This window comes from Lytechinus variegatus, chromosome 5, assembly GCF_018143015.1.
Source record: "Lytechinus variegatus isolate NC3 chromosome 5, Lvar_3.0, whole genome shotgun sequence".
Taxonomy (NCBI): Eukaryota; Metazoa; Echinodermata; class Echinoidea; order Temnopleuroida; family Toxopneustidae; genus Lytechinus; species Lytechinus variegatus.
The window spans coordinates 45,253,109-45,397,287 of NC_054744.1; the positions used below are offsets into that span (position 1 = coordinate 45,253,109).

At 36.5% G+C, this 144,179-nt stretch overlaps 3 protein-coding genes and 3 long non-coding RNA genes across 6 annotated transcripts; 4 read left to right on the plus strand and 2 right to left on the minus strand.

Moving 5' to 3' along the window:
* The first annotated feature begins 18,982 nt into the window (after positions 1–18,982).
* On the plus strand, positions 18,983–21,060 carry LOC121416273 (UDP-glucuronosyltransferase 2A1-like). The gene has a single exon (XM_041609804.1). The coding sequence runs from the start codon at positions 19,113–19,115 to the stop codon at positions 20,709–20,711; it is 1,599 nt and encodes a 532-aa protein (XP_041465738.1). The 5' UTR covers positions 18,983–19,112; the 3' UTR covers positions 20,712–21,060.
* A 15,781-nt stretch (positions 21,061–36,841) lies between these two features.
* On the minus strand, positions 36,842–52,396 carry LOC121416275 (proline-rich transmembrane protein 1-like). Its single transcript, XM_041609805.1, has 4 exons — positions 52,231–52,396; positions 44,842–44,930; positions 38,597–38,728; positions 36,842–37,724 (listed from the first exon to the last, which is right to left on the minus strand). The coding sequence occupies exons 1-4, from the start codon at positions 52,235–52,237 to the stop codon at positions 37,488–37,490; spliced, it is 465 nt and encodes a 154-aa protein (XP_041465739.1). The 5' UTR covers positions 52,238–52,396; the 3' UTR covers positions 36,842–37,487.
* A 12,092-nt stretch (positions 52,397–64,488) lies between these two features.
* LOC121416276 (sia-alpha-2,3-Gal-beta-1,4-GlcNAc-R:alpha 2,8-sialyltransferase-like) lies at positions 64,489–91,739 on the minus strand. The gene is made up of 8 exons (XM_041609806.1): positions 91,648–91,739; positions 82,569–82,733; positions 80,199–80,300; positions 77,860–78,010; positions 75,916–76,031; positions 69,161–69,250; positions 67,403–67,638; positions 64,489–64,881 (listed from the first exon to the last, which is right to left on the minus strand). The coding sequence occupies exons 2-8, from the start codon at positions 82,715–82,717 to the stop codon at positions 64,649–64,651; spliced, it is 1,077 nt and encodes a 358-aa protein (XP_041465740.1). The 5' UTR covers positions 82,718–82,733; positions 91,648–91,739; the 3' UTR covers positions 64,489–64,648.
* Positions 91,740–95,923: 4,184 nt separating this feature from the next.
* On the plus strand, positions 95,924–97,351 carry LOC121414992. Its single transcript, XR_005969935.1, has 3 exons — positions 95,924–96,166; positions 96,632–96,732; positions 97,196–97,351. It is a non-coding gene; the product is annotated as an uncharacterized LOC121414992 (long non-coding RNA).
* A 2,814-nt stretch (positions 97,352–100,165) lies between these two features.
* On the plus strand, positions 100,166–101,380 carry LOC121414993. Its single transcript, XR_005969936.1, has 3 exons — positions 100,166–100,204; positions 100,670–100,770; positions 101,234–101,380. It is a non-coding gene; the product is annotated as an uncharacterized LOC121414993 (long non-coding RNA).
* Positions 101,381–115,669: 14,289 nt separating this feature from the next.
* On the plus strand, positions 115,670–117,097 carry LOC121414994. The gene is made up of 2 exons (XR_005969937.1): positions 115,670–116,206; positions 116,581–117,097. It is a non-coding gene; the product is annotated as an uncharacterized LOC121414994 (long non-coding RNA).
* The last annotated feature ends 27,082 nt before the right edge of the window (positions 117,098–144,179 follow it).

A 144,179-nucleotide genomic window follows, 5' to 3' on the forward strand; every position in this document is an offset into this window, starting at 1 on the left:
TATAAATCCAAGATGAACATATTATGGAATGTATTGTATGATAAAGAACATGTACTAGTATTAATGTCAGCTTTAAGATTACAAAAAATGGTATTAAAAAGTATTTTAATAAAAATTCAATAGCAGTACCTGGAAACCGGTCTTTCATTATGGATGAGTTGAAAGGCAATCGGAATGTTTGTAAATAGCTTCTGAGATTTTTTTTCATTCAAAATAACTATCATCCTGAGTATAATCATCCTTTCATCAAATCTTGGATGCTCTAAATCTTACGATCTTGCTTGCTGACAAATGTGGCTGTATTTAATTTCGTTGTATTGTCCGCGCTGCTTGTGTACAATTGAAGATACATCATTCAAATCGTGATTATGGCTGACCAAAATACTATGATGACATAATAATTGATCGCGCCACATTCTTTCCACGGCCCCTTTGCTTTGTGATACTGCAAAGAAGTGCCACTGTAGATTCATATAGAGCTACATCATGTAACACAGATATCCGAATACAAACTTGCTTTTAAATGTGAGCCCGTGCCATCACTGAAGAAGTACATGTAGAGGTTGGTGAAAGTCAGATACTTTGAAGTAATGATCATGAATTCACAAGTTGGAGTTTTATCATGCTCCAAACTGTCAGTGCAAAAACCCAAGATATTAATCAAATGTTTGTTCAAACACAAATGATGCAGATTGTGATCTGAGTATGTTGCCAGAGGCCCAGATCTAGCTTCATCTTATCCTACATGTAATATTATGTGGCATACCATTAATTCTCAGAAAAATCTACCAGAACAAGAGCTGAGCTTTCATCATTCACCAACTTCTAAAAATAGCTTGAATGACATGCAGATTCTAGGAAATATTACATTCAGCTATCCTAAAATAATTGAGACTGACCTCAGTCTGTGACACTGAGCCTAATATTTTGTTTTTGTGAATGCTGCCTTTTGCCATATATAAGGCGTCATGTCCGTTACGCGAATTGTCATGTCCGTTACGCCATTTTTATGAAAATGAGAAGTTGTAAGGGAAAATGATTGGTACACATGGTAGGGGGTTTAATTCTAACATAGAATCTGAATCTGCAGTACCTTTAGACAAATTTCCTGTAAGCTGTGAAAACTTTAAGTGAAAAACGTAACGGACATGACACTGATAATGGTAAAGAAATCACACAAATCTGAAGGCAGATTTCTCTAAAATTGATGAATGGCATGACATTTAACGATTATTTTCTGTTGATTTAAACATTAATCAACTATTCAAAAGTAAAAAGAGACCTCTGGGGCCTTGTTTGCTTTTAGTAGAGACAGAAAAGACGAATTGTTTCAAAATAGCCACATTTTTCACATTTTGCAATTTACTATTCTATTTTTTTGATGATGGAAAAAACTACAACATTTTATCAATATTGTGATTTTTCTATTGGAAATTGAGACTTTATAGATTACTTTTTAAGAAAATTTGACTGCTTAAGTGAAATCTGAAACTTCATTTTTTCTCTAAAGTGAACATTTTCCATGGAATTGCCCTTAATTAAATTCATATGGAAATTGGATGATAAAGACACAGAAAATGAATCTGTTAAGTTTTGTAACCTTTTATATGCATGTCATCACGAATATGCAATGAATGAACAGATGGTGTCATGACGCCAATTATTTTTTTCATTATATGACATCTATACTATTTTGTTTTCTCAAACATGCCAAACTAATCTCATAGAAAATTCCCTTAATTCGAAATAGAAAACATCTTGCGCATTTCGATGTGTAGTCATGTTTTTGTCTCGCCTGCATACCAGAGGAAGACGATAATTAGGCGCCGCTTTTCCGGCGGCGTCAACATTAAACGTTAACCTAGCGTTAACTTTTTGAAATTACATCAGCTTAGAAGTACATGGACCTAGTTCATGAAACTTGCACATAAGAGTGATGATGTATTGCTAAACATCCTGCCCAAGTTTCAGGTCACATGATCAAGGTCAAAGATTAATTAGGGTCAATGAACTTTCGTCATGTTGGGGGTATTTGAATTACCATCGTAACTTTGAAAGTTTGTGGATCTAGCTCATGAAACATAGACACAAGGGTAATCAAGCATGAATGATCGTTTCACGCATCTTTATAGATCACATGATCATGGTCAAAGGTCAATTTGGGTCAGGGGACATAGTATCTTATTATCATAATGAATGATATATTTTGTGAAAAATTGTTCAATAGCTGTTTTCAAAGTCGGCACTGCTGTTATTTCAAAACGCGTAATGCAGAAAAGACTGCCAGAGTTGTTCCACATGCTATTTTAATTATTCAACACAAATTTCACGCGATTAATTAATACAAAAGAAAAAGCAGAGAGATTATCATTTATATTTTTTAGCTCGCGCTTTGTTCTTGATTGCTTTAACTGTTGAGATCATACGTGGTACTTATTTTTCTCTTAAAGACAATGAATAATAGAAAATGAAAAAAAATAAATAAAAATACCATGGAACAGAAATATCAGTACTATTTATTGGCCCTTAATGAATCTTTTTTATGATAAGAATAAAGTAAGGAGGAGAGGAGGACGAGGAATAAGTGTGTGTGAGAGAGAGAGGGGGTGCGTTTGGGGGGATATGCAGGCGCAGAACCATGGGGGAGCCGAGGGGGCCTTGCCCCCCCCCCCCCCCGGAAGGAAGAGGGGGGAAGGGAGAGAAAAAAGAGAGGAAAAGGGGAAAGGAAAAAAGAACAGGCGAAAGAGAGGAAAACATGGAAAAGGGGAAAGGGAAAAGAAGACAAAAAAAGAGAGGGAAAGGAGAGAGGGGGGGGGGGGAGAAAAAAATAGGAAAAGGGGATAAGAAGAAATAAGGGAGAGGAAGGGGGAAAGAAAGAGAAGAGAAAAGAGAGGGGAAGGAAGAGAAAAAGAGAATAATGAGGAAAGGAAGATAAAAAAAGAGGAAGGAGAGTAAAACGAAAAGAAGAAAAAATATATAGAGAGGAAGCGGGATAAATAAAGAATAAAAACAAATGATGTTGACCGAGGCGCCGATTTGATGTTTGAACTAGTGGGGGGGGGCACCAAATTGATATTCGAAGTGGGGGGCATCGAATCGATGTTCGAACTAGGGGTCGCAAAATTGATGTTCGATCGGGGGCCGGGGGGGGGGGGGAGGGGTTAGCCAAATTAATGCTCGAACCGAGGGGGGGGGGGCGCCAAATCGATATTCGACATTTGGGCCCCGATTGATGTTTAGCATAGAGGGAGGGGGCGACCAGATGTTCTAAGTAGAGGGACCGAACTGAAGTTCGATATGGGGGGGGGGGGGTCGCCGAATTGATGTTCTACCCAGGGGGTGCCGAATTGATGTTCAACTGGGGGGGGGGGGAGACTGTCTAAAGACTTGGGCCAATATGATTCTTTTGCTGGCAATATAATTGATGTTCCCCTCAAGGCCAGTCAATAGTATAAATATCCCATTCCAAAAAAATGTTCTATTTTTCATATAGGTTGTAAGGTAACACTTTTTTAAATCTGTACTTTTTCACTCGTCAAGTTAATCGATTATCTTTTAGTTGATATGTATTTCATATTGAGAAATATTTCCTTCTCTTTGTCATTCATTTTTTTCTCAATAGGAATACGTATACAGCACAGAGGAGACATGATTGGGTGAATTCAATTATTTTATGGCTAAAGGCACTATGTCTTGGTCTTTCGTCTTACAGTGCCCTTTCCATTTTTTCCGTGATAACGTAAACGTAGCCCTATGTCATGTTCTCTTCAAACGCTTAAAAGTGACTGTTTTTTAGGGAATTTTGCAACGATCACTTATTCTTCAAAAGAAAAAAAATCAAGGGGAGAAAATTGCACACCTTGTTAACATACTACAAACAAGAACTGTAATTATTTCCTATTCCTCTTCAAAAACCTTTCTCGTAATGTACATTACACTTCACCACGAAACACTCAGTTAGTTCAGGTATAAACGTAATCTTACTTGGTGTAAATGGGTGTTTGCACTTTGCAGCCAACTGCCCTCTTTAAATACGATATAGAAGATTCCTTAAATAAATTATCAAAAACAAGACAAAAGAAAGTAATAATAATGATAATAATAATAATAATAACAATAATAATAATAATAATAATAATAATAATAATAATAATAATAATAATAATAATAATAATAATAATAATAATAATAATAATAATAATAATAATAATAATAATAATAATAATAATAATAATAATAATAATAATAATAATAATAATAATAGGCATTTGTATAGCGCCATCTATCTAGAAACATTCTATTTCGAGGCGCATTGTTATTATTATTACCCCGGCATTAGCTCGAGCTGTCTTTCAGCGCTCGTGCATTAAAGGAATTAATCCTACCTCACCTAGGTCGAGTGCAGCACAGCATGGACAAATTTCTTGCTGAAGGAAAACACGCCATGGCGAGGATTCGAACTCACGACCCCGTTTGAAAGGCGAGAGCCAGAACAACTATAGACCATGACGCGTCCACAACTAGTAATTGGTAAATGGTCAAATCCTACGGATAAATTGTTTAAAAAAAGTAAAGTGTGAAAATGAATTTTAATAAAATTTTAGGCCAAGAAGTTCAATATTATTAGGGCAAAGTCAATTTTCTATGGGATATTAAACAGCTCAAATGAGGAAAAAATAAAAGCGTCATCAAAGAACATCTCTATTGTAGTTTGACGATAAGGCACCAATCTTGGCCTTCACTGTAAAAACTGTGGTGTTGAAAATTACACCAATAATTAATAGAGGACCACACCATGAGGTGTTAAAATTACACCCTAAAGATTGAACATAACACCAAAGAGTGTAAATGTAACGACCAAAGGTATTTTAATAACACCTTTAGGTGTAAATAATAACACCAATTTAATACCGGTGTAAAGTAACTGGTGTGGTCCTCTATGTACACCGGTTAACACCACAGTTTTTGCTGTGTTGCATCAATTATTGGTATTAATGGTAATAGATTTATAAAAGTATAGCGCATATTAACATTTCAATGCGCTTTACATTAGCATAAAATATACCATGTACCACTTAAATTTCAATTAACAAATATATTGTACATTATTAATTATCAAATCACTTACTATATCGCTTATTATCATTACGTTAATTCACACAATAATTCATAAAGATTCTTCAACCAAATTGAATCATCATAGTATGGTCATTGATTATAAAATCATTAAATCATTACAGTTACAAGTATATTATCAAAATATAAGTATTGAAATTTTATTCTCAAAATGTAAGCAGAAAAGATAAAATGTTTGGTACTTCAAGTCTTCAATGTCGTCACAAAATCGATTCTGCTGTAAATTATGTAATGCAAAATGGACGATATGGGTTTTCACTTGTCTGAGAGAGAAGTTGGCACACAATGTTTTCTATTCAAGGCATTTAAGTATCACACACCCACGCCAGTATCTCCATAAACCGATCTTTTATAGTGTAAATAGGATAGTAGGTCGGACACCAGATAAAAATGACCGTCACGCGTTGTTTACTGGATCTTATATCGTGAATTGAGAAGTGACATTCCATTATTTGTTCTAGATTGTACTAAAATCTTCTTTGGATCAGACGTAACGATGTGTGAAAGGGATTGTATTCCCTTTTCTATTCAAACCTTTCGTATGCATGAATAGACAGGCAAAGTAGAAGTCTAGTGAAACGTAATAAAAGATGCACTGAATCCACAAAATCTACAAATTGGTGGTGTCACATACTGACATAGAAATCTTAATTTTCACAACCATCAACAACGAGGAGGCATAAAGTGGTAAGTGGGTCTATAAAGTTCTTATTTGTTTTGCTTACACTAAATAATATCATAAGCTGTATAATTTTGTATGCCACATCTTGAATAAATAAAAAATGAGACCATAGTTTTTTTTAAATTGAAACTTTGACCTCAAATTTTGTTTATATTCATTTCCTTTTGAACTAAGTTACAATTGTACATTGTTTAAATGCACAATGAAAATGTACACCAGTATTATGTATTTTGAATATGATTTTACATGATGATACTAATAGTGTGTTGCAAATAGATATTCTGTCAAGAAATATTCATTGATATTCACGCTATATCTTTGTAAGTTATACGGAGACTATATCACGTGAGGAGATATGGGGAACACAGGATCCACGCGGAACAGTATTGAAAATGGGAGGGGGCCGCGGCCGGGGGCTGACCATGAAACAAAAATCACAATCAGATGGTGATTTTTACGTTTTAGTCCAAGGTTTTGGAGAAAAAAAATGGGGGGGGGGGAGGGGCTGGAGCCAACACACCCAACTCTCCCTCCGTTTCCGCGGCCCCTTGAACAAAAAACACATTGTCAAGAACCAATTGTTGACAGTAATTATACACCGGCTTCCATACTTAACACATTCATACCGTACGTTTACTTGTGAAAAAGGGGGGAAGGAGAGATGCATTGAATATTGTGGGCGAGCCGGGTATATGGGTTATCTGTGACATGATACCGAGATTTCATGTTTTTTTCTAACAAATACGGGTATATAAAGCAAATTTTCCATGAACTGCTGATTAAGAGAGAACACAGAATAATAATGGGTTTTCACTGTACACTATAGGATGGCTGCAACATATTTTTTTTTCAGATCGTGCACCCTATGTTACCCCGATAGCCTGTGAAAATTAAACATGGAATCCCATTTTTATTTGCTTTTCTCACTTCAATTTTTTTGACAATAAGTTGTATCATGCAGCATTAAAGATCAAGACAAATACACAAAAGTCAAACTATAAGACTTAGATTTATCTTTCCATTTACATCGGATAGAAAATAAGAAATTTATGACGTTTTCAATTTAACTTTTTTGTTCATAACAGTGACATACAATATCATAATGAAGCCGATGATGTCATACAATGGGTGTCTGGAAAGCGAAGACCGAAGACCGAAGACCGGGGACACGTATCACAATCGTGTGAAAGCGTTTGTAGTTCACGCACGAAGCGTGCACAAAGCAGTGCAAAGTGTGTACAAAACACGTGCGCGGGTTAGAATGGACTTTGGACCTTGCCCCCTACACATGTTCTCCCATTGACATAACGCATGTCCCCGGTCTTCGATCTTCGTTTTCCAGACCTGTTGTTGGGTGTCTGGAAAACGAAGACAGAAGACCGGGGCCATCGCATCCGTCTAGCTAAATAAACCATTATTATATTCAGATCAAATTCAGGAATATTCTGATATTGGATATGTAATGAATTATGATTGGTTAATGATTAATTGTATGGATATCGTAATGTGAATGATAATTGATTGAGCAATATATCGCGCTCAGCTCAGCTGGCATGAAAATTTTATACCATTGACATAACGCATGTCCCCGGTCTTCGATCTTCGTTTTCCAGACCTGTTGTTGGGTGTCTGGAAAACGAAGACAGAAGACCGGGGCCATCGCATCCGTCTAGCTAAAATAAACCATTATTATATTCAGATCAAATTCAGGAATATTCTGATATTGGATATGTAATGAATTATGATTGGTTAATGATTAATTGTATGGATATCGTAATGTGAATGATAATTGATTGAGCAATATATCGCGCTCAGCTCAGCTGGCATTAAAATTTTATACCATTGACATAACGCATGTCCCCGGTCTTCGATCTTCGTTTTCCAGACCTGTTGTTGGGTGTCTGGAAAACGAAGACAGAAGACCGGGGCCATCGTATCCGTCTAGCTAAAATAAACCATTATTATATTCAGATCAAATTCAGGAATATTCTGATATTGGATATGTAATGAATTATGATTGGTTAATGATTAATTGTATGGATATCGTAATGTGAATGATAATTGATTGAGCAATATATCGCACTCAGCTCAGCTGGCATGAAAATTTTATACCATTGACATAACGCATGTCCCCGGTCTTCGATCTTCGTTTTCCAGACCTGTTGTTGGGTGTCTGGAAAACGAAGACAGAAGACCGGGGCCATCGCATCCGTCTAGCTAAAATAAACCATTATTATATTCAGATCAAATTCAGGAATATTCTGATATTGGATATGTAATGAATTATGATTGGTTAATGATTAATTGTATGGATATCGTAATGTGAATGATAATTGATTGAGCAATATATCGCGCTCAGCTCAGCTGGCATTAAAATTTTATACCATTGACATAACGCATGTCCCCGGTCTTCGATCTTCGTTTTCCAGACCTGTTGTTGGGTGTCTGGAAAACGAAGACAGAAGACCGGGGCCATCGCATCCGTCTAGCTAAAATAAACCATTATTATATTCAGATCAAATTCAGGAATATTCTGATATTGGATATGTAATGAATTATGATTGGTTAATGATTAATTGTATGGATATCGTAATGTGAATGATAATTGATTGAGCAATATATCGCGCTCAGCTCAGCTGGCATTAAAATTTTATACCATTGACATAACGCATGTCCCCGGTCTTCGATCTTCGTTTTCCAGACCTGTTGTTGGGTGTCTGGAAAACGAAGACAGAAGACCGGGGCCATCGCATCCGTCTAGCTAAAATAAACCATTATTATATTCAGATCAAATTCAGGAATATTCTGATATTGGATATGTAATGAATTATGATTGGTTAATGATTAATTGTATGGATATCGTAATGTGAATGATAATTGATTGAGCAATATATCGCGCTCAGCTCAGCTGGCATGAAAATTTTATACCATTGACATAACGCATGTCCCCGGTCTTCGATCTTCGTTTTCCAGACCTGTTGTTGGGTGTCTGGAAAACGAAGACAGAAGACCGGGGCCATCGTATCCGTCTAGCTAAAATAAACCATTATTATATTCAGATCAAATTCAGGAATATTCTGATATTGGATATGTAATGAATTATGATTGGTTAATGATTAATTGTATGGATATCGTAATGTGAATGATAATTGATTGAGCAATATATCGCGCTCAGCTCAGCTGGCATGAAAATTTTATACCATTGACATAACGCATGTCCCCGGTCTTCGATCTTCGTTTTCCAGACCTGTTGTTGGGTGTCTGGAAAACGAAGACAGAAGACCGGGGCCATCGTATCCGTCTAGCTAAAATAAACCATTATTATATTCAGATCAAATTCAGGAATATTCTGATATTGGATATGTAATGAATTATGATTGGTTAATGATTAATTGTATGGATATCGTAATGTGAATGATAAATGATTGAGCAATATATCGCGCTCAGCTCAGCTGGCATGAAAATTGTATACCATTGACATAACGCATGTCCCCGGTCTTCGATCTTCGTTTTCCAGACCTGTTGTTGGGTGTCTGGAAAACGAAGACAGAAGACCGGGGCCATCGCATCCGTCTAGCTAAAATAAACCATTATTATATTCAGATCAAATTCAGGAATATTCTGATATTGGATATGTAATGAATTATGATTGGTTAATGATTAATTGTATGGATATCGTAATGTGAATGATAATTGATTGAGCAATATATCGCGCTCAGCTCAGCTGGCATGAAAATTTTATACCATTGACATAACGCATGTCCCCGGTCTTCGATCTTCGTTTTCCAGACCTGTTGTTGGGTGTCTGGAAAACGAAGACAGAAGACGGGGCCATCGTATCCGTCTAGCTAAAATAAACCATTATTATATTCAGATCAAATTCAGGAATATTCTGATATTGGATATGTAATGAATTATGATTGGTTAATGATTAATTGTATGGATATCGTAATGTGAATGATAATTGATTGAGCAATATATCGCGCTCAGCTCAGCTGGCATGAAAATTTTATACCATTGACATAACGCATGTCCCCGGTCTTCGATCTTCGTTTTCCAGACCTGTTGTTGGGTGTCTGGAAAACGAAGACAGAAGACCGGGGCCATCGTATCCGTCTAGCTAAAATAAACCATTATTATATTCAGATCAAATTCAGGAATATTCTGATATTGGATATGTAATGAATTATGATTGGTTAATGATTAATTGTATGGATATCGTAATGTGAATGATAAATGATTGAGCAATATATCGCGCTCAGCTCAGCTGGCATGAAAATTGTATACCATTGACATAACGCATGTCCCCGGTCTTCGATCTTCGTTTTCCAGACCTGTTGTTGGGTGTCTGGAAAACGAAGACAGAAGACCGGGGCCATCGCATCCGTCTAGCTAAAATAAACCATTATTATATTCAGATCAAATTCAGGAATATTCTGATATTGGATATGTAATGAATTATTATTGGTATAATGATTAATTGTATGGATATCGTAATCTGAATGATAATTGATTGAGCAATATATCGCGCTCAGCTCAGCTGGCATTAAAATTTTATACCATTGACATAACGCATGTCCCCGGTCTTCGATCTTCGTTTTCCAGACCTGTTGTTGGGTGTCTGGAAAACGAAGACAGAAGACCGGGGCCATCGCATCCGTCTAGCTAAAATAAACCATTATTATATTCAGATCAAATTCAGGAATATTCTGATATTGGATATGTTATCAGTTATAATTGGCTGATAAGTTAATGATTAATTGTATGGATCGTGATGCATGATAATTGATTGAGCAATTATATCGCGCTCAGCTCAGCTGGCCTTAAAATTTTACTGCCATTGACATAACGCATGTCCCCGGTCTTCGATCTTCGTTTTCCAGACCTGTTGTTGGGTGTCTGGAAAACGAAGACAGAAGACCGGGGATCGCATCGATCCGTCTTGCTAAAATAAACCATTATTTTATTCAGATCAAATTCAGGAATATTCTGATATTGGATATGTAATCAGTTACGATTGGTTGATAAGTTAATGATTAATTGTATGGATATCGTGATGTGAATGATAATTGATTGAGCAATATATCGCGCTCAGCTCAGCTGGCATTAAAAATTTTACTACCATTGACATAACGCATGTCCCCGGTCTTCGATCTTCGTTTTCCAGACGTGTTGTTGGGTGTCTGGAAAACGAAGACCCGGGATTTTGTCTAGGTAATTACCACTTATAGCGTGCTACGGACACGTTTTCGTGCAATTGTACTTCGTTTTCTTCAAGTCGACTTATAAAAAGTTATATGTCGCCATGACGAGATATGATATCTTATAAAAGGTCATATAGCCTATGTGGACATGGCATGATTAAGTTTCTCGCCAAGTCGATGGCACTTAAACGTGTAAAAGGGATGGTCCGGGCTGAAAATATTTATATTTTAATACATACAGTAGAATTCACTGAGCAATGTGCCGAAAATTTTATCAAAATCGGATAGCAAGTAATATTAAGTCATTGAAATTTAAAGTTTAGCAATATATTGTGAAAACAGTCGTCTTGAATATTCATTAGGCGGGCTGATATTGTCACATCTCCACTTTCCGTTTTCCTATGTTATTAAATATGATCATAATTTTTACATTATTTCATACTTGTGCAAATAATATGTCTCCCTTATAATGAAATAAGTTGCAGCAATGAATATTTGATGCACTAAATCAGTTGCCAATCCAATTTTTCTAGTTCTCGGATGAAAAAAATTGAATAAACCTAATTTCACATACTAAAATACAAAAAAACAAGTGGAGATGTGACATCATCAGCCAACCTAATGAATATTAATGACGACTGTTTCCACAAAATATTGCTAAATTTTAAAATTCAATAACTTTGTTTATATCCGATTTTGATGAAATTTTCGGTATTGTACTCAGTGAATTCTACTCTATTCATTAAGCTAAACATACTTTCAGCCCGGACCATCCCATTAAAAACTCCGTATAAAATAAAACTAATTGTAATAGAAAGCAATGTCATCGACCTAAGACAGGTGGCAAGCGCGCCCTTGGAGAATGTTTTCCATACGGTCGGCGAACATGAAACACTAGTGTGTCGCTTGCTTACTACTTTGCGGTTAAACCCGAGACGTTCCCACGCGTACATTTCGAGACAGCAACATTCAGTACGCGTTTGGAAGAAAATTACCCTGTTTACACGTGCATCGGCTTTTGGTTCAGAACCAAAAGCCGATGCAGAATTGGCTTTTGGTCTATCTTGCACCGCAGAATCGGCTTACCCTCTCTGGGAATCGACGGGCAGACGACATTTGGATCTCTTAGTCTCGCCTTCACCTCTTGTGGGCGAGACAAACAATGAGAGAGAGAAAGAGAATAAAGAAACAAGAGGAGAAAGGAAAAGGACGTAGAGTGAACAAATCTAATCATCCTGAAATAGGGCCTACTATTAAACAAGTGAGAAAGGGGTTAGAAATAAAGAGATGGCAAAGTGAAATGGAAATTTTAGGCGGGAAAGGGATGGAAAAGAGGTCAAATTAAACGGGATGTGAAAATGCTAACATGAAATCTGAATAGAAAACAGAAAAACAAGGGGGAAAAGAAAGAAATTAAGAACACAACAGCTAGTGGCTGTGTCAGGGCGGGGGGCTCCCCCCTGAGATTTGCTGTGAAAAAAAATTGGCAGAGCAAAAAAAGAGAGAAAGAAGAAAAGATAAAAGGAAAAGAAGAAGAAAAGATAAGTGGAAAATAAGAGGAGGAAGACGAGTGAATGAAATAATGTGAGGGGAAGACTTCCCAAAAAAAATCTTCCATGTTACTATAAAAAAATCTTTGCTTTTGCTTCACGCCAGAATTGCCTTTTCGATGAGATTCGTATCTTGCTCAATACATGTAGGCTGATATGGAGCAAGTTTTGAATTTATTATACAAAACATAATTAGCTCGGACATCGAGCTTTCAATATTTTTTTCATTCACAAATTTAAGTGCTCTGTAAAATGTCCGTGTTATTGTCTACATATCAGCATTTTTTCTAAAGCTCACGCTGCGTGGTCACATTGTTTGATTTGCCAAGTTCCTATTGTCTATAATGTTTCATTAAAGAATGTATTCAGAAAGCCCAGATTCTAGGTCTAAATCTAAAACATGCGCGATAGCCTGCATGTTCTTTATTTAAAATCTATTTGAATTATCCAGTTTCACATCATAATATCAATAATTGTCTGCTCGCGCCTCACGATCGCATTAGTAATGATACCCAATTAACTATATCTTATTTATGATTTACAAAATATGAATAGTGTCCCGCTTTTAGGTCTGAAATCTCTTTTTTTTTCCTCTCGCGCTTCGCGCTCGCATCCATTGTTTCGTTACATACCTATCCATTTTATTGATACAAAAAAGTAATTACCATTCTTTTAGGTCGGAATGTTAAAAAAATGCTTTATTGAAATATATACCGTCTTCGTGGGTACCTATAAACAGTCCTTAACAGGTCCCTTTTCGATAATGCTAGGACAGTTAATAACAATTTCTGCTCGCGCTTTGCGCTTGCAGTAATTATCTAGTTACATACGCATCTTGTTCAGGTTCACAAACATTGCCCAGAATAGTCAATTTTCAGGTTAAAATATATACATGCGATTCTAAAAATTTTCAGCTCGCGCTTCGCGCTCACATATATGGAGCTTAAAATATCAAGATTTGAAGTTAATATACAAAACATATTTTATCTCGGATATCGAGCTTTCATTATTTTTTCAATTTACAAATTGATTTTTTCTTGAAAGTGCTATGTAGGTCTAAATATTAATATTTTCAGCTCACGCTGCTCAGTCGCATTATTTGATTTGCATAGGTCTACTTCTATATATATTCTTACGTACCGTCCTTAAAATGCATCTTAAACGAATGGTTTACTATCATGATTGCCAATTTGTTTAGAAAAAACACTGTTTTTGATTATGTCATATTCTTTACAATTGTTTACAATTTAGTAATTTTGGTACTTAATTTCCTTCTTTAATGCTGCTTTCATCCAAGAGTAAAACACAAAAAACACCTTGTAATTTTACCATTTAGGGCCTAAATGGTAAAATTACAAGGTGTTCTTGTTTGTATTATCTTTGCATAAAGTTTTTGAGCTTGCTGGAATGTGCACCAATCGTTTCATAATTTTTAGCTTCTTGTTAGTTGAATTGTTTTAAAATAACAGGATTATAAGTCCTACTTGACAGTGTTAGTGTTGATAGATGCGTTATCGACTTTCAATATATTTTTACCTATAAAGGTGTCTTTTTACGTTTTATCTATTTGCCTGATTTCTTTCCTGAAATTGAACCCAAAATAAATATTTAAAAAATCAGATCAGTTGGAATCGGAGATATTCAACATTTGTGATTATTATGACTAATCGTGTTCAATTGATCTATGAAAACTTAGTATGAGGGCCAGTTTACACATTTTCTGATGAATATAAGCATAGCCAAACGGGAGATTTCGGGTGCAAGACCCCCCCCCCCCCATTTTTCATGATGCAGAAGGCGCCGCTAAACAAAAAAAAACCGAAGAAAGAAGAAAGTGAGAGAAAAGGAAAAAGAGCAATATCAAAGAGAAATAAAAATTATCAAGGTAAGATAATGTAGAAAATATTTCGAAAAACCTGTGCCACCGACCAAAACTTAAAAAGGGTCCCGCTTCTAACATTGATGCTGGAGAGAAGGGATGACTTTATGGGGGGAAATTGTCCGGGGGATAATTGTCCTCGATGGTTTTTGTCCGGGGGCTAATTGTCCTCGAGGATAATTGTCAGGGGGGTAAGTGTCCTCGGGGGGCTTATTGTCCGGGGGTAGTTGTTCGGGGGGTAGTTGTCCGGGGGGAATTGTCCGAGGGTGATTGTCCAGGGGGTAGTTGTCCGGGGGGTAGTTGTCCGGGGGGTAATTGTCCGGGGGTAATTGTCCTCGGGGGTAATTGTCTGCGGGGTAGTTGTCCGGGGGTAATTGTCCGGGGGGTAATTTTCCTAGAACCATTCACACAAATAACCATAACTTATCCGCAGCCAATCATAGCAGATGACGTATCCAAGATCAAAATATTCTTGAACTGGTGCTGAATATTATAGGCCTATCTTAGCTAGACAAAATTATACGCGATCCTCGGTCTTCTGTCTTCGTTTTCCAGACACCCAACAACAGGTCTGGAAAACGAAGATCGAAGACCGGGGACATGCGTTATGTCAATGGTATAAAATTTTAATGCCAGCTGAGCTGAGCGCGATATATTGCTCAATCAATTATCACTCACATTACGATATCCATACAATTAATCATTAACCAATCATAATTCATTACATATCCAATATCAGAATATTCCTGAATTTGATCTGAATATAATAATGGTTTATTTTAGCTAGACGGATGCGATGGCCCCGGTCTTCTGTCTTCGTTTTCCAGACACCCAACAACAGGTCTGGAAAACGAAGATCGAAGACCGGGGACATGCGTTATGTCAATGGTATAAAATTTTAATGCCAGCTGAGCTGAGCGCGATATATTGCTCAATCAATTATCATTCACATTACGATATCCATACAATTAATCATTAACCAATCATAATTCATTACATATCCAATATCAGAATATTCCTGAATTTGATCTGAATATAATAATGGTTTATTTTAGCTAGACGGATGCGATGGCCCCGGTCTTCTGTCTTCGTTTTCCAGACACCCAACAACAGGTCTGGAAAACGAAGATCGAAGACCGGGGACATGCGTTATGTCAATGGTATAAAATTTTCATGCCAGCTGAGCTGAGCGCGATATATTGCTCAATCAATTATCATTCACATTACGATATCCATACAATTAATCATTAACCAATCATAATTCATTACATATCCAATATCAGAATATTCCTGAATTTGATCTGAATATAATAATGGTTTATTTTAGCTAGACGGATGCGATGGCCCCGGTCTTCTGTCTTCGTTTTCCAGACACCCAACAACAGGTCTGGAAAACGAAGATCGAAGACCGGGGACATGCGTTATGTCAATGGTATAAAATTTTAATGCCAGCTGAGCTGAGCGCGATATATTGCTCAATCAATTATCATTCACATTACGATATCCATACAATTAATCATTAACCAATCATAATTCATTACATATCCAATATCAGAATATTCCTGAATTTGATCTGAATATAATAATGGTTTATTTTAGCTAGACGGATGCGATGGCCCCGGTCTTCTGTCTTCGTTTTCCAGACACCCAACAACAGGTCTGGAAAACGAAGATCGAAGACCGGGGACATGCGTTATGTCAATGGTATAAAATTTTCATGCCAGCTGAGCTGAGCGCGATATATTGCTCAATCAATTATCATTCACATTACGATATCCATACAATTAATCATTAACCAATCATAATTCATTACATATCCAATATCAGAATATTCCTGAATTTGATCTGAATATAATAATGGTTTATTTTAGCTAGACGGATGCGATGGCCCCGGTCTTCTGTCTTCGTTTTCCAGACACCCAACAACAGGTCTGGAAAACGAAGATCGAAGACCGGGGACATGCGTTATGTCAATGGTATAAAATTTTAATGCCAGCTGAGCTGAGCGCGATATATTGCTCAATCAATTATCATTCACATTACGATATCCATACAATTAATCATTAACCAATCATAATTCATTACATATCCAATATCAGAATATTCCTGAATTTGATCTGAATATAATAATGGTTTATTTTAGCTAGACGGATGCGATGGCCCCGGTCTTCTGTCTTCGTTTTCCAGACACCCAACAACAGGTCTGGAAAACGAAGATCGAAGACCGGGGACATGCGTTATGTCAATGGTATAAAATTTTCATGCCAGCTGAGCTGAGCGCGATATATTGCTCAATCAATTATCATTCACATTACGATATCCATACAATTAATCATTAACCAATCATAATTCATTACATATCCAATATCAGAATATTCCTGAATTTGATCTGAATATAATAATGGTTTATTTTAGCTAGACGGATGCGATGGCCCCGGTCTTCTGTCTTCGTTTTCCAGACACCCAACAACAGGTCTGGAAAACGAAGATCGAAGACCGGGGACATGCGTTATGTCAATGGTATAAAATTTTAATGCCAGCTGAGCTGAGCGCGATATATTGCTCAATCAATTATCATTCACATTACGATATCCATACAATTAATCATTAACCAATCATAATTCATTACATATCCAATATCAGAATATTCCTGAATTTGATCTGAATATAATAATGGTTTATTTTAGCTAGACGGATACGATGGCCCCGGTCTTCTGTCTTCGTTTTCCAGACACCCAACAACAGGTCTGGAAAACGAAGATCGAAGACCGGGGACATGCGTTATGTCAATGGTATAAAATTTTCATGCCAGCTGAGCTGAGCGCGATATATTGCTCAATCAATTATCATTCACATTACGATATCCATACAATTAATCATTAACCAATCATAATTCATTACATATCCAATATCAGAATATTCCTGAATTTGATCTGAATATAATAATGGTTTATTTTAGCTAGACGGATGCGATGGCCCCGGTCTTCTGTCTTCGTTTTCCAGACACCCAACAACAGGTCTGGAAAACGAAGATCGAAGACCGGGGACATGCGTTATATGAATGGTATAAAATTTTAATGCCAGCTGAGCTGAGCGCGATATATTGCTCAATCAATTATCATTCACATTACGATATCCATACAATTAATCATTAACCAATCATAATTCATTACATATCCAATATCAGAATATTCCTGAATTTGATCTGAATAGAATAATGGTTTATTTTAGCTAGACGGATGCGATGGCCCCGGTCTTCTGTCTTCGTTTTCCAGACACCCAACAACAGGTCTGGAAAACGAAGATCGAAGACCGGGGACATGCGTTATGTCAATGGGAGAACATGTGTAGGGGGCAAGGTCCAAAGTCCATTCTAACCCGCGCACGTGTTTTGTACACACTTTGCACTGCTTTGTACACGCTTCGTGCGTGAACTACAAACGCTTTCACACGAGTGTGATACGTGTCCCCGGTCTTCGGTCTTCGGTCTTCGTTTTCCAGACACCCGTCATACAATCGCTATATCTCTTGGATTTTACTATATAATGTAAAGAAAACATATTGTATTCCTCAACGCAGAATTTGTGGGAAATACACCAAAATGTTCATCGGCAATGGGTTAGCGCGTAAGAAAATTTCACCAGTCGTTCTTATAGTCGCTCTTAACTTACAATCAGCTTTATGAAACACCCCCAGGATGTGCATTGGTCTATGTATTATGTCGGGGCGGATCCAGGATTTTCCAAAGGAGGGGGGGGGGCATATTTTCCCGAGGAAAAAATGACAAGCAGAAAAAAAGGGTTTTCAACAAAAAAACAAAAATGAGGACATTTCGTCCACGAAAATGATTGACAAGCCCCCCCCCCCAAAAAAAAAAGAAATCAACCAAAAATAAGGACATTTCGTCCACGAAACAAATTGCCCCCTGGATCCGCCAGTGTATAATGTTTTATCAAACTAAGCGATAGCATTCTTGTTTTACATCCGATTTACATGTTCAGTACAATATTTGTCTGACTTTTCTCTTTTCGTTTAAATCGAATAGTTATTGCTTTAGACTTGCATGGTCTTTTAGTGGATTACACGACGAATGACGTCATGATGAGGGAGTTCATATAAATCAAGTAAATAATATTTTTCGCTTATCAGTTCATAGATGCACTGATGGATATGATGGACGACGATGTCTGTTTTAAGATCATATCCTTGGTCTATCGTGATGCATTCCTAACATAAATATGATCGCTTCCAAAACTCAGATAACATATGATTTAAATCTCTATATATTTTCTTTCTTTACAGCTGTATCGTCAATGGAATTTGATCTCCCTTCACTGCAGATCCAAGTATAGTGATATCTGTTTATAGTAACTCTCGTAGGAACCTTCGGCAGGACAGCATTTTGCAATAAACGCCACGTTGATATATAACCAATTACCTTGGAAACGTTTTACGTCTTGGCTAATCAGTCATAGTGGCTGACGTAATAGACGACAGATATCACTCTCTGGCCTTTTTATCAAAGTGGCAATAATGTCGGAGTTGGGATTCGAACTCACAACCTTGCGATTTTGAGTCCAATGCTCTAACCACTGGACCACACGACCCTCATCAGAACTTCCTAATTTTCTGGTTTTCTAATTGACTTGAACGATTAAGTCATGAGGAGTTGGATTTTCTTCCTCCCTTTGGTGCTTTGTGTAAGAACCTTGGAGTCCGCTAAGATTTTGATGTCAGGAGTCTTGGGGGAAGGAAGTCATTTTACCGCATTGGTGCCCATCGGAAAAAGCTTGGTGAAGAAGGGACACAACGTCACGTTTTTAATAAGCGATGAATATTCATATCGAGCAAGGGATCCCGAGCTGTCCACGATCTTCGAATTTGAAATCTTTCATTACAATGATAAAACACTAAATGCGAGGGAATTTTTCCGTGGATATGAGAAGATAGGGATCGAAGGAAGCAATGGTTTTCTACAATTGCTGCAGATGTACAAGATAGGGAGAAGAATTCAGGTTGATATCTGTGAGTCAGTCCTGCGAGACGATGACATGATGAGTAGACTCGCGTCCATGGACGCCATCGTGTTCGAACTGCCTTGGCCATGCAGCATATTTATCAAATCATACATCGAAAGACACCTGAATGCCACGGATGTTCGTATGGTTCTATCTTCTGCTACGGCACCTGTTCCTGCAATGTTCCTAATGGCTGGATCACCATTCAATCCTTCTTATCAACCGGCAAGTTACACCAGTTACTCTTCATCTATGAACTTCTTCCAGAGGATCACAAATGGTGTCTATTCACTTGTTCTCCATTCTATCATGGAATTTATCTTTAACAATGCCTATAAACACACGGTTGAAAAATTCGATCTGCATGAAAATCTTGCCTCCTTATCCACCTCGCAGAAGCACATCGACCTGTTTCTGACCAACTGCGATTTCGCTGTCGAGTTTCCATTCCCCCTGATGCCCAATGTGATTGCTGTTGGTGGCCTGACGGCGCGACCAGCCATGCCTCTTGATCAAGAGCTTGAAGATTTCATGCAGAGTTCTGGTAAACATGGCGTCGTCGTTTTCTCCATGGGCTCCTACTTCGCGTCGTTCACCACGTACAGACCTGACATCATGAACATGATTCTCGAAGTCCTTTCAAAATTGCCACAGAAAGTTGTCATGCAGATCAAAGATCCATCCTTATACAGTCTTCCAGAAAATGTTAAAGCGATGACATGGATTCCTCAAAACGATCTCTTAGGGCATCCTAAGACAAAGGTATTTCTGTTTCACTCTGGTAACAATGGATACCTAGAGGCTCTCTGGCATGGTGTGCCAATGGTAGTCATTCCAATCTTTGGCGACCACATTGACGTCACAGTAAGAATTGTATCACGTGGCCTAGGTTTAATGATAGGCAAAGAGAATGTAAGCACCGATTACTTACACCATCAGCTTCAAGAAGTACTTTCGAATCCTTCGTACAGCATCACTGCGAAACGGCTCTCCGCCATCTTTAGAGATCGCCCATTAGGTCCAGCGGATCGAGCTGCATTCTGGATTGAACATGTCATTAAACATGGCGGTAAATATATGCAATCACCTGCGTATGACCTGTCATTTATTCAGTATCATTTGATTGATATCGGGGTATTTATCTTGGTGGTATTATGTATGTTGCTCTATAGTATCTTCATTCTTTTAAGAAAGTGCGTTGGTCATATGAATGGAAATCAATCGAAAGGAAAAACTGACTAATAACGATCTGGGATAATAAAGCCATTTTGATAAAATTCAAATGAAAGTGTTAGATATGAGGTGCTATTTATTTTCATTCTTCAAACATGTATTTTATGAACAACGAATTACACGTACTTTAATGAGTAGAATGCTAATTCGGCTCATAAAACTTTAAAAATATTGTATACAATAAGAAGAAAAGTCGTGAAAAGACAACAAAATCCTGCATTTTTTAGGAATCCGTTTTCTATTTTTTTTTGTGTCATGAGGGGTATTGAAAGAAGTTAACATAATTAAAGTTCACATTGTACATCTACATGTCTGTAGTTGTTCATTAATTCTGTCATTACAACACACATAATTAATGGCAGCAGCAAGTGAATTGGCATTTTAAGTTAGTGATTTCAATTTCTCGCGATTCACATCGGGTTGTTGAAATAAGAATTGTCATCTAAATGTGTGCTTGATCGTTTATCCCTTCAGCTCAATTTCTAATCTCTCTATTTACTTATTTGATATGTTTGACATAATGTTTTTTAAAGGTCAAGTTCGTCCCCGAAAAAAAGTTGATTTAAATAAATAAGAAAAATCAAACATGAATAACGCTGAAAACTTCATCTTTTTGCTGGGGCGGACTTGTCCTTTTAAGATACTTTTGTAGTCAATGAAATATTAGTTGTTATTATTTTTGTTATTGTTATTAAATTTATTGAATGTCAACGGTTTCTAGACTTTTGATTCTTGATGATACAAGTGTCGATCAATTCTACCTTTATTGTCAATCGCTCAAATAAGTGATCATGAGGTCTATTCATTGATAAGTATGTAACTACATAGTAATAACAAACATTTAACAAATAACCCTTTACTATAATTATGTTTAGGTTAATTCATTATAATTATGGTTTCCAATGGAGAAAGATTGGTTTTAAGGTGAGTTTTCTAAAATGCAACAAGTAAGATTATGCCAATGATATGGACCCGATAGACATCGTTTTTGGAAATATGAACCATATCATGAGGTAGTTTTATTTGTGCAAGGTTTTACGTTCTATCTACTAGAATGAGTACCTCTTAAGCGCATTAATAATCTTACCATACGGCCTTTAACAATCGGTTGCAGATAACATATGCTTAGCAACTGGGCGGGTAAACATGGTGTACATGTTCCTGGGTTGTTGTGATTAATGTATTAATGCTTATATAGAAAAGATGCGGTGGCTCACAAAAATTATAATCATAAAAACACCCTAAAAGTATTGGTTATTGAGAAAATATTTGGAAAGCTTTGGTGCTCATTGGGTCTACCTGTGAAAACATTCATAATATAAGGAATCAACGGGTCACAATTTTTTTGAGCTCTTCTGAGTAAATTATAATGATCTGAACTATGATAAACAATTGTTGCTATCGAAAAGGTCCCTTAGAAACCGTTGCTATGAATAAATGGATCAAAACTGTTGTGATACAATGAAATATGCTTTAAATAAAAATTTATGTGACATATTGGTAGTAAAACTGTTCCTCAAGCTAAATAAAGCTCAGTTACTATGGTAAATATGTTACCTAGTAACTGTTGCTATATTTGGGAAACTCACGTTGGCACCCCCTGCTAAAATATTTTTAGGATAACTTACTCTACCTTTGTGCCAATTTTCATGCTAGTACCTTTTTCTGAACATATTTTTCACCAATCACCCAGACTAACCGAACAGGATGTGCATATAACTGTTTTGAGAAATTAAGCGAAACTTTAGAATGTTATCACTTTCTTATTGTACATCCGATTTTGATGAAATTTTCAGTGTTAACTATTCAAATAAGCTTTCTGTTGGGTGTGGACTTGTCCTTTGAGATACTTTTGTAGTCAATGAAATATTAGTTATTATAATAGTGGAAGATCATGAAAACATAATTATGGATATTGTATCTATTACTCCTAAATAATAAAAATATATATTTTCAGCTTTTAATTGGTTGGCTTGTAAATATTTTGATTTGAGAAGCATTGGTTGTTTCAGTTTGATCAAGTATAGTAATGAGGTATAATACTAACAATAAATGCAATTTATTTGGCGTCATATCCATCTCGTTAGAGAGGCACAAGCAAAACAGCGCTAAAATGGCTTAAACTGAACCCCTTGCAACATTATTAAGAAAACAGAAGCTAACGCTTGTCCCTTAGGATTTTTTTTTTCAAGAAAATCCGGTTCCCTCCTTTATTTTTCATTTCCAATTTGTCACATTTTCGTCCCCTGAATTTGGCACCCATCAGGCACGCGAGCCTTATCCCTATACGCCACTACTTAGAGACCTCTCCGTTGTTTTTTATTTACTTTTTAAATATTTTTTTACAAGAGTCCCGACCATTACAGTTTACTGTTTTATCAATAGTTCTCATTGTTTATTTTCAACTGTAATTACTGTAAAAATGGTTCGCTTCATTGAATGCATGATGAAGGAAACCAACTGGTAATGGAGAGGAACTGAATACTCAGATGATGATGAAGGTCATACTGGTGGTGATGATGATGATGATGGTAGTATGGTGGTGTTGGTGATGGTGGTAGTGGTGACGATGGTGATGATTGTGTTGATGACAGTGAAGATGGTGTTAATGATGGTGGAGGTAGTAATGGTATACTGGTGGTGATGATGATGATGATGGTGGTGGTGGTGATGATGATGATGGTGGTGGTGGTGGTGGTGATGATGATGATGGTGGTGGTGGTGATGATGGTGTTGATGATGGTGGTGGTGGTGGTGATGATGATGATGGTGGTGGTGATGAGGATGATGTTGATGACGATGATGGTAGTAATAGTAGAGTGATGATGATGATGGAAGTGGTGATGATGATTGTGTTGATGACAGTGAAGATGATGTTAATGGTGGTGGTGATGATGGTGGTAGTAGTGGTGGTAGTGAATAGGATGGTGGTAGCGGAGGTGATGACGATGGTGGATGTAGTATAGTTTTGGTGATTAATAGCAATCCTGACCTCATGAATAGATTAATAAAACCAGTAGAAACCAAATTTTAGATTAAAAAATACGTTTGACAACACCTATACTGTGCTTACAATCGTCGTTGATGGCGTGGTATATCAAACAAGAAACAAAGCAATTGAGGGACTACGATTGAGGGTTAAGTTAGCGAATTTATGAAGAAAGAGAAGAAAAGATATGATGGGAGATGAGTAGGGGTTACGAGTCAAAAGTATTGAGAGGGCCAGATTGGCGTATCGGGCAAAATTTATAACAAATTACAAAAAAATCACTTTTGTGATAGATTTTGAATAATATTCAGAAAATAATATCATACCTTACCCTTCTCCCTTTTTTCTTTTCTCTGCCCTTTCCTTTGTATTGTTTATTGTATTGTATTTATGTCTACAGGCGTATCCCGCCACAAGCCTCAGCTTTTAGGGTATACGCCTTCTTTCTTAAACCCAATGTCATATTTGTATTTTTCATAACAATTTGATTTATGTATGAATTCATGTTTACAAAAATGTAATAAAATGGAAGAAAATAAATGTTTTATTTGAATTGAATTTCTTTCCCTTTCTCTTTTTTCTTGGTAATGATTTTTTTTTTTTTGGGGGGGGGGGGGTGGTCAAGTGCCCCAAGCTCCCACATCTGTAAGCCACCTTGGGAGATAGGCTACTATTCATTGCAATATGATTCTTAAAAGAATTATACCCATCTATAAATCAATTTAAAATCAATGTTCTGGACATAGATAACGTTAAGTGAAAGCGACACATCTAGTATCAATCATCATCAGACCATTCTTTCCAGCTGACTATAGGCATGATAGGTTTAATGATTCAAAATTCAAGTTATTACTCCTACAACTTATTGTTATTGTAGGCCTATATCATATTTGACTGATGTGTTTTTCACTGCTCTAAGTTCTTCAGTGACTCCGTTGCCAGCAGTTCGGGAGGGGGAGGGGGGGGGGGGTGATACTGATAGTAATATGAGTGCATCCTGAATATGGAGCCTACATGGAGGCCTATTCCACAACAGAGCTGTTTCTCAAGAATATGATCATTTAAAAATGTTTAATCTTGCAATATTTATGTGGCATACATTTTACAGCTAGTGAGTTAATAAACCCACATTTCCACACTGCAGAAACTCCGATGTTGATTTAACACCAGCCCGGAATCTATATCTGTCCACACCACAGAAGTGTTAAACAACACCAGTTTGGTTTCGGTCTAACACCAGGTATGTCTTTATACAACACCAATTAGTATTAAAACAGCATCGGTTTGATTCCAAGCTGGTGTTATTTCAATACTTCTCTGGTGTGGACAGATATAGATTCCGGACTGGTGTTAAATCAACACCGGAGTTTTTGCAGTGCATTTCATGTGAGGGTGCATTTTGTTCAATAACGTATTATAGCATGAAAGACATGGAAGGCTTTCTTTACTGTTGCTTTACAGTACAGGAAAGAAAAAGGACACACATCAAGAAAAGATAATGACAAATCAGAAAATAAAGGGATCTTGTTCTGTTAAAACGATTGATCAGAAAAGATTTGATATTTTGCCCAAGACTATATAATAAGACCAACCCTGTCCAAAGCGGCTTATATAGTTACCCGAGTACTAATAGCCTATGAACTCCTAATATAATATGGCTATAATACTCTATAATTTCTCTTAATCATGTATGGTAGAAGCACAGACCCTGATTGAAACAAGTGGGTCTCCATGCAAAGACTATAAAGGGCCTAAGCACACAAAGCATTATAGACTGCACATTTAGACCCTTTAAATCAAGTGCATGGTTTGCGCAGCAGACTAGAATCACATTGATATCACAACGTTGACAGATCGAACAAAATTTGGCACTATCATGGCATCGGGATTTGGTGTGATATTGGTTAAAGGATAATCGAATCATCCAAACGATCCCATGCGTAAAAAATTATTAAACATTCATTTTCTTAATTATGATTCATCTATGTTCCCGGAATAAACAACCGCCAACGTTATCATAATCCATTATGATCTGCCCACACTTCTACTGAAACCCAAACTGTAAATTGGGCATTTGGTTTAAAACTTTATCGTTTTTGCAACACTGCTGAAATTAGCTAGTAAACATAAAAATAAAATTCGAGTTGAAAATTAATGGAGCGTCCGATATAATGGACTGATGTTGTTCTATAATATGGAAAGGGCGAAAATAATTATCATCATCATCATCGTCAGTATCAGCATCATCATCTTCATCATCATGATCATCATCATTTCCATCATCATAATCATCATCATCTTGGCTATTATCATCAATTCATCTCCACCACCACCATCATCGTCGTCGTTATGATCATTATCATCAACACCAAATTCTTAATCATCATCATCATCATCATCATCATCATCATCATCATCATTATCATCATCATCACCATCATCAGCAGCATCACCATCTATGACATCATCATCATCATCATCATCATCTCCATCATCATAATCTTCGCTATATTATCATCATCATCATCATCATCATCATCATCTTCTTCTTCTTCTTCCTCCTCCTCCTCAGCCTCATCATCATCATCATCATCTTCTTCTTCCTCCTCCTCCTCAGCCTCATCATCATCATCATCATCTTCTTCCTCCTCCTCCTCCTCCTCATCATCATCTTCTTCTTCTTCTTCCTCCTCCTCCTCAGCCTCATCATCATCATCTTCTTCTTCTTCTTCCTCCTCCTCCTCAGCCTCATCATCATCATCATCATCTTCTTCTTCCTCCTCCTCCTCAGCCTCATCATCATCATCATCATCTTCTTCCTCCTCCTCCTCATCTTCTTCCTCCTCCTCCTCATCATCATCATCTTCTTCCTCCTCCTCCTCCTCAGCCTCATCTTCTTCTTCTTCCTCCTCCTCCTCAGCCTCATCATCATCATCATCTTCTTCTTCCTCCTCCTCCTCAGCCTCATCATCATCATCATCGTCTTCCTCCTCCTCCTCCTCATCATCATCTTCTTCTTCCTCCTCCTCCTCCTCAGCCTCATCATCATCATCATCTTCTTCCTCCTCCTCCTCAGCCTCCTCATCATCATCATCATCTTCTTCTTCCTCCTCCTCCTCAGCCTCATCATTATCATCAGACATGAAAATCGTCACATATGAATGTTCACACTCTTCGGTAAGTGCGACGGAAACAATTTCTTTTGAGTCAGAGGGGACAAGATATCCTAGGAAGAGGATCATCCTCACATGGGCTTCACATCGCACATAATAAATCAAACGATCACTGAAAAAGAAGTGGCACAAAGTGGGGGAAGGGGATATATTTTGTTGCAAAAAGGGCATCTACACCGGACAACAATACGATAAACCTACTAGCCTTAAACATAACGCTTAGCAGGATATTTAAACATTTGCCCATGATAGCGTCTTCTTTTTTAATGTAATAATCCGCTATAAAAATTATAAATTTGCGAAGTAGTTAAGTTAGGAAAGCAAGAGAATGTGAAATATTTAATGTTCTAGTTTGCATAATTAGTATAATGGTATGTAAACAGTTTTACATCCATGCATTATTGAATATGAAGTGAAGAAAATTCTAAGTTGAAAGCAGCTAGATTTGTCGCGATTAACCGAACAATGCATATTTCTATACGCTGATAGTGTTCCAAAAAATATACGTTTTCGTTTTTAATAAGTTATTAAAAACAGAAAACTTTTTTAACAATAAAAGCGTCAGTGAGTGTTTTTTAAATAACAAGGAGCGTTGTGGCCCAGTGGATTAGTCTTCGGACTTTGAAACAGAGGGTCGTGGGTTCGAATCCTTCAGCAAGAAACTGATCCACAATGTGCTGCACCAGGTGAGGTAAATGGGTACCGGTAGGAAGTAATTCCTTAAAACGCTGTGTGCGCTGTGAACGCCTTGCTTTAATAGCCGGGTGATATAGGAGCGCCATGAGCACCTAACAAGGTGTATATGTGCGCAATATAAATACCCTATATAATTATTATATCATTATATTATCTATTTTGTATGAAAGAGGAATCTTTGTGCAGTAGAGGTCCTGTGCACAATTAAAATAGAGAGGTGATCTACTTCATCATCAGGCCTTGTCCATAATCTTCGTATTCTTTTTTTTTTCAAATTGAATCTTCTCCATCTATACTTTCACCACGATATGTTATGGGAATTTTTGTGAGGTGGGCAAAAATTCGTTTGTCCCTCCTTTTTGGTTTGGATCAACCGCCTGGTCCCCTCTCCGCTTCCGAATGGCCCTTCGTGATAGAGTGTGACCGCTTCATCTTTAACGGACAAGTCCACCCCAACAAAAAGTCGGTTCGAATAAAAGGAGAAAAATCCAACAAGCAAAACACTGAAAATTTCATAAAAATCGGATGTAAAATAAGACAGTTATGACATTTTAAAGTTTCGCTTAATTTCACATAACAGTGATATTCACATCCTGGTCGGTATATACGCAAATGAGGAGACTGATGACATCACTCACTCACTATTTCTTTTGTATTTTATTATGTGAGAGTATTTCGATATTCTCCCTGTTGTGATTCTCCTCCGGTCCCTGAACATGTGCAATTAACATTGTTTAATACTATATGGTTCAATCAAGTTGGTCCTTATTGTCAAATCTGTAAAAAATGAAACATTGTATAATTCAAACGATAATAAACAAAAGAAATAGTGAGTGAGGGACATCATTGGCTGTCTCATTTGCATGTCACTGAGTAGTGCCTATCAGTATTTTGTGAAAAATAAGCGAAACTTTAAAATGTCATAACTTTCTTGTTTTACATCCGATTTTGATGAAATTTCTAGCATAATGCTTGTTTGATTTTTCTCTATTCAACATTTTTCTGCGGTGGACTTGACCTTTAACCTCGCTATACGTCTGTGATTTGACAGATGTAGTGAGTCACTTGGTTCACGTCTTTATTGGAGATTAAAATGGAACGTGATCATGTTGCTGGGAGACTTAAGTCACACTTCTAGTGCACTCATCGGGAACTTGATCACACCGCCATTAATCTATGACAGGCAAAATAGATTCTAATTTTTCTTGCCTCCGGGTCTATGCAATCCACACGCGGATGAAACAGATTAAATATGAAAACGATATAGGCAAGAAATCAATGAACCATAGCGAATTGTCATCTTTGGAAATGTGATGGGTTTTAGTTGTTGTTCTTGTAATGATCATTACATAGCACAGCAAAAACTGAGGTGTTAACCGGTGTACATAGAGGACCACACCAGTTATTTTACACCGGTGTTAAATTGGTGGTGTTAGTTTTACACCTATAGGTGTTATTACAACACCTATGGTTGTTACATTTACACTCTTTGGTGTTATGTTACACCTCAGGGCGTGGTCCTCTATTAACACCAATTGGTGTCATCTTTAACACCACAGTTTTTACAGTGAGCAATTAGCACAAGTGTATTTTTTTAAATCTTATTTATTAATTAATTATTTTTTTTTTGGGGGGGGAAGGCGAGACATTTGACTTTTTTTTTAAACCTGGGCTATAACCTCAATATTCATTGCATTTGTCGAAACTGTTATACGAATCAACATATTTCAAGTTGATGTTATGAGATCATTAGCGATATCATATAGGTCACCACGTTTCAAATTGTTTACAATATAGTCATATTTTTCTCGCGTGCTATGAGCGCTGTCTTGCCTCGTAAAATCCAGAGGCAGATCCAGGTACACATCCGTTTTATGCCCCCCCCCCCCTATTTTGAGAGCCATAACAAATATAGGGAAATAATTTCGTGCATACGCAAGTGAGGGCCATTTTTGCCTTGCTTGAGTCAATTTTTTTGAGTGAAGACTTTTTTTTCAAGAAACGTGGTGTTGATCATTAATACCTCACTGTGCAACGAGTTGTCTGACTATAAGATGCATATATCTTTCTTACATTAATGAATTTCAGGGGACGATTACTATAGAACAGAACAAATTAACAGGTGGTGTATACTACATGAAACTTTCAGTTATGATGGCAATTCAACAAATACCCCCAACATGGCCAAAGTTCGTTAACCGTAAATGTCCTTTGACCTTGGTCATGCGACCTGAAACTCACACAGCTTGGATGTTCAGTGATACACCATTATCGTCATGTTTAAGTTTCATAAAAACTAGATCCATAAACTTTCAAGTCATGATGCCTGGCATTTCAAAAACTGAACCTTGGTTAATATTTCGATGATTCCTACATTGTCTAAGTTCACTGACCCTAGATGACCTTGGTCATGTGACCTGGAACTTGGGCAGGACTTTTAGCTTTAGTAACACTTGATTACCCTTATTTCCAAGTTTTATGAACCAGGTTTTTTCACTTTCTAAGTTATGACATTTCAAAAACTTGACTTTAATTATGTTAAATGTTGACGCCGCCGCCGTCGGAAAAGCGGGGACAATAGGCACGTTCCGCCATGCAGGCGAGACATAAATGACAGAATCAAATAGACCAGTTTATCAAGTTTATCAATCTCACCTATATATGTTGACTCCACCCCTCTGTTTTCTTCACACAGCGTAGCGCTAGTGTATTTAGAAATGGGGGGGGGGGGGGGGTGGCAAGACAACATAAAGGCGGGCGTAAAGGCTGACGCCATTTTTGTAATTTGAATAAAATGGGTTATTCGGAGTTACACGACCAAGATCATATTTTATCTATTCTTTTTTTTTTTACTCTCGAAGCCTATCACCGACCCTGTCTTCATCTACTTCTGAGTTTTTTTTTAATTCTTAAAATGTCAAAAATAGTTTGTATAAAAATGTTTGGTAAATGACAAAAATAAGGTAAAGGACAAGTCCATCCCAACAAACAGCTTATTTTAATAAAAAAAAATAGAAAAATCCAACAACACTTAAAACTTCTTCAAAATCGGATGTAAAAATAAGAAAATGACGTTTTAAAGTTTAATTTCACAAAACATTAATATGCACATTTCGGTCGGTATGCAAATGAGGTCACTGATGACATCACTCATTCACAATTTTGTTAATTTTATTATATGAAATATTTTAATTTTATCCTCATTGTCCCGTAAAAACAAAGTTTCATTTCTCCCTGAACATGTGGAATTACCATATTTACCATTTTATGGTTCGCTCTAGTTTGTCTTTATTTCCTGTATAAAGTGAAAAATTTTCATAGTTAAAAAAAAAATATCAAAAGAAATAGTGAGGGACATCATCGATTTTTCCATTGCATGTGACTAAATTGTGCATATACTTTGTTGGGTGCCTGATTTTAAGACTTATTTTTTCTTCTTTGGCTCCCCCACAGTAATGTACATTACTTTTTATTACTTTTGATCTTTCCTTTTTCAATTATGTTTGTTTCCTATTCTGTACATATTTGTAATGTTTTTTTTAAATATTATTGTGGAAATGAATGATTTGATTTGTGAGAAATAAGCGAAACTTCAAAATGTCATAATTTTGTTATATTACATCAGATTCAATGAAGTTTTCAGCAGTATGCTAGTGTGATTTTTCTGTATTGATTTAAGGGTCAAGACCACCTTAGAAAATTGTTGATTTAATAGGCTTCATAATTTAATTGCTGTGAGATTAAATGACTTTGGAGTATATTGTCACTACTACTACTACTACTACTACTACTACTACTACTACTACTACTACTACTACTACTACTACTATTACTACTACTACTACTACCACTACTACCACTACTACCACTACTACCACTACTACTACTACCGCTACTACTGCTACTACCACCACTACTACTACTACTACTACTACTACTACTACTATTATACTACTACTACCACTACTACTTATACTAGAGTTGTTTGTAGAATATCAAAAACTTTCTGTGACAGTCGGCATAAATGAATAAGAGCTTGGAATATTCCAGAGTATGGTCACCTATATTTACTCTTCCATGGATAAACAAAATAATGTTTCTTGTTTATAAAACTATATCTCACGTCAATTCTTAACTCATACAGGACAATTGACCACATTATGTGATTTGGTCATTAGTGAAACAAATCACTTTAAATTGCCTACTGATGCAAAGATTGAACCTAACATGGCTGCATACGTGCCACAATGCAGAATTTTAACTTGCAAAATACGTTTTTCCTCAATCTGTAATCATTTCTTATATAAATCTTAAAAGAAAAATAGATGTTGCAAAGAAAGAAAAATATAATTGCTTCCGATTTCCTTAATAAAATTCAATTCTTTAATTTCATTTCCATTCAAAAATAATATTTGATTATCATCAAGTAAGACCGAGAATATTTCAATGTCCTGAATGTGCTAAGATATTGTAACTAAGATTAGCATAAATAGAAAAATAGACATTTTCAAACTAAAAATAGACAAATATGTCATAAAAACTACTAGTATTAACTGAAAAATTGATATCAGCTGAATAAGGATATACTAAATCTTACATAATCAGTCATACTATAGCATCAATACTTCACAACCTTAAATGTTGACTTAAAATAAATCTGTATTTTCTACATTTGAAAGTTAACAAAGTTCAACAATATCTATAAAAAAAATCAAACCAATTAGTACTGCAGCACAATACAATTATATGTATTTACTTCAGTAATGTGTTGTTACAAAAAGGCAATATGTTTACAAATCATGTTTCATTCTCTGTAATCAATAGAGCATGTTCAATTGAATTGAAAACATGATTAAGGAAGAAGTAAACTGCACACAAGTAAAAGTAAATGAGGACCACTTGGGTCAGACTCTGTAAAGCATTCATCCACCCCCTCACCATACTAGTACTATTCATTCAATTATATTAGTTTGTAATTATCTCAATGAAGAACATAAGCAGCCCCTTCATATGAGAAAAGCATTAAGTCCCAAACCTACAAATATCTGTGGGCCAAAAGGGCCAGATTAATGAAATAAAATCTTTGTACAAACAAGTCTACAATCAACTGAACATACTCTGTTAGTTGACGATTAAGTATCACTCATTCCTTGTGAAAAAAAACTTTAGCCTTCAAAAGACTATCATATCTCAAAACCACATCAATCGATCTTCAGCCTCATTTTTACATACATGATATTTGAAAGACAGAGGTATTCAGTTCCTATTTCAACAAAGGTTTGTCATTCTCATTTTATGAAAAAATATGACCATTAGAACATATAAACTAAGTTGGACATCATTCTGAAACATGTGATGTGCATATAGTGAGCTGTTGATTTCTCTGAAAATAATCAAGGGTACCTTAATCCAAACATTCTGGCGCTATTAAGGTTTGTTAATAATGTGCAAAGAAATTAGGATGCATTAGTCTGAAAATTCAGCAATTTGAGAATTAAATAGGGTTCTTTACTCTGGAGATTCAAGTCTGAAAATTGAATGAGGTTCATTATGCCAAAGGTTAAATAAGATTCATGAATACAAAAATAACTATTTAATTTTCATACTAACAAACCTTTGAAATTAGTTGTAGCCATTACCTCAAGCATGTACTTTGATTAAAAATATGCAAATGTACTAATATACATGTACATAAAATACTTTCAGGCATGTACCCTAAATTAGATTTGATGCAGCCTCTTCCTGCAAAAATGTATCACTCAAACCCTTAGAAAACTAGCACTGGACAAAGGCGTACAAATGCTTTTATTTTACCATACTGGCCAATTTTAGTAATCCAGTAAACAAATACAATGTATATGAGGCTCTGAGAAAGTATAGTGGAATTATTTATCTGAGGTTGGACTGGCAATTACTATTTTTCCTGAGGCGCGAAGCCCTGAGGGAAATAGTAGTTTTGCAAGTCCATCCGAGGATTAATAATTCTCACTATGCTTTCAAATGAAACGCCAGATATTTGTTTTATATCCTACTTTAATCATTTAGAACCAAAATTGATGCACTGAGCTTGCAAAGTCTGGTTAATTGTGTTGAAAAGACTTTTCTCCACGCCATCGCGCTCTGTGGAACGTGGATTAGTGCCTGCACCGACAAATCACAAGACTTGCCTGGGAGAGGCAGCTCCCTGGTTGGTGCGCCCAAGAGGTTAGGCTAAATATCCAGTTTTTCTGAAATAATGACGTCAGAATATTGGTATAGCAAAAAATATATCAAGGTCTGACCTCACACAACATCATAGTTGAAATATATTTGGTCACATGATGCTATTTGAACCAATCACTATACAGGATTTAATCAATTAATATCTACTATAGTCAGACCTCTTATTATTGCTTATTATCACAATGATTGAGTAAGACCTGCTTCTTCTCTGCCAGATAGAGCTGGATTATCAGAGGCCAGTGCTAATCCACTTTTCCAAATGCAGCTTATATTATATATATTTATCTATTTGAGTTCATCAGTAAATAATGATTGAAGAACTAGTAGCTCATACTTTCAATAGAAAGTATACACTTCTGTCACTTCATAGAATACATATATTTAATTTGCTGAAAGAGGAGAACCTCTGAGCTTGAATTCTGGCATTTTATATCCCTTTTTAAAAGAAGATGAGCACAATTTGTTCACAATAATTGATGAAACATTTAGTGTCACTACACCCTAATTATGTGGGTAATGGGAATAAAAGTCAATCATACAAATCATACTCGTATAATATGTCATTCTAGATAGCATGTGTCATGTAATCACAGCAGTTGTTGCAATATATCCAAAAATCAATACACTAAAAAAACACACAGACAAACAAGGCAAAAGCAATTTTTTGCGAGGGCACGCAAGAGAATTATATCGAAACTTCATTGTGAAATGACTGGGATAGAATAACACTTGTCATAAGAGCCTTGCACGCAAACTTTAATGTTGACCTGAAAATGACCTTTGACCTTACCACGGGACCTCCGACTGCAGCATAACCCCCATTAAATTCAGTATACAATTCAAAATTCTACTCCTAACATTCAAATCTCTTCATGGACATGCTCCAAAATATCTCTCCGAATTGATCCAGGCATATACTCCCAGTAGGTCCCTTCGTTCTGTCAATCAAAATTTCTTAACAGTCAAAAAAACAAAAACTAAAATTTTTGGTGATAGGTCCTTTTCAAGCTTTGCCCCACGTCTTTGGAACACTCTTCCAGCTTCCCTTCGTTGCATCTCAAATATCACTTCATTTCGATCAAATTTAAAAACGCACCTCATGAATAAAGCATATTCAACATCGCGCCATTTACAGTGTTCTTGATTTCTTTTTTCTCTCTCTCTCTTAGTTTAATGATTTCTAATTTGTATATTTTGTATGTTCTACATTGTAAAGCGCTTTGATATGATTTCATGAAAAGCGCTATATAAGTTTAAGTTATTATTATCTTAACATGCAGGTCGCCTAAGTACATCTACCATACAAGTTTTGTTGAAAAGTAACTTACGGTTGCGGAGTTAGGTGTCATAAGAGAGTCTTGCATGTAAACTTTAACGTTGACCTGAAAATGACCTTTGACCTTACCATGTGACCTCCGACTGCAGCATAATATGCAAGTCTCCCAAGTCCATCTACCATCCAAGTTTGGTTGAAAAGCGACATACGGTTGCGGAGTTAGGTGTCATAAGAGAGTCTTGCATGTGAACTTTAACGTTGACCTGAAAATGACCTTTGACCTTACCATGTGACCTCCGACTGCAGCATAATATGCAAGTCCCCCAAGTCCATCTACCATCCAAGTTTGGTTGAAAAGCGACATACGGTTGCGGAGTTAGGTGTCATAAGAGAGTCTTGCATGTGAACTTAAACGTTGACCTGAAAATGACCTTTGACCTTACCATGTGACCTCAGACTGCAGCATAACATGCAGGTCCCCCAAGTCCATCTACCACCCAAGTTTGGTTGAAAAGCGACATACGGTTGCGGAGTTAGGTGTCATAAGAGAGTCTTGCATGTGAACTTTAACGTTGACCTGAAAATGACCTTTGACCTTACCATGTGACCTCAGACTGCAGCATAACATGCAGGTCCCCCAAGTCCATCTACCACCCAAGTTTGGTTGAAAAGCGACATACGGTTGTGGAGTTATGTGTCATTACAGGTTTGTGATGGACGGACGGACGACCGACGACATTTGGATCCTTAAGTCTCGCCTTCCCTCTGGTGGGCGAGACAAAAAAACCAACATACAATTATTGTCAAGATTCCTTGCCTATCTTCGTCACCATCATCAATATACAGAATACAATTCATAACATGTTACATTATGCTCTAGAATAAAAACAAGATACAAAAATAAAACAATAAACCCCTAACCCAAAGCTGAATATATATATATATATATAAGTGGAAACAAAAATAATCAGAAACAAATATATACATGACACTGATACAGGCCTCATTATATAAGGAAATTAGGATAGGCTTTTGTATATTGGAAAAGGGCAAATATTATATATATATCTTTTTAATTTGTTGTTACTGAAAAGATGAAAATTATACATTAAGGGGCCAATAATCATAAAGCTGCCAATAATCATAAAGCTAAGCAATTGATAAAAAAATTGATTTGTTCTCATGAATTAAGTGCAATGATCAGTGCAATCAATCGTAAAAACTAGTCTCACAATCAAGTGCTATTTAAGCTGTGTTATGGAATTCTGGATAATAAATATCATCATGATCAATTATTACCATCATTATCAATGTAGGAAAATACTACATCGTCAATATTCATTAAAGAAAATCAGTAAAAAATATTTAAATCACTCTTAAAATTTTCCCGCTTGCCTCTGGTGGGAATTTCATAAAGCTATCTGTAAGTACTCCTGAAGACGACAAGAACACACTTGTCAAAACGTCAAGTTTAGGTGGTCATTTTCAGGACCAACACTTGCCAAAGAAAGATACATGGTGTATCGTGAAACCTACTGTACTATTATTCTTCACCATGGAAACCTTCAAGTTTTATAAGTTCGGTATGACTCTCCATGACTGGTTACCTTTCCTTGGGCCAGAAAAGATGCCATCCCACCAACTAGTTATGGTAGAATATTACATGATAGGATCTATTAGAGTCAACAGTGAAGGGCAAAGCCATGCACAACTTAAAGCCCTGTCAGTTCATTCCATGCAAGCCTTGCGTGTGACTTGCAGGTAACTATTTTTGCTAACTGCAGGTCGCCCGCGTTGACAGTATCTCGCACGCATCTCACACGCAGTTTCCCCGTAGAAAAGTTTTGAACAAGCTCAAAACTTTGTTGCGGGCAATCACCTGCAACTCATAAGCAAGGTTTGCACGGAACAATGTGAGTCAGGACCTTTACAAAGATTTGTAAAACACAGTCCAGAGCAGTTTACTGGTACTACATGTAAATTCAACAGGTAATATTAAATTATTTTGGTCTAAGCTAAGTGGAAGAGACACTGGTGGGACACAAACAGAATAAATCAAATTGGTGAGTGGCGTTTTTCAAATTTATCACTATATATTTCTTTTACATTTTAGAAGTTGTTTTTTTTCTTTATATTGGGGTGATTCCAGAAAATGCATCATTTCAATTTTTTCATTTATATATGCAGATGAATTTTAAGTGGAGCTCAGAAAAAGCTGTATTAGAAATATGGCAATGATGGGAACCACGTATTATCTGAGAATAGCTTATTAAACGAATGTGGAACTCGGTTAAGCAAAAGGATTTAGGTAAGCACGTCTACATGATGCACATTCCTCGAACATTATCCTACAAATTGAGAGATGAAGTTGAGGCTGAGGATAATTTCTAACTCTTCGATGCATGGTGTGCACCAAGCCCCTATGGGTTTTACCCTTGCTGATCCTGTAATTGATGGAGGATGGTGAGTTGATTACCGTTAGGTTGCCCGAGCTCTCCCATCTCTTTCATAGCTTTTATGCTGTAAATGGCAAATGCCCCCATGATCCCAACATAGGAGCAGAAGAAGAGAACACCAAATACAAGACTGCACACTGAATATCGCTTGGCTGCTCTTGCAGACTGCGTAGCTCCTACGACATCACCAACCAGCCATTTATTACGAACCTGGCAGAAATGTGTAAAAGATACAAAATAAATTAATACTGACTCAATTTCAAAACTTTTACTACATGGTTAGTATGGAACAGTTTAGGGGAGCAGGCCACCAAATGTAAACAATGAAAGCTGCAATGTTGATCAAGGGATCAGTATTGGGCATGGTGTGACTTCCTACATCCCAAATGCCTTTTTTGCAAAAGTTTATTCACAAACACATGACCCTACCCTACCCAGTTTTTCAAAACACAATATTTGGAGTATGAATATTAAAGGCGACCCGAGGGAATAACTGGCTGAGCAAGCTATATCTTGTGCTAGACTTCTCTACAGTCCCACTTATTGATTACAGAAGCCATTAGATTGAGCTCGAGTCTGCAAACAATCCAAACTAGAGGGGGCAGTCTGCCCCCCCCCTGACGAGTCACAACCCATACAAATATCCCTGCCCCCCCCTGACGAGCTTGAAGACCTTTTTTTTTTGCTTGTTAAATTTTTTTCGGGTACGATTGAAGACCTTTTTTTTTTCTTGTAAAATTTTTCGACCGGTTTTGCCCCCCCCTGTGGAAAATCCCAGGTATGCCACTGCTCATAGTGCCTCAACAGCAGTGGCATACCTGTGGAAAATCCCAGGTATGCCACTGCTCTTGAGGCACTATGAGCACCGAGAATGAACCTGTGCACTACATAAATATTAGTAGCCCTATCACTCATACACTGAATTCTTGAAAACATCAATGAAAATACTGAAAATAAAAGATGAATATTGATTATCACTCTCCAGTGTACAAGAAAACTTATTCAAATCACTAATCATCAAAAAATAATTTGAGGAAGAATTAAAGTCAATTAAAGACTTCAGTGAAGTAGTATTAACTTACATCCACAGACTTGACGATTGCTACAATGCCACACGGGATACAGCAGAATACAGTTGTGAGTATGGCAAAGAGAAGATGGTCATTTGGCTGCTGGCCAAACCTTGCCTGACCCATCACTTGAGCTTGTGGTGCCTATGGACAGTCAAATGACAGGTGTATAGGTGTTTGGTTATCATAGATATATTGTTACAATAACCCCCTCTTCCTCCACCTCTTACTAATTCTTCTTTTCTATTTTCTTTGTCATTTGCTCTTCCCATGCTCTCTTCGTTTCAGTGGTACCACAGCATTCTGATCAGATAGGGTGGGGGGGGGGGGAACAATGGTTCACCCCGGCTCTCTCTCTCTCTCTGATCTCTCTTTACTCCTCTCCTCCTACTAACAACAACTACTACTACTACTACTACTACTACTACTACTACTACTACTACTACTACTACCACTACCGCTACCACTACCACCACTACTACTACTACCACTACCGCTACCACTACCGCCACTACTACTACTACTACCACTATTACTACTACTACTACTACTACCACTATTACTACTACTACTACTACTACTACTACTACTACTACTACTACTACTACTACTACTACTACTACCACTACCGCTACCACTACCACCACTATTACTACTACTACTACCACTACCGCTACCACTACTACCACTATTACTACTACTACCACTATTACTACTACTACCACTACTACTACTACTACTACCACTACCACTACGACGACTACTACTACTACTACTACAGTGCATATAAAAAAAAGGGACAGTTTTGAAAAGTCTATAAAATATTTGTTTCAGAATATTATATCTATATTTTGATGTTAATAGATACTCTGAGATCTTATTATTGAAATGCCATTTAAAAAAATAAATTTTGTTCATGCTTGAGCGAACATGGGACGTTTTTATCGGGTGTTCAAAAAGAGGCTTGCACCAAAATGGCAGAAATGAGAAATTTGATGATTAGACTTTTGGCCAATCAGCAGACTTTCTCTTAATCTTTTCATTATCTTTGCCATGATTTTCGAATTTTGCTGTCAAATTTATTTTATGAATTTATTTATTTACTTGAATTATTTTGTTTTTCATTTCAACTTGTTTTACCTTTGAATTTTCCTTCATAAGTAAGATAAGAAGACTTTTTGTCAACCCAAGTAAGAAGATTTGCATTATCAATCAGGAGAATTTGTAATTATTCAAATCCTTTTATTATGTGAAACAAATTATGTTATGGTACCTTTAAAAGACATGAATACATTTTTCAAGGGGTTATTGATTCCTTGACCAAGTTTAATCATGTTCTTGACAGGACAACAGGAAAGGATTCACGTCTTTCAAAGGCAATGATGTATTAAGTCAATTTTGAAGGAGCAAGATATGGCAGATAGGGTATTTAATGTATTAAAAAGTTGTGAAGCAAACATGCGAAAATTTCCACTTTTTTATTAAAATATAAAATTTTGTGATTTTGACATGATATTCAGAAAATGATGTCATATTTTGTTTTCTATATTTTCTGTTATTTTTCTTTCCCCCTTTTTTTTCTTGGTCAGATTTTTTTTATTTGGTGGGGGAAGGGAAGCACCCCGAGCCCCCACCTATCAGTATGCCACTGTTCAAAGGCACCATAACCTTTGTAGCACACAATGAAAGGATTTGGAAAAAAAAAACATGCTCTCCCATACTTTGGTTTTTAAAAAGATTGTTCTTGCCTAAAGAAGGAATATTCAAAGATAAAAGGGAACATATTAAAGAGGAACAACAGATATATTCAAGCAAATAAGTAGATTTGGAAATGAATTTTGACCTGATAATTCAAAAATTATGGCAAAGAAGTGCAAAGGTAACTTAAGAGGAAGTCTGCTGATTAACAAGAAGTCGGACCATCATATTTATCATTTTATGCCATTTTGGCATAAAATGACAAAATTTCAACCCCAGACAAAAACATCCCGTGTTCGCTCAACTTGCTCAAGCATGAACGAAACTAAATTATTTTAATGACATTTGAAGGATAAGACTTCAGAGCACCTATTGACACCAAAATATAGAGATCATAATTTGAAACAAAAATTTTATAGACTTTTCAAATCTGTCCGGTTTTTTATACGCACTGTAGTTCTACTACTATTACTAGAGAGATTTCGATTGTCTGCGACTGCAACGTATTCCTAGTTCACCGGAAGTGGTGACACCGCTCGTTCAGTATCACGTTCGTACATTGATGAAAACAGTTTCGATTTAAGTCGACGTACCCGTACCACGCCACAGCATATACTAGCGTGATAGCGAGCGGGCCGTGGGCCGATGCTTGGCCGGAGAATCAGGCGTAGCATCACGCTACGAACCAGTGGGGCGACTGTGGGTGCAACATTTGCACTCTTGCGCAAAAAGCCGAAAAACACGGTTGTTTGGAAATAAAACATCAATTACCTATCGGATATATGTAGTGTCTGAAAACAGGACACGCTAAATGTAATGGAAAAGCTGGTAACAAGCAGTAATTTGCAGTTTACCAGCCCTGCTGAATCAACGAAACTCGAGTGTTGATGCGGCTTCATTCATTTTTGCCAAGCTGGGATGACGTCATCATGTACGAACTAGCGCTCGTTCGAGCACTATGACACCGAACGTCAAAACCCTCAAATACGAGTCACAGATTTGGTCAGTGGACGAGAAGGCTCGTCACAGATTACTTCGCGCATGCGCAGTGCTCCCAAAATTCCTTAATCTCGTACGTCCACATGGCACGTCACAGAAAACGAAAGGTCTCAACTACTACTACTACTACTACTACTACTACTACTGCTACTACTACTACTACTACTACTACTACTACTACTACTACTACTACTACTACTACTACTACTACTACTACTACTACTAGTTCTACTACTACTAGTTCTACTACTACTAGTTCTACTACTACTACTACTTCTACTTTTACTATATCTACTACAAGTTCAATAACTGCATCTACATGTACTACTACTACTGTACAACCGTCAAACAAAAGACAAACAAGTGGAATGCCTCTGGCCGTCTCACCTGCATCACGCGGTTCAATATAGCAGCAGTGCTGACTTTGAATACTACTCTAACTCGCACAAGATGTTCAGTGATACATGGTTACTCTTATGTCCACTTTTTATGAACGAGACCAATAAACTTACAGAGATATGATGGTTATTCAACAAAAAACCTCAACATGGCCAAAGTTCATTGACCTTACATGACCTTTGACCTTGATCATGTGACCTGAAACTCGCACAGGATGTTCAGTGATACTTGATTACTCATATGTCCAAGTTTAGTGAACTAGACTAATAAACTTTCAAAGTTATGATGGTAATTCAACAGATACCCCCGATTCGGCCAAAGTTCATTGACCCTAAATGACCTTTGACCTTAATCATGAGACCTGAAACTTGCACAAAATATTCAGTGATGCTTGATTACTATTATGTCCAAGTTTCATGAATCAGATCCATAAACTTTTAAAGTTTTGATGGTAATTCAACAGATACACCCAATTCGGCCAAAGTTCATTGACCTTTGACCTCGGTCATGTGACCTGAAACGCGCACAGGATGTTCAGTGATATTTGATTACTCATATGTCCAAGTTTAGTGAACTAGACTAATAAACTTTCAAAGTTATGATGGTAATTCAACAGATACCCCCGATTCGGCCAAAGTTCATTGACCCTAAATGACCTTTGACCTTAATCATGAGACCTGAAACTTGCACAAAATATTCAGTGATGCTTGATTACTATTATGTCCAAGTTTCATGAATCAGATCCATAAACTTTCAAAGTTTTGATGGTAATTCAACAGATACACCCAATTCGGCCAAAGTTCATTGACCTTTGACCTTGGTCATGTGACCTGAAACGCGCACAGGATGTTCAGTGATATTTGATTACTCATATGTCCAAGTTTAGTGAACTAGACTAATAAACTTTCAAAGTTATGATGGTAATTCAACAGATACCCCCAATTCGGCCAAAGTTCATTGACCCTAAATGACCTTTGACCTTGGTCATGTGACGTGAAACTCATGCAGGATGTTCAGTGATACTTGATTAACCTTATGTGTAAGTTTCATGAACTAGGTCCATATATTTTCTAAGTTATGATGACATTTCAAAAACTTAACCTCAGGTTAAGATTTCAATGTTGATTCCTCCAACATGGTCTAAGTTCATTGACCCTAAATGACCTTTGACCTTGGTCATGTGACATGAAACTTTAAAAGGATGTTCAGTAATACTTGATTAACCTTATGGCCAAGTTTCATGAACTAGGTCCATATACTTTCTAAGTTATGATGTCATTTCAAAAACTTAACCTCAGGTTAAGATTTGATGTTGACGCTGCCGCCGCCGCCGTCGGAAAAGCGGCGCCTATAGTCTCACTCTGCTTCGCAGGTGAGACAAAAACAGAGAGCCGACAACATTCTGACTAATCCCTATGAGCCCATAAGATTTGACCCCTCAAATGTGCTGAGAATATGAGTAAAAAAATGGTGCTGGTCAGGTTCGGGCCCAAGGCCCCCTCAAAATACCCTTTGGTTGTTGGATACCTTGTCAGAAGTCTGTGCCACATCTTTGAGCAGGTATTCTCCTATAAATGCACTTAGCGTCTCTTCATAGCAACTATCCTGCATTCCCCATTCATTTGTCTATGATTATGTGTGAGAATTGGCAATGAAAGTGTGCTTGTGGGATTCCTGCACAAAAGATGCGGCTCTGACATTTGAGAAAGTACATACATGTAGATATTTACTCAATCAAGCCCACAGACATAAGCAAATTTATATGATTAAATATAAAACCTGATGGACTAGGCCAGAAAGGGATAGTTGTCACCACTTGAAAACACCCCTCTGTTGTTATAGACACATAATTCACCCATTTGGGCCCCTAGACAGTTTAATACCCTTTTCATAAACCCATCCTCCAATTAGCTGCCTAAGAGTAATGCAGATAATTCAATAAAAATTGCGTTCACAAACTCCGAAAATAATCCGCACTATTTTTACAAGCGCCCGTCCTGAAAAAGGCGGATAATCGTCATGACAACTGGACACGCCCCCTCCAATGCGGTGGTGTTGGAAAAGGGTGACCTTGTGACCGCACCATGGCAATTATCCGCATTATTTGGAAATGCGTTCATAAAGTCAAAATCTGGTCCTGATGCTGCTATTATTCGGATAATAGCAGCATCAAAATAATGCAAATGCAAATAACTCTGGTCCTCCTCCAATTTTACGACCAAATTATGCTGCTATTAGCCGCATAATTGGGTTTATGAAAGGGGTATTAGTCATTTGGGGCCCATGGACATAAGCCAATTTATATGATTAAATATAAAACTGATGGACTAGGCCAAAAAGGGATAGTTGTCACCACTTGAGAACACCCCTCTGTTCACACATAATTCACCCATTTGGGCCCCTAGACAGATTAAGATAATGCCAACGCAGTTTTGGCATTTGAAATAAACTCATAGGCCCGTATTCTGAACTCTGGTCTAAATCAAACCCTGGTTCAAAGTTGTGGTTTAAGTATGGAGAGCCAAATGGGACACAAATCCCTGACAGTACACATTCAATTCATTAACTCGTACCACACACAAATTGTTCATAATTGTCAGGGAATTGTAACTGCAGTATTTTTCTTCATTATGAAGGCAAAAGGAAACAAAATCTTAAACATAAGAAATATACAATATATAGAATTTTTTGGCTGCCCATACTAGTTTTAGCACAGAGTACGACCGTGGTCTAAATTAAACCAGACTTCAGCATACGGGACATAGAAGCTGGCATGCTTGGGCAGTCACTACCAGGCGCATATCCAGCATCAGATCCTACAAAGCATTTCATGGCCTTATTGTATGGGGGCAATAGTGACTCTATTAAGCTTATGCACGGGTCCACAGTCCACACATTTCTTTGTCATAGTTAATGCTGCATACGCTAACTTTTGCCTCTATGTACAGTATAAATCAGCCCATCACGCCAGTGCAATGCCCCCAAAACAGAAGTATGGGTTTCTATATACTGTACAAAGGCTTATAAGCTGACACCGTATGACTGGTTGGATGTAGATGGTAACCGTAAAATATAAATAAGGCCCCCCCCCAAAAAAAAGAAGATAATTAAATATAATGAAAATCATGGAAGGATATAGTAATTGGGACAAAAAATCTTACCATATTACAAGATTCATTTGGGTCGTCTAAGAAGGGTGATCCCATTCCACTCTCCAAGTCCTGACCCTTTCCCAGTTTCTTGTATTCAGCTAAAAAAGAAAAATATTTATAGCAACATTATACTTGAAAATAAAGCTTAGTTAGTCCCAAACGCTATTAATCGTATTTCACACATTAAAAAATTTAATAATTCATAACTCTTGTATTCCTTAATGGATATTCATCAAACCTTCACCAATGTTTCTCTAACTTTTTTGTTATAATGGAAATCAACTTACCGGTATTGCCAGGGTGGATTTCCCCTTTAATATCCTATGATCAGGATCCCAAGTGTAAGTTGAAATGCAGGCACTGTGTACTGCTATCACACAAACCATTCATCCACTGAACACATTTTTAAAGAATTTGTTACATTCAACTTTTACATTGGATTCAATACAATTCTGCTCTTATCTAACAATATCAGCATTGGGTTTGAACCTTCCTGACAAAGCACAGGAATAACCGTCGTTTCTGGGGATTTATTCAACAATTTCTGACATTTTACTATCATCCCCATTCACCAACGTAGTTCAGCGGAACAACCATAATACAGAGACTGAAACTTTTGATCTAAGCACAGCGAAGCAATATCTGACTCTGTACATGATGCAGTATTTGGTACCCTGGGGTACCAAATGATAATCCGCCATTTTGTTGAATTATTTATTTTATTTTTTGCGCTGTACCCTGGGTTACCAAAAATGTGTACAAGTATATTTTAATGTTTTGTACAGATTTTTTTTTTCTTTTTAGTGATCTTATGTAACAATTAATGCATGCAAATAACTTTATTCTATTTGTTTACTATTATTGGCATAAGATTGTATCAAAGAAAGGAAATAGGCTTTGTGATCATTGTCCCCATCATTGTCATGGTTGTCGCACCGATCGTACGACCGTGATCACAATGACAACAATGTAACTGTACACTATTACAACACAAGATGGCGCTGCACAACGCCGTACCCTGGGGTACTACGGTACCCCGGTGTACGGCGTGGTGCAGCACATGTACACCTCGGTATCCATGTAGGCCTGTATTTATCAGTAAATTATTACTTTTGAAAATTCCCGACATTTCTTGAAAATTCTTCATATTCTCACAAAATTTCCTGTTTATTCACATTATATATAAGTTGATCCTTCTGACGCTGAACAAAGGAAAATAGAGAATGGTATTTGGACTAATACTAGATCTATATTGTATTAAGGTCAGGACCTGCAATGTCTGGTGAATGATACACTTGGCTCATGACATCTAATACAGCTGCTGAACACCATACTCATAAGACACACAGTACTGGTTTGAACAGGTAAAGGAGAGGTTGTAACTCCCCTATACATGGACAAAATTTGGTCCCTTCCAAATCCAATCAACAGTGTTTTCCAACTTCATTTACACCTGAACTGAAAGGTGAGCATCAATTCCACTTTTTCAGCATAAACAGGACTCGAAGTGAGACCCATTTATCGCATGCTTACACCTTAAAAGTAAAATACAGTAGATGCAGCAAACAATTATTTATTGAGGAAATCTTTTAAATCAAGGTTGATTGTCAAAATATCATACATCAAGATCCGGTTCATTAATGTAAATTTATCTTTGTAAAATCACGAGATCTTAGCTCAAAATTGATAATTGTGATGATCACTAATACAGAAAACTGAGAAAAGCATATGTGGGAGTATTGCTTTGAAAAATACCCAACATTTGGTAGAATTCTGTGCTTATTTTGCTCATTTCTCAGCAGTTACACATTTTCTTCCATCTATTTGGCACACATTTTTTACATTTAACATACAAACACTTTGATGGTAATTTCATTGGATTCTGTTCAGAATCATTTTGTTATTGTTTTTTTTTAATCATTTTGTATTTCGTTATTGTTACAACTGGTATGCATCTTTAAAGGTAAATTCTAGTTGGGGTAACGATATCAAAATGAGTTCGTACAGAATCCAATGAAATGACCACCAAAGTGTCTGCTTGTATGAATAAAAAATATGTGCCAAAGGATTATGGAAGAAATTGTGTAATTGCTGAGAAATTAGCAAATAAGCACAGGATTCGGGTCAAGCGTCGGGCCGACATTCAAAGCAATAATAATACACTGTCCCACGTGCGCTTTATCTGTGTTGGTGTCTTCAGTGTGAACATTTTTCAGCGTAGATTTCAAGATTTCACAGAGTTCAGTTTATGTAACTGTACCAGATCTAGATCCTCGATGATATACTGACAAATAAGCCTGGTTTTACAGACTTTCTCATGATATCAGTGTTTACTGCAACTACTGGCATTTCTCTTTAACATCCAACTGACTGAGCTATGGCTACACCGTGCTGCCTCTTTAACGGAAGAAAATGAATGTGACAACAAGTTAGATCTACATGTAGATCTTTGTTTGAAAGTAGAAGTAGAATATCTAGGATTATAAACTTCTCTTCAAGAACGATGAATAATCCATTCCTCTGATTGGTCAAATGTGGGGTCATGTATTTGACCATGCCTGCAAAACAAAAAAACTAAGGTGATTACCAAGGGCAACGGTATACCCAGTTGTGTGTCCGGAGTCCGGACGATCAATTTTAGAAAGTCACTTGGGAAAATTTACAAGCAAAATTTCATCAATTTTTAGTAGGCCTACAAAAGGGAAGGAAATATTATAGAGAACAAAACAGACGATGATTACAACTATTGAATCCATAGTTTTAGTGTAATCCAAAGACAAAAAAAGAAGGACACCCAACCCCCAGTAATAGTTAACAAGATTTCTGGCTATTGCCCCCTGATCTGCCCCTTAGCAACAGGCATAGTTAAATTTGGCCGAGATCCTCATTTGATTGCATGTAAAATGGTGCTTTCTGCGGTGATTGCAGATACCTTTAGCTGCATGATTTAATCAAAATTTTAGACAACTCGCACATTTAAGAGCTTATTACCCAGATTGGTAAGTAAGCCTACATGTAGGCTAGACTACTAAAATTAGGCTACCCTGGATCTAGCATGGATCTAGTATGAGTAGAGGACTCTCTGATGCTCACAGACTGACAGAGTCATCTAGATCAGCTCCCTGGGTTAGTAGATCAAGGGCCTGTTTTATAAAGAGTTACAACTCTTGTAACTTTGCCATTAACCACTGGTTCACTGCTACCATCCTGCCTGTGAAGAATCTACAGGTAGGACTATGAAATGCCAATGCTGTGTTGAGCACACACTTTAAAAAACATTGAAATATCACTTTTGTGACTAAAATTATTAATCTCCATACAGTTGCAATCCATTTTTCATTAGTAACATAGCATAATTTTTGTATTGACCAGAGCTCTCAAAAACTTGAATTTTGGGCAATCAAATATATTGCTGTAAACATGCACGACCAAAAAAATTACGTTTAAAAAATTAAAGCCTTTAAAGTGGTGTTTTATCAGTTTTGGATGCAGGCCGCCATACACTTGTTTAAGAATTAAGTTAAAGGTAAATGCTTGTTTTGGTAACGATATCAAAATGAGTTCATACAGAATCCAATGAAATGACCACCAAAGTGTATGTTTGTATAAATAAAACGCATGTGAAAGGATCCTGGAAGAAATTGTGTAATTGCTGAGAAATAAGCAAATAAGCACAGGATTCAGGTAGAGCGTCGGGGCCCGGCGCTCTAAGCAATAATTATACATTGTCCCACGCGCGCTTATCTGTGTTGGGAATCTTCGGTGTGAACATTTTTCAGTGTAGATTTCAAGATTTTCCAAAGTTCAGTTAATGTAACTGTACCTGATCTAGATCCTAGATGGTATACTGACAATGAAGCCTTGTTTTACAGACTTACTCATGAAATCATTGTTTACTGCAACTACATGTACTGGAATTTCTCTTTGGTATCAAAAACACTTATTTTCAGAAATAAGCTTGTGACTGTGGTTTTGAAAGACTGGTCAATCGCAGGGTCAATCTTATTTAGGGTATTATTTTCTCCAAAGCTTTTTTTTTCTAAGACTAGCCAAACGTGTTTTGGAAGGGAAAAAGTCTGTCTTGTTCGTTCTTCTGTCAAAATTGAAAACACAATGACGTCACTTCAAAGTTCATCACAACTACCCAACTGGCTAATTCCTTCTTCCCTGAAGCAATCTCCCACTGGAATAATCTCACAGCAGATATGGTATCCTCCAAAAGCACTGACATACTTAAAGCAAAACTAAACATGCAAAACCTGCAACAAAGCAAAACAGAGTAATAATACTCCCACTCTCGTCAGCCCCGAGTTACCCTTCCTGGTGGAGGACTTCAGGGAATGGAACTACAAGGTACTACAAGGTAATGGCTGATCGATACCGAGATTGGCGAGAAAGAACACGACGACAGTGCCAGATGTCTAACTTTTCCTTTTTTTTGAGTGTCCAGTTTGTTTGTGTCTCGATTTCAGGATTCTGTATCCTGATAGACATTCATCCATACAATCGAGGTGAGTCATAAGAGCATGATTTATTTTTTCCCCTTTTATTTCGAGTGCTAGTATTGCGACCCCATTCTTGCCACTCATTCAATGAACAAGGTTATGATATAACCTTGTTCTCAGTTACATCTCCATGTGTGGCAAAATAAGGGTGGCAATGTTTGGCTTATTTTCTCTTTTTATAATATGGGACAAATGTTTGATTTTCTTACATGTACATTGTCAGTTTTCATTACAGCTATTCATCATATAACTTGGCTCTTTTTTATATGTAAATTTAATTCTTAAATATTTTTTCTGAATTAAAAATAGAGATTGAAAACTGAAAATTTTCTTGCCATATTAATTTCCACAAATAGAGGGCATACACAAAAATATACCCAAAATTCAAGTTTTTGAGCCCTCTGGTGAATACAAAAAACCAATATTAATGAAAAACATATTGTAACTGTATGGAAATTAGTAATTTTGGTCACAAAAAGTGATATTCTTAAAGATTTTTTAAAGTGTGTGCTATGTACAGCATTGGCATACCAATTAACATAGTCCTACCTGTAGATTCCGCACAGGCAGGTTGGTTGCAGTGAGCCAGTGATTCTTCCCCATTTTGGAGAGCATATGAATTATGTCCGCCTAACGTTAAACACGAGCTCACTGGGTTACCTCTAACCCAGGGAGCCAAGAAACTCACCTTGCATTTACTCATACTAATGGGAGCCGTCTGTGTACTAGGAGAAATAAAAAAAAATGTTCAAGAACACCTCGAAACAGCTGTCTTGCACGAGCATCACTTGAGCCTTGAGGTAATGCACTTATTCACTGCTACATGTACCACCCTGCCTGTGGGGAAATCTACAGGTAGGACTATGGTATGCCAATGTTGTACAGAGCACACACTTTAAAAAATCATTAAAATATCACGTGACCAAAATTACTAATTGGTCTTGTCTTGTCTTGTGAATACTGCACTTGAACGCCTCAAGGAGGCTATAGACGTGCAGGCCATTCATGCAATCGCTGCCGCTATATACTTCTTTTAGTTAGCTGTTTCTTAAATGCAGCTAGGTCAGATGCATTTTTAGTAGTGGGAGAAAGTGAATTCCACTCTACAATTGTACGAGGGTAGAGGGAATATTTAGGTTTAACTTTCACATGTTCATTTGATTCAAATTTTACTTTTTTACATTTAGGACTGGATGTTTGGATAGGTTGTCCAATATATGTAAATCGTTGTTTGACAATACAGGATCATGATCATTCAGTATCCCAAAGCTATTATCAGTCTGAATATCACTCACATCCATAAATAAGGAAGAATGAAAGTTTGGCGCTCCACAGTCACAACAAGTCCAAGTATAAGAGTCATGTTTAGCAAGGGCATCAAAAACCTCCTGACTCATGCCCAACTCATTTCCATACAGTTACAATTTATTTTTCATTAGTAACTTGGGAATAATTTTTGTATTCACCAGAGCACTCAAAAACTTGAATTTTGGGCATATTTTTTGTGTACGCCCTCTATTGGTGGAAAGTAATATGGCAAGAAAATTTTCATTTTTTGATCTCTATTTTTAATTAAGAAAAAAATAATTTAAAGAATCAAATTCAAATAAGAGCCAAGTTGTATGAATAGGTGTAATGGAAACTTTCAGTGTAAAAAAATCAAGCATTTGTCCCAAAGAAAAGGAGAAAATAAGCCAAACATTGCCACCCTTATTTTGCCACACATGGAGATAAGTGAGAACAAGGTTATATCATAACCTTGTTCATTGAATGAGTGAGGTAATGTACCGTACCTCGGGCTCTCTGACTCTGCTCCTAGTCACTTGTTCACTGCTACCACCCTGCCTGTGGTGAATCTACAGGTAGGACTATGGTATGCCAATGCTGTACATAGCACACACTCTGAAAAATCATTGAAATATCACTGACACTTTTGTGACCAAAATTACTAATTTTCATACAGCTGCAATTTATTTTTCATTAGTAACTTGGGAATAATTTTTGTATTCACCAGAACGCTCAAAAACTTGAATTTTGGGCATATTTTTGTGTACACCCTCTATTGGTGGAAAGTAATATGGCAAGAAAATTTTCATTTTTTGATCTCTATTCTTGATTAAGAAAAAAATGATTTAAAGAATCAAATTTAAATGAGAGCCAAGTTGTATGAATAATAGGTGTAATGGAAACTGTCAGTGTAAAAAAATCAAGCATTCGCCCCAAAGAAAAAGAGAAAATAAGCCAAACATTGCTACCCTTATTTTGCCACACATGGAGATATAAACTGAGAACAAGGTTATATTATAACCTTGTTCATTGAATGAGTGCTCCTAGTACTACCCCGTCCCGGCTCCCATCTAGCTGCAGCAGCTAAATTTAATGGCCCGAATTCACAAAGGTGGTTTTTGCAGAAACCATGGTTTCAACCATGGGTTTTGCTGATTTTGCGATTCACAAAGGTGGTTTCATTTGTGAATTCGGGCCAATGGCCCGATTCTGAAGTCGGGTTTAACTTAAACTCAGGTTTAAAGTTATGGTTTAAGTCAACCTCGCATGTTGTGTGAGTGGGTTTAAGTATGGATAGCCAATTGTTACATAAATCACTAACTATACAGACATCATATTTTAGCTCATTTGGCTCTCAAATCATTAATAATTGTCTATTAAGTATAATTAGATGATTGTCTTCACCATCGATGAATCAGGAAAGAGCACAGTAAACAGAAGAAACATACAACTTAATAAAAATCCTGACACGTTTGGCTTCCCATAATTTTAGCACAGAGTTAGACCATGGTGACGGTCTAACTCTAACTTTGAGTTAAACCCGACTTCAGAATACGGGCCTACAAGTTTGGTCCAGTATTAAGCAAAAAGTTCATTGACAATTTACCTGTCATGGCTGTATTAAAGTGGCTGTGTGAAGTTCGGCTGTAAAAAATGAAATCGAAACGATGAAGCGGAAATTATACGGCTTGAAATATAATTTGGCCTTGCTGTGTGTCGTCGCGTACGTCGCCTCTATATCTACGAGATCGATCCACTGTGTATGAAAAAATATATGACGACAACATGATGACGTACCTATACCAGGTACCTTACGCACGCGCACGTAAGTTCAGTTATTTTTCGGGGATTTCCCTGCAGGACCCCAGTAGGGTCCATGGACCTATCCACGGAGGATTACTATTTTATTGTTACCGGGGGTGCTGACCATTGTCACAGCACCCCCAGTAATAGATAATATTCCGTGGATAGGTCCATGGGCGAGTCCATGCCCAGAGCAAATAATGTCATTTTCGCATTTACCACGGGAGACTCTGCAAAGATCGGGGGGGGGGGGGGGGTATATCCCAAAAAAATAAGGCGTGGGGGGGATGGCCTGTACGTCCAATCACCCTCCCAAATATTTTGAGGGCATGAAAAAACCCCAAATAATAGTTTATTTCTCCAGAAAAAGTCGATATATCTATTAAAATACATAAAATCAATAAAAATTCACAAAACATAAATACAAAAAAGAAAGAAACACAAAATTCGTTATCCCCAAAGGTAGGGGGGCAGGGGCTGGTAAATTTGACAAGCAAAAAAATGTAAAAAAACGACTGTTGTTTATAATCGCCGTATTTATACGGCGACCGTAGGCGGGGAACTAACTGCGCCAATAGTTGCCGAGGGGACAATCAGTTAAAAAGTGTTTGTAAAACAGGGGAGTGACCACAGGATCGGGAGTGACATTCGTTGGCGAGAAACAGCAAACATGGTAAACAAATAAGCTTGAATATCGTTATTAATCATTTAATCAACTGTCGTTTAAAATTGTTTTACTATTCTAGTCAACTCGAGTGGAAAATTGGATGAACATGATTAAACAATACAAACATTGAATCAGGCATTATGTAACAATGGCAAGCAATACATGTAGATTAATAAAGGGGTTAATTAGTCATTAATCATTCTGAGCGAACATTGTTCAAGTTTCTTTCTTCTTTATCATTGGTTGTAAAAAATAATCACACACACAAAAAATTAATCATTTTTCTGTTGTCAAGGCAAATTTATTTTGTTAAGATCTACAAACATATGCAAGCCTTGATAAAACAGTTGCAAGAGTTGTATTACACCATGGACCTTGGTCCATGATTACACTAACCTTGATAAAAAAAAGTGGATGAATCTGAACATCGCCTGTAGTGAGGAAAACTATATACAAAATGATACAAAACAATTCACTAGCGCTAATGTCTCTTATTGATAAATTGAAAGGAATTGAACACGAGACAGGGATAAACTTTGTTTGGCTTCAATGTGGGCTCGAATATAGCTTGGGCTAATGTGCGAGGGCATTTTTTCTTGATAAGGTTTTTTATTTTTTTTTTAGAAATGACCATTTCATATTCTGGTTGCCCAAACCAGTCATGAACTACTGCAGCAAAACATTGTTGATGGACGATATATAGCTAGCTTAAATTGAAAGTCTAGCATAAAACATTTTATTGCATAATACTCCTTCCTTTTTTAACTGCACAACGTTTAAATATTAGATAAAGATTAGAAAGGATTTTACCTTTCTCGCATGAACGTGAATGTCTTTGATGTACACATTTGACATGCACTATGCAGTCAATACGACGATATATCTTTGATTGGCGTATGAATATATATATATATATATATATATATAAATGGACTGAATTTCGATGCTAGTAGTCCTACCACTATTCTGAACTCTGATCCGTAATATTTTATTAGTTGGAATAAAATATCAAATTAAAGATATCACATTTAATTTTAAATTCGGATCGCAACAATAGTGTGAGCCGGGCTTAAAGGGATGGTCCGGGCTGAAAATATTTATATCTAAATAAATAGAGTAAAATTCACAGAGCAAAATGATGAATATTTCAATCGGATGACAATAACAAAGTTATTGAATTTTAAAGTTTATGGATATTTTGTGAAAACAGTTATATGCACATCGTCATGAATATTCATTATAGGTGGACTGATGATGTCACATCCCCACTTTCCTTTTTCTATACATGAAATTATAAATGTTTTAATTTTTTCATACATGGATAAAGGATGTGTCTCCGTTATGATGAAATAAGTTGCGGCAATACATAACTAATGCGCTTATTCAGTTTTCAATCCAATTGTTTTAGTTTTTGGGAGAATATTTTTTGAATAAACCTAATTTCATGTAATTAAATACAAAAGAACAAGTGGGGATATAACGTCGTCATCCCACCTAATGAATATTCAGAAAGACATACCTAGAACTGTTTCACCGGAATAATGCAAATCTTTAAAATTCAATTACTTCATAATTTGTTATCCGATTTTGCTGGCGGGCGCCGTTTTGATGTTTTACTTAGGGGCGCCGAATTGACGTTCGACATGGGGGGCGCCGATTTGATGTCCGACCTAGGGGTGCACCGGCTTGATGTTTTACATACGGGTTCCCCGAATTGGTGTTCAACCGAGGGGCGGGGGGGGGGTGGTGCCGAAATGAAGTTCCATATAGGGGCGCCTAGTTATGTTCATCCTAGGGGGCGCCAAATTATTGTTTGACCATTGAAGGGGGGGGGGCGCCGAATTAATGCTCAATCGAGGGGGCATCGAAATGATGTTCGACCTAGGGGTTCCGAATTGAAGTTGAATATAGGGGGTGCCGAATTGATGCTCAATATAATAGGGGGGGGGGGGCACCGAATTGATATTCGATCTAGGAGCGCCTATTTGAAGTTGGATATAGGAGTGCCGAATTGATGTTCGATCAAGGGGCGACAAATTGATGTTTGTCATGTGACGCCAAATTTATGTTTGTCAGGAAAGAAATTTAATTATACATTTGAAGAGTTCAAACATGTGTTTAAAATATTTACTTGGTCCAGGTTAGAGAAAGCTTATACTGTTATAGACAAGCAGGTAAATGTGTTTTGAATACTTTAAAAGCAAGCATTAGAAACGATTGATACCCCCCTCTTAAGAGTACAAGTGTACCAGGTTTATGTCATATTTTATACAGGTGTTAGAAATTTTTCTTATTGGGCGAAGCATTTTCATACAGGTGTCGTAAATAACAAAAAGTGATCTAGCATTGATGAATGTAAGTGTATTGAATGCACAGGAAGTCTTTTATTAATAGAATGTGTTGCTTAGTGCGCTCATCTGTCATTGCAATTCTTTGAATTAGTTTATAGAAATTTTACAGATAGTCCTAGTAATGGTAGGGTATATTAGGAAGTTAATTTGAGTAATTCAGGGAGAACCACCTAAGCCAGAATAGACTATAGTCCAGGATAGGCCCCATAGAAAATTGACCTAACCTTGTTTTTTATATATATACAATATATTTTGATGGTTTTATGTCAATTCGAGGGTGCTGATTACGAATCTGGATGATGCCACTCGTGTAACCTTGAGCATTTTCCGCAAATTGGCAAAATCCAATATGGCCGCCAAATATGCAAATTACCCATGAAACTCATAAAATTGTCCGCACATTGGCTGTGAAATGCATGAAATTGTGTAGCAGGAGTGGAAAACAAAATATTTATTTTCCTGATATTCAAAATGGCCGCCATAGGCCATTGTATACACTATCATGTACAATATGAATAAAAAAACGAGCACTAAACTGCAAAAATCGTGATGTATGAACGAAGAAATATATGCAAATCGTCATTACTATATAATGAGATTTATTATTTATTATGTCAAATATGGGAACATTGCTGTATTTTGATATCTAAAATAGCCGCCACTAGCCCAAAGAGTATTATAAACAATGGCCCCACAATGGCAATGGCCGGGGCCAAAAAATGACAAGATTGAGCATTAAAATGCATATTATTAAGATAAGTGAGTGGAATACTGACTAAAAACATCATTGCAAATATGCCATTTATGTGATGAATGTTGTATTTTTAAATTCAAAATGGCCGCCAAAGCCCCTATATTCATCATGTACAATGCAAATGGAGAAACTAATTTTCACACGAGTAAGAAACATAAAATGCATGTAATTGTGATCTATGAGTAAAATATTGTCTGACAACATATTTTATAGCATATCATTTCTTTTGTCATGCATGAGATAAATACTGTATTATGAAATTCAAAATGGCCCCTATAGGCCCTTAACAGTATTATCTACAATGTGAATTGGGACATATAATTTTGTAAGAATTTGGATATGCTTGACTATGACATCCATATAATCCTGTTGTATGAGTAAAACGTTATTTGAAAACATTTTTTTAATCATCACATTTCTTCTTCCATATAGGTGATAAATAATGTATTTTGACAATTCAAAATAACCTCTACAAGCCCTATAACTAAATTATGTAACATGCAAACAGGGAAAATAATTTTCACAAGAGAATCATAAAATGCATATAACTGTGATGTACGAGTAGAGATATTGTCTTATAAACATAATTTCTAACTAAACACATCCCATATTGGTCGTGGACATGGTGGAGGTAATAAATGCTGTACTTTGAAATCCAAAATGGCTGCCATAGGTCCTAAAATTATTGTGTACATTGTAACACGAGACATATAATTTTGACAGAATTTGGCTTTGCTTGACTCTAAATATTGCATATAATTGTGAATTGTGATATAAGTGTGAATGGTTTCTGACGAGATATATCATAATGCTGTGTAATTAAAGTGATAAATGCTACATTTTTAAATTGAAAATGACCACCATATGCACTTATCGTATAATATACAATTTGAGTGCAGACAAAATAATGTTCACAAGAAGGGCATATGGCAGTCATTTTGAATGTTGAAATACAGTATTTATCACCTACATTACATAAAATATAACATATTTTGTTATAAATCATGTTTTCAAACAACATTCTACTGATACATCACCATTTGACCAAGCAAAGCCAAATTCTGTTGAAATGATTTGTTTCCATTCATATTGTGCATAATACCGTAAGGGACTGTAGCGGCCATTTTGACTTTAAAATAACCGTATTTCTCACCTAACTGGCAGAATAAATGATATATCTTAATAGAAATTATGCTTTCAGACAATATTTTATTATAGATCACTATTACGTGCATTTATGGTGCTCACTCCTGGTTGGTTGGTATATTGGTTTCCCACGTTGCATTGTACATAATACAGTTAATGTCGATGGCGGCCATTTTGAAAGTCGAAATACAGTATTTAAGACAAACTTGAAACCTGAATGATATGTTTCGTTAGAAAATACGTATTTAGACAGTATCCAATTAATTTATCACATATATATGCATTTTAGCGCTCACTCATGTGATTTCTTTTTCTCCCATTTCTCATTGTGCATAATACTTTTAGGGTATTTGGCAGCCATTTTGAATAAAATACAACATTCACCACATACATGGCATATTGATAATATATTTCGTTAACAATTATGTTTATAGTCAGTATTCCGCCTGTTTAGTCTTCATAATAAGCATTTTAGGGATTACTCTTGTCAGTGGCGTAACTACGGGGGGGGGGCATGGGGGGGCACGTGCCCCCCCAATCGGCTGACCCCCCCCAAAAAAAAAAAACGGGGAAAAGGAAAAAGAGGGAGAAAGGAAGAGGAACGTAGTGGGAGAGAAGAAATTATTATTCATTATAATGGTATATTACATTATAATCATGTTATGTTATATTACATAGGAAACATTTTTATCATAACTTTATGAAACATAATTTGCTCAGGGCCTATGTTTTCATTGTTCCTGGTGCTCGCATTGTCTGTTTAGAGAGATGTATAAACCTGTTGTACGAAAAACTCCCGTTTCAAGTCAATATACACCAAATATATTATTGTTTTATGTAGTGGCATATGCTTCTTTTTTAATGACTACTTAAAAATTTTATGATTGCCCCATGTTAAGGTCTTAATATAAAACATTTCCTGTCCGTGATTACGTTCATATCAGTGGATTGGTGAGATAAGTAAGTGAATTCCTAAAATCAGTCCATAAAAAGTCCCTTTTTCTGATCTGAATATCAAAAATTTTCAGCTCGCGCTTCGCGCTCGCACCATTTGGTTAGTGAAATACGTATGGTCTTAGTAAATTCCTACAAGCAAGCCTTAGAATGCCCCGCTTCAGGTCTGAATTATCTAAATTTTCAGCTCGCGCTTCGCGCTCGCAATATTTGATAAGTGAGATGCGTATGGTAATCATGATTACAATGACTACACAACGTGCTTCATGTGTTCAGATGTAATTCTAACAAAATCAGCCAGCGCTTGGCACTGGTGAAATATGTATACTAGTAAGTGATTCCTAAAATATAGTCGTCAAGATCTCCCTGTTTGGGGTCAATATATACAAAAATTTCGGCTCGCGCTTCGCGCTCGCATTGTTTAGCGAGACAGGTACGTATCATGATTACAAAATCGATTATAATGTCCCTTTTTAGGTCTGAATATCAAAAATTTTCAGCTCGCGCTTCGCGCTCGCATTATTTGATTGCTGAGATGCGTATTTTTATTTATGATTACAATGACTACAAGTGCTTCCTTAAAATGTCTCTATTAGGTCAGTATTCCTGATAATTGAGCGCGCTCACTAAGTGACTCAAAATTTTTGCTGGTGCCCCCCCTGCCGTGACCCACGGTACGCCACTGACTCTTGTGAATATTTTGGCCCCATTGCCATTGTACGCAATACTGTTTGGGCCAGTGGCGGCTATTTTAGATATCAAAATACAGCAATGTTCCCATATATGACATTATAAATGATATATCTCGTTAATGATGATTTGCATATATTACTTCGTTCATACATCGCGATTTTTTGCAGTTTAGTGCTCATTTTTGTGAAAATTATTTTTCCCTATTCATATTGTACATGATAGTGTATACAATGGCCTATGGCGGCCATTTTGAATATCAGGAAAATAAATATTTTTCATAAATTATTTTTTAAGATTGTATTTCACTCCTGCCACACAATTTCATGTATTTCACAGACAATGTGCGGACAATTTTATGATTTTCATGGGTAATTTGCATATTTTGGCGGCCATATTGGATTTTGCCGATTTGCGGAAAATGCTCAAGGTTACACGAGTGGCATCATCCAGATTCGTAATCAGCAACCTCGAATTGACAAGAAACCATCAAAATATATTGTATATATAAAAACAAGGTTATGCCTCTTCTATCCTGGACTACTACAGAAGTTCGTGTAGGCAGTCTAAGTTAAAACTGAGGGACTACGTCGGTGACGAGATAACGACCCCAGCTGCCGCCAGTTCTGCACCGACATGACTGGTAAAAAATCATGTCATTATTGGGGGCTCGATCTCGTCCTAATTCGTTGAAGCCACATCTCTCTTATCTGGGGGCTACTCATCGAGGGGTAACACAGTCTGCGGAGGCTTAGGCCGAGTGGAAAAGACATCGCAAGCTGCGGAGGCCAGGAACTGGACCGACCACCAGGGCCGAGTGGGGCATATGTCAGACCAGATAGGATGATGGGGGCTCACATCAACGATTACCGTTAAGTTATATTTTGTTATCCATAATCCACGTCTATGTATATTTTCTTGTACAATTATTGTTAAAGAAATCAAAAGAAATATTGAAAAGGTTTAAATTAAATCTTTCATAACTGTAGTCCTCAGTTTTTACGTATTCCTTATTTGGTGTCAAGCAGCAGTAGTTACATAATTAAAAAAAGTCACTTCCAACGTGACAATGTTAAACCTGAGGGCGCTAAATTCATATTCGACCTTTAGAGCGCGAATTCGATGTTTGTCATGGGGGGCCAAAGTCATGTTCAACCTAGGGAGGGGCGCCAAATTCATATTCGGCTTGTTGGGCTCCAATTTGATGTTTGACCGGGGGAGGGGAAAATTCATGTTTCACATGGGGGCGTCAAACTCATGTTTGCTCGCATCATTGTTAGATGCCCATCCTGTTCATGATTACTAAAAGTGCTTAGAAAGTCTAAATTTTGGGTCAGATTATAAAAAAAAAATTAATCTCACTCTTCGCGCTCGCTTCATTTGTTTAGAAAGGTGACGATCCTGTTCATGGTAAGATAAAGCGCTTAGAATGTCCAAATTTTAGGTCAGAATATGAAAATTTTCGGGAAAGTTCACAGAGGCGCCAAACTTAGGTCTGGCCCCCGGGGTGCAAAATCCTGGGGCGGTATTCTGAACATTGTCTTATCTCTGTTTTTTATCTTATCTCAGAGATATGACAAAATCGGTATTCTGGGGCGGTATTCTGAACATTGTCTTATCTCCATATTTTATCTTATCTCAGAGATATGACAAAATCGGTATTCTGGTGGATGTCATAACTTTTGTCACAAAAATTGTCATAAAATTTGTCTTATCTCTTTGGCGCGCACCAACAATACGCGGCTTTAATGCGCGTAATCCTTTTATACAAGCAAAAGATATGACAAAAGTTATGACAGGGGGTAGCAGTCATAAATTTTGTCATATCTTTTAGTACCAAATATCCCGATACCCTGCCGACTGAATGTCAAGCATGTAACGATATCATTTAGATTAGATTGTGGTATTAGTTTCACTCATCATCCACGACAATTTTTAAAATTATTTTTTCATGCTACAATTAGTTAGGCCCTACATATTAATTTCTCTTTTTTTTCTCTGTTTTCCTTATTTTTCTACTTCTCTAAAATCCTTCACAGCTCCCTGTCTCTCTTTGTAATTAAGCGCATCAATATTCGCGTAGTTGCGCGATGCCACCAACAGAATTGGGAATACCCCCTACCTGTCACGGGGCATTCCTATTGGCTAGAAGGGCTCCCACTGGGAACTAACGATGATTTTGATTGGATTGCTTCCGAAAAGATGGGCGGGAACTTTGAGAGATATGACAGGGAAAAGACAATGTTCAGAATACCGATTTGTGACAATCATAGCGGTGTCACATCTCGGAGAGAAATGACAAAATTTATGACAAAAGTTATGACAGAGTTACAGAATACCACCCCTGGTTGATGTCATAACTTTTGTCACAAAAATTGTCATAAATTTCGTCTCTTCTCTTAAGCGCGCACCAAAATTACGCGGCTTTCAATGCGCGTAATCCTTTTATTCAAGCAAAAGATATGACAAAAGTTATGACAGGGGGTAGCAGTCATAAATTTTGTCATATCTTTTAGTACCAAATATTCCGATACCCTGCCGACTAAATGTCAAGCATATAATGATATTATTTAGATTAGATTGTGGTAGTAGTTTCACTCATCATCCATGACAATTTTCAAAATTATTTTTTCATGCTACAATTAGTTAGGCCCTACATATTAATTCCTCCTCTTTTTCTCTGTTTTTCCTTCTTTTTCTACTTCTCATCTAAAATCCTTCACAGCTCTGTGTCTCTCTTTGTAATTAAGCGCATCAATATTCGCGTAGTTGCGCGATGCCAGCAACTGCAGTGGGGATACGCCCTACCTGTAACGGGGCCTTCCTATTGGCTAGAAGGGCTCCCACTGGGAACTAACGATGATTTTGATTGGATTGCTTCCGAAAAGATGGGCGGGAACTTTGAGAGATATGACAGGGAAAAGACAATGTTCAGAATACCGATTTGTGACAATCATAGCGGTGTCATATCTCGGAGAGAAATGACAAAATTTATGACAAAAGTTATGACAAAGTTCCAGAATACCACCCCTGGATACGCGCCTGTGTCCCGGGGGGGCCACTTACATTGGCGAGTGGATACCATGCGCGACCAAAAAAACACGTAAAAAGGATGTCTTTTTCACGATAGGGCACGTTACGTACGTAACGTGATAAGGGTGTCAAAAACACAAAAATAATGAAAAAAGGGTATCTATTTCGCTAGGAAAATTACGTGTTTAGGGTCGAATATGCGGGGATGATAAAACAAAATTGAAATGTTTTATAAAGGATGTCTTTTTTGCCCCAAAACTTCGTGTTTAGAGTCCGATTTGCGCGAGGTGTAGAAGGTGGGGTCGTAGTACTAAACCAAATAAGGTAAAGCCGACGACCGAAGGACCCGTAACAATAAAACATTCCTGTACTTGATTAGGGGTTCATTTCAGGGAACATTACCAATAAGAGTATCGTTTTGTTTCCAATACTTGTTAAGGGTAGGGTTTCACACACCAATACTTGTTAAGGGGTGCATTTTCGGAAAGTGGAAATTACATGTTTAGGGTGCTTTTCGAGACTTCATGGTCGCGCATGGTATCCACTCGTGAATGGAAGTGGCCCCCCGGGGCCTGTGTATATATATATATATATATATATATATAATATACATATATATGCAACAGAAAGACCACTTAGGTAGTATTATTATTACACCAAGCCTAAAATTAAACTTTTGAAAAGATTGCATACACCTTTATTACTACATGTACATCAGAAATTGACAATTATAACCTCAACGATCATGATCTCACTTAGTAGCTGCTAAAAACTGCCCTTATATACGTTTTCAATTGATGGCAAGGAAAATAACAAAAATGTAATGTTAAGAAAATACACATACAAATATCTTTCATGAATAGATGGAAAAGAAAATATCCCATAACAAAAGTTAGAATACATTTAGTATTGTCGAATTTACCGATTATTTCATTAATTACTTTTTATTTCCCATTCATTTCATACATTTAAAAAAAATACCTGTCTCAAAAAGAAAAAAATGTGCCATGTTGTTGTGAAAGTTTTTCTTTTACCAAGGGCAACGTAATATTTATTTCAGGTCTGCTGGGCAAGATTTTCTAATGCACTGTATATCTTTACTCTAAAATGACTCGCAATTTTTTTTCTTAAAAAATCAACTTAAATCGTATGGTACAAAAAGAACGCCTGAACATGATTTAAATACTCAACATTCCTACTCTTAGTATAGCTTATTACTACTCAAGTTCTTTAATTTATCATTCCATATTGCATACTCTCTCTCTCCCTCTTCCTTCTTTTGTTGCTCCTCTCTATTATTATTATCATTATTAGTAAAATAATAATTATCATTTGTCTTCTAAAGTATACACCCTTATCTCCAATGCCCACATTCCACAGAACGAAGACCCTTGAAAGATCACGGTAAGACAAAATTGGCAAGGTCTTTCAGTAGACCTCAAGATTAGTGAAATGTGTTGTCTGTGTAGAATGGCTCTGAAAACCCTGAAAGACCAAAAAACAACATTTATAACAAGATTCCCGTACGACCGTGCAGACAGCTATCAGTTTACTGAGAGACAAATAAGACCATTGAGAGATCACTGAAAGATTATGGCGTACTGCGGGAGATGTTTGAAAGATCAATCAAATTCTATGAAATACCAACAAAGCCCTCTGAAGGAACTCTGAAAGACTGACCTAGACCACCGACAGGATCTCTTAAAGACCGAATTTCAAAGACACCCCACCCCCCAAAAATAAGTAAAGAGACTGTTGAAAGATCATGAAAAACTGATAAGAACTTTGAAAGTTCATCAAAAGACCGCTGAAAGACCGCCAAAAGACTTTTTCCCTCAAAGGCCACTGAAAGACTGTTTTAAACCGTTTAAAAAAGTTTTGGGGATCACGAAAAGACCTCATATCTTTGAAATTTCGTCGAAAGACCTTTGAAAGATCAAGCGATTTTCATGGTCTTTCAGCATGTTCAGAGGGCTTGCTCTCTATGTGGAATGGGGGTCTAAAGAACTGGAGTAACAATCGGCATGGTACAGACCATTTAGGATGGGAGACCATCCAAGTTGGGGACCGGATTAGGTGGTTTGTGCTAATTCTAGGACATTTCCATTAAGTTGTAGGTTGTAAATGCCTGTGTGCACATTAACACTGAAAAGCAGGCGGTATTTATTATTACATCAGCTCACACCAAAGAAGTGTTGACTCAACACCATTTTGATAATGACTGATGTTAATTAAACACTTCTTTGGTGTTGCCGTCAAAACCAAACTGGTGTTGCTATAATCAGATTCTGTGTTAGTGCTAGATCAACACCAGACCTATATGACAGTGTACCGGGAGGCCAACTGGCAAGTCATCAAGGATTTAGTAGTTATGAACTTGACAAGATTAAAAGTTGGACAGGTGGCTACAGGCTATACTCCCACAATTTTACTTTCGTTTCTGTAAACTAGCTCACGGTCATCCCTGTTCAGGTCGATGCACAGTATCCCGTAGAGAATGTTGCAAAACAAGTCACGTTGTCCCTTTTTTTCTGCATAGCATCACAATAAGGTTTTCTAGGGATTTCCGATTCTCAGGTGTACAGTACTCAACACGAGGTATTAGTGTAATGCCGGTGTAATGAAGTTATTTACATGGTCCTATATTAATACGGATGATACCAAGGTCATGAAGCTGCATAAGAAGGGCAAATTCCTTATCCATACTATGAACTCCTTTGGCTACCTTGTCTGTGCTTTTATCAAAATAGTGGTAAGATACACTGGTCTTGTTTGCTCCATATCGCTCGGAGAAGGGCCAAAATCCATACAGCGTTACTTCATCACATACCTGAATGGCTAATGTTACCAAATAGAAACCTGTGGGGACAATGAAAACAAAATTACATTTATTAACATCATTCTTCCTTGATATTTGTATTTCACATTTCTCGTGATAAGGGACCGTTTATCTAGCTTTTGTTCAAAGAATATTACCCCGGATTTAGCTCGAGCTGTTGTTTGCAGGATTGATGCTGCTGGGTATACATATATACACACCTCTCCTGGGTGGATTGCAGCACATTCATGCAGATTCTAACACCTTCACGGTCCGTGGCACAATTAATGCATGACCGAAGGAAAACAAGCCATGGCTGGGACTCGAACCAACAATCCTCTGATTGTAAGACGACAGATTACATGCCCCAACAGAGCAATGTAAATCCTGATTTTTTCTCTCAAACTTTTCGTGTTGGATCTGTTCTCGCAGGTAATATACCAATCTGGACAAATAAGAACAGACATAGCTGTTATCTAGGGTAGATTGTAAATTATCGCACGTGGTCAATTAGGATTCCAGAGCCCCGTTTTACAAAGACTTCGATCTGATCAACCTAAACTACAGTGTATATAGAAATCCAACAGTGTCATAATTTTTCAAGGAAATTTACACAATGTCCTTTGTAAACAAAGAAAAGCACCCTGCATTTTCAAGAAAACGATAAATGTATGGCTCTACATCCTATCTAGAAAATATTTTGAGCAAACAAGCATTTTGGATGTTGCTGGCTTTCCATAGTTGTAGTTGATCGAATCAATCGTAACTCTTTGTAAGACGGGGCCTAGGTTACCTTCATATGGCTCAGTGGATAAGTCTCCGATAATGAACCAAAAGGTCCGGGGTTCAAATTTCACTGCAAACGTTCGACCCTATTAGCAAGGTGTTCATTAATCTGCATTTGCCACTCTCAACCCAGGTTTAGTAAATTAATACAAAGTCTACCAGTAGGAAGGAATTATGTGGATGCTTGAGCACATTATAAGGGTAGGTGTGCTTATCGGACTTTGAAACAGAGGGTCGTGGGTTCGAATCCCAGCCATGGCGTAATTTCATTCAGCAAGAAACTGATCCACGGTGTGCTGCACTCAACCCAGGTGAGGTAAATGAGTAACGGTAGGAAGTAATTTCTTAAAACGCTGTGTGCCTTTAAACGCCTAGCTTAGCCGGGAAATACATAGGAGCGCCTTGAGCACCTAACAAGGTGGATATATTCGCAATATAAATACCCTATAGGCCTATTATTGTTATTATGCAGCGGTAATAGTATACATACATACATACATACATAACATGTATTCATATAGCTTTACCCAAAATATGATCAACGCGCTTTACAATTAATAACTACTACTACTAATAATAAAAATGAAATTACTCAAAGAGCACTTGAAAATATATCTATGGGGACTGGTGCCTGATCTTAATGCCCTGTTCACCAGTAGTTTAAGGAACTTGCATGCCCATAAGGCAATCCGGCAGGTTCATAACACAAAACACCATGGGCGGAAATCCCAGGAGGGACGTGTCCCTTCTACCCAAAATAGTAGGGGGACACAATATGAAATGTCCCCCTACTATTTTGGGTCTTTTATGATGGAGAGAAATACATCATTCACATCGATATAAAAAACGTATTTTGACCTTACATTTTTTGTAAAAACTTTTTTATTTTTTTTATTTCAGGTGATAACTTTTTTTTTTGCTTGTGAAATTTTCCAGCCCCTGGTCCCGCTACCTTTGGGGACAGATTTCCGCCCATGAAAAATACCAGGCCTAAGCTAAACCCTAACAAAAATAATTTACGAAAGAGAACTAAACATGAATATTTATACCAATAGTTACACAAAAAATCATATAAGGAGAAAAAATTCAACGAGCAAATAAATGTGTTTTAAGCACAGATTTAAAAGTTTTTAACTTGTCAGCAGATCTTAGTGTTATTTATTTATTGTTTATTTCCGTTTTATTTCAGCAGGGCAACCCTTTTAGTTACAAAACTGCTCTACCAAGGGGCCCTGCACAATAAAAAAGACAAGAACATATAAATAACGATCTACACAAAAAACGTATAGCTAAATACTCAACTACAAACATTTACTCAAGCAAAAGTAAATTAAATTAAAAAAAAAAAGTGTTACAGGCAGTTTATTCCATAATGTCGGTACAACTTAGTACAACAACTATTATACTTTCATAAATATTCTGATTATCACCATGATTAAAAACATTCTTTATTATAATTATTATTAATGTTATGGTTATTATCTTCATTATGTATTATTATTGTCATTATAACCACCTTTGTAAATAATTCTGATATACCTTTTCCTTCTTCTATTTTTATTATCATGATCAATAATAATAATAATAATAGACAGTTCTTGTATAGCGCATAACACATTATAAATAACGTCTCTATGCGCTTCAAAGGACTTGGATATTATTACCCAATATTATTATCATTGATATTATTATTGTTATCATTACTATTATTACATTGTTATTTTTATTATCGTCGTCAGCATTTTTCATTACTCTACTGTAAAAAAAAGATATTACCACTAGATATCCGAGCCCGGATGTTTCTCTCGTACCAAAAGTCAGTTACAGCTTGGACGTGCATGGGATTAGCACACACCAAATCTAAATTCTCCGCTATTAAATTCCTCATGGCGGTCATCAGTAGAGACAGTGAAACATGGGACGCATGGCAGATTGACCACAACACGCCTCTATACTCCGACACCATATAATTGAATTTGTCGATTTGTTCCGCTTTCTTAAGCCCGTTATACCTGCAAAGGAATAAGCAGACTTTCTTAAAAAATAATGTCAATCAGAAAAATAAGGATTATAGCATGTTGAGCTATTAAGCTATAGTGGAGTAAATACAATGAAGAGATAACAGAATAAAAGAAAACAGACAAAGATACATGTACAATATAGAAATTTAGTTCCATTGATTTTTGTTACAGAGGAGTACTTCTTTTCCCAATTATTTTAAAAGTATATATATTTTGTGACAGAAATGAATGAAGAGAACAATGGTAGGCGTAGCTTAAATCAAGGTTCCCCATAGCTTTCTACCCTTTGGAAAAATTGGTGATGCCGAAAAAATGTCTCTGCCGGGAATCGAACTCGGGCCCTCAGTTTTGAACGCCGATGCCTTAACCACTAGACCACAGAGACGGGTTAATGGCTAGGGCGACCCCGATCCGGTTGACCGTCAGATAGACAGATTTTCGACACAATACCAATTGTAGCAAATAACCACTAGCAATTAACCCGTCTCTGTCATTTTTCCGGCATCACCAATTTCTCCAAAGGGTAGATAGCTTTGGGGAGCCTTGATTTAAGTTACGCCTACCATTGTTCTCTATATTTAAATAAGAGTGCCAAAGCTGTTGTACATGTACAATTTCACACATTTATATATAAATATATACATACACATACACACCCTGACCCACACACACACACACACACACACATATATATATATATATATATATATATATACTTTTAAAATAACTTGCAATGCTCGCTTGAAAAAAAGAAACACAAGTCGTGGTCATAAGTGTTACAGTTGTCGCTATTGGTTTTGACATACCAGAAACTGCTTTTTAATGTAGGCTTTTTACCCATACCAGTGAACAAAATATCTATTTATTTATTTGAATTTATACAGGATACATTAAAAGCACAGCTGTTTTATATCATGTACCTAATAAAACAGGTTTTAAAATGAATATCATTCAATTCAATTCGATATTGCTCACAATAAAAACATTTGTAATAAAACATTACATAATTATTACATATATCACTTACATAGATACAATTATACAAAATGCATTTGAAAGTAACAAGGGAAATTCTTGATATAATCTTAAATTTTTTTCCAACAAAAGATGTAAAAATTAAAGACGATAAGTAAAGAAGATCGTCCAGGTAGAATAGATCAGAAAAGAAAAATCAGGTGGATAGTCCTATCTACATTGAATAATTTAAGTTTACTGAGAAAGTACATGCGTTGTATTATATCACCAACTATATATTTGAAAATAACGAAAGCATTGCAAAAATATGAAATTCATTAATAATTAAATAATGTTGGTTTCCTATAACGTGTTTAAGTAATGTAATTTTCCAATTAGCGAACGTACATCTAATATCCATAATTTATCCAATATCCATAATTTATTGTTCGAAATAGACATGAAATGAAATACTCCGAAAATTTGCTTTGCCCAATTGATCGTGCGGAACATGCGGAATACTCTGATTATGGATGGAGAATTCAGATCAAATTAGTACCTTTTAAACAATATACTAGGATTCATCGTGGAAAAATTACTTTTTATTCCAGCGTCTCGCTCAAACGGCATCAACGGTGGTATGTTGCACCTGAGAGATAAGAGTAAAGAGAGAAAGAGGGGAGTGTATATTACAGATATTTGATCACATTTGATCATAGTTTTCAAAGTCAATTATTATCTTGAAAAGTGTTTCAAAATGATAATCAACTAACTTCGATTGATATTCACACGCACATCAGTCAGAAAAAACATAGATCTATACACTAGTGTACGTGATGGGGGGGGGGGAAGAAAAGCTTTCAGACCCCCCATCCCCCGACGAGATTTCTCCGGTATGCCAATGACTACGAAACTTTATAACGATTTTTTTCTCTTCCCCTCTTGTTGGTCAAAGCTGGATCCGCTAATGTTAAACCGTAGGCCTATAGAATATGACGAATGCATGTACTGTATCTACGGGTCAGACGTGTTCAATTAATTATCGTGGAAGATAGAGGAGTGGGATGGTACTCCTTTCCAATACTAATTAATAACGCACTTCATACAGTTCCATGTTTCGCTGGTATATCGCAATAACAGTTTCGAACATCGCCGTGTTCGAAATATCTTGTACTTTGAACCTTCATATTCAAATAAATATTTTGTAATAGTGTAGATCTTGACATCATGTGTATTTGATTAAGATGATTAATATGTAGACGGGGAAATGACGAGTAGCATATAATCTAATGATATTCACAACATGAAACTTGATCCCATCATTTAGATTAGGAAATTAGGATGGCGTGGGTATTCTAACATGTACTATTATCACACTATGATTATCATTAATGCGATAATAACGTTAGAGAGAAAAGGGTACATGAAATCAAGTCCTTAATGAGCTATAGAGTGCGTCATAGAAAAAAAATCAACAAAAATTATCAGTGTTTATTACTACCTTACCATTAATAGAGGCATAAGTATATTACTGAAGGTAGGTGAATAATTCCGCCCTATCACGACGGACTTGTGTGAGGAGCATTTTTAAATGGAAGTATAATATCCATCTGATTTTAATATTGCCGCACATACCATCGCGATGCAGTACCCGACATATTCGAAAATATTTCTGGCCCGTCTTCATTGTAAATTCCAATGTGTCATGATCATTATGAAGTACATGTTCACGCATTTAGCTCCACAATATCTTTACCTAATGTATTGCCATAGCCATGGAGGTATCACTTTATATTTTCTGCCATATTCCAATAACACGCCATTGCATGGCATGATTGGCGTATCGCAGTGCCCGGCAACAGTACGTACTCATTTAAAGACTAACGTATGAGCAAAGTCTCATGAGCATTGGATGAGAAGTGAGAAAGTAGTTCGTAATCATGGCAATTGCCATAATATGCCGCTAACATGAAGCTAGGCCCTACCAATTTGCCTGTAATCTTCTATCTCCATAATGATTATAATCCCAAAAGAGAGACTTTACTATAGAACTGCTTTCTAAATAAACCTAGGAGCACCCAGTGCAAATTTCATTTCCATCCCAATTACAAAGAGTTTTTTATTACATTTTGATAAAAGATCATTCCAAACAATAAAATCTTAGTGATCGGAGATAAGAATAGTGGTTGGACAGCTAAAATCGAAATTTTGTCTAGTTCGAGCCTTCTAGAAGGAATAAAAACAAATTCAAATCAAATCTGTAATGACGTCATCATCAGCTGCGACTTGAAGCCGAATTGGACTTTACTTCACCCATAAATAGGGCTTGCCGCAAAGCAAAGTTGTGATGTTATTATTCCAAACATTATGCCGAAATTGAAATGAAATAATTTTTCTTCTTGGAACTTTCACATTAAATAAAAAAAATGCGATTTATTAAAAAAATACGTCTCATCGGATCACATGCATAGTGTGTGCCAGGCTTTATAAGTCAGTGGCCATGGTGAATTTAATACTGTTATTTAGTACTGCAATGTACCTCAACGGTGCCAGGTAAAAATGGCAGAGGTAATAATGGCAGAGGTAAAAATGGCAGAGGTAATAATGGCAGAGGTAAAAATGGCAGAGGTAAAAATGGCAGAGGTAATAATGGCAGAGGTAAAAATGGCAGAGGTAATAATGGCAGAGGTAAAAATGGCAGAGGTAATAATGGCAGAGGTAAAAATGGCAGAGGCAGAGGTATCATTCTATCGACCTGTTTTGAAGGAGAAGTTCACCCTGACAAATGGTTTACTATAAAAATAGGAGAAAAATATATTGGTGAACGTTTGAGGAAAACCCATCGAAGATTAAGAAAGTTATTATAAATCTTATTCTTTTATCTGTGACGTCATATACAAACAGCTGCCCCGTATACACCAAAATGTTTACTTTTCAATTTTTTAATCAGTGGGTCCTGATTGCTAAAAAAATCTTTCAGGGGCGGATGTGAAATGATTTTTTATGTTGATATACTTAAGGTACGATAAAAACCATTTTCATTTTTTTAAATGACATTTTATTGATATTTTTCATTACACCATATGTGGAGATAGACTGCTCGCAAATGACGCCACCATTAAAATATACAATTCTAATAGCTTTTCATGCATTCCATAAAACCCTCACCAATATTGTTTTAATTATTTTTCTATTATTTTTACAATAAATTTAAGTTTATGTCAGGGTTATTTTTTCCTTTAATGAATTAAGACAAGTACAATAATTGAGATCCAAAGTGTGCTTCAAATTTGAATAACAGAGGAGCGATTTGACATGAAGGCCGTGCATGAAAGTTGAGGAAACAAATAAGAACTCAACTCAACTCGATTTGGTGCAGAAGATCTACAGTATGATTTTAAAATGTTACCCTTTCCATTAGTTCAACATTATCATTCTAATTTTCTTCTCAAAACATTTCTTATTAAATATACTGTACATGGAGAGGCTTTTGGATTTTTTTTTGCATGGGGGTTTAACACTGGTCATTTATACCTCTGTCATACCTCTCCCATTTTTACCTCTGCCATTTTTACCTTTGCCATTTTTACTACCGCCATTTTTACCTCTGCCATTTTTACCTCTGCCATTTTTACCTTTGCCATTTTTACCTCTGCCATTTTTATCTCTGCCATTTTTACCTTTGCCATTTTTACCTCTGCCATTTTTACCTTTGCCATTTTTACCTCTGCCATTTTTACCTTTGCCATTTTTACCCCGAGCCACCTCAACATGCAGAGGAAATTTATACAGTGGATAGTAGTAATTTGTTTAAGGTCAAGTCCACCTCAGACAAAGTGTTGATTTGAATCAATAGAGAAAAATCAGACAAGCACAATGCTGAAAATTTCATCAAAATCAGATGTAATATAAGAAACTTATGACATTTCAAAGTTTCGCTTATTTTTGACGAAATAATTATATGAACGAGTCAGTTACATCCAAACGAGAGAGTCGATGATGTCACTCACTCTATTTCTTTTTTTTATTGTTTGAATTATACAATATTTCAATTTTTACGATTTTTTTTAATAGGACCTCCTTGCCTGAACCACAAAATGTTAAAATAATGGAATTCCACATGTTCAGGGAGGAATGAAACTTCATTTCACATGACAATGACGAAAAAATAAAAATATTTCATATTTCATAAAATTAAATACAATGGAAATAGTGAGTGATATCGTCAGTTCCCTCATTTGCATACTGACCGAGATGTGCATATAACTGTAAAATGTCATAACTTTCTTATTTTACATCCAATTTTAATGAATTTTTCAGTGTTATGCTTGTTGATTTTTTTTTCTTTTTAGTCAAATCAAGTTTTTGTTGGGGTGGACTTGTCCTTTAAGGTTACATGGTTTGGAACTTAATTGGTTTAACCCTCACTTCCAAGTAAGGAAGCAAAATACTGAAGTGATCGAATCGTAATTTCCCATGATTAAGGTATTGAAGTCCAATTTTAATTTGTATAATAATTCATTCAAAATTCAAATATATTCAAATATATACCGTCCACCAAATCAATTTTTGTTCTCCTTTTTTCGAAGTTGTTTTCACCTCACGCATTCGTGACGTCCCACTAGGTATCATTATCTCTGTGCACGATTAATGACACTTACAAGGATTTTTTTTTTTTTGGGGGGGGGGGGTGGTCTAGGATGCACTTTACACAATGGAAGCCAGTCAGCCAATAATAGAATTCAATAATTTCAAAGTGTTTGTATGATAAGAGTGCAAAGAGAAGAGGGGGCAGGGCGGAGGATATACTGTAACTTTATACTGCAATAGTAGAACCAATATGTGTTGGGCTTTTCAAGGTTCAATAACCCGAAAGAAATTAGAAAAAAAAATGAAAATCACTAAATGCGATTTATACCACACCTCATATAAAGGGCGGATTTACTTTTCTTTTTAGGCTTGTCCCTAAATGTTTACCCCTCCTGATGATGCTAAGAATGTAGGCCACACTGTGAGGATGTTTGCACTTTTTGAATTTCATTTCTACAATATTTAAGATTTCAGATAAAAGTAAAAAAAAAAAAAATAGGGCTTAAATTGTATCACATGGATTATAGACATTGATCTAGTAAATGATAACATATGACATGTAAATACATGTATTCATATTGTAGAATATATGTTAGTAAAGCAATCAATATCATGAAAATCTGAATTTTTGACTGTGTTTGCCTTTTTATGTATCAACATATAAATCAAGCAAATTCCTGACGATGAAGGCTTCCAAAAAAATCAATTTCTTGAACCGATGCATATATATATCAATAAATTAAATGACAGAAAAGAAAAAACTCCGAGTAGAGCCAATTCATAAGTTCAAATTTTTGACCTTTTATTGCAGATCATCTTCAGGAACTAAGTTATTTACAGGAAAACAGGTTAAATCTCTATCATATAATGTGTGTGTGTGTGTGTAAAGCTATACATGTACAACAGCTTTTGGCAACTCTTTTTTATTTAAATATTGTAAAGAAATGGATGAAGAGAACAAAAGCTGTTGTACATGTATAACTTTACACATTTGTATTTCTTCTCCCATACGTGTACTGTATCGAAGCAATAGCTTTGATCCAGCTGAGGCATGGTGGCTTGTCATTGTCATTGTTCTAAACCCACCTTCACCCGACAAAGGAAATTATAATTGGTATAGTGTCGAAAATCTGTCTATCTGACGGTCAAACGGATTGTGTTCGCCCTAGTCACTAACCCGTCTCTGTGGTCTTGTGGTTAAGGCACCGGCGTTCAAAGCCGGGGGCCCGGGTTCGATTCCCGGCAGAGACATTTTTTCGGCATCACCAATTTTTCCAAAGGGTAGATAGCTCTGGGATCCTTGATTTAAGCTACGCCTACCATTGTTCTCTTCATCCATTTCTTTACAATATATATATATATATATATATATTAAAGTTATGTAACCTAATGCCTCTTAATTCCGGTTTGACATCTTGTAGTTTATTTAGTCAAGAGTTATTTCACCTTTGTGTGATTTAGTTTCATATTCATGAAACCTATTTTCCTGTGAATAATTCAGTTCCTGAAGATGATCTAAAGTAAAAGGTCAAAAATTTGAACTCATCAATAATGGCTCTACTCACTCATTCATTGAACAAGGTTATGATCATGATGATATAACCTTGTTCTCAGTTATATCTCCATGTGTGACAAAATAAGGGTGGCAATGTTTGGCTTATTTTCTCTTTTTCTTTGGGGTAAATGCTTGATTTTTTTACACTGACAGTTTCCATTACACCTATTATTCATACAGCTTGGCTCTTATTTAAATTTGATTCTTTATATCATTTTTTTCATAATTAAAAATAGAGATCTAAATATTAAAATTTTCTTGCCATATTACTTTCCACCAATAGAGGGCGTACACAAAAATATGCCCAAAATTCAAGCTTTTGAGCGCTCTGGTGAATACAAAAATTATTCCCACGTTACTAATGATAAATAAATTTAAACTGTATGGAAATTAGTAATTTTGGTCACAAAAGTGATATTTTAATGATATTTTTAAAAAGTGTGCTCAATACAGCATTGGCATACCATAATCCTACCTGTAGATTCTCCACAGGCCAGATGGTAGCGGTGAACAAGTGGCTCTACTCGGAGTTTTCTTTCTGTCATGTTAAGGTTTTCAACTAGATTTATTATACTTCATATGTATGTATTGACTACCATGACTACTGGAAGTATACTATTCTAATATTGTAATATGAGGAAGTGTATTGCATAAAACCCATCATTAAAGACGTAAACAACACCAGGCATAGTATGGCCAACGTTGTTTTCAGCTATTAATGATATTTTATCAAATAATAAGAAAGATCAAGACCACTATTCAGTAAACACGAAAATTTGAGTGAATTTTCAAGGGCGTAGGCTGGTTTGAGCACGGGGAGGTGCACATCATGTGGAGTAGGAACTAGTTTGGAAAATTAGCTGTTGGAAGCAGAAGGGGGTACAAAATAACTTCGTTTTGCTTCTCAGTGTCGGAACTCCTCTGCCTCAGTGGAAGGGTGCATCCCCTTCCCCCAGCATACGCGCTTGCTCAGAGCATTTACACAATGTCCAATATTCGGTTCCCTCAATACAGTCCAAAAGTTAGTTAAACTGCGTCTATTTTGAGTTTTTGACTCATTATTATGAACATGAAATATGGAAGAGTGGCAGTGTTCAAATATGTCCACATTGTTTGCGCAGTGTAAAACTCACAATACATTTGTAAATATAACTGTTTGTTCTACCTACCTGAATATAAAATCGTGCATATCTATTTCTTTTCCGCATCCACTATGTAGAACTGTTCCGCTATTGCCAACAACTGCACATGAACGGTATCTCTTCCCATGTAATAAAGGATTTTTCTGCACGAGTACAATAAATATTAATAAGAAATTAATAAAAAGAAACAAGATATATTTTATCATTTCATTTACCAATTAAAGATTTGTCACTTCCAAATGAACGACACGATACTAAATTGAAGACAAAAATAAAGAATAGAACATAACATTTTAATAAACGGAACATGTTTCGAGGTGTCGCACCTCATCCTCAGCCTGAAAATTATTAACAGAGTCATTGGTATTTATACAGTTAGGGTGTCAAGTAAAAATTTCAAGAATGTAGTTACACAGGATTACAAGGTGTGAATTTAATTGTTAAATGGAATGAAGTAAAAAAAAAAAAAAAGGTGCGACACCTCGAAACGTGTTCCGTTTATTAAAATTTTATGTTCTATTCTTCATTTTTGTCTTCAATAAAGATTTGTCCTCTAATCGGTTCACAAAGAACTAGGGAGCGTTTTATGAAGGGACTTGTTTTTTTTTTCATCCGACAAAGTTTAAATTTTCCAACAGTTGTAATATGAACCAGTGCTGTGGTTCTCAGTCATTCAACATCAAGGAAGTCATCGAATCGACAACCTGTCAGATTTGTTTAAATGCTCTCCTGATCAATTCGATCAAGCCAGATTTATGGCCAGCGTTCCGTTGCATAACACTTATCATTATGGGAACTTTGCCATTCAATGGTAAATTCCATGGTAACAAGACTCAACAACCATTTAAAGGGGACGCGGAAAAGTTTCCAAAGTGGGGGGGGGGGGGGGGCTGACCATGCAAACATCACAATCCTATTGTATTTTTTTACGTTTTCGTAAACGGTTTTGGAAAAAAAGTGGGGGGGGGGGGCTTCAGCCCCCCCAGTACGTATGACAGGTTCGGAGGTGTCACGGTGAGGTTGTTGTACCAGACCTTGGCAAAGAGGGCTTCGTGAAACGGTTTGCGGACAAGTAGCTCACAAACTCCGATTTAGTCAAGAAGTTAATGACTGTTTTAAGAAACGGGCCCCAGGATATTATTAATGGTGGTGGTGGGGGGAGGGGGAGAAAAGTCGACCTTAATATTACCTTATTTTGTTTTTCTCAATCAAATTATCTAGTTTTCGTTTTAGCACATCTTTTTTCCCTATCACTACTCGACAAAAGAAACAGTAAAGGGGCGTCCACGGTCGCCCCCTGCCCCCCTTCCGCTGAAGCCGCCCCTGCAGACCAGAACGAGGTCGTTCAATGTAAATAGTACAACACGATTATTAATAGAATTAATTAATATAGAAAACATTAAGATTCATATGTAGGTAGATATCATGTATTTTGGGTTTTTTTTTTTATAAAGAAATTGTATTTAAAACTTGATGTCGACAAGGACTTTTAGAACCTTTATAGGAGGATCATTCCATATTTTGGGACAAGTATACCTAACATTGTGATTCGGAATACACAATTTGGAATAAAATTGATACATTTGAAATTGATACAAAAATATCACTAAATTTAGATGGAAGTTCGGTCTGGAGTTTACAGATCTATATAAAAAAAATTACATTGCAGAGGTTTGCTGACATCTTGGAGTTTCAGCAGCTTAAGAGAATTAGATGACGAATCAACGTATATAAACGGCATAACTATTAGCTGCAGAAATGATACTAACTATGTACTATACGTTCTATATAGGCCTATAAGTACTAAAAATGCCAAGAAACCATCGAATAAAAATCATACGGAACGTTTTCCAAGATAGCATTTCAGAATTAATGGAGCACTGTTTATTTTATGATTCAGAAATCCTTTTCAGAAATGCAATACCAATATGCTTTAGGTTGTACGTTATGAGCTGGTCTTTTTTTGTTTACCTTCGGGAGCAGTTTGTATAGTTCGGGTGATATTCCATTGTAATTGTCATGAAATACATATTTGTCATGATCCTTTATGGTAACATTTTCTTGATGTAGAACAACTGACCAGCTGCTGCCCAGTTCCGAACGATAGTTGGCGAGCTCTTGTCTACAATAATTGGCATGAAAACAAAAATGAAATGACATTGAGTATTCGTATAGTGGGGAAATATATCATGGAACAAAACCAAACGAATCTCCTATATAAATATACAAATGGATATATTGGTATTTCATCTCAATGCTAAAAACTCAACTCTGGTGAAGACGTAGATTTGTCGAAACCTACACAGACAGCTGAGTACATTCGCCATGCTGGATGTAACAGACATAGTAGAATCAGAAAACACATGTATAATGCTTTGATGACCACACTTTGTAATTTGGCCAAAATCTATGGAGCAGAAAAATAATACATTCCTTTACTTTATTTTTTTCGTTAGAATAAAAAAAAGTCTAGTTACCAAGAATGTGTATAGCATTTTCATTTATTTGAATGCAGGATAAAATACTTTGCTCACGGGCATAGGTGCCGCGGCCGGGGATCGAACCCGGACTTTCCATGTATAGTCAGGCGCCTTAGACCAGTCGGCCACGGCACCTATTGATATTCGATTGTGATAACCCACCATTACATCATTTTGTACACCAAAGTCCCGTAACACAAAGCTTAGCGATGATCGTAGAACATTTTTCTACCATTGATTGCATTATGACTTCAATGTACAATAAATCATGAAAATCAAGCGTACGATAATCGCTAACCTTTGTGTCACGGAACCCAGTACTAATAAAACTTCTTAAAACATACTTGTTGATTAACTGATTTGATTGATTGAAAATCACATTTATTTCCTTCAAACAGATACAAAATAATATTTGACATAGTAACGAATACAGTATATATTTCGACACAATTTTGAAGGAGGCGAAAACCCGAAAAGCAGAGCTTGAGTTGGAGTCGCCAGATACAAATAAATAACAAGTTACGTACTGTAATTAACAAAAGGTACTCCATGTAAATAATTTGACAAACATGGGGATAAAGTCTCAAATTTACTTCTACGGCATTTGATCACAAAACAAGACCGTAGTTCGAATATTTTATTGGGCCATACTTCACCTACACGTTGAACGCCTGACATTTAATATAATCGAATCAGTGGACAATACGTGACATGAATTGGTAAAATGTGTTTTAAATATATATATATATATACATCTATATATTGCACAAAGTAAGGTCGCATTACATTCTCAGCTATGAATTGGGTATTCATGTATTTCAACAAATGTAACAAATGATATTTGTTTATAAATCAGCGCTGTCCGAGTTCTACCGCATCGCTCTTTCAGCCTACACTCTCCAATGGGCGGGGGGGGGGGGGGTGTTGATTGGTACACTTGACTGACACAAAATTAACCGGAACTATACAACTAAATGTAACCAAATATCAGGTCATCCTTAATCTTAAAATTTAATTACATATCTGATTACATTATATTCCAGGGAATTAATTCAGTTTAAACTCTATATTACGATAAGGGTACTTTTACCCTATAGATACAAACAGAATCATTATCACCGGACACCCGTCAATCGCTGTATATTATAAAAAAATAAATAGGTTATTTGATACACATTGACACGAGTAACTCCAAGACATATCGAATTAAGCAGGCATATTCACTTAGTTTTTTTATAGAAAATACATAAAAACAAATTTAGTTGTTTTGGCACACATTTCGAGTTGTAATGGGGCGTAATATATCTACCTAAAAGCAGGAATACACCGTGTCTCATGTAATAATGATTCAAACTCCACATTTAGTGAAAAATACATAGTTGCTATAATTAAATGGAGATGTATTTAATAAAATACTAACACATAAAACCCCATAGACAAATTTCTACTCATGATAATTCTAAGGTAGACGAAAAGAAGAATGGTCGAATCAAACTAATACATTTTTTTCAAATGGAATTTATTCATTGGCAAGTTTTTCATAAGTTTTTGGAAAAGATTATTATAAGATTTTATGTAATAACATTAGTATTAGGACCCCTTCTTACGTTGGCCTTGGAATATGGACGATCACACATGAAGTTCGCGAATTTCGGTGCAAACCGTGCAGTTGCAGTCGCATATAGTTCGCAACCTCCGTTGCATATTTCGCAAAGAAAATCGCGAAATTCCCGACAAGAATTGCATATATTACAAGTAAAGTCATGGACTTTGCAACGGCTAAAGTCACCTGTGATCGACTGTATTTCAGAGCCATCATAACGTCCTCACCTAAAATGATCTCTCCTCGTGCTATTTGATTTCCACGGATACTTCAGTATGGTATCATAAAGATATAGCTGTTGTTGTCCGATATCTCTGAAATTCCAAAGACTGAGAGATAAGAAAGGTTGATTATTATGAAAGCAAAGAGAACATAATAATAATAATGATAATAATAATAATAATGATACTACTTCTACTACTACTACTACTACTACTACTACTACTACTACTAATACTACTAATACTACTACTGATAATAATAATATATCCATTATAGCGCAGTTTTTTGTGCATATACTCAACTGCGCTTTGATACTTGGTATCATATTATTACCCCGGCTGTAGCTGAGCCGCCATATCAATATGCGCTAAAGCGTTCAAGGAATAAATCCTACCGGGTACCTATTCACCTCACCTGGGTCGAGTGCGGCACAATGTGGATAAATTTCTTGCCGAAGGAAACTACGCCATGGCTGGGATTCGAACCCACGACCCTCTGCATTAAAGTCCGAAGACTAATCCACTGGGCCACAACGCTCCATGAATACGTTGAAGATAATAATAAAAAGGGTAATTTGTATTGCTTTCTGAAAATTCTATTTGGTCATGTTGGTTGGAGGGGATGGGTACATGAGTATTATTCTGGAATGGAAAGAGGGCAAATCTGTTTGAAAAAAACAAAACAAAAAACAAGTGGAACATCCGGAGAAGTCTAGCTTTAAGCATGCAATTCAATGAAGCAGGAGTATTTTTTTGACTTAGTGAAATATCAAGAATATATCTCGTTCATTAATTACCCCTTTGATGTATAATCATAGAGATATATCTATGTGTATGATATAAATCCAAGACCATGATGCCCTATTGAATGGACTTTATGCCCCTTTTATCCTTCGAAAATTTTGGTGCCGTTTTTAATTACCCCCATTCATGCTATATCGAAACTGCCTTGCACTAAAAAAATCTTGAAATTTGATCTAATATGCATGTGAATAAATGTGCATGCACATACAAATATAGTTGACATAATATTTCATTCTATACAATCTTCAGGGAAGAAGGACATGGGTGGATATATGACATTTTACTCATGAAATTATGACAAAAATATATATTTCAATCCTTTTCTCCACCCTCGTAGAATAAAAAAAAAGAAACAAAATAGTCAAAAATTAGAGAAGAAAATATTTCGATAAAAAGCACAAAGTTCCTTCACCTCAAATGACCACTGATCTTCATCCATTGACCAATATATTTTTTTTGGTATATGTTTTAATAACCTTCTCATCCAAGTCGAATATAGAATAAAGACTTTTCGTCTCAAAATACCTTGAAAATTCCTATTCTCCATCTTTGGTTGAAGATTTTATTTTCACCACTCTAAAAAACGAAGAGCAAATTTGACTCTTAAAGAGCGTGTATAATGACTGCACTTCGGAGTGCTGATTTTTCCCGTTCAAATTTGAACTAGACAAATCGGCACTCCGAAGTGCATTCACTTTACACGCTCTAGCTAAGTTAAGCTAAGTTAGCTCTTCGTTTTTTTAGAGTGAAGTTGGGGCCATTTGACCTTCAATCCTTTTCCTACACTGTAAAAACTGTGGTGTTAAAACTGACACCAATTGGTGTTAATAGAAGACCACACCCCGAGGTGTTAAAATAACACCCTAGAGATTGAATATAACACCAAAGAGTGTAAATGTAACAACCATAGGTGTTGTAATAATACCTTTAGGTGTAAAACTAACACCACCAATCTAACACCGGTGTAAAATAACTGGTGTGGTCCTCTATGTACACCGGTTAACACCACAGTTTTTGCTGTGTAGCAACCAGAAATCTCATTTTCCAATACGCGAATACTTATATGGTGACTTATATTGTCAAAATCTTCCGCGTATATTTAATAACTTTTTTCTTAAAACTGATATACAACGTGGTCAAAGTTCATTGACCCTTAATGACCCGTGATCTTCATCATGTGACCTGAGAGACATGCCAGATGATAAGTGACACTTGATTATCCAAATTTTCGTGCAAAGGGTTTATACATTTCAAGTTATGATGGCATAAAAAATAACAAACATTTTACCTTGGTTAAAATTTAAAAAATGACGGACATGCAATACCAAATGGAAATGTGCCTTTGTCTTGTTTATGCTACTCATGCGAGTCAAAACAATTCCAAAACAAGAACACCCTCGACCCCCCAAAAATAAGAAACAAAAAAATAAAACAAAAACGAGGTAGAGAGTTAACTACAGCAGCAAAGCTAAATTAATTGATTAGATAATTAGTTAAATCGTGTTAAGATAGTAGATAACAATGATTTTAAACTAAAGATTATTTTCCTGAACGGTAAACTAAAATACTAACCTAGTCTGTGCGTCTCGATCTGAAACATATGGAAATGATGGCCAAACTGGACCCTCGGGAGAAAGTATTATGATGTACAACATCACGGAAATCACAAGCAGAAGGCCAAAAATAAATTGTTTTCCTTTTAGGCTGGCAAGATAAGGCATGTTGTTACGTTCTTTTCTGAAAGAGATGAAAATAAAATGGTGCTGGTGATGAACGTTAGAAATCACATCAGAAACAGAAAAATCAGAGAAACAGATCAATGAAAGTTTTAGAAAAATCAGACAAATAATGAGAAAGTTATGAACATTTGAATATTGCGATCACTAATGCTATGGAGATCCTCACGTTGGCAATGCGACAAATATGTGTGATGTCACTACTTGTGAACAACTCTCCCCATTACTGTAGTGTATATTTCACTTACACTGCCTCTTTTATCACGTTATCAGTAGATCATGTATTCTTTTATAGGAGGGCATGTAATGCAGATTTTTAAAGAATACACCATGGATATTAAAAGAGTTTGTATCATAAGAAAGAGCAAGATACACTTTGGGGGTATTTTATAGTCCATCAAAGGGAAAGTTGCTCACATGTGACATCACACTTCCTTGTCACATTGTCAATTTGAGGATCTCCATGTCATTAGTGATTGCACTATTCAAATGCTCATAATTTTCTCATTATTTGTCTAATTTTTCTCAAACTTTCTTTGTTCTTATTCTTTGATTTTTCTGTTTCGACAGAAGCCTACTTGTTCGAAAGGTTTCATTCCCCCTTAATGTTTGAATCTTCTATATTTCTCAGCAGCTTGAGATTGACGAGTTGACGAGCAGGGGCCGCAGATCAGTTTTGAAAGTGGGGGGGGGGGGAGGGGGGTCTTACCCTTAAAGCCATTGGGCCTGTGACCCCTGGTGTACATAATTCACTCTAAAAACAATAATTAAAGGTTATCAAATTCTTTTTCTCATATAAATAACCATTGATAAATTCAATTCATAAACAAACAATGCAAACTATAGATACCAAACGTATCTTTTGATGAACAATATATATTCTTCATGCCGTATTGTATATTACAATTATTACAAGTTAACCATTTAGGGTAACCTGTGGAGATGGAGTCGTTTTTTCCCTTTCTAAACGCTATCAGTCTGTTCTCTTTCAGGTTCAACTATTTCGTGGATTCATGTTCCTTTTGGAATTTCGCAAGGGAGTGTTTTGGGGCCCAAGCTATTTAATCTCTTCATTAATGACATCTCTACTTCCCTTCTGAAGCTGTTCTATTTGTAGATGACATTCTTTTATTCCGAGTTATTTCTTCTGATGCTGACGAAAACATCGTCTAAAAAGAGTTAGATACGTAATTCAGTGGACTGCCAGCAATGGGTTTTATTCCACACAAGACTAAAGTTATGCATGTGACCAGGAAGAAAAGAATCCAAACTCCTCACTTTCTAGGAAACGCATGCATATCTTCCATAATCTTTATTCTAATACTTGGAAATTACAATTACTTCAGACCTATCCCGGAACCCAGGTCTCTAGGTCGAACCGTCTGCTTGGTTTTATCCGAGTTGTTGCACGTGGTGCTTTTATCTATGCTCATTTGCATACAAGTGTCCATCAGGGCCCTCAGTGGCGTACCGTGGGTCACCAGCAAAAATTCGGGTTACTTAGGGAGCGCGCGAAGCGCGCTCAGTTGTCAGGTATTCTGATCTAATAGAGATATTTTAAGGACATGCATTGCCATTAAACGGATATGTATCTCACTTATTAAATAATGCGAGCGCGAAGCGCGAGCTGAAAATTTTTGATATCGAGGGCTAAAAATTGACATTATAAGCAAATTGTTTTGTAATCATGATACTTAACTGTCTCGCTAAACAAACAATGCGAGCGCGAAGCGCGAGCTAAAATTTGTGTATATACTGACCCTAAACAAGGAAATATTAAGGATTATATTTTAGAATCCATTAAGAGTATAAATATCTCACCATAGTCATCTAATGCTAGTGCCATCCTTTTGCTGATTTTGTTAGAATTACATCTAAACACAGTCATGAAACACCTTTTGTAGTCATGTAATCATGATTATCATACGCATCTTACTAATCAAATACTGCAAGCGCAAAAGCGCGAGCTATAAATTTAGGAAATATAGACCTGAAGAGGGGCATTCTAAGGGTTGTTTGTAGGAATTCTCTAAGACCCTACGTATTTGACTAACCAAACGATGCGAGCGCGAAGCGCGAGCTGAAATTTTTGTATATATTGACCCCAAACATGGATATTTTAAGGACTATAGTTAGGAATTCATTAAGTCAGAGTGTACATATCTCACCATAGTCATCTAGTGCGAGTGCCAAGCGCTTGCTGAGTTTGTTAGAATTACATCTAAACACATGGAGCACTTTTTGAAGTCATTGTAATCATGATTATCATACGCATCTCACTAATGAAATACTGCGAGCGCGAAGCGCGAGCTGAAAATCTAGGAAATTCAGACATGAAGAGGGGCATTCTAAGGGTTATTTGTAGAAATTCACTAAGAACCCACGTATTTCACTAACCAAATGATGCGAGCGCGAAGCGCGAGCTAAATTTTTTCGATATTCAAATCAGAAAAATTGACATTTTAAGGACTGATTTTAGGAGTTCATGAAGAGCAGAAATCTCACCAATCCAGTAATGCGAAAGTTAGCACGGACAGGAAATGTTTTATTTTAAGACCTTAAAATAGGACAACAACTTTCAGTAGTCATGAAAAAAGAATATATCACTACTTAAAACCATAACTCTAATTGCGAGGAAATATATTATTTTGTTGTATATTGATTTGAAAACCGGTGGCTTTAGTACAGCAGGTTTATATATCTCGTTAAACAGTCTATGCGAGCACCAGGAACATTGAAGACACAATTAAGCAAATAACGTTTCATAAAGTTATGAAAAAATGCTTCTTATGTTATATAACATAATATAACACAATAATAAACAATTTCTTCTTTCCCCACTACGTTTCTTTTCCTTTTCCCTCTTTTTCTCCTATTCCCCGTTTTTTTTTCGGCCAGCCGATTGGGGGGCACGTGTCCCCTATGCCCCCCCGTATTTACGCCACTAAGGGCCCTGTCTTACAAAGATAACATCAACTATGGAAAGCCAGCAAAGTCAACATATCAATTGCATGTTTGCTCAATTTTTTTTCTAGATATGAATGTATATCCATAAATTCATTGATTTCTTGACAGTTTGGTGTGTTGCCCTTCGTTTTCAAAACACATTTTGCACATTTCCTGCAGAAAAAATTTATGACACTGTTGGATTTCCATAGAGTTACGATTGATTGGATCAATCGTAACTCTTTGTAAGACAGGGCCCAGGTTTATGTGACTCTGAATTTCTCTCTGAGAACATACCCATGTCATCCGGATGTTCCTTCCTTTGGACATCTTTCTTCTACATGAGGACTCAAGCCCTCTTTTGCACTCCCACGAATAGACTACCTCCACAGCAAAAACTGTGCTGTTAACCGGTGTACATAGAGGACCACACCAGATATTTTACACCGATGTTAAATTGGTGGTGTTAGTTTTACACCTATAGGTGTTATTACAACACCTTTGGTTGTTACATTTACACTCTTTGGTGTTATGTTCAATCTTTAAGGTGTAATTTTAACACCTCAGGGTGTGGTCCTCTATCAAGACCAATTGGTGTGAGTTTTAACACCACAGTTTTTACAGTGTCGAGTCCTCGACTGTGGGACACATTATAAAATGACATCAAGGATATTGCTGTTCTTCCTCCTTCTACTTTCCTTAAGTACTTGGTAAGCATGCAATTTTATTTCTTGATTATGATTATTGATTCACTGCTTTTCCTGTTCTTTTCCTTTCGTCTGCTTGACTGCACCATGCTAACAATATATTAATCCATGGTCATGATACAAGTTTTCTGTCTCGGAGACTCTTCTTTTTCGTTCTCCCGACTCTTCTGGGGTCCGTTGCAGAAAGAGTTGCGTTAAAACGCAAGTCAAAAAATCAATCGCAAGTCCCAAATGCGCGCTGTTGATTGGTTGAAAATCATGTTGCGCATGATTTTTAGAGTTGCGATCGATTGCAACTCTTTCTGCAACAGGCCCCTTTTTTCCCCACCCCCTCTCGCTTTCTCTCTACCTTTCTACACTTTAAACCTCATTCTCCCGTGTGAATTATGTGATAATGCATTAATCATGTTAATTTACCTTAATTCATTTGATGCTTGTACAGTAATAATCTTACTCTTATTTATTTAATCGTATTTCTTATCCCGATTCGTTTCATAATGATATCATTTTTTTTCACTGCACACGTATAATTTCTTTAGCGATATGATATATTGAATGTTGTTGTGTCATGAAATTGTTTAAATGTTTTCAATGTTTTGGACTTCCAATTACCCTACCCTTTTAAATTCCATTTTACCACATCTTTTTCAACAAGGTTTCTTAAACGATGATATTTCAGTTTGTTAAGAATGCTTCTTTGATATCGTCAATTAGGTATACTTGCCTTTCTATTCTTGACCAGAATGATACCTATCGTATAGTGCAATGAATATGATCCCATCGTTCATCACCGAGATTCATTTTTGGAAGGTAGAATTATCATTAGGACCTAGGCCTAGTAGAGTCTAGACCAAGATTACGACCCTAACATAATGCACAATGATAGAGAGCAGATCCTCTAGTCTTGTCAACTCCTACAACAGATTCTAACTTAGATCGCCCCACGACCACGCTACTCCACTTATATTCTAAATGGGGTCTAGATTTAGATCAAACTCTAATCAAGACGTTATAACGTAAGAGCTATGTACTCCTGAATGTGAAAGCATTGATTACACCATATTTGGAGCAGATCTAGGCACATGGAGTCAAGGGCGCCGGAAGCGGGGGGGCAGGGGGGGGCACTTGCCCCCCCAAATAAAATTTTGGGGGGGCAAAACGAGATTTTGCCCCCCCCCCAACGTGCCCCCCTGAAAGATGAAAAATGATAAATTATTTAAGGACAAAAGTAAATGAAGGCACTTTTCTGCCTGAAAATTGTCATTTCCATTGTCAAAAATGAAAAAATTTTGCCCCTGACGGGCCAAATACATTATCATAGCAAGCCTCGCGTCTTTTGACGAACAGTTCCTCTTGAAACATAGCTTTGATAAGCCCCTTTTTCCATCTTATTACAGTGTGATAACGTTTAACCTTTTAATGAATACATTTCAGACTAAAAGCGAATGGCAAATTGATAGTGGTCTACCAATGATTAGGTTTACAATTCTATGATGCTGGCTGTGTCGTCTAACAAACGCGCGGTCGCCCAGAAATGCTAAGACCGGACCCGATATCACTAACGCGCGTGAACACTAGTTACTCGAGCAAGATATGAAATCTATGTCATAGCTGTCCAGCCCAGAAACCATAACATCTCGAGAAACTTGTTTCAATTATTTCATTTTAAACTAAATATAAATTGAGTTAATACAGTGATAACAAGAGAGCGGTGTTGGCTCAGTCGGTAACGCGTCTGCCCGTCGAAGTCGAACCAAAGATCGTAGGTTCCAGTCCACCCTGGGCGGATGACTGAAGTCAGTGCGTTGTGTGTAAACGTCATTCTCCCATTTTTCATAGATGCAGGCTATGTTACAATGGAAAACACTCCGTCCCTCGGATAGGACGTTAAATGGAGGCCCCTTGTAGAGGAGAGTCACCACCTTTGCACGTTAAGAACCCACTGCACTACAGTATTCGTATAAGAGTAGGGGGAACCACGGTGTCGAGGTCCACCTGCCCCCCCCCCCCAATCAATTATATCGGGAGGAGGGACCTGTGGATCATAGTGATTCAGTTCGCTTTTCGCCTCCCAGGCACAGGTGACGCCAAACAAATAATAATAACAATTCAGTGCCCTAAAGAAAATAGTAAAATACCAAGGTCATTTCAACTCAATATAGACATGTTATCAGAAAATTACACTCAGAATAATCATGTGTAGAGGATTATAATTTATAATTGTAAAAATGGTGAATCCCACTCGAAAGCAACTTAGAGATAATGTTTAGACATGAAAAAAATAAAATCATCTGTGAAAGTGTCTTCCTGACCGGACTCATATTATCCGAGATATGAATGAAAATGTAAAGAATGTAAAAGAAAGAAATAAGCGTTACAGTACTGCTCTACTATAAAAAAAAATCTTAAGATATTTTCACAGCCCCGTATTTTCCTCTATTCCTTTTCATTGGCATGATTGGAAGGCGTTTTGTCTGATACTATTTCAGCTCATATGTATTTTAGATTCTAAAGCTTCTTCCCATTACCTGATACTAATCAGATCGAGATGGCAGCTATGTTCTCTGGTTCATCCCAGCTTTTGTTTTTCATGGACGTTTGCAAAAATAAACAAAAAAAAAACAACCCAGGAGTGGGTGGCGCTCACTGCAAGACCTAAATTTTTCGAAGAAACGTAATAGCGAGGGGATTTGTGATGGGGGAGCTTTTGCATTTTCTAGAATAAAATTGAAGGATTTCGTGCACACTTTTGGTGAATTTTGTGAATTTATCCCTCTCGATCGGCGGCCCCCGGCTGCGTACGGTCATCTTTGTCATCTTAAAGTCTTTAAAAGTCCTATATTACATTGGTTTGAAACAATTTCGTTTGCAATAAGGCTCGTAATTTGCTGGAACTGCGACCCTGGTCATGAAGAAACACCAGGCTGGGTCAGAAGGGAGGAAGCAGAAGGAGCAAAAAGAACTCCAAGACTGTTCAATTCTCAAGAAATTTTATTTTTGAATGCACTTAGAAACGCAACTTTTATACTCCGTTTTTACACAAAATCTCTACCGTGGGGGGGGGGGGGTCCCATAGCCTCTCCCGCTCGATTGCTTCGGTATCTCACGCTGTCAAAAATATTGTGCCCCCTTCGGGATTTTGCCCCCCCAAAACTGAAAGTGTTCCGGCGCGCCTGCATGGAGTCCTTGATCTTATTCAAATTTATTCATGCACAAGAAAGAGTACATTAGAGGGGCCACCAAACTGGTATCTAACTTGAGCTTGCGTTTAGATATACCCATACAAAGGGCATTAGTGAGTAGGCCTAGATCTAGATCCAAAGTCTACCAGGGCCCTGGGAATGATTTTTTTTTTAAAGTGGGATGCTGATGTAAATTCGAGAAGCAAAAAAAAAAAATTGAAGTAAAATTGGCCCGGACAAATTTGAATGCAGAAAAAATTACTTTGATGTCTACCCCAGATAGCGGTATCTAAACAATGGCGTAACTACGGGGGGGGGGGGATGGGGGAACGTGCCCCTCATCGGCTGATTAAAAAAAAACGGGGAAAAAGATGGAGAAATGAATAGAAACTTTGTGGGAAAGAAGAAATTAGTGTTCATTATTATGTTATATTATAATTATGTTATGTTATATTACATAAAGAACACTTTTTCATAACTTTATGAAACGTAATTTGCTCAGGGCCTATGTCTTCATTGTTCCCGATGCTCGCATTCTATGTTTAACAAAACCTATGTTGTACTAAAACTTCCCGTTTTCAAGTCAATATACACCAAATATAATTCTTCGCACTTCGATTTATTATTGTTTTTGTACTATTGTATGCTTCTTTTTCATTAGGACTTAAAATGATATCCACATTTTAAGGTCTTAACGTAAAACATTTCCTGTCCATGCTTACGTTCGCATAAGAGGATTGGTGAGATATGTCTACTCTCCATGAATTCCTAAAATCAGTCTTTAAATATCAATTTTTCTGATCTGAACATCAAAAATTTTCAGCTCGCGCTTCGCGCTCGCATTATTTGATCAGTAAGATACATATCCCTTTAATGGCATTGTTCTTAAAAATGTCTTTGTTACATCGGTATAAATGGCAACTGAGCGCGCTTCGCGCGCTCACTAATTAAGTGACTTAACATTTTTGCTTCCCCCAAAGCCGTGACCCACGGTCCACCATTGTATCTAAATGTGAAGTAGATATCAAAGTTCTTTTTTTAATCGGACATACAAACAAAGCATGAACAAGCAGCAAACGAAAACCGGTAAGATACTTTTCCAGCCAGCTTTATCACATAAGTAAAGCTTGCTCCCTCCTCAAGCTCCCCTCTCAATTATACACCTGCGTTTTTACACTATTAGTGTTGTTAGATATAATTTGTAATTGTTTTTCGGGGTTGCCAAGCAGTCAAGTTGAGCTTAGATAGTGGCAACACCTGCAACCATAACCTTTATGTTATGGAAAATGCAACCGATGTGTGTTGGTTTAGTTGGTAGAGCATTCGAACACCCGACCGGGAGGTCGGGTGTTCGAACCCCGGCCGCGTCAGACCGAAAGACGTTAAAAGATGGGAGTTGCTGCTACCCTGTTTACGATTAAAGGGCTCGTCGATCTGGCGCTGCACAGCGGCTGCCGGGCCCACGATCAATTGGGCAAAACTAGTTTTCGGAGTATTTAATTTCAAGTCTATTTCGAACAATGAAATATGGATTTTCATTTCATCATTTTCATCAACTTTGTTAACCCTAACCCTATCTATCTATCTATCTATCTATCTATCTCTCTTTATATCGCTGTCGTTCTGCAAATATAAATTTGATCCATATTTCTCAAGTATTTCTTATATACCCATAAAGTTATAATGTAGAAAACAGTTACACTGAACTAGACTAAAACAAAATAATAGTGAAATATACAGTAGTAAAAAAAAATGTGATGTAGGAAATAATAACAATACATTTTGTTTTTCCATTTCGAGTATTAACTTAAAAAACACCGTTTTCGAGTATATAAGTTTATGTTTCTTCATAATCGCGAGATCGCATATTCGAAAACAAAAGCTCATTTGAAATTGTCATACCTTTGAATATAATAATTGGGAAATCATGCACCGGTGTATAACTTTAACTAGAATAATTATTGAAAAATAATAAAAAGAAATGGACTACCCAGCTGTCATTAACTGTGGTACAAAGAGAGGCCATTATCAGTATAACTTACCTCAGGCTCATATATATAAAGAGAGGCCATTTAATTACCACATCGAGATAAAAGATATACTTCCTGTAATTATTGCTTCACTTCACACTGTTAGGCGATTTCTCAATTGCACATAGCATATTTTAAGATATAGAAACGATATTCACAAAACGGAATCATTTTTTTTAAATGATTTGGCGATTTCACACTTCTATTATCACAATGGCGTGCTTCCGGGGATTGATGCCAAGGCCTTACTTAAATATATAAAAAAAGGATTGATGTCATGGCTTTTTATAACAGTTGCGTCAATAATGATTCAAAATGATAACCACCAGTCGACTTTGCAACTCCTTGCAGTTATGATAATTATTCAACATACCGAAGCTATGGAAAAGGATGATTGTATATCCGCAATATTTCCTCGTACCAATTTCATGTCGAAATCATCGTGATAGCTCACACTTTCTACAACTGGTCCTCGACTGGTCACAAACCGCCATTGTCAGAACAGATGTAGGCCTCGAGCAGGTACACAGGCCAATGTAATATTCCAATTCGATACAGGTTTACTTCGCATTGTATAATACTTTCTTAGATGTCTGAAGCATTAAATAATTATACTTATTTAATCAAGATCGTGAATCATATCGGAATGGCATTCGAATAAACAAGAAACGAAGAATGAACAATGCGAACGTTGATCGAAATGATTGTCTATCGTGTTTCCACCACGTATGTACACCAGGGGCCCGTTGCAGAAAGAGTTGCAATCAATCGCAACTCTAAAAATCATGCGCAACTTGATTTTCAGCCAATCAACAGCGTGCATTTTGGGACTTGCGATTGATTTTTTGGCTTGCGTTTAGTCGCAACTCTTTCTGCAACGGGCCCCAGTTCACGTTGTATTTTAATGTATTCACCTTAATACTTCAAGCCTCGGTAATGGACAAGATTTGCCTCATCAATCATTTTATTTTTGATATTCTATTATCAAAAATTTTTTTTTTTTCAGCAGAATGATTCAAGAAGAAAGCCATGATACAAATGTAATCAAAAATTGCGAGGCACGAGCCGCAAATTTCAGACATGAATAGGAGCATTCTACATGTTCTAAGGCTTGTTCGTAGGATTTCAGTAAGACCATAGCTATTATTCACTAATCAAAAGATGCGAGCGCGAAGCGCTTGCTGAAAATTTTTGATATTCAGACCAGAAAAAGGGACATTTTTAGGACTGCTTTTTGGAATTCATGAAGAACTGACATATATACAAAGAATCCAATAATGCGAACGTAAATCACTGACCGAAGAAGGGGGCAATCACTTTAAGTAATCATGAATAAGAAGCATATGTCACTTCATAAAAAATAACAAGTGCGAGTAAATATTGAGTGTATATGGAATTGAAAACCGGGGATGTTTTTGTACAACAGAATTATATATCTGAGACAATGCGAGTACCAAGTATGATGAACACAAAGGTCCTTAGCAAATTAAATTATGTTTCACAGTTGTAACAAAATATTTCTTTATGTAATAACATAGTCATGATAATATAATATAAAACAATTTCTTCTCTCCCAACTAAGTTTTTCATTCTCTCTTCCTCTTTTTCTCCTTTTCTCCCGGTTTTTTTTTGCTAGGCAATGGGGGGGGGCGGGGTGGAGGGGGCACGTCCCCCTGTACCCCGTAGTTACGCCACTGAGAAGTACTGTGAACATTATCAAGTACATACAAAATGACGTGTAGGAATATTATAATCATAACTATGTTGACTCGGGATAATGCCCTTTGGCCCATCAATTGAGACTTGGTCATATTGGAAGAGAAGGAACAAAGAGTGACATCTAGACATTGTTTATTGAGTGTTCTGAACGGTAGCAGCGCGCATAATGGTATGGTGGTCGATGAGGGTGAGGGGGGGGGGGGGGAGGTGGCCGCGCGCGCGTGTGTGTAGTTAACAGAAAATCGTCATCATAGGCCTATACTTAACTGGCGATACAAAGAGGGGAGGCAGACTGTCAGACTAACCGGAGAAGAAAGAGGAGGAAGGAATAGAGTAGAAGAAATGCTTTGTGCTCACACTTTTTGTTCAGCGAGCACCGTATTCTGTTCATGAATTCAACCAGTCCCCTTTTCTGGTACCCACAACTTTCAGCTTGCACTCTGCTCTTTATACCGTATAAGAGAGACCTGCAAGTAAACTTTAACACATAACCTAAATGAATTTTGTCACGCCCATAATCAGGATTTCTATGAGGGGGGCTCCAAATCAATATCATAAATGAGCAAACCTTTCTAGATGCATGATAAGCAGTTCTGTTAATCCCTGGGGTGGACCCAGCTTTCGCAAAATCGGGGGGGATATACATATTTTCCCGCGATCGCCCGCTTAAATAAAATAATTCGAGAACACGCTCAGATTTTTGGATACCTTTTGCATTCAGACCTGAAAAGTGAACGCTCAGGGCAATTTGTTGTAATGGTCTTGCGATATGTATCGAAGTAAATAATTAATGCGAGTGCGAAGCGCAAGCTGAAATTTGTCATATTATATACTGAATGAAAACAAGAAAAGGGAAATGTTGAAGACTATTTGCAGTGACTCATGAGGAAGATACATATATCATCAACCAAAATGATGCGCGACGCGAGCTGAAAATATTTGATGAATATTTGAGGGGGCCAGTAATGGCGTATCGGGCAGAGTTTATTTTGCGAGCGAGAAAACACAAATCGACACTCTCATTACAAGAATTCAGTTTTGTGATAAATTTTGACATAATATTCAGAAAATAATCTCATATTTCACTCTTCTCTCTTTTCCTCCCTCCTTTTTGGTCTGTACACCTCTTTGAACAGAATTCTTTTGTATGATTTTGCGCAAAGCTTTATGCTGTCGTTGCGTGAAGAGTAAAAAAAAAAGAGGGACACAGTATGGCACATGTACCAAAAAGCTGCTTAATATAAGTCTCGAGCGAGCGAAGGAAGCGAAAAAATAAACTTTTTAAGAGATCAAACTTCGAGATATTTTCTACATTATATTCAGCAAATAACATCATATCTTAGATAAATATATAAATTGTATTTATTATGATAAAATTCACTTCGAAGCCAAAGGCTGAATTACGTGAATTTGTACAGAGCAAAATTTTAGTATACATACAGATAGTAAAAATCAAAACAACAACGTATATCAATGTATAATGTAGGGAAGGGGGTACAGAGAGAATGTATACAAAAGGAGAAGGAATGTCAGAACCAAGAATTTGAAGAGATTAGGAGTAGACCAAAGTTACATATAACATTTTACCATAAAACATTTAAACATAAATATATAATTGAGCAATATTGAAAGAATACAATAATTTCTGCGTAATTTCTCACTTTGAATGCGAAGTGAATTAAGAAAAAAAAAATTTTCTAAGAATTAAAAACAAACAGAAGCTATCAAAAGGGGTGAATTTAAAGAGTTAACATGTATTCCCTTCAATATTAAAAAAAAAAATAGAACAGAAATCTGGGTTGGCATTATTGTCGGTATGCTTGATAATGATATCTATTCCAAAGAAAAATGGTGTCGATGGTAATGATAGTTGTCAGAAACGGAACCATTGATTATCTTCAAAGAAGTTAAATAAAAAAATAAGATGACTTTGAGGTAAAAATGATATGTGCAAAAGAAAAGGTAAATGTAACAACAATAATAATAAACATTATTTGTATAGCGCTTATCACAAAACAGGTAATAATAATAATAATAATAATAGCGGCATATTTACCCAGGGTAGCCACTTCAGTTCCGAAAACTGTTCTCCCAGCGGGCCCTGTTATTATTACCCCGGCTTTAGCACGGCTACCTTGATGGGGCGCTCGAGCATTCAAGGAATTTCTTCCTACCGGGTACCCATTCACCTCACCTGGGTCGAGTGCAGCACAATGTGGACAAATTTCTTGCTGAAGGAAATTACGCCATGGCTGGGATTCGAACCCACGACCCTCTGTTTCAAAGTCCGAAGACTAATCCACTGGGCCACAACGCTCCACAGGTCTCTAAGCGTTAAGGAAAAAAATAAAAAGAGAGAAGGGAATTCAGCCAAAAAAAAAATATCAGCAATTATGTGGTAAATTGAATTTTATTGCAAAATCATTTTTCTTAGCGGAGACACCTTACGAGAATTTAAAGCGAAAGTGTATTTCTTTTTGGTCGATATGTTCCGTTGGTTACTCACCTGTTACGTAACGTCAATGATGTTATTACTCAAAGAAGTGAAAGTAGTTCCTCAGATTTATAGCTGATTATTCTCATAAATTCACGATGTGAATGATGTTTATGTTAAATTCATAGTTGTTTTCATTGTACTTTTCATTTATACTGAATCTAGTGATATGTCATAAATATTTGTGATGTTGTGGAAGGATATTTACATCAGATAGCGTTCAAGTGTAGTTGGCGCGAAAGAATAAGCGTTTATGTTGTTACGGCGATAGGATAAATCAGAAAGCGATTTGTGACGACAGTGTACGTTAGGGGTACTATGTTCGTTCTTCCAAGTCAAGTTCGACAAGGAGGCATGTAAGTTTGATTCTAAGTTATATCGTTTTATCAATTTAGCAGCTAAGATTTTGACTACGTTGATATTATTCTTAAGAAAACAATTATCACAGTGAGTAGGGTTGAATATGTCAATTCAATTTTGTATATCTGGTACATGATCGTTATATGCTTCATGTTATTGTTATGGTCAATTTCACATTACAAGGTGAAGATTTCTTATGATCTGCTTATAAAATGAAATTATATTATGTTCTTTTCTATGATGAGATCGAATATATTAGACGAAGTTGATTTTCTTGTCAGTATTTTGTCATGATCAGTTTTGTACACCCCCCCCGTTCGCTGTACTTAGAAAGTGAATGAACTTTATTTATTTTGATTATAATTGCCGAGTGGTAGTAGTAGTCTTGGAAATTCAGACTCGATTGAATTAGATGAGTTTTAAGGAACCATTCTAGCTAATTTTGTTATGTCAATTTTTAGGGAATTTCATTTGACGTACTACCATGTATGAGTGATGCCGAGTGAGGTCTCCAGAGGGTGATTGGTGGATGTACCCTTGTTTTCTCTTGGCCTATAGTAGGGTGAGTTAGTTAGGATGGCCAAGTTATGGTTATTTTGTTATGATTTACATGTATAATAATTAAGGCAATAACTGTTCAAATGCTATGATATAATGTGCTTAGAAAGAATGATTTAAAATCAGTGCTACATTATTGTGATTATTATCATTGGTTAATTGGAATATATTTTTGTGAACATAAGACTTCATTGAATGAAAAGTGATCAATAATTCTTCTTAGTAATGTGATAGCCTTATGAGCAAGAAATGAATTATGTATACTTACATACAATTTATGTTGTATAATTTCTTCTGGTACTTGAATTAAATTGTTATTGAATTAAATCCATAATCATGCAATTGATTAATGAAATACAATTTAACACGATTAATGATATACCATTTATCAAGATATGATATGATGATCATGTGATCTTGGATCAGTATTGATTAATTTTTTATATTCATTGTTCCCTTATTTACAGGGGTTTGTTTTCCCTGTTTTGCATGATCTACCGGCTGTCAATAAATGGCTGACCCACCCCTACTTCTTGTCTATGGTTCTATGGTTTTCCTGACTGAGTACCCAACCCCCAACCCATACTACCACCCAAGCCCAGTTTACTACAATGGTGTCAGAAGTGGGATTTATCGTGATCAAGGATGTAGTCCCGAGTAAGAGAAAGGAATACCCAGTTTTATTAGGCTCCAATGCTTTTTATAGCTTTGTGGGAGATGATGAGTCCCAGAGTGGAAAAACTGACTGGCAGATGGTTGCGGAGGTCTTAAAGGCATTTCCTAAGTCTGTGTTGAAACCGGAGACTTCAACTGTGCTGAGGACTGGAGACGACAATGAGTTGATACCACCACTTACTGTCGGGAGGTTAGAGTGTCACGTGGACAGTGCAGTCCAGTGGGATGGTTGCACTCAGGCGAAGGGAGAAAGTCTTCAGGTGACAGTAGCCAACCGGAGTGAGCAGCAACTTGTCATTGAGCCCAATACGACACTGGCATCTGCTACAAGGATTGAAAGAAAGAGTGAAATAGTACTACAAGAACAGAACAATACAGTGGAAGTCATGGTCACTGATATAGAAGTTGAGCCTGGCGCAGTTAATAATGAGGCTCCAGTGAGTGATGCGGTTGACGGACCAGATATTGATAGCCGAATCCAAACTTGCCTGGATGGTCGCAATCTCAAACTACCTATTGGAGTTAATTTAGATGGACTGGAAGCTAAGAAAACCGATGTTTTTGGTTTATTCAGCCTCGAAGAACTGAAGAAACTCCAAGAGCAGGATGAATCACTTGGGGTGATTTGGGACTGTTATCGGAAAGGATGGCAACCAGGTCAAGTGATCTCTGAGGATAATAAAGAGGTGCGAAGTTGGCTGAAAGAGTGGACAAGTTTGACTGAGAAGAAAGGTGTACTATATCGACAGGTCCAAGTGATGGGGAAGGACGTCTTACAATTGTTAGTTCCTGAGAAGCTCCGGAAGACAATTCTTGAATCCGTTCACGACAGATGGGGACACCAAGGAGTGACACGAACCTTGAGCCTGTTGCGTGAACGGTGCTTCTGGCCTGGTCTACATGGTGATGTTAGACGTCATGTGAGGAACTGCTTGAATTGTAATGTGGCCAAAGCTCCATCACCAACAGTGAAGACACCCATGAGGCATCTTATAGCTTTCAGACCATTGGAAGTGTTGGCCATAGATTTCTTGAAGGTTGACAAGGGAAGAGGAGGCTATGAAGATATCTTAGTCATGTCTGATGTTTACACGAAGTACGCCCAAGCTGTTGCGTGTAAGGACCAAACAGCGGTGACAGTAGCAAGAGTGCTTCGTGACTCATGGTTCTCACATTATGGTATACCACAGAGAATACACTCTGACCAAGGCAGGGACTTTGAAGGGAAATTGATACAGGAGTTATGTAAGTTGTACAATATCAGCAAGTCCAGAACCACCCCCTACCACCCAGAGGGAAACGGGCAAATTGAGCGTTTCAACCGCACCTTGTGTACTATGATTAGGTCAATGGAACCTAGTGAGCGCAGACACTGGCCAGAGATGTTATTCCATTTGGTGTACATATATAACAGTACACCACACCGAGTTACTGGTTACTCACCTAACCGACTGATGTATGGGAGGGTCCCATCAATACCTCTTGATCAACTCTTATCTCAGCAGCAAGGGGACTGGGATCAAGACTATGTTGCAGCTCAAGCTGATGCTCTTACTAAGATGAATGCAATAGTAGAAAGCAACACGAAGAAGGTAGCAGAGTATAACAAGAGTAGGCATGATCTTGGGCTGAAGGAAAAGAAGATCACGATTGGGCAACATGTATTATTGCGAAGGACCGCATTCAAGGGAAGACATAAACTAGCTGATCATTATCATAGAGACAAGTATGTCGTAGTTTGGATCAATCCTGAAGAGGATGTGTGTAGCATCAGGCCTTTACATGGAGGCAAAGTACAGACAGTAAACAAGAAATATCTATTGGAGTACCCGAGAGAACCTGAAGAAGAAGGGGATCCACCAGAATTATGGCCTCCAGTAGAAGATGATGAAATGTCAGACACCTCTAGTAATGATGAAGATGACGAAAATCATATCATGCTCCCTAACTTCAATGATAGACTTCCAGTTCGGGAGGAAGTAGGTCAGAGGCAACTACGACGCTCGACAAGAGTAACCAAGGGAATGCATAGTAACCCTTATAACCTGCCCAGGACGGCAGTGAGATGATTTTTCCTATTTCTCTTCTGTCATTTTTCTTTCCATGATGTTGGATATTTACATTTTTTCATTTTGGAGATATTAAAACTACTCAGATGAGGATTGTTTTGCTTGAAGTATAGGTATAGATTTAAATATTTAATAATATGAGCATTTTACATGATATATCTGTTAAAAATGCAATTTTGTAAAAATTGTATGTCTATTTGAAGAATTGAAAAAATAATTCTAATAGAATGAATATTATTTGTAATATGGAAAAAATGTTATTTTGTCAGGATGGATTGTGGTAAATTGGATTTTATTGCCAAATCATTTTTCTTAGCGGAGACACCTTACGAGAATTTAAAGCGAAAGTGTATTTCTTTTTGGTCGATATGTTCCGTTGGTTACTCACCTGTTACGTAACGTCAATGATGTTATTACTCAAAGAAGTGAAAGTAGTTCCTCAGATTTATAGCTGATTATTCTCATAAATTCACGATGTGAATGATGTTTATGTTAAATTCATAGTTGTTTTCATTGTACTTTTCATTTATACTGAATCTAGTGATATGTCATAAATATTTGTGATGTTGTGGAAGGATATTTACATCAGATAGCGTTCAAGTGTAGTTGGCGCGAAAGAATAAGCGTTTATGTTGTTACGACGATAGGATAAATCAGAAAGCGATTTGTGACGAAAGTGTACGTTAGGGGTACTATGTTCGTTCTTCCAAGTCAAGTTCGACAAGGAGGCATGTAAGTTTGATTCTAAGTTATATCGTTTTATCAATTTAGCAGCTAAGATTTTGACTACGTTGATATTATTCTTAAGAAAACAATTATCACAGTGAGTAGGGTTGAATATGTCAATTCAATTTTGTATATCTGGTACATGATCGTTATATGCTTCATGTTATTGTTATAGTCAATTTCACATTACAAGATGAAGATTTCTTATGATCTGCTTATAAAATGAAATTATATTATGTTCTTTTCTATGATGAGATCGAATATATTAGACGAAGTTGATTTTCTTGTCAGTATTTTGTCATGATCAGTTTTGTACACCCCCCCCGTTCGCTGTACTTAGAAAGTGAATGAACTTTATTTATTTTGATTATAATTGCCGAGTGGTAGTAGTAGTCTTGGAAATTCAGACTCGATTGAATTAGATGAGTTTTAAGGAACCATACTAGCTAATTTTGTTATGTCAATTTTTAGGGAATTTCATTTGACGTACTACCATGTATGAGTGATGCCGAGTGAGGTCTCCAGAGGGTGATTGGTGGATGTACCCTTGTTTTCTCTTGGCCTATAGTAGGGTGAGTTAGTTAGGATGGCCAAGTTATGGTTATTTTGTTATGATTTACATGTATAATAATTAAGGCAATAACTGTTCAAATGCTATGATATAATGTGCTTAGAAAGAATGATTTAAAATCAGTGCTACATTATTGTGATTATTATCATTGGTTAATTGGAATATATTTTTGTGAACATAAGACTTCATTGAATGAAAAGTGATCAATAATTCTTCTTAGTAATGTGATAGCCTTATGAGCAAGAAATGAATTATGTATACTTACATACAATTTATGTTGTATAATTTCTTCTGGTACTTGAATTAAATTGTTATTGAATTAAATCCATAATCATGCAATTGATTAATGAAATACAATTTAACACGATTAATGATATACCATTTATCAAGATATGATATGATGATCATGTGATCTTGGATCAGTATTGATTAATTTTTTATATTCATTGTTCCCTTATTTACAGGGGTTTGTTTTCCCTGTTTTGCATGATCCACCGGCTGTCAATAAATGGCTGACCCACCCCTACTTCTTGTCTATGGTTCTATGGTTTTCCTGACTGAGTACCCAACCCCCAACCCATACTACCACCCAAGCCCAGTTTACTACAATTATATAGGTCACGTACAGTAGACTGTAGTTGAGGGGCTTCACATGTGAAGGGAAAGGCATTGGTTTGAGTTTCTCTGTTGAATCTGCTTGTTTTATACTTTGTGCTAGATTGTTCCAGAGATGAGGGCATGGAGGGGGATGCGGAATAAAAAGATGGTGAACCGTAAGACTGGGGTACTGGTGGCAGGAACTATTAATAGTGATTTGTTTCTTGAGCGCAAGTTGCGGGAGGGTGAGTATTCTGATATCAATTCTTGTAGATAGACTGGAGCTGATTACTTCTAACATTGGAAAGTCAACAAGAGGATCTTAAAATCAGTTCGTTCCCAGACCATATAAGCGTGTGAAACTCCCTCAGCAGTGGAGTGACAGACTCAAGTGAACGATGATTAGCAATCAGTCTAGCGGCTGAATTTTGTACTCTTTGCAGTTTGTTAATTTATGCATCAGGAAGACCTTATAAAAGACTGTTGCAGAAGCCAATGCGAGACATGACTAGTGCCCGAACGAGTCTTTGGGTGGTCTTTTTCAGAGAAATGGACGGATACTACCAATAATGCAACGCAAATGAAGCAAATCTGCATACATTGCTCACATGAGTCTTCAGAGAAAGGTTGTTATCAAATGTGACCCCTTAGTTTCTGGCAATATCCCCAACTGAACTTACAAGTCCGATGCCTGCTCACAAAATGTGAACATTCCTCTTTAGTTTCATTCAACTTCAATCCATTCTGTATGGACCAATTCTTAATGTCTGTAAAACATGCACCGAGTCTTTGTAGACCCACATCATGATCGTCCTTCTTTAACACAAGGTAAATTTTAGTGTCATCTGCATAAGTCATACATGATATGCCATGGTGTTCGATTACATTCTCTAATGGTGACGAAGAGTGTAAATATACCAAAGGTCCAATGACAGAACCTTGGGGTACTCCGAAGTTAGTAGAGCTGACGTGGGATTCAGAGCCACTAACAAAAACAGACTGGGTTCTGTTAGCATGGTTAGTGAGGTAGGAACGAAACCATTGACAAGGCTGTGTTTTTAAGTCCAAATCTTTCATGGAAACGTCTAAGAAGGGCATCGTGACTCACGGTGTGAAAGCTAGGCTGCAGAATATTCTAACAACAACTAAACTGATTCATCACCTTTATCTATGGAAAGAAGAATATAATTTGAAACTTTAAGCAGGGCGGTTTTTCGAATAAAGGTTATGCTCACACAAGTACTCCTGGATTTGTTTAAACACAACTCTTTCTACATTATTTTCCAGGAACTGAAGATTAGAGACCGGTCTGTTGATCTTTGGATCATCAGGACTCAGCCCGGAGGGGGGGGGGGCACTCGACCAAAAAAAGTGGTAGGCGAGACAAATAACGGGGGCCTTGGAGCGGACTTATTGTAAAAAGGAGGGTCCTCGGAACGGGCTTCGGAGCTACAAATGTTTGTGAAAACGGGGGTCCTTGGAACGGATCGCCAGCTGCGGTCTCCGCCAGGTGCGCTCGCGCAGAGGCGATGGTCGGACAGCGCTCTGTGGCCGCTTTTCACCAAAAATTGCAGCTCATTGTAGCTGATCAATGCGACCGGAACGGCGCAACGATAAATCTGCGAAGCTTTGGAGCGGATTTCTTTTTTTTTTCTCGATAAGAAGAAAATGCTATGCTTTGGAGCGGGCTTTCTTTGTTCTTTTTCTCATCAAGACAAAAATGCTATGCCTTGGAACGAAATTTGAGTGTAAAAATGAACCGGGGCTAAATAGGGATGGGGTCGAGTCGAGTCGAAGTTGAACGAGACTCTTTAATAACTCTACGAACTTAGCCTCTGACACTGGAGAGAAAACATTAAAACACTGGTGAGTACTATACGAGAATTGACGTGTTTAGATTGCCTGAGTGTAGACACTCAATTGACCTGACAAGGACATCAATCTTGGTGCAGAAAATGTCAGAGAAACGATCGGCAAGAGATAGATGAGGATCATCATCCGATGGGAGAACTTGTCGCGTGGAGGTAGAGAACATGCAATCAACTCTTTGGAAGAGTTGATGACTGTCACATTCATCAAATTGTTCAGAGTAAAACTCTTTTTTTTTTTGCCTTGGCAAGCTGGTTGCTGTAGAAGTGACACCCTTCAGGATCTGGCTCAGGATCTTCTCTCAAGTTGTCTCACTCTCTGTTTACTCTTCCGCAGATCATCCTTAGACCAACGTGAGTGAGGCCTAGCAGTTTCACATCTAGCAATAAGAGGGGCGTGGTTATGTAGTAGAGCTTGAGGCATTGTGGTGTATTGAAGAACCTGCTGGTCAAGGTCAGAAGCGGGTGATCCATAAAGTTCAGACTCTAGAATGTCCTCATAGAAAAAAATCAATGCCAATTTCCTTCAGTGTGCGGGAACTGATATTAATTGTCATTGGATCAGGCTTCTTGATGTCAAGTTGGCAGCCGACGGAAGAGTGGTCAGAAGGAAGAAAATGCCATGAATAAACGTTAGAAATCACATCATCAGATGCTCTAGATCCAAAGTATGGCCTTTTTAATGGGTGGGAAAGTCAACATGCTGGATCAAGTTAGCTGACGAAATCAAGTCCAGAAACAAAACTGCCTCTCGATCTCTATCATCATTGCCATGAGCATTAAAGTCACCACACAGCAAATTAAAAGATGGTTTCCTTCAGATGCCAGTCAAGAAAGGTAGCAATCTCATCTGGAAAGATGGAAGATGTTGATCGTCGATCAATAGTTCTCTGTGGTCTGTAGAAAACCACCAGGCGAAAAGGTTTTTGATGGTCGCCTGAAATGAGCAAATTAAGATATTCAAAAGATTCAAGAGTTCCAAAGTCTTTTTCAAGAACGTTGAAGCGTCGATGAAGGCATACACCAACACCACCACTGACCTCTTTATTCTCGGTGAGCTGATGAACCGATGATATGGAAGGTTCTTTGGAGAAATCAGACAAGACCCGGCCATCACGTCCATCCCCCGTGAGCCATGTTTCAGTTATGTTGTTAAATTACAAAGTCTTACACCATGTGCATCTTCTTTTTGGATTGGCATGGATTTTGTCATTATGAGCCAGTAACTATTAGGAGATGAAAATTCAAATGATTTCTGCTGAAATTAACATTTACAAGAGTACTCAGATAAATCAATTACAGTTCAAGTGAAGCGACAAATAAAATAAACGAAGATAAAAAGATAAATTTCACAGTCCATGGGAGTTAAGATGTGGACTGCTGGGTCGTTCCTGTGGCGATCAGTTCTGCTTCTATGTTCGATACAAGTTCTTCTTTTTTTTAGTGTCCTTGTATTTGTGTTCCTCTCAGATCAAGGGCACCCAGATAGGAAAGCTTTCCGAGCAAACTGCAAGCAGAGTTGTTTGCGTCTTCATCTCAACGTAGGCAGCTGTGATGTTTCGAGAGCATTATCATATGAATGATATTGAGAGACAACCAAGTCGCGTAGTGGGAGAAGGAACCGTTTTAGCGATCTAAAGGCATGGTCACACCGCCCGAGCGTTGTTGGAGCGGTCGTGGAGCGGTAGGGAACGAGGGCCGAATTTCGCTCACAATATTGGGAAAAAAAAATCGAAAAAAAAAACGAAAGAACAATCGAAATCGAAAATGGCGAACGGTAGCGAGCGGTGATGATTTTTTTTTTCTCTTCGCTCCACGACCGCTCCAACAACGCTTGGGCGGTGTGACCGTGCCTTTACCATGAACATTCTACGGTTGGCTCGCAATACGATGAATGTAAGCGTCCCATTTAAGATTTCCTTGAATGATACCCCTACCCCCTCGGACGAGTGGATTCGAAAAGCACCCTATGAATAGCATTTTCCATATTCTGACAATACACTCCTTAACAAGTATTGGCGTGTCAATCCCTACCCTTGACACGTGTTGGAAACAAAACGGTACCCTCAATTAATTCCTGAATTGACTTCCTAAACAAGTACAGCGGTACTGATCACTGACATCGACTTTATACCTTTACAGTAGTAGGGTTTAGTGTTACAGACCCCTGGACCAACACTACTTCATGGGGATCAGGGAATGGTAGGAACTTGATTGGTTTTTGGGTAAGGCGTTGCTATTTGAGTATATCGCAACATAATAGCTCCATGTTCGCAACATGCACCGCCTCTTCTTCGACCGTGTCTTGACTTTGTGAAGACCTGATAACCCCATATGACGATGAAGGTTGGTCTGGAGTGAACCATGTTAAAGGGGAATCCAACCCAAATGAAAACTTGTGTTTATAAGGAAAAGAAAAATCGAACAAGTTGATAAGTGAAAGTTTGAACAATATCGGACAAACAACAAGAAAGTTATGAATTTTAAAAAGTTGTAAATATTGGTAATCACTATACCCATGGAGACTTCAAATTGGCTGCATATGGGATGTCATAGTGATGTAAGGCAAGGACTACTCTTTCATTTACTCCAATACATATTATGGCTAAAATGTCATATTTCCTGAAAGTTTTATTTCAAATTATATTTTACTTCCATGAGGACATAAAACAATATACCTAGGTTATATTTAGATTACTGCCCCAGGGGAATGGGTACTTAGGAGAAAACCACAAATCGCTGATAATAAAGTACATGGCCTATGGGAAGTTGTCCTTGCCTCTTGTCATAATTTACTTCCCCAGTTGCCAATTTGAAATCTACATAGTATTAGAGATCTCAATTTTAAAACAGCTATAACTTTCTTATTGCTTGTCCGATTTCTTTCAAACTTTCACCATTCAGTTTAATTTATTTTTCTCTTTCCCAACACAGCATTGTATGGCCAAGGCTGGATTCCTACTTAAGGTTATTACACATATATCAAGGTTAAAATCCCTAACTATAACCGAAAAATCGTTTGTTATTGAGAGGTCTTGTGTTACACAAATATATAGACGGAAGGCAATACCTTGTTGAAGGTTTCTCTGCCAAGTTAATGTGGATCAGAATTTTTTTCTTGATGAAGAGGGATTACACTCAATGTCCATGACATTCCGCGGGGATAGTCGAACAGGAATAGATCGTCTAATGACACTACCGATGCCGGCGCCTAGCATTAGAGACTTTTAGGAGTAGTGAACGAGAACGTCGTAGCAGTCCTCTGATCGCTCGAGTCAACATCGTCTTCTGCCCTCGTTCACTACAGATCGGATGACTTTAGATTTCACTCGACTTGTACGTGTACGTACGTCCACTTGAAACAGCGCGATAACCAGCGGGTCATGACACGCTGCCCGACCCGGAAGATCTGGCGTATACCATCGCCTGGCGACCCGGTCGGGTGATGCGAAGGTGCAGCTTGTGCACACTTGCTTTGATTCCTTTTTACGCGAGTTAGGATATATATCGATATAAATTTTGGAGATCAGAAAGCAATTTCAAATATGATAAACATAATGCATCGTACAACTTACATTAATTTTGTGAAAAAGTCACTGAAAACTGTGTTTTAAAAGGGAAAGGTTGAACTTCATGCTGAGCTTGAGCGGTTAAATGACGTCACTCACGTGCACGTCGACTATGATTTAGGAGAACCGCAAAATGGATGTGGCGAGGTTCTCGATTCTGATAGTGGACGTGTGTGAGGACCTGAGGCATATGGAACGCCAAAAAATGACGTCATCTCGTACCAGTTGACTATGTCGACGTGCATTTCTAAAAGTGCTCAATGCCAAGTGACGTATCTCTCCCGTCTAATGGCAACACATCCTTTGTAGAATTACGTAACTTGTATAGCGTGTACTTTATAAGAATTATGTCCGTAAAGTTGGCGTTGGCATGTCCAGCGAAAATGTAGCACTGACTGACCCGCCTAGTATCTAGACGGTCAGTTACAGAAAGATTCCCCATGTATTTCATCACAGACAGTTCAATCAGTAACAAATTCAGATTCATCATGAAAAATACGAGATACTTATAAATAACAAAACTTGTACAGTATATGTCCATGATCATATTAAGATCAGTTTTCCCATTGGTATAACATCAGACATGAAAATAATCCTGAAAACGTGTAATTTGATGACTAAATAAATATTGGCACAGCTCAGACAGAGCCGGCCTTACTCTCAAAATTTTCCTTGACTTTTTTTCCCCTCCTTTTCTGTTTTGTTTTTGGTTGTAGGTTGGGGCCATGGACTAACCCTTCCATTGGTGCTATGCGGGTAGGATCCCGGCGGCGCTCCCGGAACCTCTTGATATCAAAACCCATTTTAAACCTTACAGATTAAAATCGCGGATGTACAGTATTATAAAAAGTGCATTTTCTGAGCAAAGACTTGAGCAACATATTGGAAATATGTTGGTGAAAATGACTGGATGAACTGACTATGAAGGTGAAAGAAAACGATGAAAGGATGATGAGCTTACACCATGTACACAATGATGACGTGATGGATGAAAAAAAGAAGGGACGAACTGGTTAGAAGGTGTCAAAGCAGGTGTTTGTAGTATACTTTTATCATTACTACACAAATTATGGGTGATAGAATTTTACAATAGCAGTTTTTATGTTATTAGAAAGGTATGTGAATGAATTGGTGAGATGGCTCAAGTAAAAATGAACAGAACTAGGCGTTTGAACGAAGATGGCGTACTTTTACTTGAACGGCAGTTATTGGTTTGTGTGTTTTCATACATGTATTGCTTTAGTCTATACATGGAGATAGATAGAAACCTCCAGAGTCTATCAAATGATCATATACATGACAATTGACATTCTCTTTAATTATCATAATTCGAAGGTTGTGTACTTTGCTTATTCATTGTTACTTTAAGCATATATATTTATCGTTTCGTTATTTTTTAATTGATGATTGTGCATTTTTATTGAATAGTGGAAAATATATGAATCATCTTTAATCTTTGTAATAAGGGTTAAGGAGAATATAGACGATGAAAAGAATAATAACTATGATGTTTGTAATATTGATTAATACATAGATATAATAATAGCAATATCAATACTAAGAACAATACTACTACTTCTACTACTACTACTACTACTACTACTACTACTACTACTACTACTACTACTACTACTACTACTACTACTATACCACTACTACTACTATACCACTACTACTACTACTACTACTACTACTACTACTACTACTACTACTACTACTACTACTACTACTACTACTACTACTTCTACTACTACTACTATTACTACATGTACTACGAATAATAATAATAATAATAATGGCAATTATTATAGTGATAAAGATGATAACAATAACATTGTAGAATTTTAATAACAATGAATAATATGTTCCATTTTTATAGCGCAGCTACTACAATTGCATATACCTGTACTGCGCTTGATACTTAGTATCTATTACCCCGCGGTAGCTGAGGCGCCGTATTGGCGCTAAAGTATCCACCTCACCTGGGTCGAGAGCAGCAGAATGTGGGTAAATTTCTTGCTGGAAAAAAGTCATGGCTGGGATTAAAGCCCACGTCCCTCTAATTGAGGGAAGAGAGATGTACCCACTAGACCACGACCACGAGTACTTTCACCTTTAGTTCCTGTTCTAAATAAGAAAAATTCTAGTCAGAATGATGATCCTTATTAATATTGAATCGATTAATTTTCAAAACATATGTCTTTTTATTGCTCGATTTTTAAATTGTTATACTGCTTTCAAAATATGATAATCTATTATGTTCCTTTTTGTCTTTCGTGAGAAGAAAAGAACTTATGGCAATATATAATTAATGGAAATGTTGAGCTTCTATGTTTATTAAATATTGAATTATGAATAAAGTCTAAACCGCTGTAAAAAAAAGTGATGTAATCTCATCGTTATCACTAGTGTAATGTTAATAAGGAAATGTATTATCCTTAGTTTTATTATTAGTGTTCATCTTATTATTATTTTTACAATTACTGTTGTTACTTATTATTATTATCATTATTATTGTTATTACTATTCAGGGGCCGCGGAACCCGGGGGGGGGGGGGGCTGAAGCCCCCCACTTTTTTCCAAAACCGTGTACAAAAACGTAGAAATTACCATATGATTGTGATTTTTAGCATGGCCAGCCCCCCCCCCACTTTGAAAGCGGTTCCGCGGCTCCTGCTATTATCATTATTATCGTCATCATTATTATTATTACTATCATCATTAATATTATTATCATTATTATTGTATTTCATCAATTTCACTACCATTATTATATTTTTTTACAATAAAATCACTATTGATATTATCATTATTAAGACTATTGAGATATTCGTTTATGATAAGCACGATGAGTGGATACCTCCAAGCAGGGATTTTTAACGCACCTTAATTAAGATCCCCTTGAATGCAGTTGACTGTATTTCAATGAATATTCCCCCTGCGGGCAAGTCCGACCCTTTGACTGACCAATTGCCCGGTGTCTAGATGAGTAAACAGCCAAAATAGTTGCAATACATCACTTTCACAGGGCCCTGAAAAACGAACCACTTTCCCGCTCATAAAACTTGCATACGTCTCCATAGTAACCGTCTCAGCTGGCGCGTGCCCAAGGTGTGCAACGGGGAAGCGTGAGTAGCATTTGACGGCCGAGTATTACTCCCTAGTGTCTCTTGTGTTTTACTGATGAGTAACGTTCTCACTGCTGCCAAATATACAACCATGCAATTATTGTTTTTTTTCACTGGAACCTTTAGATATTGGTATTTAAATTTTAAACACAAAAGGACGGGACCGAAGACATGGGCCAAACCCGCGAGTCAGGGAACGTTAGTATTAACGCGTTTACAAGCTCGTTTGCCAAAAGTTTCGCTAGTCATATAAGAGAAGGGGGGGGGGGTGGAGGGCACTTTTCACAAAATCATACTTTTATTCTGAAGTTTCGTTATTAGAACTGCGATATGAGGGTCGTTTTTTCATAATCTATCACGAGGGCCATTTATCAAAATGACGTCAATTCAGAATTAAAATAAAAAGGGTCATCAAGGGGCTATGCAGTGTTCTTATCATAATGGCTATTATTGAAAACAGGAAATGAGGGCCACTACTTATATGCCTTATCGACGAAGATGATCGCTATGTAGTCAAAATGTGAAAAGATTGGTCTCAAGTATGGTGACGAGCTACCAACCATTTAATAACAAAATGATACTTATGAATAATGTTGAAAATTAGTTTTTAATTTAGAAATAAAAAATGAAATGAAAATAGGAGAGTGACCCCCGTGAAATTCGAAAGAGACGCCTGGACTGCAGTGGCAGTGGGAACAAGATGGACACAAATTTAGTGATGAAGCTATTCCTCCGTGGCGCTTTAGGTGTGGTTGCTCATGCGTGATAATGATGCATTGCGCAAGCGCAGTAAGGATTCGGAGGCCTCATGACAAACAGGCATCCTTTCCTTTCCCGCCTATGCCCCTGTTGCATCGGAAGATGCATTCCCATTTCAAGGATAAAATTGGAAGTCACTTGGATTTCATGCTGGCTTTTATGCTCCTCTGGTTCGCCATGGTAAAAGAGATAATTTTGCTTGTACTTTGACGTATTATACTTGACAGTGTTTTGCGGGTTGATGAGATGTAATATGCATCCACAGACACGCTGATGATAGTACGTAGCCCTGGATCTGTCATATAAGGTATGTAAGAAATTCGTTGATTTCAACCCAAACTTGGTTAATAAACTCACTATCAAGTGTAATTATCAGCAGTTAATACACACTATACAATTGTATAAATATCTATCTTTGGTAGGTATTAGTTAATGCTCTCCATTATACCCTTTCAAAGTAAATCTTTGTTAACCTGTGTGATTTTATCTTTTCTTGACTGTGATATTTCATTTGAACGTGTATGCTTATCTATTACCATCCTTCAATAAAAATATAAATATAAATGAAGATGGTAGAAAAACTAATCATTAAGATTTGATGTATGTATGATATACATTATCATCACTGAGCATGACATTTAAGTTAACCCCTTCCCCAGAAAGGATGAAAGAATGAAAAAAAAACACACAATAACTATAACCTTTAAGTTCCCACCTCAAACATGTCAAAAGACTAGTGTGGATCAGTTCTTTGTTTTCAATAATTGATAATTATCTTCTGAAATTGAAAATTTTGTTTGCTTGCGTATACACATGAAGATGAATTTTCTAAGATTTTTTGTGTCCCTTTTTTCTTTCCGTATAAAGACTTTGGCCCGTATTCTGAAATCACGTTTAACTTATGTCATGGACTAACTCTCTGCTAAAATAACCGGAAGCCCAAAATATCGAGATTTTGTTAAAATTGTAGGAAGTGCTTCTTCATCATGATAAAATAGAGAAGAAAACTAATTCGCTGCGCTGGCTCATCTTATTAAAAAAACATGGATGTGGTAATGCTTAGAAGGCAATGATTGGATCAGTTGCAAGGTTCAGAATGAAATAATGAGCTATTCTGAATGAAATCACTGGCTTAGTGGTTCCTCGATGACGCACTTCAGGACAAGGATGTCCTGACAACCGAAACTCAAAACTGTAACCCACAATCCCGTAAGGCGCTTGGTATATCAAAATGGGGGAAGGATCATAATAACATGTTTTATTTTTCACATTGGTCGCATGAAAGCAGCTAAAGTATAGTTTCACTTGGTAAGCCAGCTAAAAGTTATTATATAATAAAAAAGTCACATTTGACAGTTTGTACCAATTCTCTCTCGGACCTATTACTTGATATAGGCCTACTGACCTGAAAAGGAGATGTTCAAAGATTATTAGATGGATCGAATTCAGGAACCGGATACAAATCTCGCAAATCGAACTGTTCACATTTTGTTATATTCAGCACTTTTTGTAATCATGAACAGGATGCGTAACATAATTGCTTATCTCGCTGCGACAAAACGAAACTCAAATCGAAAGCAAAACAATTGGTGCATACTGACTTGAGAACGGGATATCTGAAGCCCCTTGTTTCATTCTTTTTTCGTATTTGTTTCCCTTCATCCACTCTTTCCACTTTCCCTTTCCCCCTTTTTTGCTGTTAGCAAGTGGCGGGGTTCCGCGGAGAGCAGGGAACCCCTGGTAACGAGGCTGGGTATATCAACAAAGATTATTTCGCGCTTCGTGCTCGCATTTTCTATTCATGAGATATTCACACATCCCGGCCCTGGTTTCTACATTTCAAGCGCTGGGGGGAAATATGGATGATTATTTTTCTGGCCCTTCTATCGGACAACGATAGATCTGCTTCTGATTAACATATTTATACTTACCCTATCAGTTTCATTTATCATGTTTATCAAAGGCTGTGATGATTAAGTAGATGCTCCTTTTTCAGCCAAAATTTTGATGGAAGTGTAAGCTACTGCGCTTTGAGTTGGAGATGATATTCCTCTTTGAAGTATCCCCGAGCTAATGACTCTTGACCATGATGACATTCAGGGACCATCATGGTACCAGTGTATATAGTAGGGTTAAAGATAATCCAAAGAGAGTTTGATAAAACCATTAGAAAATTAGAGTATCATCACGGTCAACAAAACATCTTACATCTCCATTCCCTTTAAAACAAAAAAAAAATCGTCTTCTTTTCAATTCTATAGACTCCTTTACCACTTGAAAACTCTTAGAATGACGGTCGCCTGTGGCCCCCGCAATGCCGTCTCTGTAGCTTGATCTATTATGGCTCGATCACTAATCCCTCAAACCGACAAACTTATCCTTGACAATATCATCACTGGGAAATATGATATATTTAATATATTCGTGAATAATTAGCAAGGGAGGCCGAAGGAGAGAGAGTCGGTTTACAGGACGGATGAGTACGTTATCTTGCTATCGGGGATGTTTAGTATATTTGTATTTATGGCTGAAAGTAGATGATATCATCCATTTCTTGTACTGCCAGAGATAACGCTCATAATAAGAGAGACCTCATTAAAAAAATAACGTAAATAATGAAAATAATTCATAGACACTGGAATAAAGAGATTGGTTTGTTTCTAATTTACAGAATTTTTTTATAAAGTGTACTTTTTAGTGAGGGGTATCATATATATATTTTTTAAAAGAGAATTAGAGAGAAAGGGCGAGGGAACTGAGGGAGAGGGAAGAAAGATAGATAGAGAGAGAGAGAGAGAGAGAGGGGGGATTGGGGCATAATGACAATAGCATGATGGTGGGTATGATTCACATGAGTTTTTTTGTCTTGCAGGGGCAGTGGACCGTATTTTCGTTGGGGAAAACGCAACAAAATTCACTTATAATATGTCACAATGGGTATTTTTGTACAAACGTGTATTTTCGATATCAGATTGCGTTTCTGCCTGAAGTAGCTGGTGTTTCGTGGTAATTTATTTGAGCAAAAACATTCTTGAAGATATTTCTGATCGATTTTGAAATTGAAAGATGTAAAACTCGCTTTGTGGTTATGGCGCTAATTAATGTTAATATGACATCCTTTCCCTTGAAGTGATTTTGCTTGTTGAATAGATAGTGACCGGCGACATTTTTTGTATCATTTTAAAGTGATTGTTTAATATTGGTTTGACTTTTAAAAAAAGTGAGCTAGAAGGTCACACTTGTCACCTGTGTCTGTGATATGTTGCAAAATTGAAGCCCAGAAAAAATTGCGTTTTAATATAGTTATTTAGTGCTTCAAAAATTGAAATATAAAGTGACCGGAAACAACATCTTAATTTCATCCCATACACTTATGTGTACTATTTAGGTGTCTATAAGACGCCTATTTACAAAACCATCGGTGTTTGCCTTGTAGTTTTAGCTTTTTATTCTCAATAATGGTTGTTTTCAGGGTTTATTAGTTCTAATACATGCACTTGTACACATGTTTCATCTTGGTTTGAGAAGTTTTTAAATCGGCTGCTCACAAAGTTAGACAATACCTTTGAGAGAACATAAACTATGTCTGGGCTTAACTTGATCCCCCCGATCATTTTTGTTGTTGGTTTTTAGGGGTAGTCCTGTAATTAAAGACTTCAGTGTTAAGTACATCAAAGTTTTATTCTAACAAACATATCTCGCAAGGTCTATATACATAAATAATGCGAGATCATTTTCTTTTTAAAATTTCTTGTAATTAGACATGAAAATTAAAAACTCAGCAGTTTTTATAATCACGAAAAAGATACGTATCTAACTAAAGGAATAATGCGAGTGCAAAGCACGAGCTGCAATATTTCATATACTTATCTGAAAAGGCATTTGTTAAGATATTTTTAATGACTCTTGTCTAGGGCGCATATTTCCCCAACCAAAAATGCTAGTGCGAGCTAGTTGATATCCCGACCTGGAAATTGACATTTTCTCTGCGTGAAAGTTTTTTGGGCAAGTCTTGTATGAATCAAGATTTTGAAAGTGGTAAGCATTATCGAATAATCCAAAGATTACGTGTAACAATTTCCATGATTTCTTCATAGATATATACCAGTGAAGATCGCGATACGAGTTCATAAATTGTATATCTGCATGCGATCTCAATTAAAAATAATGATCAGGATACTTAAATCTCAAAATGTAGTACAGCAAAGCCCAACCTTCTAGATTATATATCAATCCTTACCATGCTTATTTTGTTGTTAGGTTTCGATGAAGATAATAGATCCTTTTTTAACATTATTGTATAGTGTGAATCACAAGATTATGAAACGTAGGGAACCTGAATTATTTTTGATAGAAATTTTATTTTATGTCTTTAGTCATGCAATGACCAGAAAATTTCATCATAGAACAGACACTCTTCCATGATTACATTATCTAGGTATTTATCTTTTAATTTCATCTTCTATTCAATTTCAAGTTATTAACGTAAATTCTATTCAAAGAGGCGAAGACTTTATATTCAAACAATTCAAAAGGAAGGGATAAGTAGACATATATAGGCAATGCAGTTGCATCATCATAATGGAATTTGGAAAAAAGAAATTGGCTTCTGGAATCTGCAACCCTATAGCCAGGTGCCCCGAATATATTTTTGTTCAGCTTTGTAAACAAACATAAAAACCAGTAAGATATAAATGTTTTGAAAACTGATTATATAACGGTCTGGAAAGGGACGCATATGCAGAAATGGGGCTACGGCAAGGATGGATACACTGCTTGCGATGGTGGGGGAGGTTCAAGCTATGCAACATCTTTTGGTCTACTCATCCCCCCATAGATCCGTGTTCTGCCAAAGATCTGGGCCTTGTTGTACAAAGAGTTACGATTGATTCGATCATTCACAACTATGGACGTCCAGCAACGTCAACATCTATTACGCACGTTTGTTCAAAATATTTTCTAGCTGTGATGTTGTCACATTAAAAATGCATTTATTTTATTTTATTTATTTTCCTCAGCAAAGCTTGCTTATTTATCTAAGTTTCACTCCACAGCCAGGTTGCTAAGAGACAAGGAGTAGATATTATGCAAGAGTGAGTAGGAGATGAGAGAAGTGTGTGTGAGATTCCTTTTGCTAGAATTGAATTGCATTTCTATTGTGTGTTGTGTCTAGGGTGGTAGACTTGTATAGGTCCCTTTTAGTGAGCTCAGTGAGCCTTTCTCTTTAAACAGCTGCTTAAAATACTTTTGGGGAAATTGCAAGATTGGGAGGAGACCCCAGTAGCTTTCCACTAGTTTTCTAGCATTGCATCTTGGAGACTTTGTGTAACACACACCTATGCAATTTTGGGGCAGTCGCCATTTTATCTGCCATCTTGATAATTTTTGAATTTCAACTTTAAGCAGAAAAGCAGCCTTACTTGTTTGATATTGGCTGGAACTTATAAATACCTGTATGAGGTCAGATTTAGCAGAATATATGCTGTTATTTTATGCCTGAATAGAAGAAGCCATCGGTAAGTTAATCTGTGATTTCTTCTAATTCTTTTACAAAAAAAAATAAATAAAAACTAAACAAAAAAGAAAAACCTTGAAAGACTTCAGAGATGATTTGAACTGTTGATGTAAATTTGTATAAACTTTATGAAATAGTTATGCACTTTTGAGGAAGAATATCAGTATCATAAAAGGATGTTATTTTACAAGTTTATGTGACAGTTAATTCAAACTTTATAAAATAATATTTATGAATGTGATTTGAACCTCAGAGTTATAGAATTTTCAAACAAGTTTTCATCAATTATAGTATGACATGAAAAATGAAAATAACTTCCGATGTACTTGTTAGGATATATCGTAGAGAGATTCTTGGTTTTGTCTTCAATTTTAGATGGTTCCAAGATCGGGATATTTTCCAACACCGGATAATTTCCAGGATCAAGACATTTCCCAAGGTCGGGTCGTTTAGGAGACTGGTGAATTATTAGTAAGCTGAGAATATAAAGCGCCGTCTTTGATGGAGGTTTTCGGCCAACAGATAAGTTATTATAAAGAACAGTGAGAGAGAAAGCAGGAGGACTTTTCTTTAAATGTGAACTCGATTTCTGAATATCAGAAAGTCTAACGATTGGAGATTTGAGATTGAAGATACAGACATTAATAATGACTGAACAGTTGATTGATAGAAGTATTGATTTGAATTTGGATCCTTGTAAGATATGTCGGATGATAGTCTTGGGCTAGAGTTTGGAGAACAGCTCAAGTTTCAGGTGTTAGAAGATAAAATGTTATCAGAAAAATATATTAGGTCAGAGATACAAAATGGTGAAAGTAGAATTATATATGAAGGTGGATTAATGCAGGATCCTTTCATAATTATGAATGTTTGGTAGTTATGATTGTGAAAAGAATGAAACAAAGTTAAAGGTTCAATTGATTTTTTTTTTGAAGGTATTGTTACAAGTGAAAGTGTAATATACTGAAACGTAAGTTGTTGATTAGATCAGTACAGGGTCTTTTCAGGGATACTGGAGTAAAAAACAGGTCGAGAGTTAGGAAGTTATAGATTGGATCAAATCAGGATCCTTTGCTTATTTTATGGTTGTAAACTTGTGAGCCAGAGAAATAATTTTCAGAATACTTTATCATTAGAAGGTGTTACATTTTTATTTCTCTTTTAAACTTAGGTTTTTTTTTTCAATATTGAACTTCAAAGAGAGATGTTTTGATACTGGAGGTTTTTTTTTTGTATACTGAAATAAATTGTAAATTGTGATTTTGTACACATTGAGTTTTACTTGAATTTTATTAGAGTCCGCCCATGTGACAGATGTATATTCAAGCATGCACTTTTGTTTTCTTGAAAATTCACTGTGCTTCTCTTTGCATAAAAAGGACATTGTGCAAATTTTTCGTTGAAAAAATTATGACACTGATGGATTTCCACAGAGTAACGAATGATCGGATCAATCGTAACTCTTTGTACAACAGGGCCCGGCAGTCTTTCAACCCCCGCAAAGCCAGATCCTATACCCTCCACTAGACATGACTTGTGTAGTGATCGGAGAAGAAGAAGACTCCCGTTTCCCAGGGCCATGCATGGGTGGCAGTTGCCCCCACCCATTCTCCCGAAAATTGTACACCAAATCCTCTAGTTTGGCTACTAAAATTGATTTGGTTGTTTCGCTATCTCGCTTTCTAATGAACAAGATGAATATTTGGCATATTCCACTGTGCCCTGTAAAAAATCAGGTGCCATCAAAATGTTTGATACGACCCCCTCCCAATAAATAAAATTATTTGGCCCTCCACGATGTTTGCTTCCTATTCCGGGATTGCTGCAGGCGCTACCAAAATGAAAGATTGAAACATAAACCGATACTAATGCATAAAAATGGAAACAATTAAGATTTCAGCAAATAACTATTTCTTATTAAAAACTAAAAAAATACAAGGTGCATGCATTTCAGAAACATCTATTCATTTTCCACTAATTGTTATAAGCTACACTCTATAAAATATTGGGCAAAAATGTTCCATGATGGTAATTACGTGTCCAACCTACATTGGGCATTTCATTTGGGCACTTTCATTTATCCAGTGTGATGACAATTCTACCCATTCTAAAGTAATTGCGGCTTTTTTAAAAACCTTACTGGACACTATGCTTCTCGCATTGAGTAATACCCCAATTTGGTTGGACACATGATTACCCTCGTGGTGGCAAAAAAATTACGCAATATTTTTTTAGAGTGAATATTACTAATGCACGATGCCCAAAAGAATGAAGGGCAACATTGTTAGAGGAAAGCAGAATCCTGAACTGACGGACTAGTAATTCAGAGAGTCAATAATTGAATTGTGGAGAATTTGTTTTAATGTCTGAATATCAGAATTGGTTGTCATTAATATCACCTAAAATAAATACATTCAATTGTACGGATGAAAAAATCCTTTGCGCGCTGATGTTGCAATTTTGCACATTCGTACAATCAAATTTAACAAATGTAATAATTAGTTTTCTCCTCTCAATACATATTAGAAAAGCTTATAAATTAACATCTATATCATAAGTATCAAACGTGCAATGTAGAAATCTTCATTGAAAAGAAATAGCATTATAAAAACAGTTGCATTTAATTCAGCGTGCAAAGAGTTTGATTAATGAGATCGAGTTCCTTTTCTGACTAATATCATGCATATAGAGATTTAAAAAGTTTATAAAAGGTTGTAATTTATAGTGACAAGTAGGCCAACAAGCAAAAAATCTACAGTATGTGTTTTACAGGATTGATATAATACATTAATTGAGGGAGAGTTAGGACGAAGTTTGCTGATAATATATTTGTTTACGTGAAGATGTTATATTTGTAGCCGATAGTAGTTCCTTATCGTTTCATGACCTTATATCATTTCAACTTCTACCTACTTATCATTGTCTATATAAACATATTAAGAAAAAAGGAAGTATTAAAGGGGAAGTTCACCCTGACAAAAAGTTTATTGTAAAAATAGCAGAAAAAATAATAAAAAATATTGCCGACGGTTTGAGAAAAAAATCATCAAATAAATAAAAGTTATTAGAATTTCAATAATTTGATTTGTGACGTCATATGCGAGCAGCATTTCTACATAGCGAATGGTAAAAAATCAATGAAATGTCCTTTTCTCAGAAAAAAGAAAATGGTTTTCACTGTAACTTTTGTATATCAATAGACAAATCATTTCACACCCGATCATGAAAAGATTATAAATTAAGTCACCAGGAACCATACAAAATTTGAAATTCATACATTTTATATTACATAACACATGGGCAGCTGCTCGTTTGTGACGTCACAAATCCAAAATTTTGAACTCTAATAACTTTCTTACTCTTTAACGGATTTTCCTCAAACCTTCACCAATATTTTTTACTATTTTTTCTGCTATTTTTACAACAAAGTTTTCTTCAGGGTGAACTTCCCCTTTAAGATACAAGTGCGCCAGAATTAAACCTGAATCGATGGGGGGGGGGGGGGGTCCTAGAAATGAGCGGTGCATCCCCCATCACAAAAATATGTACTCACAGACTTGTTTAAAACCAGCAAAATACTGCTTGGTGGTTTTGAAAAATAATGATTTTTGCAAGCAATTCTTCGTTAAGCAAAAGCTGATAGGTTCAACACCAGATGGGAAAGTTGGTTCGCTTATCATATAGAAATGTATTTCATTAGCCAATAACTGATGGAGACAAAATGATAGACCAAGACAAGTGGTGGTACACAGCAAAAACTGTGGTGTTATTCGGTGTACATAGAGGACCACACCAGTTGTTTTACACCGGTGTTAAATTGGTGGTGTTAGATTTACATCCATAGGTGTTATTACAACACCTTTGGTTGTTACATTTACACTCTTTGGTGTTATGTTCAATCTCTAGGGTGTAATTTTAACACCTCAGGGTGTGGTCCTCTATTAACACCAACTGGTGTCAGTTTTAACACCACAGTTTTTACAGTGTAGGGCAAATACAAGTAGGTATAATAATAAAAAAAAGTCAAAACAGAAAACAAAAGCAGTCGAAATAATAATTTACACCAAACGGCAAAAACGGCAAAAATAAAGTGCAAAAGAAAGAACAATTGGGATATGACATCATCAGTTTGCTCATTGAATATTCATGAAGACATGCCTCGAACTGTTTCACCGCAATAATGCAAGTTTTTAACGTGCAATAACTTTGTTATTCGTTGTCCGATTTTGATCAAATCTTCATTGTTTTGTTCGTCTGGTTTATCTTTTTTTTCTGTTTAAACCACTATTATCTCCAGCCTGGAATACTCCTTTAAAACGTGCCTGAATTATAAAGTTTCAGATCAGATTATCAAAAATGTTCTGCTCGCGCTTCGCGCTCACAAAAATATATGAAGAAAGATACCCAATTACCCATCCTTTTCCTGACTTACAAAACATGAATAGAATGTCCCGTTTTTAGGTCTGAAATTTAAATTTTCTTTTCGCTCGCGCTTGCATCAAGTATATAGTTATACCTCCCCTGTTCATGATTACAAAATGCTTAGAATGTCACATTTTTATAGGTATGAAATCTCAATTTTAATTCCGCTTGCATCAATTGTATAATTATACAGCTATCATCTTCATGATTACAAAAGAGTGCATGTTTAGAATGTCAAAACCTTAAGCTCGCGCTTCGCACTCGCATTATTTGATTGTTGAAATATGAATCGTCTTCATGGGTTACTGCAAACAGGTACCTTTTCGATCAGGCTAGAACGTATATTAGAAATATCTGCTCGCGCTCGCATTATTTTATGTATATGTACTTTTTAAAGAATAAAGCTAAGAAGTGAATGTACACTGTAAAAACTGCGGTGTTAAAACTGACACCAATTGGTGTTAATAGAGGACCGCACCCTGAGGTGTTAAAATTACATCCTAGAGATTAAACATAACGCCAAAGAGTGTAAATGTAACAACAAAAGGTGTTGTAATAACACCTATAGGTGTAAAACTAACACTACCAATTTAACACCGGTGTAAAATAACTGGTGTGGTCATCTATGTACACCGGTTAACACCACAGTTTTTGTTGTGTACAATCAATCGTAAAAATCAAGTGTACGATTAATTGCTATCATTTGTGTTATGGGACCCTGGACATTCCTACATGTCGTGAAACATGGTATCTCCAATGCGAAGACCATTAAAGGTATTGTTTAACTTTGTGAGCAGCCGATTTAAAAAATTCTCAAACCAAGATGAAACATACAAGTGCATGTATTAGAACTAATAAACCCTGAAAACAACCATTATTGAGAATGAAAAGCTAAAACTACAAGGCAAACGCCGATTATGTAAAGGTAGGCATCTTAAAGACACCTAAATATTACACGTAAGCGTATGGGATGAAATTAAGATGGTGTTTCTGGTCACTTTATATTTCAAATTTTGAAGCACTAAATAATTATTTTCGAACGCAATTTTTTCTTGGCTTTTTGTAACATATCGCAGACAAAAGGGACAAGTGTGACCTTCTAGCTCAGATTTTTTGAAATTCAAACCAATGTTAACCAATCACTTTAAAACTAAATTCTAGTTGGATTGTACCCAAATTGTGGGTATGTTTTGTTAACATATGAAAAAATATACAACTCCCTAGGGCCCACCTTTATGATACATACTCGAATCAGTTATTGAGTTACCTACGTCATATTGCCTCATACATGTATTTTACTTTATCATTGTGATGAAAGAAGGTGAAAACTACCAATATGATTCGTTCTATTTTTATTTAATGAATCACACACACGCACCAAAAGAAAAAGAAAATCATTACTTACCATTTAACGCAGAATTAATGAAAGTAAACAATCTCCAATGTAGAAAAGTAGAAATAATGGAAATTAGTGAAATTTTCCCGTTTTAGTGCGACATTATTAGTGGAGCAATGATCATGATAATCATGTTTCGAAATAAAACGCCTTTGTTGAAAATGACCATTAACCAATGAAATCACGCGTTACATTTTGACGATAACCAGAGTGCCATCAGTGTGTCATCGCTATTTTTAGAAGTGATATCACAAAAATATCTGCACCTTTTAATTTTCAGCTGGGTGAGAAATGAATTATTTTAAGATCAAGGTTTTTCGTGGTATACAGGAGTATCAAATAATGTAGACATACATGTACACTAAATTTAAAGGATTTAACCCTACAGGGATTTGGGAGGGGGGGGGGGGGTGGAGCATGATGGCCCCCTTCGATGCTTCGAGTGATTTTTTTTCCGGAACGCACAAAGATAGCGTCGGAAATTTCTATGACTTTTTTTTGTTGTCTCGCGCAACTTTTGAGACCAAATTCGCGACGTACATGTACAACGCGACGCCACATGCCTTTTTACGTGACAATGCCATTTATGTAGAAAATGGCTCATTTTTATATTTTGTGTATTAAGTCTATGGACGATAAGAAACAAAGAAATGTATAAAAAATTCTAAAAATAAATAAATACATAGGCCTATGGAAAAATTTGGCTTTGTAAAAACCTGTAAATAGGAAATATACTATGATGACATCTGGGAAGAAAATAATGAAAATATGAAGTGAATTTTGGTGTTAAGTGAGCTAAAAATTTGCATATTTTATTCATAATAAATAAAAAGATAGCTATCTTAGGATTTTTTTTGTACTGGCTCGTAGTGTATGTGGTAAAGAATGTGTGTGGAAAATTTCGACATGATGCCCCCCAGTCCTCAATACATGTCAAATAACCCAATCCTTTTACGGTTGATATATAAACCCAGATCGAATTTCTATATTGACTGTGGTGGCTTGTCGAACATTAATTGGATTTTTTGTATTTTTTTTAATCTTAAAATATTTAAAAAGCTTTGCACGAGGATTAATTTTCATTGTCTTATCGTGCCGTAATGTATTTTTTTTCATCAGAACATTGATGTTTGCTGATATTTTGTGCCCATAAACATATTCGAATAATCGCTCTTTCACACGGTAAAAAAAATCGTTATTTGAATGATGATTTCAGTGAATAAGGCTAATGGCGAATATTTAGCACGTGTGAAACCAAACTAGAACATGATTAGAATCATAACAGTCACGATTACAATATCAATCATCATTACAATAGGCCTTGTCATACGTGGATCTTGAATCAGCAATTTAATAATGATTGCTATTGTAATCATGATTGTATCCAATCACGTAAAAGTGAAAATTCAGACTTGTCAATTTGTCGAAGTAGATGAAATAATTATGCTGCCTGACTACCAGTAGTAAGCGCCTTATAAACTTTATGTATTATTATTTTTATTCGTCATCAACCTTGCGTCAAAAGTTTTTTTTAAGGAAGTTATCGCTATTGTTTGATCAGTCCCACATAAAATTATATTAGGATAGACCGAACGAATGAGGTAAGCAGAGACCTTTCAACATTTTTAAATAGTTTTTTCCCATCAAATAAAATACAAAAATTAAACAATATACTTCAGCAAATTGTTCTTGTGATAATTTGACTGCCAGGATTTTTCCTTTACAATTTGCCTCCGCGCTCTAAATGCTATTTCTAGATGTAACTGCACGAAGAAATATTTTTCCTGTTTTGTTTCCTTTTTTCCTTAATCGCCAACTAAGAATAATCGAGGCAATTTACATTTTGAACATTTCATTGAAAAATTTCCACCTCCTCTCATTTTCCATAAACGAATATCTGGTTTCCTCATTTTGTTTACTTGTTTCTTTTCTACCCCTTTCCCCTTAATCACCTGCAACGAATTATTCTGTACATGAAATACAATCAAGGATTTTTTTAAGGACAAGTCCACCCAAAAAATTATTTGAATAAAAAGAGAAAATACAACAAGTATGAAATTCTATAAAAATCGGATGTAAAATAAGAAAGTTATGGCGTTATTCATTTCACAAAACTTATGCACATCTTGGTCGTTATGTAAATGAGGGGACTGACACATGTCTGATGGCACCACTCATTTTATCATTTTATTACATGAAATACAAAATATTATAATTTTGTCCTTATCGTCCTGTGAAACAAAGTTATCCCTCTCTGAACATGTGGTATTACCATTGATATAACATTATATGGTTCAGTCAAGTTGGTCCTTAATATCATATTGGTAAAATTTGAAATATTGTGTAATTCAAACAATTGAAAACAAAGAAATAGTGAGTGATGGACATCATCATTTGTCTCATTTGCACGTCACTGAGTTGTGATAAAACTGTTTTGTGGAAACTAAGCGAAACTTTAATATCACAACTTGCTTATTCCACATCCAATTTTGATGGAATTTTCAGCGTTATGCTCCTTTTATTGTTTTTTCTATTGATTCATATCAACATTTTTCTGGGGTGGACTTGACGTTTAAAGGAGAAAGAGGGCATGTTCTACTATAGTATCAAGAAGGAGGGGGTAAAAAAAACCCGCCATGATTCCCTGACCATTTCTTAGGGGGTGTTGCAAGAAAATATTTGCAATCAATCGCAAATTTTCTGTTGCAATCTCAAAATCAATAGATCAATTTTAGCTGTATCAAATCAGATTACACTCCTTGTTTCAAGGAGCATATTACCAATCGGTCACAATGTTACAATTAATTGCAAGAAATTTGATTGATATATGGACCGAAAATAGACTTGCGATTGATCGTAAGTTTCTTGCAACGCCCCATTAGTCGTGTGTGTAGGACATAAGAACTCGCCAAGACATTTCGATGTACACTCGAGGTAGCCTTACACGTACATAAATCATAGTAAACTAACTTGAAACAAAAAACAACAACAAAATCTCTGACCTGGGGCCTGTTGCAGAAAGAGTTGCGTTTAAAAGCAAGTCAAAACATCAAGCGCAAGTCCCGAGTACAGGTGCTTCATTGGCTGGAAATTATGCAAGTTACGCAAGATTTTTTGAGTTGCGTTTGATCGCAACTCTGTCAGCAACGGGCCCCAGGGTTGTTAACAAAGTGGAGAATAGTTTAGCACTTGATACTACTGATGAACCAATTGGGGACAATAATAATGATGATGATGAAGAGGTGTCTTGGATAAAATGTAATATATCGACATGATCTTGCTGAATAATTGTGTTTCTCCTCGTTGAATTATACCCAGTTTGTCAGTATGCTTATGTCTTTTATTCATAAGATGCCGCTCAAGGGAGTATTTAGGTCAAATTTGAATCGATTATTGCAATCAAATTTATATATTTCTGTCTCTTAAGTTCTGCTTAAACGAACCCTTGGGGTTAATGGTAATTGCTCCTTTATAACACCCACACAGAAGGCCTATATCATGACGAATTGTTTGAAGAGGATAATTTCGATTCTACACGCTTAAAATGCCCACTGTGTTGGGTAATGTATGTTGGTAAACATGTATTCTGGGCAATTATTATCCAATTGAGCAAATTTATTACCAAATTTGTACAAACTTTAATCAATAGTTTTGTGGACAGTACGTTGCCCAGTGATGCCGTTAAAAATCATGCCCTTTTTTGCCCAATCTTTCTAGAGTGTATCATTCCAGCGCTTCTCAGTTCCTTTTATCGAATAAAACAAATAATGTTCAGTAGATAGTTTAACATTAAATTTAGTCTACTGATCGCGTGACTTGTTAGACAAAATGATGGGTATGTTTCTGATTCCGATAATGGTGATGATTAATGGGTCAGAATTTTGTGTTGTTGAAATTACAGCTAATCGCACACTCAGATATTTAGGCCTAAAGTTTTGACCAAAGTGGGCGAAAATGATCAGAAATCATTGTCAACACTTCAATAAGATTTCTTAAATCTTATAACGATTACCCGGGCGATTACCAAATAGGCCTATACAAACGGTACCGACTCCAAACTAACCAAAACTATTATTTCAAAGGGGTTTGGAATGGGGTTATCTCTACGTTTCATAAACAAAACCTATATTGTTTGTTTATTTTCATTTATTTTGTAATGAAGTTTAATCTTGCGAATATTAAATAAGAACAGAATTTCAGCGCCTTTTCTGCAAGATACACGGCGCTTTGAGATGCCACCACTTGGTCAGCATGATTATGGGAGATTAAATATAGGCCTATATAACTTACCAGGCAGTGACATTATTGTTCTAATTCCAGTGCATAATACCTTCAACAAAATGAAGTAAGGCCATAGGCGGCGGAAGCGGGGGGACGTGTCCCCCCTAAATTTGAGGAGGGGGGGGGGGGGACGGTCCCCCCTAAATTTGTTGTTGATGACCTTTTTTTTTGCTTGGCAATTTATTTTCCTACGTCCCCCTTAAAATTTTTGGGTTGAAAACCTTTTTTTTTTTTTTGCTTGTCAAAATTTTTTGGGTTGTCCCCTCCTAAAATTTGTGGCTTCCGCCGCCAATGAGTAAGGCTAAATATTGAACATAAGCTTTGCATGAATGAAGGTGCCCATGGTGTGGATAAAGTCAATGCAAATTATGTGTGTGTGTGTGTGTGGGGGGGGGGGGGTTCCAATTACATGGCTAATGATTTAGATATTCATGGGGTGTAGTCCATGATGGAATAACCTTATTCTGCAAAGTCGGTGGGGGATGTTGTTTATGAAAATATAGTAATAGGGATCAAGCGCTATAATAAACTAAGAATACTATAACCATCGCGCGAAAGGATAGGTATTTTGTCTAAAGGCAAGCATCCATAAATAAGCACAGTGCATTATTTCTCTTTTAAAAGGCAGTAAGCAGTTTCTTGATTATTAGTAACGTCTCCTCTGATAGTGATATCTTCTATTTTCTCAACCTTTAAAATTGCTTCCTCTTTCGTAAGAATGTCATTTGTGCACAGTGTTACGGCGCATTCAGAGAGCTTGGGCTTTGGAGTTGACAGAAATTCCCTGCACATGCATTATCTAACATGATGACCTTTTCAAGTGGCTAACGTTTCGGTGAAAATCATGCCAACTCCCTCCGCGTGATAATCCAACACGATTGTCTTGGCAAGGGACTAGCTAATGTTTCATCGTTTGATACCCAGAGTGATCCGCGGAGATCAGCCGCAGAGTGTTCTCTGAATATGCGTTGCTACGGGCACACGACGCCACGAAGAGAGATTACTGCCATTATTGTACCCCAAGTGAACATTTAAAGCTGCCTGCATATCTAGAATATTAATTATAGGCCCTATATCAATCATTATAGAAATGATGTTTGACTTTGATAAGCCTGATCAGATTGGGTGCTTATATACTTTGATGATGTCAAATGGGGAAGGTCACTGGAACGCTCATATAATATGAGATTCAAATTTCAAGATTCAGGATTCAATTCTATTTTATTTCAACAAAGCATATGCAAATCAAATAAAGATGCAAATGAACTATAGATACAATTATGAAAAATTGTACAATAGCATGAATTTATGATAACAAAAGCTTGTATAAAAATAATGTTAAATTGTGTAGGGACCTATGGAAATGAGGGGATCCACTAAAAAGCACTGATGATTAGCCGATTAAGTTTATTGTTAATCCAACACAGCACCATACTTACTCTAACTAACTAACTAACTAACTAACTAAGCTAACTAACTAACTAACTAACTAACTAAGCTAACTAACTAACTAACTAACTAACTTTTCTTTATATTCTGGAACCGCACAGTTATGACTCCTGTAACAAGTTAAACAAACCCTAAAGTATATATTACTTAACTTCATGTCGAAAAAATATCTCATCTGAATTAAGCTCTTTCTCAGTCAAAGGATAATAATACCAACATGTTATTTTACTGCGCATATTACTGGCAAATGCGTCCCTATGCGCTCAAGTATATGTTTATAGATTACACCATCGCCTCAAAATTAACCTTTTCTGATACTTGACCTAACTGTCTTTACCTGTTTACTCTAGATACATATTTTTTCTAAAGTGGTTGTGATATGTTTGCTTCTTTATCCGCCATACAGAGAGGTGATCGGAACCTGATAAAAAAATAATTTGCTTTATTTTGTCTGACACGTTATGTTTAAAATTATTATTCAATCATGAAATATTTGTTATTATATTGAATAATCTAACTCAACTTCTCATATTGCATCAAACCTAGCCTATTTTAAAGGTTTCTTTGCGATTTAGCGTAGTAGGTACCAACATGACATAAATGGATTTTTGGTTATTCAACACGAAATATATTTCTCAGCTCTTTCTTTAAAAGTCTCATTGTTTTGTTCCATCAATAATGTAATGACCAATGTAATACTGATCTCGCAAGAATGAAAATAAAAGATACATTCTTTAAAATGGAGTAACCTACATATCTCTTTCGTATTGTTTCAAACCATATTACATGTATATATATATATATATATATATATAGATAACAATACCTATATTTATTTTAACCGGTTCGGCAACACAAGAAAAGATAAAATTTTGATATAAACATGACATTACCTCCCGAATTAGCTATGATCAAAGTACTTCATCCATAGCACCTGGGCGTATACGTATCATATCTACATAAGAATGATTAATTACGGTTGTATTAAAGGCTGAGTTTACCCATGTCCTTTCTAGTTATCGACGAAGCTAGTCTCAAATTGATATACTCTGCAACCAACATTGAACTTTGAACAGAATGATGATCGTGTTATAGTGAATGAAACCTTCAGAAGTTACATGATCATGTTACTCGGTCATGCAATAAAAGTTTGGCCATGCCTTGTGCGTAGATGTACACATGCCAGGACACTTTCAAACGGTGACGTTGGGTATAACATGGACGATCATTAGTTTTTCGCATCTCAAATGGCAGCAAATCTACCTTTAACTACCGGTAAATACACACACATACACACACCCACACATAACCTCCCTCACCCACACCCTAACACACCCGGCCCAGTCTTACAAAGAGTTACGATCGATCCAATCAATCTCTACTGTATGGAAATCCATCCAAACCATCATTTTTTCTACATGAAATTTGCACAATCTTTAGCAAACACAAAAAAATCACACTGAATTTTTAAAGAAAGCAATGAATCAGCGGCATACCCAGGATTTTCCAAAAAGGGAGCAAATTTTTGGGAGGATATTTCGTCCGCGAAAAAAATTCACAAGCAAAAAAAAAATGGTGTTCAACCACAAATAAAGGATTTCGTACCAGGAAAAAATTTGACAAGCAAGCAAAAAGAAAAGAAAAGAAAAAAAGGTCTTCACGTTCAAAAGAGGGGACACACGTCTGTTTTCATTGCATTTTTACATTACAAATTATTAATTTTGCTTCTCAAGGGGGGGGGGGGAGCACGTCGCCTGGATCAGTTGTGACTCGCTCCCTCCCCCCTTATACCCCTTTTCCACTAGGGCCAGGACAGCGTCAGGACAAGGCGCGGAATGTAATAATTGCAATCCCCGACCCTTCCGCAACCTGTCCGGACATTCCTGGGAGTGTCCGCACGCTGTCCTCAACCCCTCCTGGTGTTCGGGAAATCAAAATTTGTCCGCATCCAAATTTTGGTCGAGACCAAAATTTGGACGCGGATATTGAATTCCTGACACCTTCGGGACCCTGTCCTGACAATGTCCTAATGATGTCCTGCCCTTCCTAAACCCTTCCGCGTCTTCCGAAAACCATCCGCAATCAGGTCAGCTTCAAGAAGGGAAGAAGAAGCAGTGCAGAATGTTTCAGGAACGTGCGGATTGGAATAAGAAGGCAAGCGGACAGTTTCAGGAACGCGCGGACAGGAATAAGAGGAATAAGAGGGCAAGCGGACTGTTTCAGGAACGTTCGGACTGGAATAGGAAGGCAAGCTGAGTGATTCAGGAATGTGTGGATCCAACGCTAATATGTATGGAACGAGTACACAAGAAGCAAAAGCCATTTGTTGTTAGTGCACTAGATGGGGGCAACGGGATAATACAAGACAAGAAAATTACAAAAAGTAACGAAGTGCGGGGTCAAGGGGCCTAATTAGTATATCACGCTAAACAAACCTGAGAACTTGATATTTCAAGCAGTGTTTTAAGCATATTACGCGAGCGCGAAGCAAGAGTTTATTTTTTATTGGTTTATTTATTTTTTTTTTTTTGGGGGGGGGTTACAGACTTGAAGGAGGAATATTTCAAGCATTTTCTACTGATCCAAAAGTGGACTTTTCAAATATTTATTGCAATAGGTAAGCTTGCAATGATGCGAGCAGATTATTTTGTTCTGTACTGAACATAAAAAGATGTTTCATGCAACGTTTGATTATGAACTAGATTATTTTAATGTACTCGACTGAAAAAAGGGACCGTATAGGCAGCGCTTGACTTTACGAATAGGACAAATATCATAACAAAACTAATAATACAGATATTGATTTCAAACTGAAATTCAAGTTTATATTCCTATTGCATTTTAAGCACTTTGTTTGATCATGAATGAGATGCCATTAATAAGAAATAATAATAATAAATAGCAAGTTTATAAATATCACTTTTCTCAGAACGGCTCAAAACGATTTACAGCAGGGGCAAAACGATTTACCCCAAGATTCATTTCAATCCTGCATGAAAAGTGCACAATTTCCACACCCTGGGAAGCATTCCTTGCATTCATCGCAACCTCTAAATGGCGCTGGCAAATTCAATATAAATAATAACTTGTAATGGTAATGGTACCCATATAGCACCTGGGCGGAGAGTGGCAAGGTGTGCAATACATCTTACCAAAGTACGGTTTATAGACCGCGGTGGGAATCGAACACACGACTCTCCGTTTACAAGGCAGGAGTCAGAACCACTGCACCACGACTCTTTACAAACAACTAGGCCTTCCTGAAAAAAGTCAGATGCACAGAACATGTTTCTCATAAACATAGAATATGAGCGCGAAGCGCGAAATTACTTCTTTCAAACATCAAGGACGAAAAAGAAAAGACGAAAAGACCAAAGTATTTTTCGTAAAAAATGAACATAAGTGCGAAGCTCAAGTTTATATTTTTATCATTACATATATTTTGAGTTGCGAGCGGGACATTTTAGGGACATTTTTGTCTTCATATGACAATGACTATCTTCCTAAGCGAGAGAAACTTATCGATATTCCATTCTGAAAAATCGGACAATGATTATTGGGAAATCATGAACATATTATTATCTTACTTATTAATCTAATAAGCCCAATGAGGGCGCGAAATTGATATTAAGGTCAGAAAACTGGACATTTTGTAATGATGAATAGGATGTGAGTTAATATATTAAAAAAAAATAATGCGAGCGCAAATTGCAAGCCGAAAATTTTGATAAACTGTCATGAAAGAGGAATTTAAAATAATTTGTTACAATTAATACAGTTATACATAACTCCCCAATCAAATTGCAAGCGCGCAGCTTTAGCTGATACTATTCAGACCAGCCTAAAAAGGGATATTTTTTTACAAAAAAATAATGGAATACACAAAGAGAATAGTTATTTGAGAAATCAAATAATGCTAGCGGGTAGCGCGAGTGGAAATTGTTCATAAAATATAGTTATTTTACGGTAAACTACAAAATCTATTTGTAAATCAAACGAACTGGAAACTTAATGTCCGAGAAATGTTTTGTATATTTACTTCAAAACTTGAAGTTTTAAGCTCAATATAAGTCTATTGAGCAAGTCATGTATCTAAGAGATTAGGCAATGCGAGCACAAAGCGTGAGCGAAAATTTAACATAGTGACATGAACCCCCCCTCTCATCTTATTTAACTAATTCATCTTTCTCCTTTCGTTTTTCCTCTTCATTTTCTCTTCTCTTTTCCCTTCTGGTTCTTTTCCCTCTCTTTCCACTTTTTTTTTTTGCTCGTTCCAAAAGTGGGAAGCTGGCATTTGTTATTAAATGCCCCCCCCCCCCCCTTTCCAAAAAGTGAGGGGACGCATCGTCCCTGTCTCTCTGGGATTTCCACCAACATGACCAATGTATACAATTTGATTTTAAATTTAAAAAAATCCTACATAGTCTTTGTAGTCCAAAAAACCCAAATAACACCCCTAAATTCATTTTAAAAATGTATATGAACGATAATTTTCATGGAGTATTCGCAAGTTGTCCGATTGTCCTAGTCCTTGAATTTACCACTCGTGACGTTGTCCTAAATGTCTCCGGTTCTGTCCTAATAAGATCTGCATGCTGTCCGCACCGAACGCCGATAAATTTATTTAGATAATTTTGTCCTAGGACAGTCCCAGGAATGTCCTACGACAATACGCAGACAGTCCTGGTCGTGTCCTAGGACAATATCATTTGCATAATCTTTTACGGAATTTGGTTGCGGACAGCATGCCGAAATGACAAAAGTAGCTTCCGCAACCCTTCCTGGTCTTGTCCGCGGCCTAGTGGAAAACCGCCTTTAGGTACGTTAGCGCACTGAATGGATGATTATACATCAAAGTTAGAAAATATTTTGAACCAACATGCATTTTAGATGTTGACGTTGCTGGCTTTCCATAATTTTTGATGACTGGGTCAATCGTAACTCTTTGTAAGGCGGGGCCCGTATTCACAGAGTGAGACATTCGTCTCTCGAACATAATTATGACTCGTAACATTCACAAATCGAGTTTAGTCACAATGATGTCAAAATCATTAATGGTAAGGATTGAAATTTGGTGGCTACGATAATGAGGGATTTCTTCCTGAAACTATTCTGCACTTAACCCGTTCGCGACGGCATAGTAGAATAGGTTCTAACACCCCAAACGAGATTAATCAGCCGGCCATGTCAAGTTCGAACAGCTCCATTGTTCCGTGCGTGCGAGCTGGATCGTTGATTACAAAAGCGTGTGTGCGATCCACGATGAGTGAATTGATCGATCGATAGTTTTCGCGCATGCGTAGTTCATTTCCTGTTTTGGCTGCACGGAGTTCAGAGCTCACCTGTCGCTCCAGTGCTATAATTATTTCCGTACAGAGTGACTTCTTTGAGAATGTATTGTTGGTGATGTGGGTTTTGAAGTTCTTCTTGGACTTCTTCTTTTTCGATATTACTATTATCATAATATTCTCATAATGTTACTATTATCATAATATTCCCCCTTCCTTTCATCTTCCTTTTCTTCTTTTTCGATCTTCTTATTATTATCAAAATTATTATTCTCATTTCTTTTCTTCTCATATTCTTCTTTTTGGATATTCTTCTTATCTTATCATCCTCATTTCCTTTCTTCTTTTGTTCGATCTCTGTCTCATCTTTTTGTTCTTATACTTCCTATTTATAGACCCCCCCCCCCTTCTCCCTTGATAAGTCTTTTTTCTCCTCCTTCTTCTTCTTCACTGATAATTGTGTAATGCTACACCTCCTCCATCTCCTAAGTTTTCTCTTTCTATTTCCCTTCTATTTATTCTTGTTATGAATTTGCTTGTGCTTCTTTTTTCGCCTTTTTTCTTCGGCGTCTTATCTTCTCTTTATACCTATTCTCATTATTTTACTCCCGTCGTCCTATTTTGCTTAATTTTGTTCTCTCTGTTTTTCTCTTCATGCAAAATGAAAAAATGAAGAATATGATATTTCCTTTTAAAAGTATGCCCCCCAAAACATGAATCTTCAAAATATCGTTATATGCATACAAGTAATAATTTCTGAACAAGAAATCATAATCTTCTCGATTAAAATTTGCAAGGTGGTATACGACAATTATTATGAAGATTATTTATCATTTATCATCCAATTATTTAAGTTAGCCCACCCCATCCCCCATGATCACCATTATCTTCTCCCTTCATCTTTTTTTCTGTTTCGTCTGCTTTTTTATTTTATCTTTTTCTTTGTCTTATCATTATTATATTCATAATCTTAACCATTGTTGTTATTATTATCAATATCATTATTATTTTTTTTATTATCCGATTGTTATATTTTCTTTTATTATTTGTTATTATCATTGTTAGTGTTGATAGTAATGCTTATAATTGTTATCATTGATATTATGTAAACATTTGAATATTTTACATGTAAAGAATAAAAAAAATAGTTTAATTCGATTGAAAAATATTATTGTTATTGTCATTAATGCCATCCCCTCTACTCTCTCTAATCCCCTTACCTCTAGTCAACCTCTACTTATATTCTCTCTCTCCTCTATTTTCCCTTTACTTTTTTCCCTTCTATTCAATTAGTAGCTTACGCAGGGGGGGGGGGGAGAGGGTTCAATTTCATACGAGGCGCTTTTAATCGAAAAAAATGTACTACAACACTGCGCAGACAAGTGGGTTATGCTCTCTCTCTCTTCTTCATCTCCCGTTCCGTGCCCCCCGGCCCCCTCTCTATTTTTCCCTTCTGAGTATATTCTCGTCATCACAGAAATATGTCCAAACCCGGCCCTCCAAGCCCAACCCATACTAAAAAATAGAACCTACATTAAGATAGGTGCCCGGCATATTCGGCCCATAATCAATTTCAAATGATTTCTAGATTTTATACGTCGTCGAGAAATGTTCAACAAAAACCTCCAAATTATTTCCTTAATTCAAAATCCAACGGAGACGTTGCCATGTATTTGTGTAAAAAAATGAATATTATGTATCAAATGATTCTAGTAATTAAAATTGTATTAAAACAAGACATTCTGCCTTTCTTTCATTATCCAAGAATATACAATAAGTCCCTGCAAACCGTTTTATTTATTGTGAACTTACTCAATTCTCAGTTTATTTCACTAGTTTAGAACGTGTGTGGTTATTTTCTTGACATGTATGTGCAAATGATTTAATGATCAACAAATGATTAGTAATTCATGGAAAATGCAAGAAAAAATAACTTAAGTATATGTTGGTCAATTTAAAATGGAAAAAATGAGTGTGACCAGAAAGACATTTTCGGTTTTGCTGGTATTCTAGTTGTCAGAGATCGGCGGTGAACCAAGGAATTCTTGGTGGAGGGGACTATAAATGCGCTACTTTTTCTTTACTTTTTCTGACAAGCAAAGGGGGGGGGGGAGAAATAGAGGTCAGCAATGAAATCGCAACCCAAGTTACACCATTACTATTTTATACCCTTTTTTTTATTCTAGTGCATATAAATTATATTCCATCATTTAACCCCCCCCCCCATTTGTTTCGCCACATTCACTGTCAAATTTTCGGACAATATATGATTTGATTAACATTTTAGGAACTTTCCGTTCGGAAATTATTATTTCCTGCGTTCAGTTTGTTTTAATATCCAATTTCGTCAAGATGAAAAAGGACTCTGAAAATAATAACCTGCATTGCCAAAGTATAATTCTAAAATGTCGTAAGTGTATATAATTTCTCACCTGGTACATTCACCTTTACAGAATTTCGATGTATTAAAATAATTCTTATGTTTATTTCTCCACTTCCTTTTTCCTTGTAGCCAACAATCCATAAGAGCTCCGATGAAAATACAAATATAACGAGTTAATTAGAGAACTGTAAGAGGAAGAGCGTGCTTCAAAAGAGATACATAGAAAGGCCATTCTCGCCTGCCTAAATATCATATTCCAGCTCATATTAAGTGATATATATTATCTCTAATTAATTAATTAATTGTCTTTATTAATCAATTCATGTACTGATTGCTTTATCTCATATTTATCTTTATCAAAGTTGAACGTCTGTTATATTCTATGGAGTACGGCCAAAAATGAAACAAATAACTGAATGGACGTATATTTGTTCCGTGAAAAGCATTATAGGCCTGTTTGCAGACATAAATATTTTATTTTAATATATTCTGCTTTTCATTCCCTCTATCTTCTCGAATAATATATCCATGGAATGCATATTTACTCCATGCTCTGGATTCCTATCGCATCACATTTTTTTTATATGCAGGTCAAACCAAACCACGATAACATACTCAATCAGAATAAAATCAATTGGGGAAACCTTAGATTTTTTTCGAAAATTCATATGAGATTACTGATATGGATAAAACATGCTTCATATACTTTGTACATCGTAAATAACACATATTAGTCTTCATTAGCATGATTATGCCTATGTCACGGCGTTTATCACTCTTTGGTGTTAAACCAAACTGACAAAGTGTGAATTCATGCATCCTTCCCTTTCAAGTCACTCTTTTACATTGTTAGTAAGTGGCAACTTTATCGACCTTCGCTGGATGCCCTTTTGTGATTTTCAAAGGAAAGGGGGCCATGCCTCCATCAATTACCACATCCGTATCGTTAGAACAAAATAGAGTGTACGTACGATCCGAGGTATTCTCAATAGCCAGCTGTATACACTTTTTGTTTAGGATTATAGAAATCGATATCAACTTAAAGTCGCGTACTCTCTTCTAGTTTGATCTAGCTTGATCAGTTCATGAAGTTGAATATTATGACAGCCATTTTCAAGAGGCAAAATAATGCACCTAAATGAAAGAAGAAAACAAAAATCGATGTGTTATAAACTTAAACCCTGATTTTTCTTCTTCCTATATTTTATCAACGGCGCCATTAAAAAAAAAAAGAAGTGCACACCTAGTTAGCAGTAATGCATATAGCATTTTCATTTCTTTGAAAAGCAGGATAAAAGAGCATTGTAGATTAAATGCCTTGCTCACGGGCATAGGTGCCGCGGCCGGGATCGAACCCCGGACTTTTTGAAACCTCACAAGCAATCTTATAAAGTATCGATCGTTTTCGATCTATCGTTGATCATATCAGCGCACGCACGCAGCTCTGCGTGCGTTTTGGGTTGCATTTCGCTGCTCCCATTGTTTTCCCTCACTTTTATTGATTACGGTATATACGTGGTTCTGCGAAACTGAAAATCGTTGAAATCAAGCTTCCATCGCGGCAATGCCCACTGTACGCCAATATTGGACTCTCTTCGAAGCATAACTCGTTTTATAATGCTTTATAAACTATAGAAACAAAAGGTAAAAACGTATGACTTTCTGGAATGTGTAGTTTAATTAACCCGTTGCCACGGGAGCCGGATATATACGGTTCCCTAAAACTTATTCATGTACGGGAGCCGTATATAGTCGGTTCCGCAAAGGCTATTACTCGCATCCATTTGCAGGCTTTAAAAATACAATTTCATACTATGTTTCTGCCTTTTCTGTGTTATAATTACAATGTCCATTAATGAGCCAGACATAGAATAATGAGATATTTATTTCCGAAGTAAGACTATCTTACTTTGGGGGGCATACTCTATTATCAGTGCCGGTTCCATTTTGCCCAAAGTTCCCCCCCGCATTGAGAGGTATTAAAAGAACCTTTACACTTTTCGAGATGGACAGCATGTCTCCCTGCCCCCCTCCCCATTGGTGCACATACCTATAACTGGGAAACGCGAAAAACCAGAAAGGTAATAGGATTTTTTACCCCATGACTTGCAGCTCTTATCATAGAAGCGTATAATCATACAAATGATAAATTGTACAGGGTATTCACCTTTGTTCAATGTTTATAATATACTCTTAAAAAGGTTGGGCATAAAAGGCCAAACTTTTAACCATGAGCAAAATACTTTCCACATAACTATTGGTTAAAATTTGTCAAAATTGGGTGATAAAAATCAATAATCGGGTAATTAATTTGCTCAATTGGATAATAATTGTCCAGAATATATATATTTTTTACCAACATACATTACCCAACACAGTGGACAATGTTGCCCAATATTTTAAGTGTGTTCATGTTAAATTGATTTTGTTTTTTGAAGAACGAAAGGCTTGCTGAAGGAATAGAATTATTCAGCACAATAAGTAGAGATATTGCTTGACAGCGAATGAAAGTATCAGCCGGTTAAAAAAATGGAACACTCTTATCGGTTTGAATAATCAATCAATCAATCAATATATATGCAATATCTAGTCTTTATTAACACCTGATTAATAATAATGATAGCTAGTTTTTATACAGCGCTTTTCCCATACTGGCTCAAAGTGCTTTACAGCATATTACCCGGTCATTGGATTCATTTTAATCCTACACGAAAAATCAACTATCATAATACTCAAACATGACATAAAAAAATTATTCCTATTCTCAGACAACTTTTATTTACGTCTATGACCCCTTCAATCATACATGTATTTTACAACATTCGCCTTGAACTTCCATTATCCCTTCTAAATATCCATGATAATGACGTTGCCCCCCCAAAACCATCTTAATCAATGCCTTATAAATCGAACAAACGATTCATCTATACCGTCTGTATATTACCTGGAGGTAGTGATTGGCATAGCTGGCTTGCTACTTGCTGACTGGAACAATTCCTTTTAAAATTATATCCCAGCCTCATATACGAGCTGATCAGCTTAAGAAGAGAACATTTGCGACTCAATTTACATTTAAATTAGGAAGATGAATTAGCTGACGACACCCGGGGGGACTGCTACACCTCACCGTGTTCCGAGAAAGGTGTTGATATGACCAGAGCTTATCTCCTCTCGAATTGCCTCATTATCTTTGTAATGTGCTGTACCTGGCCTCATGAAAATCTCATAACATAGTGCGTTGTCTGTCAGTGGATGTTCCTCACCATGCTCTTGCAATGTACATTTAGCATGTCTAGTGGCAACTTCTTGTGTGTGGGGAGGGGGGGGGGGTAGGGAGGTAGGTGTGTGGGGAGGGGAAGGTTTGGTTGGGTGGGGGGGGGCTGGACGAGAAAGAATGCAGTTTAATACGAGCCAATAAAAGTTGTAGCGTGTTGCTCTTAAAATGAGCGATGTCCTGAAATTAAAATATCCACCATGTTCACTTCCGACCTATCGATTAACACGCTAAACAACGAATTCTAATCTTAGAATCCTATTCGATTTATACTTTTTTCAGGAGTTCTTTATCATAAAACTATGTGTATTTGTAAATCAATATTAAAGTACTGATGTATTAAAAGTGAACATGATGAGCATATTGATTTCAGGACAAGGTACCTTTATCTAGGATACCTTTCCGAGTTATGTTTAAATACAATAACAGGAATAAAATGTTTGATATGTCGGAATGGATTGGAAAGAAAACAAAAAAAGGTTCTCTCTTCCCCATGTTCTCATGACAAAGAGTCTAATTAATTAACTAATCAACTAACTAACCATCTGACTATTTAATCAACTAACTAATTAAATGAATAAAACATGCTAAAAATGAGTCATTACTTCCACTAGTATTCATTAGTAAGTGGTTGTTGTCTGCATGGGTAAATTGCCAATTCGTCTTCTGCCAACCGGCTCGTCCACTCATCACAGTCATGGTCTACCTTCATTTTAGTCTAATGCAATTCCGTCCATCAACATTTCGTTTTACAAGCATTTGGTCTAATCACCAGTTCGTCTATGACCATTTCGTATCATAACCAGTTGGTATAACATCCACTTTATTATCATTTATTTTGCACAATTAACACTTGGTCCAATTAGACCAAATGGTATATGAACTAAATAGCTGTTGGACCAACTCGTCATTAGACGAAATGGCGAGTGAATGAAATGGCAATTAGACAATTTGATTAATAGACCAAATGATAGCAGACGAGTTGGTATAATTAGACCAATGAAAATAGACCGTTGTTTGAAGTTATTGCTGCTGCTGATCCAGGATTGTCCATGAAGGGTTTTTTTCTACGAAAATTTGTGAGAAATATGAGAGAAAGTGAGAAAGAAAGAAAGAAAGAATGAAAGAAATAAAGATTGAAAGAGAGAAAGACAAAATAATGAAAAAATACATAAAGAAAATCAATCCTCTGCTGTTAAAGGACAAGTCCACCCCAACAAAAACTTGATTTGAATAAAAAGAGAAAAAATCAAAAAGCATAACACTAAAAAATTCATCAAAATCGGATGTAAAATAAGAAAGTTATGACATTTTAAAATTTCGCTTCATTTCATAAAACAGTTATATGCACATCTCGGTATTTATGCAAATGAGGAGACTGATAGAATCATTCACTCACTATTTATTTAGTATTTTATCGTATGAAATATGAAATATTCTAATTTCTTCCTCATTGACCAGTGAAATAACGATTCATTCCTCCCTGAACATGTGGAATTAGCATTGTTTAATACTATATGGTTCAATCAAGTTAGTCCTTACAGTCAAATCTGTAAAAAAATGAAATATTGTATAATTCAAACAATAAAAAAACCCAAAAGAAATAGTGAGTGATGGGCATCATCGGCTGTCTCATTTGCATGTCACTGAGTCGTGCATGTCACTGTTTTGTGAAAATAAGCGAAACTTCAAAATGTCATAATTTTCTTATTTTACATCCGATTTTAATGACATTTTCAGTGTTATGATTGTTGGATTTCTCTATTTATTCAAATCAACATTTTCTGGGGTGGACTTGACCTATAACAAATCATGCGATTCGCTAATTGTGCTGAAAATCATACTATAAATCAGCGAAAAAATGAATCCATCAAATCTGTAAAGATGGTAACAGTGATAAAGATGTTCCTTTCCTAATGATCTCCTGATTTTCATATAACCCATCCCTCCCCGCTTATACTCCACATACCCACGAACATAACGTTAAACGTTTATCTTACTTTTGTGATATATGTAGATGATCAATCAAATGTAAAGATGTATTTGATTAACAATGTTCTTCCGGATGAAGCAATAGCTGTAAATGAGAGAGTTTCACTGTACAAGGTCAATAGATTATTTCAATAGAATGATGGTGTATTGGTCGAATTAATAGTCTTGTCATGACAACATGATGCATGCGAGTGGTAACAATGGTTCATCCGCTGATTGAACTATTCCTCCTGAATAGCTCATTATGCAGCTAGTATTTGTGGGTAGTGTAACTGTAATCTGTATGCGCAGACTCATATTTGACACTTTAATCAACAACAGGTCTAGAGCAAAGACTAGACGACAAAGGCTCTGTCTGGTAGAGCCAGTCATAGTACATAGTCTCGCTACTTCAGACTTTGTATTATGTGAATTGTGAATACCATTGGTCTGTACCTACAGAGTACAGTGTAAATGCTTGGCGTACGTTGGGGAAAGACTATGCCACATAATTTCATACAAAATTATTGTGTAACATCGTTTAGATTCACAAAGTGTGTCTGTCGTAATAATCTGATCAGATAGGGCTTATGTTGTTTTATCATTTAATATTCCAATAGAATATGTATGTATTTGATCTACGATCGTTAATGCATAATGCATGCATGTCGATTACTGTTTAACCAAGCTAGATGCATATTAATGGTGCTATCAATATCACCATTCCTCTACCATCTTTCTACATCATCATCTCTATCACTGCAATTACCATCATCATCATCATTATCATCATTATCATCATCAAATCATCCTCATGATTATCATCCGAATACATCATCACTATTATCATGATCATTATCATCATCACCATCATCATCATCATCATTATCATCATTATCATGATCATGATCATCATCATCATCATCATCATCATCATTATCATCATGATCATGATCGCGATCATCATCAAATCAACATCATGATTATCCCCAAATCATCATCCTAATACATCATCACCATTATCATGATCATTATCATTATCATCATCACCATCATCATCATCTTCATCATCATCATCGTCATCGTTGTCAAGACCACCACCATCATCATCACCACCACCACCACCATCATCATCATCATCATCATCACCACCACCACCACCACCATCATCATCACCATCATCATCATCATCATCATATACATCATCATCATGTATCACTCACCATTGAAATCGCTTTTATCATCTGCACCATCATCATTGCCACGGCCACTTGTTGTTTGAGTAGTGTTTTAATTTACCATCGGTGATCTTTTATACTCGACATATCTCTCCCCAAAATCATTATGCTTACGTACATAATATTCATATGCAGAAAGGTAGTAACAAAAAATCAAAAGTCACCGAATCTATTTTAAGGTCATTTCCTGATTACAATCTCCTTATATGGATGTACATCCGGCGTTATAGAGGGTAAACACCTTTAATATCCAATCTAATATGAATATTTAATGTGAATTTGCCTCATCATCATTCCCGCCATCATAATATTTCCACGGGTTGGTGAGCACAAGGCAAGTCATTTTGTTGATTAGATTCGTATCCGTCTCGAGTTCTGAACCAAACCATACAATCTTGATAATTAAACGCAGTAAAATACGAACCCATTACCTAAAAAAACACACGAGCATTTTGATAAGGTATTACTGTTACAGTCATCGCAGATTACAATAAAGCTGGGTTGTGCAACCGATACAAACATATCGTCAACCTCTGCGCCATTAGGAAGGATTATTCCTCATAACAATCTTACACATTTCTTATGTGATACACTATTGAATATCATGAATATATATAAACATTAAGGTGTTCAAGATCATCAGTGTCGTTGAAGTCATCGAAACCATGATCATCAAATTTGATAAAGACAACTGCTTTGACCAAAAGGCTACGGCACCTGTAAGGGAGACTTGGAAAGCAGACAACCTATGTGACTCGGGTATATGATAACTAATTAATGGCTATGATCGATTAGCTCAGGATGTTTTTATATTGTTTTTGCTCTCTCTTTAATCACTTACAAGAATCATGGCGTCACCGTGGATTTTCATGTGAAACCTTATCCATTACTGGAATAGAGAAAATGTACGAAGCTACGTGCAATGGCGACAAATAATACACTGGTCTTCATGGTGTATTCATGGTATTGGTAGCAAAGTAGAAAAAATACCACAAACAAGAACTTCATAAGGGGCTGATGTAAGAATAGTCACATTTCCGTCATGATAAACAAAATCTCCCGTTTGAATGAATCCGTCAAATGCAATGATCGATGACTCATTTTCAAGTATGACTATCATCAGAAGACTCATTATTTTAAAAATGTCTCGTTAGAAAGTCTCAATCAGTGGTCATGATAATTGCCTTTATTGTCCATTCTGATAAAAAGCAATAAATTCATGCCAAAAATATTTTTGAACTGTTTTATCTTTGCACGACAATGGGTGTGGTGTGATTGGATGAGTGTGTGATCTTTTGCATCTTTGTTTTATTTTTCAACGTGCAAAATAAGTAATCATATATATATAGTAGGAACAAAGTACACACACACACACACACACAAGTACGATGAAAAGAAAAAAGAATGTTTCTTCAAATAAACTCCAATTAAACAACATCTAATAAAATAACAACATCTAGTAAAACATCTAGTAAAACATGGCTTAAAATAAAGCATGCCATAACTTAGTTGGGTTAATGGTTGGTTGCGTCATGCAGTGGGTTAATATTGTAATGTCCCAAACAAATATTTAGGACATTACAATATTTTGAAAGAATGTGTGAACGTGAATTGACCTAATGTGTATTGGATTATACAGGTCAATAATTATATGAAATATATTCTGGATGATTTCAATTCATCATTTTTCATGGCCACCTTTTTTTTAGAATAGAATATCTAGTTTTTAAAACCGGTTTGAGTAATTTTCATTACTATTTATTTAACGATTTATTTCCAATAAAATCTTTGTTAAAATACTTGTATACAAAATGACCCCGACTAAGTGAATAGATGGTTACCTTGGTTTGTGCGAGTGTGTGTGGGTACACTTATGGAGAGTGAAGCACATGAATGCGTTCTTTTGTGGAATGATGTAATGGGAAAGGATGTGTGTGTGTGCGTGTGTGTGTGCGTGAGTATGGGATGGAGAGTGGGGATGTGTGCTCATGTGTGAGCTGTGAAGGTATCGCAGGGTGTGTGTGGGTGCGTGCGTGAGCGTGAGGGTGTGTCCTCTTATGCGAGTATATAGGTATTGCGTGTGTGTGTTTGTCTTTGAGTGTTTGGATGGTATGGGTGAGTGTGTAAATGATTGATTGGATTGTTGTGAGAGTAAGTATACAAAGCTTTTACCCGTGGGTGATTTTAGGAGCATCTTTAATGACGGATACTTTGGTGTAGATGACATTGTTTCATCTCCTCATTCATTAAGATATTCCATCATTATTTTGGT

Excerpts from the sequence above, each read along its gene's own strand:
- LOC121416275 (XM_041609805.1), bottom strand. Across the intron at positions 38,729-44,841 it reads CAAATGAATCTTGTAATATG|GCACCACAAGCTCAAGTGAT; the intron begins GTAAGATTTTTT and ends GACTGTCCATAG. Across the intron at positions 37,725-38,596 it reads CAATCGTCAAGTCTGTGGAT|GTTCGTAATAAATGGCTGGT; the intron begins GTAAGTTAATAC and ends CATTTCTGCCAG.
- LOC121416273 (XM_041609804.1), top strand. The coding sequence starts at position 19,113 with ATGAGGAGTTGGATTTTCTTCCTCCCTTTGGTGCTTTGTGTAAGAACC.
- LOC121416276 (XM_041609806.1), bottom strand. The coding sequence starts at position 82,717 with ATGCCTTATCTTGCCAGCCTAAAAGGAAAACAATTTATTTTTGGCCTT. Across the intron at positions 78,011-80,198 it reads ACGAGGAGAGATCATTTTAG|ACAAGAGCTCGCCAACTATC; the intron begins GTGAGGACGTTA and ends CAATTATTGTAG. Across the intron at positions 76,032-77,859 it reads TATACAAACTGCTCCCGAAG|AAAAATCCTTTATTACATGG; the intron begins GTAAACAAAAAA and ends GTACTCGTGCAG.